We start from the raw sequence: 113,650 nt of genomic DNA, 5'->3' as shown, positions 1-113,650 counted from the left end.
AGAGCGCAGCTATTAATATTATTGTGCAAGTCTTTTTCCTTATTATCTCTTTGGGGTATAATGGCATTGCTATGGCTGGATCAAAGGGCAGGCAGTCTTTTAGTTCCAGATTGCCCTCCAGAATGGCTGGATCAATTCACAACTCCACCAGCAATGCATTAATGTCCCAACTTTGCCACATCCCATTCAGCATTCATTACTTTCTATTGCTGTCATGTTACCCCAATATCTTCCTGTGAATGATTCTTCTAGTTACTATAATAATGAATATAATTTTTGAGAGTTATGAATAACATTTTCCCCATATGTTAATATAAACAATTTGATCTTATTGAAGCACTTAAAGAAGAAAGTTTGAATTAAAAAACCATTTTCCCACTTTCCACTCTCTTTCTCATTTTCCTTTTCATGTTTCTCTTGATTTTTGTGTTTTGATATCAAACTTTCCGCTTAGTTCTGGTCTTTTCTTCACAAACACTTGGAAATCTTCTATTTTGTTGAATGCCCATACTTTCCCCTGGAAGTATATAGTGAGTTTTGATGGGTAGGTAATCCTTGTTGAAGATCCAATTTTCTTAGTTTTCTGAACATCATATTCCAAGGCTTGTGGTCCTTTAGTGTGGAAGTTGTCAGATCTTCTGTAATCCTGTTTGGTGCTCCTTGATATCTGAATTGTCTCTTTTTGGCTTCTTGTAAAATTTTCTCCTTAGCTTGGAAGCTTTTGAATTGGCTAATTGCATTCCGGGGAGTTGTCTTTTGAGGATTTAATGTAAAGGGAGTTCTATAAACTCTTTCAATGTCTATTTTGCCCCCTTGTTCATGTATCGTGGCAGTTTTCTTGAATAATTTCTTGTAGTATGATGTCAAGATATCTGTTTATTTCTGGGTTTTCAGGTAGACCAATAATTCTCAAATTGTTTCTTTGTGATTGGTTTTCCTCATTCGTCACCTTGTCAGTGAGATATTTTATGTTTTCTTCTATTTTGTCAGTCTTTTGACTTTGCTTTATTAATTCTTGCTGTTTGGCAAAATCATTGGTTTCCAATTGTCCAGCTCTGGTCCTTAAGGCCTGGATTTCTGTTATAATCTTTTGATTTTCTGCTATAATCTTTTGATTTTTCCTTTTCAGTTTGGTCTATTCTATTTTTCATGGCTTCCAGCTGTTTCTCCAATTGAGAGTTCTTGTCCTTTAAACTGTTATTTTCTTTTTCAACTATTTCCCACTTTTCTTGCCAGAGGGCTTCCATCTTTATGATAAGCTCCAATTTAAATTCTTCAAGAGCTTATGGACAATTTCCATTTTTTTGGAAGGTTTTGGCTCATTTATTTGTATTTACTTCTGCTATTTCCTGTCTAGCCTGGAATTTTCCTCCATAAAAATTATTCAGGGTCAACTCCTTCTTTTTGTTTTTCTTGGTATTGGGAAGTTGTTCCTGGGCACTGTTTGTCATCACTATGGTGGTGTTTCCTTCCCTTTCCAGTCAAAAATCTGAGTGAGGAGGGCAGGCTCTCTGTGTATGTAGCTAACAAACAAGGATTTTGCCTGAGGCCAACTCTCTAGTCTCTGCAGCTTCTGTTTGCTGCCCTTCTCTGTGCTATCTCCCTGCACACGGGAGCCTACAGTCTGCACTCTTCAGACTGCTGGGGTTTTAGGTTTATTTGCTTTCAGGGGTAGGTCTTTGGTGGTCTTAGTCAGCTGCCCAGGACCTAGAGATGCCCCTCACTCACTCTAGTGCCCCTTGTGCACTCACTGATTCTAGTGCAAGTTAGCTCTGACTCTGGCTCCGTAGGTAGGGTGGTAGGTAGGTAGGATCAGCTCACATTTTGGTAGAAGCTTTTTCAGCCCTTTATGGTGTGGAAATGCCCAAATCCCACATACCTTCAATGCTGAGTCCTACTGGAGGGTCTCTTTGTTCATATGAAATTTGGATTTTTGGCTTTTTGAGGTAGTCTGTATCAGTAGGTGTTGAAGAGAGGAAGAGTCCTGCATCTAGATTGCCGCCATGTTTACCCAGAAAAACTGTACTTAAATTCTTTTTTTTTTTATTTTTAATATATTTTATTTGATCATTTCCAAGCATTATTCATTAAAGACATAGATCATTTTCTTTTCCTCCCCCCACCCCCCATAGCCGACGCGTAAGTCCACTGGGCATTAGATGTTTTCTTGATTTGAACCCATTGCTTTGTTGATAATATTTGCATTAGAATGTTCATTTAAAGTCTATCCTCTGTCATGTCCCCTCAACCTCTGTATTCAGGCAGTTGCTTTTTCTTGGTGTTTCCACTCCCATAGTTTATCCTTTGCTTATGAATGGTGTTTTTTTCTCCTGGATCCCTGCAAGTTGTTCAGGGACATTACACCGCCCCTAATGTAGAAGTCCATTACGTTCGATTATACCACAGTGTATTAGTCTCTGTGTACAATGTTCTCCTGGTTCTGCTCCTCTCGCTCTGCATCACTTCCTGGAGGTTGTTCCAGTCTCCATGGAACTTCTCCACTTTATTATTCCTTTGAGCACAATAGTATTCCATCACCAACATATACCACAGTTTGTTCAGCCATTCCCCAATTGATGGGCATCCCCTCGTTTTCCAGTTTTGGGCCACCACAAAGAGCGCAGCTATGAATATTTTTGTACAAGTCTTTGTGTCCATTATCTCTTTGGGGTACAGACCCAGCAGTGCTATGGCTGGGTCAAAGGGTAGATATTCTTTTGTCGCCCTTTGGGCATAGTTCCAAATTGCCCTCCAGAATGGTTGGATCAGTTCACAGCTCCACCAGCAATGAATTAATGTCCCTACTTTGCCACATCCCCTCCAGCATTCATTACTTTCCTTTGCTGTTATGTTAGCCAATCTGCTAGGTGTGAGGTGATACCTCAGAGTTGTTTTGATTTGCATCTCTCTGATTATAAGAGATGTAGAACACTTCTTCATGTGCTTGTTAATAGTTTTGATTTCTTTATCTGAGAACTGCCTATCCATTTCCCTTGCCCATTTATCAATTGGAGAATGGCTTGATTTTTTGTACCATTGATTTAGCTCATTATAAATATGAGTAATTAAACCTTTGTCAGAGGTTTCTATGAAGATTTTTTCCCAATTTGTTGTTTTCCTTCTGATTTTAGTTATATTGGTTTTGTTTGTACAAAAGCTTTTTAGTTTGATGTAGTCAAAATTATTTATTTTACATTTTGTGATTCTTTCTATATCTTGCTTGGTTTTAAAGCCTTTCCCCTCCCAAAGGTCTGACATGTATACTATTCTGTGTTTACCCAATTTACTTATGGTTTCCTTCTTTATGTTTAAGTCACTCACCCATTTTGAATTTATCTTGGTGTAGGGTGTGAGGTGTTGATCTATTCCTAGTCTCTCCCACACTGTCTTCCAATTTTCCCAGCAGTTTTTATCGAATAGTGGATTTTTGTCCCAAAAGCTGGGATCTTTGGGTTTATCGTATACTGTCTTGCTGAGGTCGTTTTCCCCCAGTCTATTCCACTGATCTTCCTTTCTGTTTCTTAGCCAGTACCAAATTGTTTTGATGACTGCTGCTTTGTAATATAGTTTGAGGTCTGGGACTGCAAGGCCCCCATCATATGTATTTTTTTTTCATTATTTCCCTGGATATCCTTGATCTTTTGTTCTTCCAAATGAACTTTGTTATGGTTTTTTCTAAATCAGTGAAGAAGTATTTTGGTAGTTCAATGGGTATGGCACTAAATAGATAAATAAGTTTGGGTAGGATGGTCATTTTTATTATATTGGCTCGTCCTATCCATGAGCAGTTAATGTTTTTCCAATTGTTCAAGTCTAGTTTTAGTTGTGTGGCGAGTGTTTTGTAGTTGTGTTCATATAGTTCCTGTGTTTGTCTTGGGAGATAGATTCCTAGGTATTTTATTTTGTCTAAGGTGATTTTGAATGGGATTTCTCTTTCTAGTTCTTGCTGCTGAGCTGTGTTGGAGATATATAGAAAAGCTGATGATTTATGTGGGTTTATTTTGTATCCTGCAACTTTGCTAAAGTTGTTGATTATTTCAATTAGCTTTTTGGTTGAATCTCTAGGATTCTTTAAGTAGACCATCATGTCATCCACAAAGAGTGATAACTTGGTCTCCTCCTTGCCTATTCTGATGCCTTCAATTTCTTTATCTTCTCTAATTGCTACTGCTAGTGTTTCTAGTACAATGTCAAATAGTAGAGGTGATAATGGGCATCCTTGTTTCACTCCTGATCTTATTGGGAATGCATCTAGTTTATCCCCATTGCAGATGATATTAGCTGTTGGTTTTAGATATATACTGTTTATTATTTTTAGGAATGACCCTTCTATTCCTATGCTTTCTAGTGTTTTTAATAGGAATGGGTGTTGTATTTTATCAAAGGCTTTTTCTGCATCTATTGAGATAATCATGTGGTTCTTGCTAGTTTGCTTGTTGATGTGGTCAATTATGTGGATGGTTTTCCTAATGTTGAACCAGCCCTGCATCCCTGGTATGAATCCTACTTGATCATGGTGAATGATCCTTCTGATCACTTGCTGGAGTCTTTTTGCTAGTATCCTATTTAAAATTTTTGCATCTATATTCATTAGGGAGATTGGTCTATAGTTTTCTTTCTCTGTTTTTGACCTGCCTGGTTTTGGAATCAGTACCATGTTTGTGTCGTAAAAGGAGTTTGGTAGAACTTCCTCTTTGCTTATTATGTCAAATAGTTTGTATAGTATTGGGGTTAACTGTTCTCTGAATGTTTGATAGAATTCACAGGTGAATCCATCAGGCCCTCCCTGGGGATTTTTTCTTAGGAAGTTCTTTGATGGCTTGATGGATTTCAATTTCTGATATGGGATTATTTAAGAATTCTATTTCCTCTTCTGTTAGTCTAGGCAGTTTGTATTTTTGTATATATTCATCCATTTCTCCTAAATTGGTGTATTTATTGCCATATAATTGGGCAAAGTAATTTCTAATGATTGCCTTAATTTCCTCCTCATTGGAGGTGCTGTCCCCCTTTTCATCTTTAATGCTGTGAATTTGCTTTTCTTCCTTCCTTTTTTTAATTAGATTGACCAGTACTTTGTCTATTTTGTTTGTTTTTTCAAAGTACCAGCTTCTTGTCTTATTTATTAAATCAATAGTTCTATCACTTTCGATTTTATTAATTTCTCCCTTAATTTTTAGGATTTCTAATTTGGTTTTCTGCTGGGGGTTTTTAATTTGATCGCTTTTGAGTTTTTTCAATTGCATTTCCAATTGATTGATCTCTGCTCTCCCTTGTTTGTTAATATGAGGTTTCAGGGATATGAATTTGCCTCTGATTACCGCTTTGGCTGCATCCCAAAAGGTTTGAAAGGATGTTTCGCCATTGTCATTTTCCTTGATGAAATTATTAATTGTTTCTATGATTTCTTCTTTAGCTAAACGGTTTTGGAGTATCATATTGTTTAATTTCCAATTGGTTTTAGATTTGGTTTTCCATGTACCATTACTAATCATTATTTTTATTGCCTTGTGATCTGAGAAGGCTGCATTCATTATTTCTGCTTTTTTGCATTTGTGTGCTATGTTTCTGTGACCTAATGTATGGTCAATTTTTGTGAATGTGCCATGTGGTGCTGAGAAGAAGGTGTATTCCTTTTTATCCCTATTTATTTTTCTCCATATGTCTATTAATTCTAATTTTTCTAAGATTTCATTCACTTCTTTTACCTCTTTCTTATTTATTTTTTGATTTGATTTATCTAAATTTGATAATGGTTGGTTTAAGTCTCCCACTAGTATGGTTTTATTGTCTATTTCTTCCTTCAATTCTCCTAGTTTCTCCATTAGAAATTTGGGTGCTATATTATTTGGTGCATACATGTTGATTAATGATATTTCCTCATTGTCTAGAGTCCCTTTTAACAAAATATAATTACCTTCCCTATCCCTTTTGATCAGGTCTATTTTTGCATTGGCTTTATCAGATATCATAATTACCACTCCTGCCTTCTTTCTATCAGTTGAGGCCCAGAAGGTCTTACTCCATCCTTTAATTCTGACCTTGTGGGTGTCAACCCGCCTCATGTGTGTTTCTTGAAGACAACATATGGTAGGGTTTTGGATTCTAATCCATTCTGCTATTCGTCTACATTTTATGGGTGAGTTCATCCCATTCACGTTCAAAGTTATGATTGTCATTTGTGGACTCCCTGGCATTTTGATTGCCTTCCCTAATTCTAACCTTTTCTTCTTCGGCTCTACCTTTTAGTCCAGTGATTTACTTTGAATCAGTCCCCCTTGTCCCCTCCCTTGATGTTTCCCTTTTTAGTCCCTCCCTTTTTGTTCCCTCCCCCTCCCCCCTCTCTTTCCCTCCCTTTTTGTTCTCCCTCTCCCCCTCCCCCCCTTGGTTTTCCCTTCTCCTTACCCTTGTTGGGTAAGATAGAATTCAAGATCCCAATGGATCTGGATGTTTTTCCCTCTCAGAGTTGATTTCCCTGAGATTGAGGTTTAAGTAAACCCCCCCCCTCTCTTCCTCTCCTTCTTATAGGAGTTTTCTTCCCCTCCCCTTCCCCTGTGAATCTTTGTGTGAGAACCATTATTCTATTTGGTCTTTCTTTACCCCCTATTTATACATTACATTTTCCCCACATATTAGTATACATAGGTTGATATAAATGTAGTCCTTATAGAAGAGAGTTTGAGTAAAAGAAGATAACATTTTTCCCCTTTCCTTAATATTTACCTTTTCAGGTATTCCTTGCTCTTTGATTTTCGGTATCAAACTTTCCACAGAGCTCTGGTCTTTTCTTTGCAAAAAGTTGGAAGTCTTCTATTTTGTTGAATGCCCATACTTTCCCTTGGAAGTATATAGTCAGTTTTGCTGGGTAGCTGATTCTTGGTTGGAGACCCAGCTCTCTTGCCTTTCTGAAGATCATGTTCCATGCCTTACGATCATTCAGAGTAGAACTTGCAAGGTCTTGGGTGACCCTGATTGGCATTCCTTTATATCTAAATTGTCTTTTTCTGGCTTCCTGTAGGATTTTTTCTTTTGTTTGATAGCTTTGGAATTTGGCAATTACATTCCTGGGAGTTGTCTTTTGGGGGTTTAGTGTAGAAGGTGTTCTGTGAGCTCTGTCAGTGGCTGTATTGCCCCCTTGTTCTAGAATCTCTGGGCAATTTTCTTTGATTATATCTTGTATCACCATGTCCAGTTTGGTGTTTATTTCTGGCTTTTCTGGGAGTCCAATTATTCTTAAATTTTCTCTTCTCCCCCTGTTTTCCAGATCTATCACCTTGTCGGTGAGATATTTTATGTTCTCTTCTAATTTCTTGGTGTTTTGGCTTTGCTTTATTAGTTCTTGCTTTAAAGCCTGGTTTTCTTTTACAGTTTGGTCAAACTGGTTTTGTAGATGCGTGAATTTCTTTTGCATCATTTCCCACTTTTCCTCCCAGAGGGCTTCCATCTTTTTGGTCCTTTCTGATTCAAATTCTTCATGGGTTTGTGGAGAGTTTCTATTTCCTTTGGAAGATTTTGGAGAATTTTCTTGTATATCTTCTTCTATCTGCTCTGTATTTTGTATTTTGGCTCCATAGAATGTGTCCAGAGTCGCCCCTTTCTTCTTATTTTTCTTGGTATTTTGGGGCTTCTGTGCTTCTGTGGAGTTTGTCATCTCTGAACGTGGAGGATTGGCTTTTCTTGTCTTTGTCTGGTGATCAGAGGCTTTAGTCCTGGGCAGATGTTGGTTCTATGAGCGTTCCCTGGGTTAAACTGAATATGCCTCACTGGAACTGGAATGGAAGGGTCGGACCACGAGGCCACACTCTCCCCCTGGCTCGATTTCCGGAAGTTGCCTTCAGAATCCCTGGCCGTGAGGCTGTTTCGTCGGCCTGCGGGGGGGATGGGCTGCCGCTTCCCCAAGCTCCGAGAGCACAGACTTTCACTGAGACTTGGATAGCAGGATCCAGCCGGTGAGGCTGTCTTGCCCGCCCTGAGGGTTGCTGTTGTTTTGACCAGCTCTCTGCAGCGGAGGCCCCAGGCAGTAACTTTCACCCAGACCGACTGGCTCTCTGCAGCGGAAGCCCCAGGCAGTAACTTTCACCCGGACTGGGACTTGGGTAGAAGACCCTGAGGGTTGTTGTTCCTCAGACCCTGCTCTCTGAGCCCGGCGCGGCTGCCGCTTCCGGGAGCCTTGGACTCTGCGCTCCTACCCCTGAGGTCCGAGGGATCTCGGGTTCTGGCTTTTAAGGGGAGCCGTACCTTTTGAACCGGGTCCAGGTCCAGGAGGAGGGTTCCCAGGGTCTGTGCTGTTGATTGTTTTGAATTTCGGCGCCTTAGGAGCTTCTAGTTTGAGATCGGTCGGGAAGGGTTTTCCGGAGATCTGAACTTCAGCTTTCTCTAAGCCGCCATCTTAACCGGAAGTCTACTTTTATTTTTATTTTTGTTCTGGTGATTGTAATGTTCATAAACTGTTTACTACTCAAGAATTAGATGCCATAAAGAAAAGGTTCCCAAAGTTCATATTGAAGCCCCATAGATCTCATAAAGAATTAAAATGTGCTTTCCAAATTTTTGAACCCACTTTTGAAGATGTTGAATTTCTTCTGGCAGAACTTTATAGTTCCCATGAACATCACCAATTTATTGATAAAATAAAATCAGAAAGCACCCTGACAAGCTGTCCAACAGAGGAGCAAAGAGAGGACTTTGACTTCTCTAATCATATTAGCATGACCTATCTGAGGAAATGCAGAGAGGACTTGCTCCAAGCCATTAAGATGTGTTGCTCTAAACCAAATGCTTGGGGGAAATTTGATAATATGGTGCAAGAGAAGGGAAAACATCCAGCTACATTTATTGATTGCCTCTCTGAGATAGCTGAAGCTATCATGGGCATAGAGAAAGATATGGACGAGTCTGTGGCCCATGTTAGGAGACAATTTCTGAAAGGATGCATACCACACCTTAAATTTCTTCAAACATTACTTTCCAAGATATGATGCAATAAATTTGATTGAGTGAGAGACTCTGCATCATACATATTTATTTGACAGTCACACAGACCAGAATAGACAGTTATCTGAATTAAATCAGAAATTGCATGAATCAGAGCAAAATCTAAAGGACAAGGAGAATCAGGAAATTAAGAATTTGAACACTGTTAAAACATACTCAAAACCTATTTATCAACAAAGAAAAGTACAGAGAGAGAACAGACAATGTTTTTCTGTCATAAAACTGGACACCTAATCAAAGACTGTTTTCTCAAGAAGTATGAGGTTAATAACAATGAGAACACAAAAGAAAAATAAAACAAGCAGAAACCTACATGTAACCACTGCTCTCTAAAATCTAGTGAACAAGCAGCAAATCTTCAGGAAATGAGAGAAGCTATAAATGCAGGGACTAAGCCCAAATATGCAGAAATGTTTAGGATTGTAAAGCCAGGATTATGGTGTATTTAGTTTGGTGCATGGAGATAGAGAATTGAAAAGTAGTAAAAACCAGGGAGATAAAGGTAAAGAGAAAACAGAAAAGGGACAATGAACAGGTGATGCAAGAAATTGAATCTGTGAGTGCTGAGAAGTGCAAACCAAGTAAAAGATCAAATGACAGGCAGAGACAAGTGAAAAAAAAACTTGATGAAGAAATTAAGAACATCATTGCTCAAATACAGACTGAGATAGGAGACTTAGAGAGAAACTGTATAATAACCACTCATGAAAAAAGTAGAAAACAAGTCAAAACATGCTTAGAAAAATTTTCAGTGCAGATTGGGCACAGGGATTGAATTTTGTACAAGAAAAAGTCAGAAAAATTCACATAAACTGAAACAGGAGATAGTGACAGATTTAAAGAAAGAAAATTTCAATTCCCTGAAGCAAAATTAAAGTTGCTGTAAATGATTTGAAGACACTCACAGATTTACATAAAAACCCACAAGAAACAATTAATTCTTCAAATAGCTATATGGCAGGAGATCTCCTTAAAAATAAAAAACATCTACTTTGCATACAGAAACTAAAAGTTTTCATCCTACAATGACTAATTTAGAAAATACAAAATTTAATGAAAATGAAGCTGAAATTACATTTGAACATAATAATTAAATTCAAAGTAATAGAGGTGGAGTAGCAGTTAAATTTGAAAAGATGAATAGAATGCAAAACTTAGCAACTGATAGAACAGCCAAGGATTCAAATGACAGGCATGAAATCTACATTCCAAATGGAAGGGGGTGGTCTGGCCAAGTAAAACTATATGAAATTAATCATAGCTATGATTTAAATTCATTTTCCAATGAAGCAGAGGATATAATATCATCAAACTTAGATGAAGATCACATAGGAAATGATTTAAATTAAGAAGATTTAACTAGTTCAACCATACAACTGGCAGAAGGTAGCAAAGCAGAGTGATTCCATAACAATAAATACCATGTCTACACAAAAGCCAGAATGATATGTATGGAGTACAGTGGGGAATAATAACTACACACATCCCAGTGATACAGGGGAAGATGCAACTGTACTAACATCATTCCCAGGAGATAGCATCATAGAGGGAAAGGTTTCTATCTCTACACAGTCAAAAGAGAGTGAAGATGAACAGAAACTTAAGGCTGATGATAGGGTAGAACCTATGAATTTTAGTAACAGCATTGTATATCTGCAAGAAGCAGTTAACCCCATAACATCAAGTTTATCACCTCAAAACATGAATCTAAAGTTTCTTAATGAGAAATGCCAGAAACAGATTTGGGGAAGATAAAAGTTGGTGACATAGGGTTAGATCAAGACAGAAAGCCAGTGTTAACATCTGAAACAGGTTTAGATGGTACTGAACAAAAGCCAATGAATAGCATAAGGATTATAGAATTCAGTGAACCAGAATCAGAATCAGATCAAGAAGAAATACCAGATCGTGTAATAATAATGGACCAAAACAGTGATCAAGAACTAGAACTCTATGAATTTTATAAGCTTTATGTGGAGGTTAACAGAGATTGAGATCTGTGGGACACAAATTCGGAAAGTGAATACCTGGAACCAGAACAATAAAAATCTTATGAATATGATGATAATGATGAGATTTTTGGGCACAGAAGAAGTTCTTTATCAATGGAGGAACTGTTTGCTAGGTTAGGAGCTAATAGTTATGAAGAATTTACACAGAAATTAAATTATATGGCTTATACAGATAATAATTATGAATGGGAAGAAACATATTAAAGAACAAACTGGAGGGGAGATAGATATACATTTTCACATCTATTCTCTAATTTCAAAAACATGACAAATACCATCTATGGAGAAAGATTGAAACCAAGATTAGTTTGAATTCCATAGGGTAACAACATACAACACAAAACCTTGTGAGAATAAAGACTAGTCTTAGGTATAAAAAGAAAAAAAAATATTCTGTCAAAGGAACAACTAAGGAATTAAATCACAACAAGAAAACCCTTAAACTTTTAGTAGCAAACTCCAACTTCATAACTATGACAAATACAAACACACAGTAATGGAAGATAGTAAACACCTAGAATGCTATTGAACCATAGATTCACATTGGATGAATTTATTATCAAAAACATTAACATAAAGTTATAGATGAGAACTGAAATAGGTTGCCCATATCTCTCAACCTTCACCCTAAAAACACATTTCTAGGGTAATCCCCACTTCTCTGCGCCTGCGTGGGACACAGTCGCGAGAGGAGCTTTGGCGCGAGTCGCGGAACATTTTTCTTTCCCGGGCTGCTCCTGGTCCGACGGAATCGCGGAAAAATGGAATCAGAGGAGAACAATTTGCTGGACCTTCCTGATTATGAAGGGATAGAAGATGAAGCTTTTCAACCTTTTCCACCTCCAGCCTCTCCAGGAAGGGATGATGCTGGAGAAAATGAGCTTACTACAGATATAACGAGGAATCAGATGGGAGAAATGCCTGTAGTTATAAAGAAAACTGTAAAAAGGATTTGCCTAAGTTAGATGCTCAGAGATTAATTTCAGAAAGAGGACTTCCAGCTTTAAGACATGTGTTTGAAAAAGTGAAATTCAAAGGTAAAGGTCATGAGGCTGAAGATTTGAAGACATTAATAAGACACATGGAGCACTGGGCACATAGACTATTCCCCAAACTGCAATTTGAGGATTTTATTGGTAGAGTAGAACATTTGGGAAATAAGAAGGGAGTTCAGGTGATAAAACAGAAGGAAATGGAGTAGATACAGCTACTGTAGACTTTGATTCCCTTTTTTCAAATCAAGTTGACACAGAAATATTTGCACCTCAGTTGAATACAAGTTTAACAGAAGAACAACAGAAAAGAATTGAGAAGAACAAACAACTAGCTTTGGAAAGGAGACAGGCAAAATTGTTAAATAACAGTCAGTCCCAAGAAAATGATATGTCAATTATCAGGCTCAGAACACAGGCATTAGAAAATGATAGTACAAATGAAGCACAAGAAGAGAATTTAAATGGATTAAGTGAAGAAAGTCTAGAAGTTACAGACAGTGCTGCTGGTTCTACAAATATAAATGATGACCTACAAACTTCAAGAGTAGATGAAGTAATTTAAAATATACATGACTATTCAACAGATCTTTTTATTTATTAACACTTAAGTGCCAACAATAGGTTTGTCTCATTCAGAAGCATGGATACGTCTCAGTTAAAACTAAAAAAATAATCTTTATTAGCTACTTGTTCTCTAGTTTAACAAGTAGAGATTTATTACCATATTAGCCCAAATATAGTGAGCTCCCAAATATTTTGAAGGATAACTCAGAAAGAGAAAACATCCATTTTATTTTCTCCTTTTAAATTACAACTTTCTCTTAACTCATGAATAATGCAGTCACTTTATATTTGAAGTTTTTTCAAGGTCCTGAAAACAAGTTAAAGAAGTTTTAATGCCACTTTTATTAAATATGTATTACTTTTATAGGTTCTTGTGAGAAACTACCTTCTAATATTTTAATCATGTTCTTCCTCTTCTATTTTCTTCATCTCCTGAAATGGAAACATCATTTAAGTCATTGCCATCACCCTCTTCTTTCTACAAAACACCATCTTCACAACCATCCATACTGTTGGATACACAACATTTTTCAAACCCAAGCACAATAGACTCGGTGGAGATTTTGTCCCAAGTAATTTTGATCCAGTTCACTAATACGGTGACCAATGGTTTCTTTATTTTTTTTGTAATGGAGTAAATTCATGGTTTCTGGTCAACATCCACTCATTATATTCTTTCCTCAAATGATCTTTGAATGGCTTATTAATTACTACATATAACACTTGTAATTGTGATGTCATTCCTCCTGGAATAACAACTAGGTCTGGGTGCATTTCAGCAACTCCCTTCTTCACATTTTCAGGCAGGTGACCCTTGAACACATTGAGAACGAGCATTCCTCTCTGATACCTACCCCAGACCACATTCAACCAATCTAACACAAGTTCTTCATTCATCCATCCCTTTTCCTGCACACAAAATATCACTCCTGATGGTCACTTCTCCTTAGGTAATGGTTTATGCCTTGAAATTACATAAGGAGGCAGTTTTTGCCGGTCAGCTGTGACTGCTAACATCATGGCCATTCTGGTTTTCTCATTTCCAGTTGTTTTAATCAGCACTGATTTGGCACCTTTAGTATTATATTAAAGGTGACATTTGACAGAATATTAAAAATGGGCATTTGGTTGACATTTCCCATCTGCCCTAGGAGATAGACATGCTTTTTATGTTTGCTGAGGTACACAATGCACTACTTATAGTTTCAAAGCTGGAAGTGCTAAAATATAGTGTGAATGTAACTTTCAAAGGTATATATTGGAGGAAAAAATGCTGCACTATATTCAGACTAATAGAGTACATTTTTTTTTATGGTGGGTAAAAACATTTAAGTGGTTAACTTTATTGGAAGCTTTTTAAAGAGATGGGCTAAAAAAAAATTTAAAAAAATTAAAAAAACACATTTCTACCAGGGGAAGGAAGAGAGGGAAGATATACAATGAAGATATTACCTCATAGTTTCAGATATCTCACAAGAAACAACAATGTGGTTATGACATCAATAAAAATACATAAATATGACATCTGAAACAAATAGCCCTAGTCATAATCAACAATACAAATAGCCCTAGCAATAACTAACAACAGTCTCTATGAATTTCCATTCTGTTAAAGACAAAACAGAAAGAACAGACAAGCGAGCACTGAACATGTTAAAATAAAGGAAAAAAATGAGAGTACAAATGACAACAAAAAAGCACTGCTAAAGCAAATAAAACAGCTCTGGATAGGAACATAGACAGTAAAACAGACAGAAAAGAAAAACAGGCATTTTATAAATTAGCTCCAAAGAAAAGTCCCTACATAGTCTATACAAAGTCTCTGCCAACAATAGTAACAACAAAGAAAGTAACAATGTTATTTCACTATGAAAACATAACTCTATGACCAAACAAAATACATTATATCAAATTTCTATCTCCAAGAAACTTCAAAAGTCAACATCTTAACATGAACATTAAAGAGAGCAAACAATAAATCCCCTTGTGAAAACTCAGACATCAAAAGATAAGAAAACTTCAAATTCATATTCTTAACATAAATCTAAGAATTTATACTACAACATACTACATGCACCCACTCTTGAAGATGATTATATGAAAAGCTTACTTCCACATGTGAAGAACAACTCATAAATACTGACAAACACACATGAAGAATTCATACCTTACTTCCATGCACGATGAAAATTTCAATCTTACATACATGCACATGTAAAATCTTACACATATGCATGTTCCTGATTGTTCCAGTATGTTCCTGAATAGTAAAGAACACAGGACTTCAATCAAGAGTTGACGACAGACAACATTTTGTATCCAGCACAGATGAAAAAACTAAGACACATAGTTTTCTACAATCAACATCAAAAGACATGGAAGGAATTTGAAATTTTGGACTTGTGGTCATAAGGTCATGTAAGAAAGCGACATACATGTAACTTCACATATATACATACACATGCTACGCATAAATACAATGTGGAAGGTAATCTCATGGACTGGGTAACTAACTATATAACATATGCATAATTGCAACACACAAAATTCATACTGATATATAAATTTCTGTGGAAAATTCAAACAGACAAAGAAATTTCTTATCTGCATGAGTTTGCACAAAAATCTGAACAATGTATTATATTTGTACATATGTAAATCTGTATAGATATAACCTATGTATATATGTAAATACTAATGTACTAACACACTAACTATATTAGAATAATTTATTAATGTTCTAATGACTAATAATAGGAACAGCTTAGAATATTTGTTAAAAATCTTAGGGAATATAGGGACAGACATAAAACTTAAGTATAGAAGTTAGATTACATTATGATTTTAGGTTAACAATTGTTAGTAATAGGAATTTACTTAGTTGAATTTATAGACATTAAGAGATAAGACAGTTACATATTAAAAAATACTGTTGAAATTGTTTAAAATTATTACATGGTTTATTATTATGTTCAAAAACCTATATTCATGTAAAATCCCTAAGTACCTAAGTCATTTTCCTATACCCAAAATTAGCATAGATAGATTAGGATTTATTATTTGGGGAGGGTAAAGGAATGTTAACATGGTATAGGGTTAAGAATTAGATAGTTAGAAAATTGATAAGATATATCCAAAAGGTAAGTAACGTCAATACAGGGTTGCATCCTTTACAAAGACTGGGGGGGGGGGGAGGTTATAAAGTTGTGGAAGAAAGAAAATAGGAAAAGTTTGCAGCAGAGCTGGAGTAGCTGGAACTGCTGAGCTGCCACTCAAGGAGAACATTCTAATTGGAGTTATGACCAGGAAAGATTGTTGAGAAAGGAGACAAACTGAAATCTTGGTCTCTTTGCCTTGGAGACGAAAGGAAGAAGGGTCTCTTGAGAAAGAAGGACAAAAGTCCAGCTCTCTCTGATTTCTCTGCTGTGCTACAGTGACTGAATTTCCAGACCTGTTACCAATTTTCCCAATCTGAATTATATTCCACCATCCTCCAACCTAGGAATTATTCTAGTAATAGGGAAACCCCAAACCCTCTTCCCTCCATTTCCTTATCTTTCCCTTCTTCTCCAATCAATCCCTTACTTAATCTTAAAGAAGAGGGAAAAGTATTTTATTTGAGACATCATAAAACTCACCCTGAGTTGATTTAGAGAGACCAACAGAAGAATCAGCTGGAAGGGGAGGGTGAAGGGAGGAAGAAGGGAAGAAGAGAAGAGATTAGCAGATCTGATTTTTAGTTATCATTTATCACTCAAGTAATCCCTTATTACATGGTAAACTTGCCAGGCATTTCCATTTTTTTTCTTCTACCTATCCTGTATTCTTAGGATCTGAGGAGGAGAAATTTCTTGTGTTATACTACTTGTATTATACTATAGCTATTGAAAAACGTGTAGCATAGTAACTTTCCTCAAAAACAAAATTATTCTGTTCTCTTTAGGAAAAGGAAGGGAGTTTTGATCTGGGTAGTCACAGAGATGATAAATTGATCCTTACAATAGTCAATGACATGCTTATTCCAGAAGTAATGATAGTATTGATTTGATCACTTTGATAAGGGCAAGAAGTAGAAAGTAAGCAGGAGGAGAATAGAGGAGAAAAGGGGTATGTATGACATGTATTTATACATGTATGACAAGGAAAATGGCATAGGTGGATATATCTGGTTGTAGGGTGCTATGAATGAATAATTGAATGAATGAATAAAAAATTTTAGATGCTTAACATTAGGAATATAAATAGAAAATTGAACAATACCTAATTTTAATGTGCTTGTACTTAAATTGAGGAAGATACCCTATCAGGCACATCATGAATAGAAAGGTCTAAAAAGTTCCAAGGTTCAGTTTGGGAGGTGATGATAGATCCCTAAGAGACTAGAGGGTACTGTGATTAGGTTTAGAAAGTCTTAGAATGCAATGTCAGGGCTGATGGTAAGGTTTAGGAAGTTCATCTTTCTAAAAGTATTGCAATTGGTATCTTCCTGCCCATCTATGTTGTATAAGCAGCCATATCTGCACAACAGGACATGGGACCTAATCTGCCACTACTGGGAAGGAGAAAGAGAGCCTGAATGAAGTAAGGATATGGGTTCCATCACACAGATTGAGGAGTGTCAGTGTTCAGGTAGAAAAGAAGAAGAGGAGAAAGTATTGGCAGAGAGATTAGGAGAGGATACCCTTAGCAGCCAAATGGGATGTGGATGGTCTGGGTTAAATGATAAGGTCAGAAGTTCCACTGCTGGGCAACTACTCAAGTTGGTTCAGTCAAGAGTTAGGGAAGTACAGTGGACTAATGGAGTATAGTGGGCTAATTTTTTAACTTGGATTCAGTATTTAAATTTTGCTTCAGAAAACCATTAGCTGTGTGATCTTAGACAAGTCCCTAAACTCCTTCCACTCTAAATTTCTCATCTGTAAAATGGAGGTAATAATAGCATTTTCTTCCCAAGGTTGTGAAGATTGTTGTATCAAATGAGAATAAAGCATGCTATTTATTATTATTATTATTGAATTTACAGTTATTCAGCAATTAAAACAGTTCAACTGTAGGACAGATCAAATGTGAGTCAATTAATTGACCTGGGGACTGGGAGAATGATTTCTGGATGTCTAACCTAAAGAATACAATTCCAGGCAGGGAGAAAGGGTTTCAGCAGAACAATATGGCTCAAGAAGGTTGGATACTGTGAATATTTAGCCTGAAGAAGAAAAGACCTAGAGGTAATAAGACAATTGTGTCCAAGTATTTGAAAGACTGTTTCATGGAAGAGAATCCATATTTGTTCTATTTGTACCCAGAGGGCTAAACTTAGGATAACTGTACAGAAAAACTTAAGAGCTACCCAAAAGTTGATTGGATTGCTGCTTTGAGTGATGTTCCTCCTTACTAAAGGTCTTTAAGCAAAGATGAGCAAAGCTAATATTCCTAGTATTAAGTCCCAGAAGTTGATGTGGATCAGCCTCCTGCTTCTATGCTGCTTTGTCAGCATCTAATTCCAGTCACAGTCTTCAAATTTTGTCCAAATTGTCCAATCTTAATTTGACTAAAAAAAAAAATATGGGTGGAATTGCTGATTAGAAAGTATGTTCTTTATGAAGGAAGGGATGGAATGATCTGAGGAGGAATTTTTCCCAATCATTCTAGTGGTATTAATTCAGTTATCCTGGTGGAAAGAAGCAATGAGGATACTGTTCCAGGATATGATAAGAATTCATCTGCCATTAAATTTGTGATAGGGTATGAATAAATTAATCTGATTATAAATTCATTTGCAGTGAATAAAAGTGCAGATAAACAGTATGAAGTAAGGCCTTCAGATCTAGATAATGTGGGAAGAAATCCTCTTGGGGGGAGTGTGTGTGTGTGTGTGTGTGTGTGTGTGTGTGTGTGTGTTTGTGTGTGTGTGTGTGTGTGTTGGGGAGCTTCAGTGGAACAGTATAGGTTGAAACTGCAGGACGAGTACCCTCTGGTGGCCAGTGAGGGCTATTGCCTCTCAAAAAGATTAGTATATACCAGAAAGAACCCAATGCGTTAGTAGCTCTAGAAGAGCATTACAATACTAGGTAAATTCGATATTACACTATCTCAAAGAGTAATTAATCCACTGGCAGGCTACTTTTATGTAAGCTTAAAGAAAGCGACACTTAGTGTACATATTTCAGGGGTACAAAGAAGGGCGTATCTTGTCATTCCTGCTTAAAGCATAGAAGATAGAAGGAATATCATAAGCCTTAATGGGTTTTAGCAATAGGTCCAAGTGGGACAGAGTGGATAGAATCAAGAATAAATGCTCTTTTTCTAAAAAAAAATGGAGATAAATCCTTGGGTCCCAGACCACTAAAAAGAATAATAAAGTATTATTTTAGCATGTCAAAAAAGAGTGAATGAATGCTGAGACCATGGTATTGGGATAGTGTAAAAATGTACTCATACCATACATTTATAGAAACTTGTCTGAAGCAAAGGACAAGATGAAAGCTATTAGAGGGGTCCTTGGCAAAGCAGAGAGAGGAAAGCATTAAAGGACCCTAAGCACAAATAGCACTGGCTCACTGTAGCTTTTCAGGGTCAGGCATGCTAAGAGCTGCCAACCCTGATATAGCCCATTACTAATTAGCTCAGAGGCCCTCACAAGCTACTGTAAAAGATTGCCTTCTCAATGTACTAGAAAATATTCCCTGTCTTCAGATTGGCCGCTGCCAAATTATTTATAGGCAATTGGTTTGCATACTCAAAATGGCAGGGAATACTTCTAATTATATCCAAACATCCCTAATGTCACTAGGAATTATGCTGAGTGTTTAGGTTGCCAAATGTTTTGCCCAAACAAAGGGGAGGTGGCTATGGCAAGGACAGATCAGTCTCTATATAAGTGCCCCCAGAGACCTGAGTGTCTCATCTCCCCCAGAAGCTAAGAGGTAAGTGTCGAATGACTTGGGACTAGGATAGTAGAAGAACAGAGCCTTGATTTTCATTCTATTTTGGCTTTCATATTATAGCTTCTGCTGTTATGAACTCATTTTAATACAAACTCTTGCCAGCATGTGTTTTTAATTCAGTTATCTCCCTTATTCTGTACTGTGTTTTGGAAAGTGCTTGAGTAATAACTTGCTCTTTTATTTTCTAGTACTGACCATTTTTCAAGGTGTTATATACTTTATCTACTTCATCTCCATCAAAAGAGGTAAGATCCTGCTTTATTAGTACTCTAAAATTCCATTACATTTAGTGAAGGAAATACCATATTTTTGATATCTTCATCTTGAGCATATCATTTTGAAGGACATGGAATCTCTAGGTGAATACCTGTAAATGCTTAATTTTGACAGAAAGTGTATTGCTTAGAGAATATGTCACAATATCATAGGATTAGTTTATAGAAAAGATTTAGCTAGGCTTAGACTATTTGGCTTAATAAATGATCTCACCTTATTCTCCCTTTACAAAATGCTTTGAATGCTACAAGGCATCTTCTTTAACATATACTAGAATAACATTCATCTAATCCAAAATAACCAGTATAGTGCCTTTTTTCATATAACAGATGCTGAATTAATGTGGAACGAATGAAATGTTTTGGGATAAATTTCATGAGTGAAGACATACATACATGTTAATCTTAATTTAAAAGAATAACATAGACTCTATTTTCTGATTTTCCATTAGAACAATCTGCATTCAATTAAAAATGTGTAAGAACTTTCTGTAATTTTGCTTTTATTGGGGGGGGGCTATGACTTTAGGAGTTTAGGAAATCCCTGTGAAGGAAATCAACACCTACTTTGCAATTTATGTTAGAAGCAAGATTTTAACACAGGTCTTCCTCTTAATTATGTCATGCTACCACCACTTTGTGAAATGTTGTTCAGTCACGTTTCAGTCATATCTAACTCTTTGTGCCTCAGTTTGGAGTTTTCTTGGGAAAGATACTAGAGTGGTTTGCTATTTCCTTCTCCAGCTCATTTTATAGGTGAGAAAACTAAAGCAAACTGAGATTAAGTGCTTTGCCCAAGATCCCACAGTTGGTAAGATTCTAAGGCCAGATTTGAACTCAGAAAAATGGTATCTGCTGCACCATTTAGCTGCCCTCTAGTGAAATAACATGCCTAATTTTAAATGAAACTTGATCTTTTCCCAGGGATCTTAAAACCTCAATTTATTCATTTTTGAAATAGAGAATTTGAACTAGTTATTCTTTAAGCTTCCTTCAAACTAGTGTATCCATTATTATTCCATATTAGTGTTTTCATGTGATACTAAAAACAAAAAAAAATGAAGTACATTTATTTGGTAGGATGGAGAAAGCATGGAGAGAATAGTACTATGCAGTCCTTGTAATGAAAATTCCCATTTTGTACTGCTTTCCTTTTCTCAATCAGAAGAAGAAAATACCTGGAACCAAAGTGGAGAAATAGGCTTTTTTTCCACTAAGATATTCAGATTATTTTTATACTAAAGATTTAGTAAGTTGTTGATGGAATTCTAAGTGCAACTGATAGTCAAAAGAGAGGCTTCTTGAAGAATTGTGTGGGATTAAGGAGAGGCCAACTCCTTGGTACACAGTTCAACCACAAATGGTCTAGTGTACTACAAATAAACTAAAAAGAAAAGACAACCCAACCCCAAAGATGGCATGCCAAACATTGGTATAAACATGCACTTTAAAACAAGCTATGGGATAGTGAACTAATTACATGTTCCTCATGAAATCATAAAAGAACAAAAATGTTTAGGCTTGAAAACACTATTATTATCAAATTTTTTCTCTATAAATCTCAATCTTTCCTTTTGAAGAATTATACATATAAATTAGAAAGCCTTCAAGAGCAGGAAATAATTGTACTTAGTATAAGTACAATATAGTATAAGTGGATTTAGCTGGTGATTTTATTACTTTTTACATGTAAAGAAATTATCAGATTATCATTCCTCACCTAAGCCTGAGGCAACAAGATAAGATCATAGGATTGGATGCTAGAAACAACTTTAGAGCTCATCTAGTTCAAGTCTCCCATTTTCCATATGAAGAAACTGAAACCCAAGGAGGGGGATATTTCAAAGAAAGCAGGTAGCAGAGCGAGGACTGAAACTTTTCATTCCAGATTCATCATTTGTTCCAGTACACTATACTCCTCCCCCTAAGTAAATGGAAGAGATTTATGGCTTGCTGAAAGTGAAGCCCCAAGTTACCATCTCATTCCATAATAGTCCTTTAGTTCTCTTGGCACTAGTGAGTAGTAGCTTGGAGGAACAAATGAATTCTATCTAAGGATAAAGTTTCACAAATCTCTAATTGAAATTTAGTATTTCCTTCTATTATGATATTTTTTAGAAATGACATTATTCTAAGAAAGGGTTTATTGGTTTCATCAGACTGCCTGCCAAAAGGGTCTATGACCAAAAAAAAAAATGGTTTAACAACTCTGTTCTAGACTGCTCCTCTCCAACTTCATCCTCCAACCTTACAGAAGAGGAAACTAGGGTTCAGGGAAGTTATCTTTAACATTTCTTTCACTTAACCTCATAACTTATATTTACCACTCTTTTCTCTCATTTTCCTCTCCCTAGCAAAATTCTCTAAAAATTTTAAAAATAAAAAATTGCAGCCATGAGTTCAGACTCCGAAATGGCCATTTTTGGAGAGGCTGCTCCTTATCTCCGAAAATCTGAGAAGGAGAGAATTGAAGCCCAAAACAAGCCTTTTGATGCTAAAACTTCAGTCTTTGTGGTGGAAGCCAAGGAATCCTATGTGAAAAGTACCATACAGAGTAAAGAAGGGGGGAAAGTAACTGTGAAGACAGAAGGTGGAGTGGTGAGTAAAAATATGAATAGAAAATTATGATTCTTATGATTCTGTTCCTTTGATCCAGGGATTCCCAACCAATAGGTTATTTATAGACATAATGTTATGTACAGACTTATCTTACAGAGCTAATTACTGGCATAATTGGGTCTCCCAAGTGCTTGGCCGCTATATATAGCAACATTATTTATGAACATATAAGGTTCCTTGAGGCCTCTTGGAACACACACAAAGATTCCTTGGTTAGATTAGAATCTAATAGTATATATTTAGCATTACCTGGTAGACAGCCAAGGTGATGGCCACTATCATGCCCCTGTATTTACAGTTTGTTTTTCTGAGCAGGAAGGGGAATATAACCCTTAGCAAAATCTCCCTACTAGGTGAACCTCGTTGTATGAATGCTTACAGAACACTGTGTTGGACACTAGAGGAGATCCAAAGTTTAGATAAGAAATGGCTTTTGTCTTCATGAAACTTACTATCTACTAGTGTGATATAATTCTCCAATACTTCAAAGGGTAGGAGATCTCAGTTTGTGAATTCTCTTTACTACTGCAGATGATAACTGATCAATAAAACATCCAAAACAATTGTATAGAGTGATGTAAAATAAAGGGTGAGGTCCTAGGGAAAAATCAGGAAAAGTAAAAAGTTCATGCCTTATCTAAATTTTATATGTTGCAGTGAATTTCTTAATGTTCTATACATAGTAGGTACTTAATATAGATTTATTATTCTTGAATTTTAAAAAAAAACAGAAGGCAGGAAAGGGGCTCAGTGGATTGAGAGTCAGACCTAGAGATGAGAGGTCCTGGGTTTAAAGCTAGCCTCAGACACTTCCTAGCTATGAGAGCCTGGGCAAGTTGCTTAGCCCTTACTACTCTTCTGCCTGGGAACCAATACTTAGTATATTGATTCTAAGATGGAAGGTAAGGGTTTAAAAAAAATGAACCAGAGAATGTTTTATGGAGAAGGTAGCATTTGAGTTGAGTTTTAAGAAATTTATAGAAACTGAATAGACAAATAAGGGAAAGAAAAAACAGTATAGAAAACATACTGTTTGGTTCAAATCTAACTGTGTCTTCAGAATCACAAAACAACTGGTAAAAATTGGAATGTTCTTTCCTTAGGCAACAATTAGCCTCCATGTGGCAGGGGACCTCAAGGGGAGAAGGGAAGAAGGAAATTAGTCTTCCAAACAGGAAGTTGATTACAAACATGGCATATTCTATGACAGAGCAGTGCATTACCTATTTCAAACAGCTTACAGCTTTAGGATGTTTTTTCATGAGTGCACTGATCCTTCTAGGTAGCCACTTGTTTTGTTGTCATTCAATCGTTTCAGTTGTGTTTGACATTTTGTGATCCAATTTGAGGTTTTCTTGGCAAAGATGCCATTTCCTACTCCTGCTCATTTTATAAATGAGGAACTGAGACAAACACAGTTAAGTGGCTTGTCCAGGGTTACACAGCTATTAAAAGTATCTAAGGCTATATTTGAACTCCCTGAGTCTTCCGTACTTCAGGCCCAGCTTTATATCACCTAGCTGCACCAGCTGCTTGTACTTACAGAATTAAAATGAATTCCTTTTATGACTTACTATTAAAATGATTTATTTTTGGTCATTTAAGATATGTAAGAGTATTCCTTGAATTTTCTTTTGGATTTTGGACTGCACTTGAGTTTAAGGGATTCTAATGAGGGAGATTAGCACCTCTTCCACAACTTTTAGTCTCAGAGAGCTGCTGGAATACTGAGAAGTTAAGCCACAGCCAAAATGTGTCAGAGGCCAGAGACGCTTCAGATCTTACTAAATTAAAGGCAAGTAAGGAAACTTGTCTGAAACAGTTCCCTCCTTATTTCAGAGAGTTATTGGGAAGAATTTGTCTTGTAAGTTTTAAAGTACTTTATAAATGCAAATTATTACTATTGCAGTTGTAGGCAATGGCATGAACAAAGAGCTTGTTCAGGAGATAAAGAATAGATCAGTTTGATTGGAACAAAAAGTACATGGAGAGGAGCAATATAAATCTGGAAGACCTAAGGTTGTTCCAAATGGAAGAGACTTTGAATGGCTGTAAAAAGTCTGACTTCTCCTTGGAAGGCAATAATTGGGAGCTGCTAAAGTATTTTTAGAAGAGGTGTGACAGGTATAAGGGAAATAACTTTTATGAGAGATAGATTGAAATCAGAACAAAGTAGATGTGCCATGCATGCCCCTATTGCAATTTTCTGTCACCTCTTCACCCTGCCAGGAATTTCTAAACCCTTTCAACTCTCCTTAAATTCCATTAAAATTGTGGGAGTAGAAACACCAAAGGAAAAACAACTGCTTGATTACATGGGTTGAAGGGGATATGGTTGGGGAAGTAGACTCTAAATGATCATCCTAGTGCGAACATCAACAACATGGAAATACGTTCTGATCAAGGACACATGTAATACCTGCATGAATTGTGCATCGGCTATGGGAAGGGTGGGTGGGTGGAGGGAGGGAAAGAATATGATTCTTGTAACCAAAGAATAATGTTCTAAATTGATAAAATAAAATTAAAATTTTAAAAATTCCATTGCTCTTCTTCTCCCTCACCTTCTTAGCTGAGAGTTTTGCTTCATATTTCACTGCAAAAAAATTGAGGTTATTCTCAAAGAATTCTCTCCTCCTTATCCTATATCACTCAGATGCCTTATTCCACTGTCTCCCTTACCTATGTCTCACTTGAAAAAGTAGCCCTTTTTGCCAAGGTATATTCCTCTAAATGCTCAAGTGATGTTATTCCGTCCTATTTTTTCCATTAGATTTCTTCCTCTATCATTCCCATTTCTCACTTATCTTCAATCTCTACCCAGGTTCTTACTGTTTTCTTTCTGTCTATGATTTTGTCCAATCTTCAAAAAAAACTTTTCACTTTATCTTCACTAAGCCTCATCGTATATATCTGATTCATTTCATATCTTAACTTCTTTAGGAAGCCATTTAGAATCAGGACCTCCACCTCTACTTTCTTCTTAACTTACTGTTGTCTAGTTTCAGATCTCATCATTCAACCAAAATTGCTGTTTCCAGTTACCAGTAATCTTTTAATTTTAAAATCTCATAACTCTTTCTTAATCATAATCCTTCTTGACTTTTGAAGCCATTCTCGTTCACTTTTTTCTCCTTGATTGCTCTGTTCTCTCTAAACTTTATGACTATACTCTCTCCTGGTATCCTTTTTATCTATCTAACTGATGCTTCTGTCTCCTTTGCTGAATCTTCACCAAGATTACACCTGCTAAATGTTGAGACCTCTAAGTGCCTATCTTTAGCCTTCTTCTGTTTTGCTTCTATACTATTTTGTTTGGTGATCTCATCAGGCCCCATAATTTCAATTATCATTTCTATGTAGGTGATTCTCAGATCTATTTATCCATCATCATAACTCCTGATATTTATAGAGTACTTAAACATATGCCAGGTGCTTTATAATTATTATTTCATTTGATCTTCACACACACACACACACACACACACACACACACACACACACACAAACCTGTAAAGTATATGCTATTATTTTCTCAAGGTTACAGAAAAAAAAATGTACCTTCTGTTTTAGAATCAACACTAAGTATTGGTTCCAAGGCAGAAAAGGAATAAGGGTTTGGACTGGGGTTTAAGTGACTTGCCCAGGGTTACACAGCTAGAAAGTGTCTGAAGCCAGAGCTGAACATAGGACTTCCCATCTCCAGGACTGGCTATTATCAACTGAGCCACCTAGCTGCCCCTGAACTCACATCTTTCTGATTTAGGCTCAGCACTCCAATTGGGCTAGCCAGCTAGCCCAATACAGCTAGCCCACCCTAACCAACCCTAACCTCTCTGCTGATCTCCAGTTTTATATCTCCAACTGCCTATTGAACATCACAAACTGGAAGGCTAAATTCAACATGTCCAAAATTAAATTTATTATCTGTGTTCCCTCACCTTTTACTGTCAAGGATGTCTGATTTTCCTGTCCATCCTGTCCATATTCCACCAAATGGCCAAAATTACTTCCCTAAAGAACTGATTTAATCATATCATTCTTTACTTCATAAAATCCAGTGGTTTTCTCAAGAGTAAAATATAAAATTCTCTATTTGGCTTTTAAACATCTTCATAACCTAACCCATTCTTATCATTTCATGCTTCTCACTCTTTGCTTCCTCCCATATACTCTAATATAATCTAAAAATACCAATCTTCTTCTTCTTCTTTTTTTTTTTTGGCACAAGACACTCCATTTCCTGACTATGCATTTTCATTGGTTATCTCTCATGTCAAGAATTCTCTCTCCTCTTCTCTATCTCCTGACCTCCTTTGCTTCCTTCAAGCCTCAGATAAAAACCTGCTTTTTGCAAAAAGCCTTCCCATGTATATCTTGTTCATATATAGTTGTTTGTAAATTGGTTCCCACATTGGATTGTGACTTTTTTCCTTTTCTTTGTATCTCTAGCTCTTTGCACATGATGATTAATATACGTTATTCACTTGGCTTGATTTAATTTCACTATTGGGACTCCCCATTCACACACAGCTTTTCCCTATATGGGCTTACTAATAGTTGATGACTTCAATGCTTAAAAAAGGATGTTACTCTCAAAAAAAAAAAACGCCTGGAGTTTTTTAGTTGATGCAAAATGTCCTCTTCTTTTCCTTGCTAGACTCTCACTGTGAAGGATGATCAAGTCTTCCCCATGAACCCTCCCAAATATGACAAGATTGAGGACATGGCCATGATGACTCACCTTCATGAACCTGGGGTCCTGTATAACCTGAAAGAGCGTTATGCAGCCTGGATGATCTATGTAAGTGTGCAATTCTTTTTATTTGTATACAGATCTTATTACGTTAGCAAGCAAATCCTGGTTGATATTATTTCCTGATTTCCTACAGACCTACTCAGGCCTCTTCTGTGTCACTGTCAATCCCTACAAGTGGCTACCAGTGTATAACCCAGAAGTGGTGGCTGCCTACAGAGGCAAAAAACGACAGGAGGCCCCTCCCCACATCTTCTCCATCTCTGACAATGCCTATCAGTTCATGTTAACTGGTAAGCAATTTATCTCTTTTAATATAAACTCACATTTATGTAGTACTTTCATTATAACACTTTTGCATAGTATTACTTTTATAGCTGTTTCAAGTATTTTACATATAAAGTAAGCTGAGGTAGGTAAGTGATTTGGGGAATTCTACACAGCTAGTAAATATCAGAGCTATGATATTATTTCAAACCTCTCCTGGTCTAGCACTCTTTTTACCATACTACATGGCCCCCTTTTTATCTTATAAATTGTATCTTTTAAAAATATTTCTAATCCTCAATTTCTTAGAAATAGCAGGCTTATCTCTTCCCCCTTCAAAACTGCCAAGGTGCCTGATGTGAACAGTAACCTGTCACTTCTGTTTAGAATTTGTCATTTTCCATTTTGAAAAATCATTTCTAGGTTCTAAAAACTGCTACCAGTGTACTACTGTGGCTTGTGCTTTGGTCTTAGCTATACATTAGATAACTATTTTCTGAATCAAATGTTCAATTCAAGAAACATTTTTAAATCCCTCTTCACACCATGCAAAGCCCTCTATTGAGAAATGTTGATGAAACAAAAATGAAAAAAATGATACAATCCTTGCCTTTAAAGAGCTTATAGTATACTAGGGCTGATAGCAAAGGATATCTGGTCTAGTTTTAAAAATCCTTAATAATAATATATTGTCTTTTGAAGAAATTCAACAATTTTAGAAAATTTGTGATACAGTGAAAAGTGTCTCTGGATTCAGAAGACCTGAAATCCAATCCCACGTTTCAAAACTGTTACCAGTGAGCAAATTACCTCACCCTTCTGAGCCTTGATTTCCTTATCTATAAAATAAAGTGGTTAGTCTAGGTGGCATCTGAAGTCCTTTTCATTTCTATAATCTGTGATTTATGGTACCATATACATGTATCTTTTTAAACTTTTACAAATTAGAAAATCATAAGGATATTAGAGATAAATTACTTTTATTTTATATATAAGGAAACCAACTCCCAAAGAGGTGAATTTGATTTGCCCAGGATCACATAGCCAGTTATTGACAGGATCAGGTTTCCTGACTTCTCCTTTCTACTACTCCATGTAGTCTATGCTTGGCTGCTACACATAGCAATATTATGCATATGGCTCCCTGAGGACTACTTGGGCATCTTTATGTACTCTCCTTATATTCAGAAACAGAATCTAGTCAAATTTATTTTCTTTTCAAATATCAAATATGTTAACACTAATTATAAATTATTTTCATCTTTGTATATATACACATATATGCCTTGATTTAAATACAGAAGTTAAGAATTTAAATAATATATTTTATGTTTATAAAATAATTTAAATAAGAAACACATATTAAGTGCCCTATTATGTGCCAGGCACCAGACTAGGTGCTGAAGATACAGAGCCAAGAATAAAACAGTTCTTGTCTTTAAAAAGGTTATAGACTTTTGGGTGCTCTTCAAGAGAGGAGTGACTGACTACCTCTTGTAGACTTAGCAGATGGGATTTTTGGTCAAATATTAGTTAATTTTATTCATTTCCACATAAAGTTGGTAATTAAAGGTTAACAAAAACATATATATATATATACACATATCTTTATATATCTATGCACATATATATATACAAAGGTATATATGTATTCATGCAAATTAATAATAAATTTAAATTTTATAAGATCATTTCAAGTAGATGCTTTAATATACCTCTATGCAGAATGCCAATTTTCACTATGAAATATTAAGAAGTTTCTTATTTTGTCTTTTATAGATCGTGAGAATCAGTCAATCTTAATCACGTAAGTACATTATATGCATTTTTGTGCTGGTTTTTCGACTTCTATTAGCCGTACAGTTTAAAGGTCTGAACTGCTTCATTCATTTGGATTTGGCAGTGGAGAATCTGGTGCTGGAAAGACTGTCAACACTAAACGTGTCATTCAGTACTTTGCAACAATTGCAGTGACTGGGGAGAAGAAAAAAGAAGATTCTGGAAAGGTGAGTCCATTATCAAAGTCAGGTTAAATGTCTTTCCCCTTGCTTTCAGGTATGTGTACTTGATATGAAAACTGCTTTTTCCTTTTAAGGGGACACTAGAAGATCAAATCATCAGTGCCAATCCCCTGCTGGAGGCCTTTGGAAATGCCAAAACTGTGAGGAATGACAACTCATCCCGCTTTGTAAGTTATATAACACTAAGATTCATTCAAGAGCAGTTAGGTTGCACAGTGGATAGAGCTCTAGACCTGGAGTGGAAGGATCCGGATTCAAATTTGGCCTCAGATACTTCCTAGTATATGACCCTGGGCAAGTCATTTAACCCAGATTGCCCAATCCTTGCCACTTTTCTGTCTTAGAACTGATAATTAGAAGGTATGGTTTAAAAAAAAAATAAGACTCATTCATATTGTTCATCAGGGATAGAGCTGCCATGTCTATGAATTTTTGAATTCTGTTCACTGTATATATTTTGTTTGCTTCCAAGTTGATGGCTCAAATAATGGTTTTTTTCCTCTGAAGGGTAAATTCATTAGGATCCACTTTGGTACCACAGGGAAACTGGCTTCAGCTGACATTGAAACATGTAAGTAATAAGAGAAGGGAAAATATGAATTGGAATTGGGTTTGGTTTTGGTTTGGTTTTGGGGGGGTTTGGGGGTTGGGTGGAGGACTTCTATGATATTTTTGATCTTGAATCCTATAAAACACTAGCCTGCTGTAAAAAGCATTGCCTGAAATAAATGTAGGTTTATCTTATACATGAATGACTGGTGTTGCCCACAAGACACACAGCTGATAAAACCAGAATGTTCCAGACTTGGAATCAGTGCCTTTACCTGATAGATATTAATAAGGAGGATACCTCAGTGGATGTGAGGTCTCAGAGGATCCAGACTACGTCTTAATTATGTGCCATAGTACTTTCTTTTCAACAACCATTTCAACAATTCAGCAAGTATTAATTATATTCCTACTATGTATGAAACACTATGCTAGACATTGAGAATACAAGGACAAAAATGAAAAACTATCCTCATGCCCAAGGAGTGTATAGTTTTCTGGGATTTGTAACATGTAAACATTTAGGTAAGATCAAGATCATTTTAAAGAAGAGGGGAATCCTTAAAACTAGAAGGATTATAAAGGGCTTTTCTTAGGGGATTTTATTCATATGGGATGCCCTTAAGAGTTTTTCCATACAGTGTGAATTTTCTGACCCAGAAGTCACCCTAGAAAGAAAGGTATTATTGACAGTCAGCTTTAATAAAGTGTGCCTTTAGCATTTAATCTAAAGGCCAGCAACTTTCAATATCAAGAGTTAAGCAACTGTCTAAGGGGGCAACTGGATAGCTCAGTGGATTGAGATGGGAGGTCCTAGGTTCAAATCTGGCCTCAGACACTTCCTAACTCTGTGACTCTGGGCAAGTCACTTAACACCCATTGCCTAGCCCTTACCACTATTCTGCCTTAGAACCAATACAAAGTATTGATTCTAAATTGGAAGGTAAGGGTTAAAAAAAAAGTTAAGCTGTCTACCACTACTAGGTCTATACCACAACAAAATCAAAGAAAGAAGAAAAGGGCCTATGTGTAGAAAAGTATATGCAACAACTTTCTTTGGTGGAAAAAAATAGAAATGAACGAGTTCCCAGTGACTGAGAAATACCTAAACAAGTTATAGCATATTTCAGAGAAACTTGGAAAGACCTATATGAACCAAAGCAGAATAAAGTGAGCAAAACCTACAGAACAATTTATATAACAATTTATATAATATTTCAATATTACATAATATTGTAATGGCAAATGACTTGGAAAGACTTAAAAACTCTAATTGTCACAATGACCAATCCATTCCTAAGGACTCATGGACTCAGAGTAAAAATTCAAATACATGTTTTTGACATGGAAATTATTTTGCTTGATTATACATGCATGTATTTGTAGCAAGGGGTTTGTTTTTCTTTCTTAATGTTGGGGAGAAGGTGGGAGTTAGAGAAAGTAGATTTTTATTGCTTGAAAACAATTTATTTTTAAAAGAGGCATGTAGTCTAGCAGATAGTGTACAAGGCAAGAGAGCAAATGGTAGCCTTAATGTTCCACTCACAAATACATAATGATCAGATAAATAGAGAAAGTCCTTGAGCTCATTTTTATGGGAGTATATGAGAAGAATTGAATGGGTTTTAACTTCATCCCTAGATGGATGGAATAGTATGGATTAGATCACAGATAACTGTGATGTATTGTCATTCTATTGAGTGAAAATATTATTTCTTAGCTTATGTAAAGCCCATACCTTAAAGGGGGAAAAGAATCAAGTTGTCCTAGCACAGGTATTCCTCATTAACTAATAGCCATATCATATCTGAGCAATCTTTGGAGGTAAATCCTGGGTTGGTAAAGACTGTGGACATTGTCCCAGCATATTTGCATTTAATCCCATGATATTCTTCATCTAGAAACTTCTGGGGCCATCCCAATGCTCTTTAACTATGAGCAAAGACATGGAAGTCCCATGTTAATATTATTCCATGTTAATAATATATTAAAATAACTACTACCAGAAAGCTACCTTCCTCTGACAGAAATATATCCACTTAGATGAAAGTGGATTTAGACCCATACTTGTGAGTAATTCTTGCTAATTCAAGTATTATTATTGCCACTTTACGAACAGAAAATGAAACTCAGAAAGATTAGGTAACTTGCATACAGTCATATGGATAATAAGTCAAAAACCTATGACTTGAATTCAAGACTTATTCTGAATCCAGATCTAATGTTCTTCACACAATTAGCATGTGAATCCAGTTACAATACTTCTTTTATGATGATGTCATTAAAAATATAGGCCAGCAAGGAAAAAACAACTAATAAATTATTCCTTTTAAACATATATTCTTTATTGCATATTCATTATAGTTGTGTATTTTTCACAACATGATTATGAAATGTTTTTGTTTTATTTTTAATTTCTGTAAACACTTCAAATATTTTTAAATGTACATTTTTCCATTTACTTGTCATTCTAGATCTGCTAGAGAAGTCTAGAGTTACTTTTCAACTAAAGGCTGAAAGAAGTTATCACATTTTTTATCAGATCACATCCAATAAGAAGCCAGAGCTAATTGGTAAAGCAGTGTTTTAATTTATTTATTACCAGGGCACTAATAATCCCATTAGCAAGTTCAAACTCAAACCATATACCCTGTACTTTGTATGCTTAGAAATGCTTCTGATTACCACCAACCCATATGATTACACCTTTGTCAGTCAAGGGGAGATCACTGTTCCCAGCATTGATGATCAGGAGGAATTGATTGCCACTGATGTAAGTAACACACATAAAAAGTCCATTGTCTTTTCAACATGAAGATGGAATTACTGGCTCATTGTCAATATAGTAGACATGTATGATTGAGTTTTTAGTGATGCTAGCAGGTTCTATTGGTGGGTTTACACAAGTCTGACTCTGCTGTGGCTTCCTTGTAACATCCCTTGGGATTTAGTATTTAGCTATGTTAACAATTTTAGAGTTTTGCTTTTGTTTTTCTGTGTAAATTTAACATCCTATGCATTACAAGTGAAAAATTCATGACGCATCTTATCTTGTAACTAAACAAATCAATAACTCTTCCTCCTAAAAGAAAGTAAAATGATGAGAACACTACACCTGATCTCTGTCATATCTCTTCTTCTTATAGAGTGCTATTGATATCCTGGGTTTCACTTCAGATGAAAAAGTGTCCATTTACAAGCTTACAGGAGCTGTCATGCACTATGGAAACATGAAATTCAAGCAAAAGCAGAGAGAGGAACAAGCTGAGCCAGATGGCACTGAAGGTACCAAATAACTATCCATTTGACTTTACATTATGCAAAATCCAGAAGGAAACTAACTCTTAACTCATCACTATATATATATATATATATATATATATGTGTGTGTGTGTGTGTGTGTGTGTGTGTGTGTGGCATAACTGTGTATGACTGTAGAATATCACTATGTGAATATGAGCTTTAATGAGATATATAGATTGATTAACCAACCTTCATTAGTCCACACTGACAAAATCATGAATTCTTCACATATCTTGCTTTGACTTTTACATAAATTATATACATATATATATATATATATACATACATATATATATATACACACACACACACCACACATATTTTGGGCCTGTTTGTATACACACACATATATTGTATATGTAGGTAAGGAGTCATAAATACCAGGAGTACTGGAGTGATTGCCAGTACTAGTTAACCAAAAATTAAATTTTTATCATAACCATTTATACCCCAGAATTCAGATATTACTACAAATCACTATTGATAGTCAAGATTTAAGAAAATAGAGGCAAAAAATGTTAATAATGCAGGTTAAACTTAAAAATGTATCTTGAGTAATTTTTAAAGAGGTGAAGCCATTTAATGCACAAATGTACATATAAACATGTTGAAAAGCAGAACCAGAACTAATAAGAGACATCTGGGGTTTCTCAGGGTAGAGAAATATAGATGGCTCAGATGGCACCATACAGGGAGTTACTTCCTCCCCTCTCCCACCCTAGAACCATTTCCAACAGCAAAAAAGTGGCGTCTTTGAAATGGGACATATTACTCTCAATAGCATAAAAACCTTCTAGTATTGCTGGGGTATAGGTTCACACCCCAGGATATCACTTCCTTCTACATATCCCAAAGCAGAAAATATTAGAAGTGGTGTTACTGAAACAAAAACAGAGCCCAGTGTAGGCATCAAGGAAGGAAAAAAGAATGAGAAGATATCTAATACTAATTTTATTTGATTTTTATTTAAAAAGAAATTTTAAAATATATGACAGAGAAATTGCCACAAAATTATTTCCTTCCTAATGTATTCCCTTCATGATCTTTAATTTTCCTTCTAATTCCAAAGCCAAGACCCTTCAGTCTTTGAATAGCTATGCCAATTATTGTCTATAAATTTATGTGACTTTGAGCATATATTGTGGGTAATGTTGAGGTGAAATCACTGATATGTTGATAAGCATTCAAGAATTAGGGCAGCTAAGTAGTGGAGAGAATGCCAGGCCTGGCATTGGGAGAATTTAAATCTGGCCTCAGACACTTCCTAGCTATGTGATATTGGGTAAGTCACTTAATCCCAATTGCCTAGCCCTTAGCACTCTTCTGTCTCAGAATTAATACTAAGACAGAAAGTAAGATTTGTTTCTTTTTTTATTTAAAAATCAGTTCTCCAAGAATCATTTTAAATTTAATCTATATTATTAACATTTTCTCCATTACTTTCATAAATCTAGGCCATCAACAAAATAAAAATATGAAGCTCTTATTTGTAGTAAGTCAATTTTTGAAATAAAAGTTCACATTAATATTTTAACAACCAACACTCAAAAGGAAGCTTAAACTGGTACCAGTACTCGCTGGCTAGAGATCAACACCTTTATTTTATAGATGAGGAAACAGGGGCCAAAGTTAACCCAAAGTTTCATAGTAAGCTAATGGCAGAAATAAAACTATAACGGCAGGCTCTTGGTTCCTAGGAATCTTATATTTATATTCTATTTATAGTTCCTGCTCCCAAGAAAGTTATATTCTACTAGAGAGATAATACATATATCTATATATACAGATAAATATATAATTTGAGGCAAAAGGTATCCTATCATTAACAACTGTGGAGATGAGAAGTATGTGACTACTGACCTGAATTGATGATAATGATGATGAGTACTATGACAGCCCCAAGGATACTTTCAACAAATGCATGGTGACTATACATCTTGGCCAATGGAAATAATCAACAGTTTAATGTAAAATATAGGCCATGATATTAAAGGCATTTTTAAGTAGCTATAACAAACTTGATTGAGAAGTATGATAATCTAACTTTATTTCATCCTACCCCATAGTTGCTGATAAAGCTGCCTATCTCCAAAATCTGAATTCTGCTGACCTCCTTAAAGCATTGTGTTATCCTAGAGTGAAAGTGGGCAATGAATATGTGACCAAAGGCCAGACTGTGCAACAGGTAAAAATTCATTACTTAAGTTTATCATGAGAGATTGAATACATTCTTGATATTCTCTGAGTAGTTCTATGAAATATCCTCTGTCCTTGAAGGTACACAATGCTGTTGGCGCCCTGGCTAAAGCTGTCTATGAGAAGATGTTCCTGTGGATGGTCACTCGTATCAACCAGCAACTGGATACCAAGCAGCCCAGACAGTACTTCATTGGAGTCCTGGACATTGCTGGCTTTGAGATCTTTGATGTGAGTAGCCAAATTCTAAATATATACATCATAACTTGATTGACTGTAGAATTTCTTGTTTCTCCAGTCTTACTCAAAGTGTATACTCAGTTCAACAGCCTGGAGCAGCTGTGCATCAACTTTACCAATGAGAAACTGCAACAGTTTTTCAACCACCACATGTTCGTGCTGGAGCAGGAGGAGTACAAGAAGGAAGGTATCGAGTGGACATTCATTGACTTTGGGATGGACCTTGCTGCTTGCATAGAGCTCATAGAGAAGGTGTGTTTGAACTTTTTTTCAAAAAGTGGTTATATTGATTTTCTTAGATGTCTCTTCAAAGATAGCCAGTGCAACTCTTGTCACCCTCCACCTGCTTTAAGATTGGAGCATTAAAAATATTGCATTTAATAGTTTGGAAAGAACTGCTCTTTCCCAGCTTGTCCATTGGAAAAATTAGAGAGAGAGAGAGAGAGAGAGAGAGAAAGAAATAGAGAGAGAGAGAGAGAGAGAGAGAGAGAGAGAGAGAGAGAGAGAGAGAGAGAGAGAGAGAAAGAGAGAGAGGGAGAGAGGGAGGGAGGGAGGGAGGGAGGGAGGGAGGAAGTGAATACATTCTTAGGACAACTGAGATGGGACTTGTTTTAAAGCACTCAACAAGGGGGCCGATAGGTGACTGGATAGAGAACCAGACCTAGAGATGAGAATTCCTGGGTTCAAATCTGGCCTTCACATCCCACACAGCTGGGAAGTGACCCTGAGCAAATCTTAGAGCCCATTGCTTAGCCCTTACCTCTCTTGTGTCTTGAAACCAATACTTTGTATCAATTCTAAGGCAGAAGGTGAGGGTTTTTTTTAAAAGGCACTTAACAAAAAGCTAAGAAAATGGTTTATGATATTTTTCTGAATTGATAAAAACAATCACAATTTAAATCAAGCCTACTTTTGATTTTCCATAAAGATTATTTTATAAATGATATAATCAGAACAAATGTGGAGACTACAAAAGGTGTATTCTCCATATTCACAGCCAGCCAAATCGCTACTCTATTCAGAATCAAGACACCAAGCAACAAAATTCAAATGATTTTAATTCTTTCCATATAAATAGCAAAGGAACTCAAGTATATTAAAGACATTTAATTATTGGAGTTGTTTTTAAATCTCAATGTAATTATAATTATTGCATATACTTCTGAAACTACAAGATTGAATTTAATGATATAAGCTTTGAAAATGGACTCACGTGCCAAAAATAATTATTAAAAAAAATAAACACTTAAAAACAAACTCTTAGAAGCTATTGATAACCCAGTGGTTAGAGAACCAGGCCTGAAGTTGAGAGGACCTGAGTTCAAATCTGGTCTCATAGCTATGTGACCCTGGGCCTCATCTTTGCCCTTTTGTCATAGACTTGTTACTAGGACAAGAAAGTAAGGGTTAAAAAAACCCAACCTCTTACAAAACAAAGTTATTTATAAGGTGACTGTTTTATAGCCTAGTGGTGGTGAGATAGCTATTGCATATAATCTGATGGTATAGCTCATGGACAGGATTACTTTAATGTATGCAACCAAATCTATTTTGTCCTTAAATAAAAGCATTTTCTTGCTCTATGAAATCAGTTTGCTTAATTTAGGGCTAGGGATTATCCAAAGAAATGACAATAATGCCAATATTTTCTTTTGAAAGAGGATAGTTTGAAATCCAACGTCTTTCCTCTGTATTTCAGCCACTAGGCATTTTCTCCATCTTGGAAGAAGAATGTATGTTCCCTAAAGCAACAGACACATCTTTCAAGAACAAGCTATATGACCAGCATCTTGGCAAGTCAAGCAACTTCCAGAAACCCAAACCTACCAAAGGAAAGGTTGAAGCCCATTTCTCTCTGATACACTATGCTGGCACTGTCGACTACAACATTGCAGGCTGGCTAGACAAGAATAAGGACCCCCTGAATGAGACAGTGGTTGGGCTGTACCAGAAATCCTCAATGAAAACTCTAGCTTATCTCTTCTCTGCATATGCTGCAGGTGAAGCAGGTAATTTCTATAACATTCATCCAAACATACTGATTCCTATAAAATTCTCAAGGAACATTGCAGCATCTAGATTCCATTTTAATTGGAGCATTATCTTTTTGTCCCAGAGGGTGGAGCAAAGAAAGGTTCCAAGAAGAAAGGTTCATCTTTCCAGACGGTGTCAGCTCTTTTCAGGGTACAGTGCATCCTTCATTCAATATCCTTTAGTCAGTTTCAAAAAATGTTTATAATTATTGTGATGGATAAATTTTGTTTGGAGGGATAAGAAAATGCTTATTTCTTATCTCTGCCACTTGTGTGTCAATCTTCGTCATAAGCACCCTGAGAAATGAGGAAATGCCGGGAACAATCCCTACTTGGAATTATAGACAAGTTTAGAGTACCACTAGTTTAAACTAGCAAGACTAGTTTAATACTCAGGAGCTTAAAAGGAGGTGAAGCCCTTTAGAAATGTACCCTTGTGGATTAAATAGACCTCAGACATCTTCAAATTCACCAATCGTAACTAAGCTAGAAGAGTTTGTCAAATTACTTTTGTGTGTGGAAGGTACTTTTATGGACCCATCAATCATATTAGCTGTTTTTGTCTGCATACCTCCTCCCTCATTCACTCTGATTAGACTATAGCATATGTTTCCATTTCTTCCCCTCACACATATACACTTTCAATACTCATTAAGGCTGGAAGGAATCATGAGCAGATTGGACAAAAGTGTCAGTAGTAGAAATAATAGCTGCAATAGCAGCAGCAGCAACAGAAGTAGAAGTAGTAACAGTAGTAGCAGTGGTGGTGGTGGTGGTGGTGGTGGTGGTATCTAGCATTCAAACAGCATGCTAGTGCTTGCAAAGCACTTTTCAAAAATTATCTTATTTGATCTATATCTATTATCTATACACACACACACATAGAGATAGAAAGTGAGAGAGTGAGAGACAGTAGACCAAATCTGATAAAATTAAATATCATAAGGTAAAAAGTCCTATACTTGGTATTAAAAAGTCAAATTCACAAATATTGGAGACAATTAATGGACTGGAATTTACCATCAGTCAATATTTTGGTTGTTTGGCTATTTTTTTTAAGTTAAAAAACTAGCATGATCTTGGGTTGCATGTCCAGAATACAGAATATAGTAATTTTGTTATAGTCTAACTTGATTAAATGATATGTGAAATGTTTTTTTTTTCAGTTCCTGATAAAACATTTTAAAAATGCTTAATTACATTCAAATGAGACCAACTAGTATAAAAAGGGGATAGGAGACAATATCTTATGAGGATTGGTTGAAGGGAGTAGGATATTTTTTAAACCCTTACCTTCTGAATTGATGCAGAGAAAAAGGAGCAGAACCAGGAGAATGTTGTACACAGAGACTGATACACTGTGGCACAATCAAATGTAACAGACTTCTCTACTAGCAGCAATACAATGATACAGGAGAATCCTGAAGGACTTAGGAGAAAGAATGCTATCCACATCCAGAGAAAGAACTATGGTAGTAAAAACACAGAATAAAAATGTCCTTGATCACATGGTTTTATGGAGATATTATTGGAGATGTAGACTCTAAATGATCACTCTATTGCAAATATTAATGATATGGAAATAGGTCTTGATCAATGATACATGTAAAACCCAATTGAATTGCTCATTGGCTATGGGAGGGGGTAAGGAGAAGGGGAGGGAAAGAATAAGAATCATGTAACCATTGAAAAATATTCTAAATTAAATAAATAAATAAATGTTAAAAAATAAACTCTTACCTTCTGTCTTAGAGTCAGTGCTGTGCATTGGTTTCAAGGCAGAAGAATAGTAAGTAAGGGCAGGCAATGGGAGTTAAGTGACTTAACCAAGGTCATACAGCTAGGAAATGTCTGAGGTCAGATTTGAACCTAAGACCTTCTGTCTGTAGACCTGGCTCTCAATCCACTAAGCCACCCAGCTGCCTCTGGAAGTAAGAATATTTTGCTCAAAAAAGAGAAAATGGAAAAGGGAGATGTGAAATGATGAACAGGGTACAGGCACGATAGATTATTTTCATGTATTTGAAAGGCTAGAATGTAGAAGAGGAGACATGTTCAGTTTGCCCCCAGAAAGGAAAACTAAGAGAAATGAGTAGGAGTTGAAGAGAAATCAGTTTTGGTTTGAAGTAAGAAATTTTTCCAAAAACAAAATTTTCCAAAAGTGGAATGAGCTATCTTTGAAGGGTAATGAGTTTCTCTACCCTTCTTTTCATTAAGGGTTTTTCAGCAGAAGCTGGATGATTATCTGTAGGAATGCTATATAGAGAAGATTGATTAGGTATAGGTTGGACTAAATAGCCACTAGAATGCTTTCTAGATGTAAGATTCTGTGATTATGTGGATTAGGTATTCTTTGTCTACCTGGCTTATAGTGTTGTTGTAAGGATTATATGAGATAATACAAAGAAGTGCTTTTTTATGATAGTTAAATTTTAACTTTTCTAATTTTTACATTTTTTCCATGGTTACATGATTCTTCTTGTCTTCCTCCTCTCTTTCCTTCCCTTTCCCAGAGATGACAAGCAATTTCACTGGTTATGCATATTTTATCACTCAAATCCTATTTCCATATTTTTATAATAGAGTAGTCTTTTAAGACAAAAACCCTAAATCATATATCCATATAAACAAGTGATAAATCATATGTTTTCTTTTGAATTTGTACTCCCACAACTTTTTCTTCAGATGTAGATAGCATTCTTTCTCATAAGTCCCTCAGAGTTGTCCTGGATCATTGAATTGCTTTTAGTAGCAAAGTGAATCAAACTTGATCATCCCATTATATTTCAGTTACTATGTATAATATTCTCCTGGTTCTGCTTATTTCACTCCACATCAGTTCATGTAGGTCTTTTCAGTTCTTATAGAAATCAAGCAGTTTATTATTCCTTATAGCACAATAGGATTCCATCACCATCATATACCACAATTTGTTCAGCCATTCCCCAACTGATGGACATCCCTTCATTTTATACAGGAATGCTTTTTAAGCACTATAACAATATAAGATTGTCACAGTACACTGATACTGAGAGAGGCCTTTTGGTCATTAATACTTGAGATCAAATCCCACTTCTATCACATACTAGCAATGTGACAGTGAGAGCTCACTTAAACTCTCAATGCTCTCAGGCCATTTTCCAAGACTATAGGTTCGCAGAACAATTTCTGATCACTATTGGCAGAGAACGTTTTCCTCTGGGATTTCCCAACAACAATGAAAACACAAGTCCAGATAGTAAAATGATATCAGCATTATCTTCTCAGCTGGCACAAATTGTTGCTTACTATAAGAAGGCAAATTGCTATTCACAAGGTTATTTTAAATGGTTTTCTACTCATTGGAGGTCTTATTTTTTGAAGGAATATTTGGTCAGATACAGATCAACCTGGACAGTATTTGAGTTCCCTTCCATTTTTGAGGTTCTGTGATTCTGATGTAATCCATATTCATAAAACTCTTGTCATTGGTCTTCTAGGAGAATTTAAATAAACTGATGACCAATCTAAGGAGCACTCACCCTCATTTTGTACGATGTATCATTCCCAATGAAACCAAAACTCCTGGTAAGAGAATCTCAGATTAAAATATACATTTTGGCTAGAAGTTCTTCACTTTATAACATAGTGGTCATATTGGTGGTTTCTTTCAGGTGCCATGGAACATGAACTTGTCCTTCACCAGTTGAGGTGTAATGGTGTGCTAGAAGGCATCAGAATTTGCCGGAAAGGATTCCCAAGCCGAATCCTCTATGGTGACTTCAAACAAAGGTTAATCTATCCCTGTATAGTTTATATAATACAACAATGGAACCCCTCAGTATTACACCATTGCAGTGGTGTAATAACACTGGACATATATTGTTTAAATTATATAAATGAACAAATCAAATGATACAGAGAATATAATGTCAGCATAAATGAAAATGTGACATTTCTTAAAGATGAGAAATAGATATAGATTGAACAATAGAAAAACAGTAGGAAAAAATATTTTTTCCAGGACACAGTTAATGAAATTTCATAAAGGAAGAGAAGCATAGTACAAAAAATATAAATGATATAGATTTGAATTCAAATTCTTCTATTTCCTCCTTGTGTGACCTTGGACAAGTCACTTCCCCCTTTGATCCACAGAATCCTTCAGCTCTAAATTATTCTGACATTTTAATTTTCTCTCAGGTTATCATTAATATTTCTTTGGTTTTATTATTTGTTTTATCTGAACCTCTGATTTCATCAATTTGAAGAGAATGCCCAGTGAGGAAAATCCCTCTACCAATACATAAAGACAAATGTTTTACTGTTTTATAGTTTTAGAGAATTGCCTAGGTGATTGAAATATTAAGTGTTTTTTTCCAGATCATACAGGATTGTGTCTGTGAATCAAAAAGCACTTATTAAGAGCAATGTTTCTGGCACTATTCAAAGGCTAGGGGCATAAGAAAGGGAAAAATATGGTCCTTGCCTTCAACAAGTTCATATTCTAATGGTGGAAACAGCATATAAATAATTAGCTACATATGATATATATGTAGTCAATAGAAAGTAATCTGAGATGGGAAGACACTAATAGAGACAGGAATTGAATTTCAGTTAATTTCAGGTTCTAAATTGGGCACTCTTCAGACCTGAAGTTAGGAAGAACTGAATTCAAATTCAATCTCAGACACACTTTAATTCTGTTGAATGAGTATTTCACATAAATTCTATTTCTCTCAGTGTCCTCATCTGGAATACTTTCTCTCACAAGGTTATTATGAGGACCAAATAAAATAATAATTGTAGAGTGCTTAGCACATAGCCAAATGTAATTATTAACTATATTGTGAACTATCACTCTTGAGATTCAATTATATTCATCAATTCTATTCAGAAATATTTATTTAGCACATGCTGTGTGCTCAATAGAAGTTTCAGAAGATATTCAATCTAAACTTTCAGGGCTATTATGACATATAATACATAGGCATTTGATAAATGGTATTTCCATTATTCTGTTGGTGGAGATTAATTGAAAATCAACAAATAAACCAATTAACTAACTTTTGTACTAATGTTTCTGTGGGTTTTAAATACATTCTAATTTATCTAATCCAACAGATACAAGGTTTTAAATGCAAGTGCTATTCCTGAAGGGCAGTTCATTGATAGCAAGAAGGCTTCTGAGAAACTTCTTGGATCGATTGATGTGGATCACACCCAGTATAAATTTGGTCACACAAAGGTAGAAGCACAATTTTTTTTTTATTTCTGGTATTATGACATAAAGTGACTTCGACTGGATTTATGCTTCCTGAAGAATGAAAATGATTTGTGATCTTTTCTTTGTTGAGGTTTTCTTCAAAGCTGGTCTTTTGGGTCTCTTGGAAGAGATGAGAGATGACAAGCTAGCACAAATTATCACCAGAACTCAAGCCGTGTGCAGAGGATTCCTTATGAGGGTAGAATACCAGAAAATGTTGCAAAGAAGGTAATAATAACAATAACAACAAAATTCCTCTACTTTTCTGGTTCAATACTCCTAGAGACATTGAATCACCAAATTTTAGCAATGGAAAAATAAGCATTGGAAGGAACCCAACTATTCCAAATTCCCACTTAAAGAAGCAATACCCTGGCTTACATTAATAGAAAATTCTGCTTGGATACTTCCAGTGAGAAGAGACTCACTACTTCATACAGCAGAGTATCTTGTCCCCTTAGAGTTTTATCATATCATAATGCCTCTTGCTCCCTTGTCTCAGACCTCTCCTCACCAATTTATTCTATTCATATCTCCCAGAAAACTTTCCTGTGAACAAAATTTTCATTATGCTACAATTCTGTTTAAGAATCTATTTTAGTGGGGTACCTAGTTGGCTTAAAAGATAGAGAGCCAGGCCTGGAGATGAGAGGTCTTGGGTTCAAATATGGCCTCGGACACCTCCTAGCTGTGTGACCCCCTGGGCAAGTCACTTTACCTAGCCTTTACCACTCTTCTGCCTTGGAACCAATACTGAGTATATTAAGTCAGAAGATGGGGGTTTTAAAAAAGAATCCATTTGTAGTTTTTAATGTTATTCATCAAATCCAAATTTCATTATCCAGTCTTTAAAGTCCTCTACTATTTGATATCTCCTAATCAAACCAAGTCCTTGGTCTCATTATTAGTTATTTCCAAATATGCCAAACCTCATCAGCTAAGTGCTTACTGAGTCATCCTATTGCATTACTTATTTCTATTTCATCCCATTTCATGTTCCTCATTACTATTTCTGCATATACTCTTTCCCTCACCTAGTAGACCCTATTATTTAATATCATTCCATGTGTATTCCCTTTGAAGGTATAACTCAAAACTCCCAGAAGTAAAAAAGATGTAATTTAATATATAACATTTGGTCCAGAAGGATTAGGCACAGACTGTCACAATAAGCTAATTCTACATACTTCTTACTTTTATTTTTTTAGGTTAATTTCTTTTTTGTTTTTACTCCCCAAGATAAGTTTAGGAATTGAAACACTTTGACAGTGCACTTACACATTTTACCAGATTCATAAACACATTACACCCTCCTACAGTAAAGTATATCAACGACTGATATAAAAGTCTGAGTGTAGAAACTCCATTGCCATTGAAGAGGATACTTGGTCATTTTGACAGATCTTTCCCATATTTCATATGTTTATTGTCTTCCCTGTTTCACCATTCAACATCCTTTCATCATTCAACAATCTGTATCTCTTTCTCTCTTTGTCCTGGTCTCTTTATGACTATATTTTGTTTCTTTCATTGCATCTTGTTGTTTTATGAGGTATTTCTGCTTGTTAACATCTACTTTCCTCTATAAGATTTATAAATGGTATTCAAGACTTATATAGCCCTTGACTCTCATATTTTTCCACTTGAGAAAATGATCAAATATTTTCTGACTAAGGAAGTTTATGGATTCGTGGTTTCCTCATTGTGGCAATTAATTTACATTAAATTTCCTTAAAGAATGCTGTTAGTCTCTGATATTCCTTTATCCATTTCCCATCTTTAACAACATTAATATATTCATTAAAAAGGGAGACAAAGCAAAAGTGATGGGGGTATTTTGCTATTTCCAAAGCAATGATATATGAGGATATTTTCCCCATATTTATCTCTTCTTCTGTAATTCAATTTTTAAACAATACATAATTCTTAGTTTAAGAAATTACATTGCATTGTTCAAAATTGTTAGGCATTTTCATTTGTTAATTTTTATTATAGTGTTCTTGATCCCTAAAGGTTTGGATAGTGGGAGCTATAGAGGATAAAGGCACCTAAGTGGCACAGTGGACAAAATGCCAGACCTGAAGTCAGAGAGACCTCCTTTCAAATCCAGCTTCAGGCACTTAAAGCAATACTTACTACCTTGGTTAAGTCACCCATTTGTCTCAGTTTCCTCATTAGTAAAATGAGTCGGAAAAGGAAATGTCAAACCACTCCAGTATCATTGCCAAGAAAATCCTCACAAAATGGAGTCACGAAGAATAAGAACATGACTGAAATGATTAAACAACAACAACAACAAATTGGCAATAAGGGCAGGGATCTCAGATCACGTACTGGGCAAAAAGAAAAATCTCTCACTTGAGAACTAACATATCAATCATTCAATACAACTTTGCATTCAACATTAAGCTGAATACCTACCTCTTTATTTCTTATTATCTTCAGCTCTTTTAGCCAGCTGTTTAACTTTGGTCTCAAGTTGAATTTTGGTCTTGATTAGTCCATCCCACCTTTCCTTTGCTTCAGTCAAGTCATCAGGTTCTTCTGGAGAAACCATATTCAGATATTAAGTTAGGGATTTAAATTTAAGTGTGTTCTTTGTAGAGAAATTATAAATCTTACTGAATTATGGCCCTAAGGAATTTATAATTTGGTTCAGGAGGTAGTATTAGATATGTCTCCTGATTTCAAGGAGTTCTCAATCTAGTTGGAGGGATAAGATTAATACAAAACAAATAATAAGACTGTATGTAATCAAGTATTTATTATTAGTATGTTGCATTGCAGAGTTTAAAAAATGGAGGGGTCAGTAGGGGTTTCTGAATAATGAGGAGGAGATGAAATAACTATGTAATACCAGCTTAGTTTAGAAATTGTAATTTACAAACAAAACCAGGATTTTGATCCATAGAGCAATGGCTAAGAAGTATTCTACTTCCTCACCCTACTCTCTATCCTCAAATTATAAACAAATTATTTTGAAAGTCAGATTCTATATTAATAAGAATATGTAACATTATATATACATTCAAACATGGATATGTGTGTTGTATTACTGAAAAGCCAATTTTTTTCATTAATGAATATTCATAAATCCATTTTATGCATATTTTTACTCAAAACAAGAATTCATTAACAAAGAAGCATTAATACAGACTATCTTTTTTGTGGAAATATAACTGATGATTTAAAAAGTGGCTGTATTTACAATAATATAGCTCAAAAAAATTAAACATCTACTATGGGCAAGAGACCTATGTTATGCTCTAATATTCCTACTCATGATAATTTACCTAGTAAAAAGACCTTGATTTTCCTTTTTGTTACATTTCAGAGAAGCCCTCTTTTGTATTCAGTACAATGTTCGTGCCTTCATGAATGTCAAGCATTGGCCTTGGATGAAATTATTCTTTAAAATCAAGCCCCTACTCAAGAGTGCTGAAACTGAGAAGGAGATGGCCACCATGAAAGAGGAATTTGAGAAAACAAAAGAAAGTCTTGCAAAGTCAGAAGCAAAAAGGAAAGAGCTGGAAGAAAAAATGGTATCTCTCTTAAAAGAGAAAAATGACCTGCAGCTCCAAGTCCAATCAGTGAGTATTTGGCATTCAAATAATAGCCTACTATCATTGAATGCATTCTAAAAAGAACATTTTTATTAATCTTTGATAGTAAATAATGCCTTAGATTGACAAAGCATCACTTCTTTCTATAAAATACTCAGATTAAGTTTGTTTTCCATAATTTTGCATTCTAAATATATATTCAACATTCTCAAAGAAGGTAATCTTTTTCATGTTATGTTAGTCTTTTGCTGATGTTTTTATTTTAAATTATTTGTTTTTATTTTCATCAGGGAAATTGATCTGTAACAGTGATTCTTACCCTTTTTTGTGTTTTAGATGCCTTTGGTAGTCTAGTGAAGTCTATGGATTCTATAGGGTCTTTTCTCAGATAAAGTCACTAAGTAGTACAATGAATAGAGCCTTGGGACTAGAGTCAGGAATAGAGTTCACAGTTGGCCTCAGACCCAAGCTTTGTGCCCCTGGGCAAATTGCTTATGCTCCTTTTGCTGCAGTTTCCACATCTGTAAAATAAGGATAATAATAAATTAATAATAATAAAAATATAATAATAGTATATAATAAATACAATAATGTTTTGTTTATAATATAATAATAAAAATAATAATTACCTCCTAGAGCTGTTGTAAGGAATAAATGAGATAATAATTGTAAAGTGCTTGGCACAGTGCCTGGTACATAGTAAGTATTATATAAATGTTAACTATTATTTATTTAAATATGTAAAATAAAATATACAAGATTAAAAAGGAAATCAATTATATTTAAACAGTTATTAATGTTTAAAAATAATTTATGGATCTCAGTTTAAACTCTCCTCCTGGTATACTTTATTTTTTCAGCCTTGTGTCTCCTTGTTTTAGGTATAAAGATTATATGTTATCTCATAGAAGGAATTTGAAAGGATATCTTTTCCTATTTTTTTAAATTTCATTTAATAACATGAATATATGTATATTATATTATATGTATAACAAAATTATTGTTTGATAGAATCCACTTATAAATCCACTTAGTTTTTTTTTCCTCTTGGAGTTCAATTATGGATTGTTATTTTATTTTATGAGATTGGGTTATTTAAATTATCTACTTCTTATTCTGTTTATCTGAATATCTTATACTTTACAAATATTAACTCATTTCATTTCATTTATCAGTCTTGTTGCCATGTAAGTGGATCAAATGATTTCAAATACTATTTCAAATGATTTCCTTTATATTCTTTTCATTTCTCGTGAATTCTTATTTTTTCTTTAGACAATTTGGTTTTTTCCTTTAAAAAAAAAACAAAACCCTTACCTTCCGTCTTTGAGTCAATACTGTGTATTGGCTCCAAGCAGAAGAGTGGTAAGAGCTAGGCAATGGGGGTCAAGTGACTTGCCCAGGGTCACACAGTGTCTGAGGCCAGATTTGAACCTAGGACCTCCTGTCTCTAGGCCTGGCTCTCAATCCACTGAGCTACCCAGCTGCCCCCTCCTCTCTTTTTCTAATAAGGTTAGCTGATGATTTTTTTCCAAAAATCCATCTGAGTTTTATTTATGTATTCAGTAGACTTTTTTAAATTTTCAGTTTTGTTCATCTTTTCTTTGATTTCTGGAATTTACATTTTCATGTAATTTAGAGGATTTTTATTTAATTTTTGTTTGTTTGCTTTTAGATACATGTCCAAGTCATTGATTTTGTTTTGCTTTCATTGATGAATGCTATTAGACATCTAAATTTCCTCCTCACAATCACTTTAGCTTCTTCTCAAAGTGGCAGTTAGGCAGTGTAGTGGGTAGAGTATTGGACTTGTAATAAAAAAGATCAGAATTCTAATTTTGTATGTATGTGTCCCACTCTTTTTTCTTTTATCTCTGGCATATGGGCCTAAAAGTAGTATCACTGAATGCTGAATCCTTTCTTCAGAGGTCCTTTATTATTTAGAGATATACCTGGAGGTTAGCTGGTCAATAAAGAGTATATTATTCTAAAAAGAAAAAAAAAGTGTTATTCTGCTTTGTTTATGACATTTAATGACATTGGTTTCTTTGCTTTACATCCAAGATATTTTATCTTCTCATTCCATATCTTTCCACTGCCAGTCACTCATACCTGGAATACTCCCCCTCTTCATCTCTGTCTCTTGGCTTCCTCAGCTTCCTTCAAGTTTCAGTTCAAATCCTACCTTCTGTAGAAAGCCTTTCCTGATCCTTTCAGTGCTAGCACTTTCTCTTCAGTATTACTTCCATTTACCCATATATATCTTGTATGCACATAGTTGACTTCAAATAAATCCAGATCTCCTGAATGCCACCAAGTAAAGCTTTTCTTCCAGTAGATTTTGTTACTTCTTTTCACCCTTAAATTAGGCAATCATTCCATTATCTAAATCCTATTTCTTAGGAAAATATTAGTTAGATTTCTGTGTTTAGACACCACTTAATCTATTTTTCTTTTTGGAATTTTTGAAGCCGACATAATCAAATTCACTATGCTTTGCTATTAAAATAAAAAATATTCATCATAATTCAATAAGTATGCCCTTTTCTCTGCATAGAACATGCTTAAAGTTTAAATCTCAAAGCAATAGCTTAATGCATTTTCTTTACAGGAAGCTGATAGCTTGGCTGATGCAGAGGAGCGATGTGAACAACTTATCAAGAATAAAATTCAGCTTGAGGCAAAAATCAAAGAAGTAACTGAAAGAGCTGAAGATGAAGAAGAGGTAAATGCTGAACTGACAGCCAAGAAGAGGAAATTAGAGGATGAATGTTCAGAGCTCAAGAAAGACATCGATGACCTTGAGTTGACACTAGCCAAGGTTGAAAAGGAAAAACATGCTACAGAAAACAAGGTCTTGAGTTATGTTATGTCATAAGTATTCAGCACTACTAAGATATAGTTAACATGTTTTATGATAAAGCTATCTCACTATTTATTAAGGTGAAAAACCTCACAGAAGAGATGGCAGGACTGGATGAAACTATTGCTAAGCTTACTAAGGAGAAAAAAGCCCTCCAAGAGACCCATCAGCAGACCCTGGATGACCTGCAAGTAGAAGAGGACAAAGTGAATACACTAACTAAAGCCAAAACCAAATTGGAACAGCAAGTGGATGATGTAAGTCTTAAAAACAAACAAACAGAAACAAATAAACTCCTTTCCTTCTGAAAGAGAAACAAATTCTAAAAAAATTACTTTAATATTGAAAAACTTTTTACATCTTTCTGATTCAGCTTGAAGGTTCATTGGAGCAAGAAAAGAAGCTTCGCATGGATTTGGAGAGAGCAAAGAGAAAACTTGAGGGTGACCTCAAGTTAGCCCAAGAATCCACAATGGATATGGAAAATGACAAAGTACAGCTTGATGAAAAGCTTAAAAAGTAAGTAGCTTTGAATGCAACTCTGGAAATGGAAAGAATAGTAATTCTATAAACTAAACACTATATGATTATAAGGACCAAATTTGTGCCAGGAAAAAGATAAGAAAATAAAATTCAGGGTGAGGGAAGTAGAATATAGATGGCAACTATGGGGTGCAGAACATTGCAAATACTAGGTTTAAGTGATGGTTAGTTTTCCTGAATCACTCTCTTTTCTTTTTTTTTAATTCTTGTTTTTAAAGGATGGTTATGTAAAGGTAGATAATAGGGAGGGTTTATATCTAAAAATTAAAGTGATGTAAAAACAAAAGAAACATTTTAATGACTTTAAGTTTGTAGTAAGGACAACAATTTCTATATGAGATTGTCTTTTTAATTTAAAAGATTCAACCTGTAACTCTGTAAGCCCTGATGGGGGTGCAGGTGGGAGGGGGAAGCTGAGCCTGGTAGATTGGTTGAGCTCAGGAGTTCTGAGCTGCTTAGCCAATTGCATAAATGCCCTAAGTCTGGCACCAATATGGTCAGCCTTAATGAGTGAGAAGACCAACCAGACTCCCTAAGAAAGGATGCTCCATTGAAAATGGAGCAGGACAAAGATTCTATGTATATCAGCAATGGGATTGGACCGATGAATAGGCTTGGCACTTCCAGTCTGGGTAAGATAAAGGGTCCTGGACAAAAAAGTAAAAAAAGAAAAATAGAAAAGAAAAGAAAAAGCTAACAATTTATTTTTCTAAAAGGAAGGAATTTGAAATTAGCAACCTACAAAGCAAGATTGAAGATGAACAGGCAGTAGAAATTCAACTACAGAAAAAGATTAAAGAGTTGCAGGTAAAGTCATCACTTCTCTGGATTCTCAGAAAATAAGCCACTGACAGGAAGGGACTGATGAGTGTGTTTTCCCCTGTTCCCAGGCTCGCATTGAAGAACTGGAGGAGGAAATAGAGGCAGAACGGGCCTCTCGGGCCAAAGCTGAGAAGCAGCGATCTGATCTCTCCAGGGAACTTGAGGAGATCAGTGAGCGCCTGGAAGAAGCTGGTGGGGCAACTTCAGCTCAGATTGAGATGAACAAGAAGCGAGAGGCTGAATTCCAGAAGATGCGCAGGGACCTTGAAGAGGCCACCCTGCAGCATGAAGCCACAGCAGCCACTCTTCGGAAGAAGCATGCGGATAGTGTGGCTGAGCTTGGGGAACAAATCGACAACTTGCAGAGGGTGAAACAGAAACTGGAGAAGGAGAAGAGTGAATTGAAGTTGGAGATTGATGACCTTGCGAGTAACATGGAAATGATCTCCAAAGCAAAGGTAGTGTAGGAGCTCACATAAAGTTTTATTAAAAACAAAAATAATCATTCCTTCTTTGTACAAGTGAAGGACAATAGGTATGAAAAATTGCATAGACTTACACATTTGGTCATGTCAATTTTTTGCTAAGCTACTTTCCCCCTTTCTTTTGTAATAGTTAATTGTTTGCTGGGTAGATGAGAAGATTAAGTTAGATTGGAAAGTGAAGATAAGATTTTTATAAAAGTATCAGTAAAAATCTAAAACCAGTATTAAAACAAGCTAAAGATATATTTCAAGAAAATAAAAATTTAAAAATGAAATAAAAGTAATCAAAATGAGAATAGTTATTCCCTTGATAAGTATTTTTTTCATAGCTTCTTTTTTAGTTGTGACTATTTAAATTTTTTTCCTGCCTGTTACATCAATTCTGTTTGTTTGCATTTTCTTTTTGTTAAAAATGTTAGCCAAAACCAATGGCAAGAGAACTTTCTTCTTTCAAAATGATAAGATTTTAGTGTGAATTTTCATATATTTAACGATATTCTTAGTATAGACTAGTTTTAGGTTTTTGGAAGCTATTGACCAAACACAAACTGCCCAGCAACTGGCCAGTTCTATACTGCCAAGTGATTGAGACAAGGCCCTAAAGCTTGTCAAAACTTTTAGGGTTCTCAGGATGATCTTGGGTGAATCCAAATCAGATTTACAAATCTACCAAAAATTTGAAGTGATGGAACTTAATTTCTAGGGCGATGTGGTAGCTCCCAGGAAGCCTTATAATCTATTCAGACATACAGAACTCTTTATGACAATTTGGAATCCATGACTACAAGGAAAAACTGGCCTGCCTGTTCCTGAATTCTGGACTGAGGAGAGAGCTACAGTAGGAAAAACACTAGAATTAAGCTTTAACACACTCAGAATCTCATTCTGACTACCACTGAATGAACTAGACACTTTAGTTTCAGTTTTTTCATTAATAAAATGAGTAAACTGGATTAAATGAAATCTAAAATCTCTTTTGGCTCAACATTTATGATTTAGTTTTTACCTGGATATACCATAAATTGGTCTGGTTCTAGAAAAGATTGACTAGGAGAAGCAACAAGTCTCCTGAAGGTTATATATTTAGAGCAGGAAGGGACCTTGTAGGTCATAGTCCAACCCCCTTCATTTTCATAGAAGGAAACTGAGGTTCAAAAAATTTAAGTGGCTTGCCTAAGGATACAGTTAATAAGTGTCAAAGGCTGGGCAAGGACCCAGATCTCCTTAAGACTAAGACTAGGGCCTTATTCTAAAATACCATACTGCATGGTACTAGCTTGGGTCTAGCGGCTCCAAAGATAGTCAGAGACCCAAGGGGTTAGAAAAAATGTCAAAGATAAGAAGCTTCAAAAAGAGTTAGTTTCCTGGGAAAATTTGGGAAAATGTGAGGTTTCATCACCCCTAGCCCACAAAATCGCAATATCTCACACCTGAAAGGCAAATTATGTAAATCACCTCACATATGGCAAAGAATCCATTCTCTAATATAATTGACAAATAGTTGTATAACCTTTTTCTGAAATTATGCACAGGTAAATTATGTACCTGTACATTATTGGGTGAAGTAGATTTCACTTTCAGATAACTAATTGCTTTGAAATTGTCCTTACATAAAGTCTAATTCTGCTTCTTTGCACCTTTCTTCCATGGCTCTTAAGGCCAAGCAGATCAAGTGTAATCCTCCTACCATGACAGTCTTTCAGTTTCTTATCCAAGACTTTCTCACTCCAAATAATGATTTGTAGGTTCCTTCTGGCTATATTATTTCCAGCAAAAATAGTAATGACCAATTTGAACAAGTCATGTGAGGCTAGATATATGTTTCAGGAATAGAGCAGATCTTTGTTGTCAAATACTTTTGAATCACCTTGGTGAGGTAATTCATTGCCCACCCTTTCCCCAAAACTTTTAAAATGTCTAAGTTATACTCTAGGAGTAAGTTAATTGTTGATGGAATTACATTAATTTCTTTAGACCTCCAACAGTCACTACTTTAAGGAGATGATATCTATTTGGATATGTTAGTTCTGGCATGTTTATTTTCATTATTTTATAACCACTTCTAGTAAACATCATGTGTTTAAAAGTGGCCTAAGATGAAGTTTTAACTCTTCTCACTGCTCAGTATCTCATCCTTCTTTCCTCTCTTTGTGAAGGCAAATCTTGAAAAGCTGTCCCGAAGTCTGGAAGACCAAGTTAGCGAACTTAAGAGCAGGGAAGAAGAACAGCAGCGTCTGGTCAGTGAGCTGACAGCCCAAAGAGCACGACTGCAGACAGAAGCAGGTAGGCTTCTTTGCTGAGTCTGAAGGGTTGAACTTGGAGTCATCCAACTTAAATTAGGCTCCTGGCTCTTCCATGTACTTCTATGATTTTGACCAACAAATCTTACCTTTCTGGCCCTCAGTTCTCTTTTCTGTAAAATGAAAGCTGTTAGAATTGTATGAGATGACTTCTAAGATCCATCTATTCCAGCTCTAAATCTATGATTTTATAAGGTGAATCACAGAGAATTGAAAAGAAATTCTGGGTTAAGGCAAGATCTTCATTTTAGAAGTAAAATTATTAGTGTTCATTAAATAATCAGAAAAGACTAAGAATTCTATGGAAATGAGGTTTTTTATTCATTAGGTATAATCAGTAACAACTAGGATTGGGTTCTGAATACAGAAATATGTGATATTTAAGCCTCTTTTCTTTGTCTATGATCCCAATAAAATGTTCCATTTTGTTATTTTAGGTGAATATTCCCGTCAATTAGATGAGAAAGAAATTTTAGTCTCTCAGTTGTTAAGGGGTAAACAAGCATTTACCCAACAAGTTGAAGAACTGAAGAGACAGTTAGAAGAGGAGTCTAAAGTGAGTAATGAGTAATTTTGTTTTTCCTTCTTTTTTCAGTTTGTGTATATTTTTACATTTCAAGACTTATTTTGCTAGTCCATTCTTCTATACTTGTAAAAATGAAGATTCTCTATAAGCAAATGAAACTTACACATTGATATTACAATTTTTATAGGCCAAGAATGCTCTGGCCCATGCCCTGCAGTCATCCCGCCATGACTGTGACTTGTTACGGGAACAATATGAAGAGGAACAGGAAGCCAAGGCTGAACTGCAAAGGGCTTTGTCCAAGGCCAATGGTGAAGTTGCTCAGTGGAGGACCAAATATGAGACAGATGCTATTCAACGCACAGAGGAATTAGAAGAGGCCAAGTATGTTCAATGCACCTAAACATGATCATCAGTTGTATAAAAATCTGTCTAAAAGTCACTAGCCTTAAATATGGCATTAAAGGATGTGGAATTAGATAGACTATATAATGGTCATCCTTAAAATAGTTTAAACCAAAGTCTTCAAAGGTTCCTAATGTCCCAGAGTTTTGAGTACACACACATGCACACCACTAACATACCTTTGCTTAGTATATGCAGGATTCCTTTCTGAATATTAAAAAAAAATCACTTTAATCAATTAGGTCACCAAATATTTATTAAGTACAAACTACAAACAAGAACTGTGCAGTGTGCTAGAAATGTTAAGTGCAATTTTGAGATAAAACACTGAGCTAGATACAAAAACAAAAGGAAAAATAGTACTTGTCCTCAAGGAGCTTACCTTCTATTGAGGTAGGCAATACATGTGTCACATGTATAAACACACATGCACACATGTATATGAATTCAAAAACATGTAATGCAGCTACAAAAGTAATCTTGGAGAAGGAAGGGGACAGAGGGAAAGAGATCAAAAGATAGCCTCATGCAGAGCCTCAAGGTAGCATTTGAGTTGAATATGGAAAGAAAATAGAAATTTTCAGAAAGCAGAACTTTTAAACTAGAATAAATTAGAAATAAGGTCAATCCAGGTCAAGCTATTAGTTTTTCTTAAATTATATAAGGGTTTTCTTTTTTACATTGAATTGCCCAAACAGTAAATTAAACCTCTAATATTTTTGATGGAGTTCTATTTTATTTGTTTTATAGAGAAAATGGAAGAAAATTATAGGCATTTCAACATGGAAAAAGCAACAATAAAAAGTGAAAATATTGAATGAATGAAAGAAAAACCAATTAAATGTTTAAAGTATGAGTTATGCACATGAGGATAGAAATACAAAACTTAGTTTGAAGCATTCTCTTTGGCTGTTCCCCCATACCTAGAATGCTCTCTATTCTCTACCCTGATTAATAACCTCCCTGGCTTCCTGTAAGTCCCAACTAAAACCTTCTATAGGAAACTTTCCCAAAACCCTGTTAATTTCAGTGATTTCCCTCTTTTTATTATTTCCTATTTATTCTATATATATATATATATTGATTTGTATAGATTTATTTACATGTTGTTGCCCTCATTAAAAAATGTAAGTTCTCTGAGGGCAGGGACTGTCTTTTGAGTCCCCAGAACTTAGTCCCCTGGCACAAAGGAGATGCTTAATATATGTTTATTTGTTAATTGAATAACAAAGGCAATCTCTATGATCAAGAGTTTATACAGGGGGAAGCTGGGTAGCTCAGTGGATTGAGAGCCAGGTCTAGAGATGGGAGGTCCTGGGTTCAAATGTGACCTCAGACACTTCCCAGTTGTGTGACCTGGGCAAGTTACTTGACCCCCACTGCCTAGCCCTTACCACTCTTCTGCCTTGGAATCTATACAAAGTATTGATTCCAAGATGGAAGGTAAGGGTTTTTAATTTTTAAAAAAGAGTTTATATTGTATTAGAAGGAGTCAAGACACAAAGAAAGTGCTACTTTGGAAAGTTACTGGGATGGTGAGTTGGATTTTAGTGGAATAGATCGACATATCTCTTCCAAGGACAATGACAGTTGATTTGATCTTGGTTCCAGAACTAGGAGTGGGACAGAGAAATATGAAAACAATGACAAGATGGTGGGGAAGTTATCAAGAGAGCAGAGAATGAAGTGAAGCCTTAGCTAGGTCATGGATGAAACCAGTACCAGGTGAGACAGTAACTAAGCAGGAGAGCAAATTGGAAATAGTATTTGCCTGGGAATCAAAAAACCAGTCCTGATATCAAATCAAATAAAAAACTCTTATTGATACTAGCTAGGTGACCATAAGAGATTAATTCTTTGAGCCTCAGTTTCATCATCTATAAAATGAGGATAAATGATATCAAAACTACTGACTTACTGACTTCAGAGCTACTGTGAAGAAAACACTTTGCTAACAGCAAGTGCTATAGAAATGAAAGTATTATTGAAAAAGTATCTGCAAAAAACTGTGTGAATGCAATAAAACTATGGCAGTATTTTGTACTTGCCACTCTAGGACTTGGACACCAGTTCAGCAGCTTAAACAATGACCTTAGCTGCCATGATTTGAAATAGTGTAGTTCACTAATTATATAGAAATACTTTAAGTTCTTTTTCAACAAGGCATCCTAGCCATCTAGGTAAGCTATTGGGTCTCCTAAAGCAATTGAATATAATTCTTGTTGGACATGTTGATTCTGCTCTTGTTCATTCATGCTTATTGAACCCAAATCTTTCCAGGAGGAAGCTTGCCCAGCGCCTACAAGATGCTGAGGAGCATGTGGAAGCTGTGAATGCCAAATGTGCTTCCCTTGAAAAGACCAAGCAGCGCCTACAGAATGAAGTGGAGGATCTCATGCTTGATGTAGAGCGGTCCAATGCTGCCTGTGCTGCTCTTGATAAAAAGCAAAGGAATTTTGACAAGGTATCCCTGGGCCATTGCTACTACTTTTTGCTTATTTTACCCTACCTAATTTTATTCATTGTAGCTTCACCATTCCTGTTGTATAGGTGTTGTCAGAATGTAAACAGAAATATGAGGAAACTCAGGCTGAGCTTGAAGCTTCCCAAAAGGAGTCCAGGGCTCTCGGCACAGAACTCTTCAAGATGAAGAATGCTTATGAGGAATCCTTGGACCAAATTGAAACCCTGAAGCGAGAGAATAAGAATTTGCAACGTGAGTATTATTTTAAAATCTTTTTTGCTATTGAAATGCTATGGGAGACTGTTCACTATCTTCTGACCAATCCTCTGTCTGTTAACCAACAGAGGAGATATCTGACCTCACTGAGCAAGTGGCAGAGGGAGGGAAACAACTTCATGAATTGGAGAAAATAAAGAAGCAAGTAGAACAAGAAAAATGTGAATTACAAGCTTCTCTTGAGGAAGCAGAGGTAAGATCATAGAATTTGCTATCTTACAGAAATCTTAGATTTCAATTACTTTTATGCCTATGTGAATGCAGGCATGCATAAATGAATGGATGAATTAAAAAGCACTTAAGTGTTTACTATGTACAAAATTTGGGATACAAGTAGAAAGACAAAACAGTTCCAGCTCTCAGGAGATAACATATATAATACACCTCAGCTGCAAATATGGTAATTCATCTTCTTTAATATTATTTCCATTGATTCACATTAATTTCTGATGTGGTACATTTGACAATGTGAAAAACTTGGCTGGCAATAATCAACATTCTTTTATGGATCTTTATTAGCTGTGGTTGTTGAGAAGGTTGCAATTTTCAGCACCAAGAGGGGAAGTTTTGAATAGGCAGTAGTAGATAGATGTAGTGGTAGCAGCAATTCCAATCTATTGCCCAGCCTCTTGGGCTCAGGGGCCTAATTTTTCTTATTATGATTTAAGGGAAGGTGGAAGTAGTGGTAGTTTATCAATATACCATGACTGTCTTTTTTCATTCATTCACTAATATGCAAACTTTAAAAGTTCTAGGGATCAATTATTTCCAATATGAAGGGAGAAAACTCTTCTGGGGTTTCTTGTGCTTTAATTAGAACAGACCTAGGGAAATATGGATTTAACAATAGTTCACATTTCCATAAAACTTTATGACACAGCATTTTCCTCATAACAACTTAATACAAATGAAAAACTTTAGACACATGTAAATTATAGAAATTGCCCACACAGTTAATGTGGCACAAATAACATTTAGTCATAGGTTTCCTGGCTAAGTGTTCATTCTATTCTACTTTGCTGCCTCAACAAATCATTTAGGAGGTATTCTTAGAAAAAGTTATAAATACACACACACATATATCCTTATAAAAAGTTTTATCCAGGTTTCTTGTAAATAACAAGTTGTGTTTTAAGTTTATTTATTTTGTTTAAAATTTGATTTCTAAAATTTTGCTTTATTCAGAATGTTTCCAATGTTATATAGGTATTAAAAGCAATATACATATTGCTTAAAGTGAGTCATGTTGATATTAAGGAGATGGAGTTGAATCCCAGAAAGAACTAATATTTTTAAATTTCAAGCAATAATTGTTTTCTATTACTAATTAATTAATTGTCTTCCCAGGCATCTCTTGAACATGAAGAGGGAAAAATCCTTCGTATCCAACTTGAGTTGAACCAAGTCAAGTCTGACATTGACAGGAAATTGGCTGAAAAAGATGAGGAACTTGAACAGTTAAAAAGAAATCACATTAGAATTGTAGAGTCTATGCAGAGCACACTAGATGCTGAGATAAGAAGCAGAAATGATGCTCTCAGGATAAAGAAGAAGATGGAGGGAGATTTGAATGAAATGGAAATCCAACTGAATCATGCCAACCGCCAAGCTACAGAGGCCATAAGGAACTACAGAAATACTCAAGTGTTATTAAAGGTAAATGGACTTAACTACCCTGTCAAATAACCCCCCCCCCCCAAATTGTCAGGCCTAAAACAGATTTTAACAGCCTTCTTTTCCACAAAGCTATGAAGTCGGTACTATATAGTTAATTAAATTATACAAACATAGCAGAGTACAAATATCAGACTTCCTCTAGTCTAATCCCTTTTAAATTTTGAATTAAATAAACAGAGGAATGAAAGTGATTTTGAATCATTCAAGGTCACATAAGTACCAAATATCATGGAATTTCTGAATTAGAAGGAATTTGAGGAACTATCTAGGTCATTCTATACCCAAACAAAAGATCCCAGGCATATAGAGACAACATATCTGTCAAATGGTCATCCAAGCTCTGCTTAAAGACTTAAAAACTACTTAAAGACTCTAGTGAGGTCAAACCATTTCACTTTGAATAACATTGATTTTAAAGAGTATTATTAAAGATTAAATATAATTTTTTACTTATATTAAACCTAAACTTCCCTCTTACAACTTCCACCCATTGCTTCTAAAAGCAAGTCTAATCCTTCTTCTGCCCAATAGCCTTTTAAATTTGATTTAATTTAATTTAATTTATTTATTATTTAATTAAATATTAATTTAAATTATTTTAAATTCTCATGTTCTCCTTAGTCTTCTCTTCTCCAGGTTAAATATACCTAATTCCTTAAACTGATCTTCATATGAAAGGATTTCAAGGCCTTTTTACTATCCAGTTAATCTTTTCTGTATCCTCTCCAGCTTGTCATTTTCTTTCTCCTAATGTGGTTCCCAGGAATAAAAACAATCACTACAGACATGGATTGACTATATAACCTTTTTTGGGCTGCCATATCATACTGCTGATTCACATTTAGGTTTTGAACCATTAAACTTTCAGATATTTTTCAAGTAAATTGTTTTTCCAAACATGCTTCCTCTATTTTATATTTGTGAGCCTTACTTTTTAATTGAAATATAAGAATTTATCTTTATTAAATTTTATCTAGTTAGATTCAGTCCAATGGTAGAAACTTTTAAAATCTTTCAGGTATCATGATGCTCTTATCCAATGTGTTGGGTATCCCTTATTGTCATCTGAAATTTTTATAATTATTCTAGCTATGCTTTTATTTCAAACATTATTGCATAAAAATATTCAATAATACCAAGTTAAACACTCCACTAGACATTTCTTACCAAGTTGACATCAAACCATTAATGTCTCCTCTTGGGAGACCATTCAATAGGTCCAGATCCACCTACTTCCATCTTGACTACATTTCTTCATATCTTTCACAAGAATTGTATGAGAATTTAGAAAATGTTTTGATAAAATCTAAAATCAACATTGTGTTGTCTAATATCAGTTGAGTTACCCTGTAAATTATCATGGTTGATATCTTCTAGACTATAGATCAATGTAGGAAATAGACATTCTTATGAAAAATGATAGACTCATAGAAGTTTAAGAACTCCAGAAGTTCCAACCCATACGTGAAGCAGTAATCTCATCTTCAAAGTTCCCTCAAAATGTTCATCTAGCCTCTTCTTTAAAATGCTGAAAAATTACCTCCTGAAGAAATCAACCTCATTTCTGGACAGATTTAAATATAGGTAATTTTCCCCCCTTACATTGAGCCAAAATATTCTTCCTATTGATCTCTCAGTTTTAATTCTATCTGTTGGGACCAAGCTTTTACCTAAACTTTCTTCTATATAGCCACCATTCTAAATTCTTGAAAAAACTGTTATGCCCTCTGAAATGCTCTCTTCCTTGTGCTAAAAAATCACCATTTCTTTCAACCAGTACTGGAGTGGTATGGTTTCAAGTTTACTCCCCATCCTATTTATACTCTTCCTTATGCTTATCAATGTTCTCCCTAAAATCTGGCACACAAAACTTCAGAGGTGATCTGATGTGTTCTAAATACTTTTGTTCTAAAATTTTGCTCTAAAATTTTTCTAAAAATTTAGTTCTAAAATTTCCTCTTTCATTCTTCAAAACTTTGGACCAAGATCATATTAGAACTTTGAGCTGCCATATTGGCACTATTGACTTGTGCTGAATTATTTACTAAAAATCCTCAGGTCCATTTCAAATGAACAAAAATTTTTGGTCAGGCCTCCCTTCAGCCAATGCAGTTGTTTTTGGACCTATGAAAAGAATTCAGAACCTATTTCTTTCTCCCATTAAATTTTTTCTCATTATTTTCTATCTAACTTCTAGCCTTCAGTCAAGATATTTTTGGATCCTGATTCTGTCATGCAGCCTAATTGCTATTTCTTTCCAGTTTGTATTATTAGCCCTTTTAATTTGTTAGAGTGGGAGCATGGCCTTGTGCTAGACTTGGAATTGGAAAGACCTAAAACTCAAATAAATCCTGCATCTGACACAAGTTGTATGCCAATCATTTGATCTCTCTGAGCCCCAATTTCCTCATCTTTGAAACATGCTCAATAATTCTTATAGTGCCCACAGTGCTGTGAGGTTCTAACAAGATGATACATATAAAACATTATATAATTGTCAATCATTATTTTTAATGAAATAGGATAGAGGCAGGAGTAGGGAAAGTGTCTAGCTACATCACCAAGTCATAATATTCTTCCAGTTCAGTTGATGATATAAATATACCAACTTCACACTACAAAAGCAACTTTCCTCATTACCCAGGATACACAGATCCATCTGGATGATGCTCTCCGAGGCCAGGAGGACCTGAAAGAGCAGCTGGCAATGGTTGAGCGCAGAGCCAACCTACTGCAGGCTGAGATTGAGGAGCTGCGGGCAACTCTGGAACAGACAGAGAGGAGCAGGAAGATAGCAGAACAAGAGCTTCTGGATGCCAGTGAACGTGTGCAACTCCTACACACCCAGGTGAGGATGCATTTGGTTTTTAGTTGCCTCCAAAAACAGTGGTGAGGAACAAGTCAGACTAAAATTACCAACAAAATTAATTCAACATAGAGCAGCTAGTGGGTTGAGAGTCAAGACTAGAGACAGGAAGTTCTAGGTGCAAATCTGACCTCATACACTTCCTAGCTGTATGACCTTGGGCAAGTCACTTAATCCCCATTGCTTTGCCCTTACCACTCTTTTGTTTGGAACCAATACACAGAATTGATTCTAAGATAAGATAAGGATTTTTTTAATGACTTCAACAAATATTTATTAGTTATCAACTGTATGTAAGTCACTGTCCTAGGTGCTGGAAGAAATACAAATATAACAACACCTTAATCTACCCTTAAGGAGCTTAAAGTTGAGAAGGTAAAATGAAAGAAGAATGAAAATAATCATAATACAAAATAAAGACTATAGTGACTACAAGAGAAATATGAAGTACCTTATTAAGAGCTTCAAAGAAGAGATCCCTTCCTGTTTGTCAGATGGAGTGTGGAAAATTGTAAGGGGAAAGATCAGAGAAGGTATTGAAGCATTTGAACTGGACCTGAAAGAAACCACCTCCAAGATTTTTAAGTGTTCTTTTAATTTTCAAGAAAATTTTTTCACAAGGTAAACTTGTTTATTTCTGAAATCAATAAACATGGAATAAATCACCAATATTCATATGAAATAAATTTCTGCCTAATGAGAAATTCCTAATTCTAGGAAATCACTAGTTGCATTTCATTTTTCTTAATTTCTCTATTCTTTTAAAGGTAAAACCTGAAAATATTTAAAAGTATCAGTTCCAAGGCAGGAGAGCAGTAAAGGTGAGGTAGTAAATGGGGTTGTGACTTGCCTAGGATCACACAGCTAAGAAGTATTTCAGGCCATATTTGAACCTAGGACCTCTCATCTCCAGGCATGGCTTTCTATCCACTGAGCTACTTACCTGCCCTAGTCTTGGACTTTAGGGCAAAGCCAACTGGCTGCTAAAGTGGTAGAGAAGTGAATAGGGAGTGAGAGCACTTACCTTTCCCTTTGACCTCTTACTTGATTGCTGACTACCTTTTTCCCTAGGAAAGCAGTCCAAAAGGAGCTGGTGAGGATAGTGTGGGTGTCCTTAGGCTCTCAGTATATCCTCTTGTTCCTAAGCCTCAAGATGAAGGACATGAGGGATAAAAAAAAATTGCTGGATATGGTTTTTTAAGGGTATGTGAGGGGAGGCATGAAGAACAAAGAAGGCTAAAATCCACAGCTAGGGTCAGAGTGTAGGTAATCATGTTGCTCTCAAATGTCACCACCATGGGGACAGCTGGGTGGCTCAGTGGATTGAGAGTCAGGCCAAAGGTGGGAGGTCCTAGGTTCAAATTTGACCTCAGATACTTCCTTGCTGTGTGACCCTGGGCTAGTCACTTGACCCCCATTACATAGCCCTTACTGCTCTTCTGCCTTGGAACCAATACCCAGTATTGATTCAAAGACATATGGTAAGAGCTTATAAAAAAAAAAAGTCACTCTCATCACCACCACCACTGATTCTCCCAGCTCTGAAAAGTGATTTTTAATGGTTCAATTAGGAAGTAATATTGAGCTCCTCCCCCCGCAAATTGGGGGATACTTTGTATAATAGAGTCACCTGCACTATTATGAAAGAAAATTAATCTCTTATTCCCCATTATAATTTTTAAAATTTACACACAGAATGAAATTACCTCCTCTTCTTTGAGTGAGTGCATATATATATATATATACATATATATATATACTATGTGTATATCATATAACTTCTAATTAAAAATTTGTGTCATCTTAATTTACAAATATATTCCCTCCTTACAACACTACTTCACCAAAAATTAATTCATTAAAACTAACCAAAATATCAACCTAGTATAACTATATATGAAGTCCTCCACATTCACAGCTTTCCACCAATGCAAAGAAGAAAAGGAGGTGCATTTTCTGAGTAGGTATTAAAAAAACAGAACAGTACAATATGCCAACAACATCAACAGAAGAAATAAATTCTCTAACAATGCAAAGTTGTGTGCTTTTTTGGTAACATTCCTTAGTGAAGAAATATCTAAAAATGAGGGCTAATGACTATGGTAACAAAAAAAATGAACTTTTTAATGATATTCCAGATCTCATTTGGGATTTTCTTGGAGCTACTGGATCAGTTTGTCATTTCTTTCTCTAGCTGAGGTAAACAGAATTAAATTACTTTCCCGGGGTCATACAATATTAAATGTCTGAGGATAGATTTGAATTCCAGTCTTCCTGGCCCCAGACTCAGTGCTGAATTTACCGTGCCACCTAGCTGCCCTGATAGTAAAGCCCTTCCTAGATACAAACTACTAGACAATTGAGGCTCCTTCTAAGATATATAAAATAGAATAGTGCTTTTTGATGACCCATTAACCAGACTTCACTGATTTTAACCAGAACACCAGCCTGATCAATACCAAGAAGAAACTGGAAACTGATGTTTCTCAGCTCCAGAGTGAAGTGGAAGAAGTAATTCAAGAATCTCGAAATGCAGAAGAAAAGGCCAAGAAGGCCATCACCGATGTAAGCAGAAAAGACCTGTCTGTTCCCAGCATGTGTTTTACTAACCTAACATTCCCAGCTTTAATGCTTGTCTTGATTTTCTTGCTCACCAGGCAGCCATGATGGCTGAGGAGCTGAAGAAGGAGCAGGACACCAGTGCCCACCTGGAGAGGATGAAGAAGAACATGGAGCAGACAGTGAAGGACCTGCAGCACCGCCTGGATGAGGCTGAGCAACTGGCCCTGAAAGGAGGAAAGAAGCAGATCCAGAAATTGGAATCCAGAGTAAATATCCCAAATCTTGATGTATTGTAGCTATTCAGTGACCAGAGGCAATTGTTAGAAAGCCTTAGAATCTATAAGTCAGATATTGTTTATGAAGCACCTTCAAGGAGCCAGCTAGAGACAGTGTAAATTGGGAGCAAGTTCAGAGGGAAGACACTAAGATCAAAGACTGGGAAAGATTTCAATCAGCCCTAGAGGGGGTTTTCCCAGAAGTTACCAGGTCTAGTCCTTTATCTCCAGTCAGGGTTATGACAAAAAATCCTCAAAATATATAGACAGTTTGTGGATCTGGGGCAAAAAAGTGCTAGGTTTAGAGCCAAGAGAACTAGGATCTGATCCTTCCTCAGATTCTCATTAGCTTGGTGATCCTGGGGCAAATAACTTCACCTCCTCAGATCATCCTCCCTAACAAGGGCAAAGAAAGGGAATATAAGCATTTACATGGCACCTACTGTGTGCCAGGTGCTGATAAATACTTTACAAATATTTTCTGATTTGATCCTCACAGAAATCCTGCAACATAAGGGCTGCTATTATATACATTTTAAAGTTGAGGAAACTGAGGCAAACAGAGGTTAAATGACTTGCTCGGGGTCACCTAGCTAGTAAGTGTCTGAGGCCTAATTTGAACTCTGGTCTACCTGACTCCAAGCCTAGCAAGGATAACAACTACTCCCACATGATGTTGCGAAGAAAGTACCTTTAAATCTTTATTTATAAGTGTGAATTAGCATTATACATATATATATATATATATATATATATCTTGATTACCTCTGCAACTCACCTGCTAAGCCTTTCCTGACCCAGGTTAGATAATATTCCACATCAGTGGAGGTAAGGAACATATGTTTGTGTCCAATGTGCCTGATTAACCTTCTCAGTGCCAGTTTGGCATAGGAAAATTATCATCACAGATTTCGAGTTAAAAAACACCTTAGAGAACACTAAGTTCAGCACTATCATTTTATTTATTTATTTAAAACCACCTTCTTTCTGCCTTTGTATTAATTCTGAGAAGAGTGGCAAGGATTAGGCAATCAGGATTGAGTGACTTGCCCAGGGTCACACAGCTAGAAACTGGCTGAGGCTAGATTTGAACCCAGGACCTCCTGACTGCCAGCTAGCTACCCCAAACTCCATCATTTTATTTTTATTTTGCAGAAGAGTAGTAAGGGCTAGGCAATGGGGGTCAAGTGACTTGCCTAGGGTCACACAGCTGGGAAGTGTCTGAGGCCATATTTGAACCCAGAACCTCCCATCTCTAGGCCTGACTCTCAACCCAGCTGCCCCCTCCATCATTTTAAAATGGAGTTTATCCAGGCTACCAGGTAAAACAATCCATGTTAAGTGGCTGTGTCACACAGGTAAAATTTCAAAGCCAGGAATCAAATCCAGCTTCCCTAAATCCAAATCTAACTATACTTTCTTTCCTCTTGGAAGCTAATTCCTAGTTTTTGAGCTTTAGTTTTCAGTTGACAGAAAGTGGTCAGAAAATTGGATATCCCCAGAGAGTCATTTGTGAAGTGAAACTGAGGAAGATATTCACCAAACTTCATTCCCATAGCTCAGCCATGCCTGAATGCTGACATAGTTTCTTGTCCTGGTCCTATCTCTCATTCCTCTCCCTAAACCTAAACCTAAAGTGTTTTAAGTCATCATTTTTTGGTATAGGTTCGTGAGCTTGAAGGAGAGGTTGAGAGTGAACAAAAACGCCATGCTGAAGCTATTAAAGGTCTACGAAAACATGAAAGGAGAGTAAAGGAACTCACTTACCAGGTAAGCAAAATCTCCCTCTGTAACATTTGGACCTCCTTCCTGCTGAAAAATTGGAACAGTAAATAAGCTACTACAATGTTGTGGAAAGAGTACATTGGACTGAAATCATTGTATCTGATTTCTACTACCATCTCCAACCCTTAGATTGCCAAATTATGAGGCCGTGGAGAAGTGTCTTAGCCTCAGTTTTCTCATCAATAAATGTCAGAATTGTTATTATCTGTCCTTCAAGTTATTATTAGACATACCTATACACATATTAATTTGGAGAATATGAGTTATCAGCCCTAATGTCTAGTATAGTACTATTCTAAACTTTGAATACTAGCTACATATCTGGGGATATCTTCAGAAGTGACCAAGACTGCTTTCATTAAATTAAAAGGCTTAATTTAGAAAACAGCCCTTTGTGTTTGAGGCCTTGGATTGTACAAAGGTAATTTGACAAAGTCTTTGTATTAGACATTTGTCTTTTAACTGAGTATATTCTTTCTTCCAAATTCATTCAGACTGAAGAAGATCGAAAGAATGTTCTCAGGCTCCAGGACCTAGTAGATAAACTACAGGCAAAGGTGAAATCTTATAAGAGACAAGCTGAAGAAGCTGTGAGTATTTTCAAAGCTTGGAGAAAAGAGAATTTATTTGAGTATGACAATTATATTGCAAGAGCTTTAATCATTTTAATTAATCCAATAAATATGCATTAAACATCTCTTACTATGTGCTAGGCACTAAGAAAAGAGGAGGCTATATTTTAGGAGAAAAGATTTTGTAAGTGACTACCCCCACTATAGTGAAAAAAAATTTCTCCATTCAAGAATGAATCCTGAAATTGAAATGGTTCTGAATCTTAAATTATTTGGGAAGGCATAGATAGAATTTTAAATAATACACTTTGCTGATTACATGTACAATCAAAATATGTATTTTTCATATATAAATTCATATATCAACAAGACATCCCAAGACTCTCCATTGCCATTAGTCTCCAGAAAGAGACAAAAACAATCATCTTTAAAAATCCATATGTGAATAATTTTATTCCTACTGTTACATCTTTGGGTCAGCTATAATAAGTATGAGTTAATCCATAATCTTCTGTAGTTCCTGTCTCTGGGAACCTACAGCATTTGCAAGGGTGGCCAGTAATCTTTTTGTTTACGGCAAAATGAGTAGATGGGTTCAAGTTTCCCCTCTCACCTGTACTGGTAATGTGACCCTGAGGAAGTCTCTATATTCTTCTTGTTGCCTCAACCAGGTCTATAAGGTTGTAAATTGCAGAACATTTGCCAGCCTTTGTGGGTAGAAGAAGTTTCTTCCCCAGGAAGCCTACTTCATTGATGAAATCATAGAACTGGACCAAGAAAATGAAAGAAATATATTTGTGGGAAGTCCTTAGAGAATATTTTCTTGTGACCTCTTTTCTGCCATAGTGAAGTCACAATTTGTGGCTAGAAGAGAGGAGAGCTTACATGTTACCAGAATTTCACAATACCAGTGTTTAATAAACTAAATAAAGGTATTGGCCCCACTCCTCTACCATTTTAGGGAGACCTTGAGATTATTCACTGTATTTTGAGGATTCCTTGATGTGTGCATTCAATATTATGAGTTAGTCCTCTACTCTACCCAGGTGAAGATGCTTCATGAATTTCCTGGAATAAAATATCATTAAAATTAGGTTACATCTTGAGGTTTAAAGTCAGAACCAGCTAATGAAGGACAAGTTTTTTTTTTTTGTTATCTTTCAGGAAATAAGCAAGAAAAGGACTGAGTCTAGGGACTTCTTTTCTTCTAACAAGTTTATTTCTGTTCTCAGGAGGAACAGTCCAATGTTAATCTCTCTAAATTCCGAAAGCTCCAGCATGAGCTAGAGGAGGCTGAGGAACGTGCTGACATTGCTGAGTCCCAGGTTAACAAACTTCGGGTGAAAAGCCGGGAAGTTCACACCAAAGTCATTAGTGCTGAGTAATCAGTATTAATTGAAGCCTCTAAGTGACTAAAGAAATGCACAAAATGTGATATTTTTAGTCACTTGGTCCTATTTATATTCTTTATTCTGTCTTCACTATCTGGTAAATAAAGCAAATTTTGCTAGCAAATCTGTCTTCTCTTTCATTTTTAAAGTTCTTTACTCTTAAATAGTGACTATTAAGGTCTGGGTGGCATAATCACAAAATTAGGGTCTTTAACCTGAGGGCTATGAACTTGGTTTGGTTTGTTGGTTAGGATTTTGCATTTCAGCATTAAAAGAGTCCAAAATACAAAAAAAGGTTGAGAGTCACAGATATATTCTAGTCCAATCCATACTCAAAAAGCAATCTCCACAATAGCATTCCTAACAAGTGGTCCTCCAGCTTCTACTTAAAGATCCCAACAAGGGAAAACTCACAACATCCTGAAGCAGTCTGTTGCTCAGAATGTTAAAAAATCTTCTGGTTTTCAATGGGCTCCACTTTTTAAAAAATTACCTTTGTAAAGTATGAATATTTCTTGTTTGAATGAATCAGAACCAACTGTGAATGGGGCCTGTTCATTGCTTTCAATAAAAGTGGTTGCTGAAAGACTCCTCTTGCCCTTAAGAAATTATGTAAAATGGAAGAGCTCTTTCAGAACCAGATAGAGATTTTGCGATTCTGGAAGCAGAGAGTAAGAAGTATGGAATTATAGAACTGAGCTGAAAAGCAGCCCAGGCTTAATCAGCAAAAGAGGAAAGAGTTGGGACAAGCATATACTTTTTCTTGGAATTTCCCTCAGTCCTTGAAAAGGGGGGTAGGTACACTGGTGGAATCACCCCAAGGTTCTTGCTTTGAGATGCCACTGAGTCAATCTTCATCTGTAGCTCCCTTAGTTGGGTATCAAAAACAACAAATCATCACTGAATCCAGAGGGGACTGGTATTTTGTCCTTTTTTCATGGAAAGGTGCACTCTAATCTGAACTCACATATGTAAGTTGGTTTAAACCTGACTAACTTAAAAAGAAAAAGAAAAGCAAGTTTTCTCATCTCAAAAGGAAAGCTTAGTTCCCACAGAACTCCCTGGATAACATGGGACTCTTCTCAAAGGGATTATTAAGAAACTCAGATGAGTGGAAATCACCTCTTCACCCTCTAGTTGAGAAACCACTGTCCTGAATAAGATCTCTTCCACAACTGCCTCAACACATAAGATCATCTAGCTAACCTCTAGACAAAAGTTTCTAAGTGTTCTTTTCTACACAGGGCACACCAAAAATTTCTTCAGAGATACTGTAGCCCTTTTAGGACTAAGACAATTTCCTCTGGATCTCTATACCAAATAATAACTAATGATTTCCCCAATGTGATTTCTGCCACTACAAAGACACTTCTATTAGAAGTCCAAAACTACTCAGTAATAGAACACATATGTTCAGAGACTAAAGAAGACAAGACCAAATAAGCCTCAAACAAAGGTAAAGTTCCTAAAAGTACAGACTGAGCACTTCGGATTGATTTACTTGGGGATTTTAGGCCAGCAGATAAATCTTATTCTAAAGACTCAAGGTCCACGAATAACTCATAATAAGACAAACAGTGAAAGTGTTTAAATACAAGAAAAATATAAACATTAATTAGCTATGCTCCTACGTTTTAGAGATGTGAATTCTGTAAATTCATTACTTGTACAGGATTTTATAATATAACATTTCAATAACTAAAAATTCAAGTCAAAACATGGAAAAGTGTGGTCATCTCAAAAGGAACATATCTGGCTTTTTTAAAACAACCTTATCTTCCAGTTTAGAATTGATACTAAGTCTCTGTTCCAAGGCAGAAGAGCAGCAAGGACTAGCCAAAATTGGGATTAAATAATTTACCCTGGGTCACAGAGGTAGGAAGTGCTTGAGATCAGATTTGAACACAACACAGGACCTTCCATCTTCAGGCCTTGCTTTCTATCCACTGAGTCACCTAGCACCCTTCATCTGACTTTTAAGGAAACACATTAAAAAACAGACTTCTGGGAAACCAAAGTTTAAAAGAAAGCCAATGTGTTCCCTCCCCCTTAAAGGAAAACAAACCAAGCCTACATCAAACAGGTATTCTTCCCACCAAGATAAAGTAACAAAGGACATACTGATTTAATTTGGAGAACCTTATATAAAATTTCTCCTAGAATTTTTCTACTTCTTTTATCTTTTGTATAGATATTGGTGAATAAGGCAATTATTTTCATGTTGGTCTTTTTTGCAAATATTTGTCATGGAAATGATCAGTTATCTATGAAATGATGCTTTTTGTTTACTTTAAATACATGATGAAACCAATTCATTCAGCTCTTTTGTTTGCTTCTCCAACACATGCTTGTGAGCACTCCTTCCATTTAGCTGAATGATACACTGGAGGAAGCCCTGTCTCTGTAGAGGACTTAGGTTCAAATTTGGTCTCTAACATGGCCATAGGCAAGTCACTTAGTTTCCCTAGACTTCCATTTATTCATCAGTAATATCACTCCAGAAGACCTTTAAGTAATATATACCACTGGTTTAATTTATACTGAGTTTATTATCCATATTATTTTTAATTAACATAATTATATAATATAATAATTAATATAACAATATAATGCAATTTGTTATTAGTATAATTTAGCTCCTCTGGAAGAATGCCCCTTCATTGAACAAAGAAACCTCATTTAGACTGCCATTAAAGTTTACAAATGTTTTAGAAAATGTCAGATTCTTAGCAATCTCCTTGTTCCTGCCACCATCACTGCAGAGCAAAAGGGGGGCATTATACATGATAAAGGGTTGTTTTGTTTTATGGTTTGCCATGAATTTATTATCAAGTGGCCTCCTTACATTTAGCAAAGAGGGCTGTCTCAATCTGCTGCAAGCAAGGTTCATGCTGGAAGCCTGGTTAGTATAACAGGTTCTAACATAGCTTATGTTCTACTGTCATGGCTTTTGAAAGCCCAAGGTCATATTCACCTTTCAAGGAAGAATTGAAATGGGACTTTGTGGAACAGCTGACTTATACTAACTCTCTATTAGCTATTTTTCTTCTGACTTTCCCAGTACAGTGATCATTCTCCTTGGCCAAAAAAAGCAGAAACAATTAAAAAACTGAAAAACTCTATAATCTATTAGGATGGCAAGGAGGGTTTTTTGGAATTCCATGGTTGATTGACAGGACTGGAATGCCAGTTGGAAGAGCAAGGGCTTATGGGACAAGAACGGTGAGCTGAGGGCATTCTGAACAGCCCCTGGGGTCTTCTGATTCAGGACTGAGAGCCCAGAGGTCCAATTTCTGAGTGGGTGAAGAACCCCTGAAGCCATGAGTGAAGACCCTGATTCCTGCCTTAATCCTGTAGCTGTTTTCTCTCCAGACATCCTTCTACTGTTTCCTCCACCTGCTTCAACCATCATAGGCCCTGTGGGGGTGCTGACTAAGACTCTTTCTGACAAGAGCCCAGCACTCCCGATTCCTCCTTACCTCCCTGAACTATTTCAAGATTAGTCTTATAAGATGTACTAGCATTTAGATTATAAAAAAGGCATTTAGCTGGGGAAAGGGGCAAAGATATTCGTGGGCACAGACATCAGCCCCTTGGACCAGCATCTGCATAGATAACCTGTCAGGGTTACCTACCCACTTCCCATCAACCCATTTACCCTTTCCCTTCAATAAATCCATTAGTTAACAGTCAGATTTTGGATTGGCCCAATTTCAATAACAGGAAGGATATTTAGGCAACCTCAAAGCTTGAGTCCAGTCCCCTTTCTGTGCTAAAGCCAGACAAGGGAAAGACTGACATCTCATCCCCTCAGTCATTGCTCCCAAAGAGACTCAAGGGATACAGTCTGCTTAATATCACTTGAGAAGGAGGGAGAGAGGAACTATCTTTCGCTCTCTCTTAGAGTTTACCTCAAACCCCTGCTTCTGTTCATCCTAAGGAGAGAGGTCCTGCCATTTTCCCTCTCTCATTAGATTAGCTACTGTTCCTGATTACTTGGTCTTCTCAAGTCCCCACTGGTATAACACCTCAATCAGTGAGACAAACAATCCATTATTATTATAAGAAGGATCCTCTTTTTTACAAATCCTTATGTAATTTTATCAGCATCTTATATACCTCTAATGATTTGCTTCTTTGATCTTCCTCTTTTCCCTAATATAGTAAAAGAAAAAATCATTTTTGTTCCTTATTCAACATTAGTTCATCTGTGTTTTGTGCTTCTCTTCTATTACCTACTTGTGTTTTCATCTACTAAATGTGCCTTTTAAAAATACAAGTAGATCTATTACAAATATTGATAAGATCTGGGAGACTTCCGGGTAAGCATTGCAGCAGTCTAAACATGACTTACTTACTCTCCCCAGCACACACCGACAAGGACTACCCCAAAAGACCTTAAGAATCATTTTCAGAGGAGCTGTAAAGTGGGGTGCAGCATTGAAGGTGTGTGGGATTGGGGCTTTTCCAGTCTATAAGAGGGTGAAAGGGCTTCCACCCAAATGCGATTCGATCCATCCTCCCCCACCCCCACCTGCAGAGCCAGAGCCAGTGCACACCAAGACGAATGAGCAAAGGGCACCTCTGGAATGAGTATGGAGCACCTCTGGGTCCTTGGGAGCTGACTAGGACAGCAGGAGACACACCCCCGAAGGCAGCTAGATCGGAAAACCAGGAGGGCTGGAGAGTGAAGTCCCTGACTGCCCCTGGGAGGATGGCACTGCTGCAAAGAGCTGCAAAGGACTTTGGAGATTCAAGAGCTTGCCCCAGGCAAAATCCTTGCTCCTTAACTCCATACACAGAGAACCTGCCCAGCTGACTGAGATTTCTGACTAAAAAGGGAAGGAAAAACATCCAGGAAAATGGCTAATCGTGCACAGAAGCCTCAAAATCCATCCAAAAAAAAAAAAGAAGAAGGCCGTGACCCTCAAGAATTTTTATGGAGGAAAAGCCCACGCTACAGATGAAGTACTGGACAAAACTCAAACAAAGGCAAAACCAAAAAAAAAAAAAAATGAAAATTGTCCACAAGACATGGAAGAATATCAAATGGAGCTTATCAAAAAGATGGAAGCCTTCTGGAAAGAAAAATTGAAAATAGTTCCCCCAAAAAATGTAGAAATCATAGCTGAATATCAAAAGATTAAATCAGAAAACCAGGTCTTAAGGACCAGAATTGAGCAACTGGAAACCAATGATCTTGCAAAACAGCAATAATTAATAAAGCAAAGTCAAAAGACTGACAAAATAGAAGAAAGCATAGAATATCTCACTGACAAGGTGACAGATCAGGAAAGCAGGAGGAGAGACAATTTGAGAATCATTGGTCTACCTGAAAAGCCAGAAATAAATAGGAACATTAACACCATACTACAAGAGATCATCCAAGAAAAATGCCCTGAAGTTCTTGAACAAGGGGGCAAAATACACATTGAAAAATTTCATAGAACATCCTCTACAGTAAACCCCCCCAAAAAAAACAACTCCCAGAAATGTAATTGCCAAATTCCAGAGCTTTCAAGCTAAGGAAAAAATCCTACAAGAAGCCAAAAAGAAACAATTCAGATACAAAGGAGCACCAATCAGGATCACACAAGACCTGGCAGCTTCCACACTACAGGACCGTAAGGCCTGGAACACAATATTCAGAAAGGGAAATGAACTGGGTTTTCAACCAAGAATCACCTATCAACACTCACTATAACCTTCCAGGGGAAACTATGGGCATTCAACAAAATAGAAGATTTCCAAGTATTTGTAAGGAAAAGACCAAAACTAAGTGGAAAGTTTGATATCCAAACACAAAGATAAAGAGAAACATGAATAGGTAAATATGAAAGAGAGGGAAAAGGAGAAAAATGTTTTTCTTTTTTTATTCAAACTCTCTTCTTTAAGGGTTACAATTAAATCAAATTATATATTTATATATGGGGAAATGTTATTTGTAACTTTCAAAAATGTTTTCATTATTATAGTAAATAGAATAATCATTCATAGGAAAAGATTGCGGCATTAAAGGCTATAAAATTATATAAAAAGGGGGTTAGGGGGAATTGATGATGGTCCTAAGAGATATTTGAAGAAATAAAATAAATAGAACAATCTTTGTCACACAAAGATACACATGGGAAGGGGAGGGGAAGAATACTCTTATAAGAGGGAGACGAAGAGAGTGCTAATAGGTAATACTTAAACCTTACTCTCAATGAAATCAACTCTGAGAGGGAAGAACATCTAGATCCATTGGGATCTTGAAGTCTATCTTATCCTACAGGGTAAGGAAGAAGGGAAAACTAAAGGGGTAGAGAGGAGGGAGCTCAAAAAAAAGGGAGAGAAGGAAAGGGAGGAGGGAACTTAGCAAACCCTAAAAAAACAAGAAGGGAACAAAAAGGGAGGGGCCAGAAAGGGAAGCATATCAAGGGAGGGAATAGGGGGATTGACTAAAAGTAAACCACTGGTTTAAAATGATATAGCAAAAGAAAAAAGGTCAGAACCAGGAGAGGATATCAAAATGCTAGGCAATTCAAAAGTGACAATCATAACTTTGAATGTGAATAAGATGAACTCACCCATAAAATGTAGATGAATAGGAGAGTGGATTAGAATCCAGAATCCTACCATATGTTGTCTACAAGAAAAACACATGAGATGAGTAGATACTTGCAAGGTCAGAATTAAAGGGTGAACAAGACCTATTTGGCCTCAACTGACAGAAAGAAGGCAGGAATTGCAATCATGATATCTGACAAAGCCAAAGTAAAAATAGACCTGATTAAAAGGGATAGGGAAGGTAAATACATCCTGATAAAAGGGAGTATAGATAATGAGGAAATATCACTAATCAACATGTATGCACCAAATGGTATATCACCCAAATTTCTAATGGAGAAACTAGTAGAATTGAAGGAGGAAATAGATAGTAAAACCATACTAGTGGGAGACCTGAACCTACCACTATCAAATTTAGATGAATGAAATTTAAAAATAAATAAGAAAGAGGTAAAAGAAGTTAATGAAATCTTGGAAAAATTAGAGTTAGTAGATATATGGAGAAAAATAAATACGGAAAAAAGGAATACACTTTCTTTTCAGCAGCACATGGCACATTCACAAAGATTGACCACATACTAGGTAATAAAAACATGGCAAACAAATGCAGAAAAACAGAAATAATAAATGCAACCTTTTCAGATCATAAAGCAATAAAAATAATGATCAGTAAGGGTACATGGAGAGCTAAATCAAAAATTAATTGGAAATTAAATAATATGATTCTCCAAAATCGACTAGTCAGAGAACAAATCATAGAAACAATAATTTCATTGAAGAAAATTACAATGATGAGACATCCTTTCAAACTTTATGGGATGCAGCCAAAGCAGTACTCAGGGGAAAATTTATATCCTTGAGTTCATATATTAACAAATTAGGGAAGGCAGAGGTCAATGAATTAGACATGCAAATCAAAAAAACTTGAAAATGAACAAATTTAAAACTCCCAGAAGAAAACCAAATTAGAGATCCTAAAAATTAAGGGAGAAATTAATAAAATCACAAGTGATTGAGCTATTGAACTAATAATAAATAAGACTAGAAGCTGGTATTTTGAAAAAAACAAAATAGACAAAATATTCATAAATCTAATAAAAAAAGGAAAGAAGAAAATCAAATTAACAGTATCATGGATGGAAAGGGAAAACTCACCTCCAATGAAGAGGAAATTTAAGGCAATAATTTAAAACTATTTTGCCCAATTATATGGCAATAAATATGCCAATCTAGGTGATATGGATGAATACTTACAAAAATATAATTGCCTAGATTAACAGAAGAAGAAATAGAATTCTTAAACAATCCCATATCAGAAAACGAAATTGAACAGGCCATCAAAGAACTCCCAAAGAAAAAATCCCCAGGGCCTGATGGATTCACAAGTGAATTCAATCAAACAGCTAATCCCAATACTATACAAACTATTTGACATAATAAGCAAAGAGGGAGTTCTACCAGATTCATTTTATGACACAAATATGGTACTGATCCCAAAGCCAGGCAGGTAAAAAATGGAGACAGAAAACTATAGACCAATCTTCTTAATGAACATAGATGCAAAAATCTTAAATAGGATACTAGCAAAAAGACTCCAGCAAGTCATCACGAGGGTTATTCACTTTGATCAGTTGGGATTTATACCAGGAATGCAAGGATGGTTCAATATCAGGAAAACCATCCACATAACTGACCACATCAACAAGCAAACCAACAAAAATCACATGATTATCTCAATAGACGCAGAAAAAGCCTTTGACAAAATACAACACCCATTCCTATTGAAAACACCAGAAAGTATAGGAATAGATGGATATTTCCTAAAAATAATAAATAGTATCTATCTAAAACCATCAACCAACATCATCTGCAATGGGGATTAACTGGATGCATTCCCAATAAGATCAGGAGTGAAACAAGGATGCCCATTATCACCTCTATTATTCAAAATTGTACTAGAAACACTAGCAGTAGCAATTAGAGAAGAAAAAGAAATTGAGGTTATTAAAATTGGCAGTGAGGAGACCAAGCTATCACTCTTTGTGGATGACATGATGCTCTACTTAATGAATCCTAGAAAATCAACTAAAAAGCTAGTGGAAATAACCAACAACTTTAGCAAAGTTGCAGGATACAAAATAAACCCACATAAGTCATCAGCATTTCTACATATCTCTAACACATCAAATCAGCAGGAATTAGAAAGAGAAATTCCAATCAAAATCACCTTAAACAATATAAAATATTTAGGAATCTATCTGCCAAAACAAACACAGGAACTATATGAACACAACTACAAAACACTTTCCACACAACTAAAACTAGATTTGAGTAAATAGAAAAACTTTGACTGCTCATGGTTAGGATGAGCTAACATAAAAATGACCATCCTACCCAAACTTATCTATTTAGTGCCATACCCATTGAACTTCCAAAAAACTTTTTTACTGAATTAGAAAAGAAAAAGATCACGGGAAAGGAAGGAATTTAAGACTAAGCAAGAGAAAGAGAACATTACAAAATGTAAAATGAATAATTTTAATTATATTAAAGTAAAAAAGGTTTTGTACAACCAAAACCAATGTAACCATAATTAGAAGGAAAGCAACAAACTGGGAGAACATTTTTGTAACAAAATTCTCTGAAAAATATTCAATTTCTCAAATATATAAGGAACCAAGCCAAATTTACAAGAAATCAAGCCATTCCCCAATTGACAAATGGTCAAGAGATATGAATAGGCAATTTTCAGATGAAGAAATCAAAATTATAAATAATCACATGAAAAAGTGTTCTAAGGGTACTACTGAGTACTGAGTTGGGTAGCTCAGTAGATTGAGAGCCAGGCCTAGAGACAGGAGGTCCTAGGTTCAAATCTGGCCTCAGCCACTTCCTAGCTGTGTGACCCTGGGCAAGTCACTTGACCCCCATTGCCTAGCCCTTACCACTCTTCTGCCTTGGAGTCAATCCAAGATGGAAGGTAAGGGTTTAAAAAAAAAAGTGTTCTAAATCCCTCCTGATTAGAGAATTACAAATAAAAACAGGAGGGAATGTGGCAAAATTGTGAAACTATTGCATTGCTGGTGGAGTTGTGAATTAATCCAATCTTTCTGGAAGGCAATTTGGAACTATGCCATAGGACATAAAACTGCCTGCCCTTTGATCCAGCTATACCACTTCTGGATTTGTACCCCAAAGAGATTTTAAAAATGTTTGTACAAAAGTATTTATAGCTGTGCTCTTTGTGGTGGCAAAAAGTTGGAAAATGAGGGGGCAGCTAGCTGGCTCAGTGAATTGAGAGCTAGGCCCAGAGGCGGGAGGTCCTGGGTTCAAATGTGGCCTCTGATACTTCCAATCTATGTGATCTTGGGCAAGTCATTTGGCCCCCATTGCCCAGTCCTTACTGGCAATAATAGAAAAATGGTCATTCTTCTGCCATGGAACCTATACAGAGTATTGATTCCAAGATGGAAGGTAAGGGTTTTAAAAAAATTGGAAAATGACAAGGTGTCCCTAATTAAGGAGTGGCTGAACAAATTGTGGTATATGATAGTGATGGAATAATATTGTGCCATAAGGAATGATGGACTGCTTGATTTTTATATGAACTAGAAAGACCTCCATGAACTGATGCAGAGTAAAATGAGCTGAACCAGGAGAACATTGTACACAGAAACTGAAACATTGTGGAACGATCAAACGTAATAGACTCTGATACTAATAGCAATGCAATGATCAAAAGTAATCCCGTGGAATCTATGAAAAAGAATGCTATCCACATTGAAAGAAAGAACTGTGGGAGTAGAAATGCAGGAGAAAAACATGATTTATCAATTGCTTATATGGGAACATGGTTTGGAGTTGTGGTTTTTTAAATATTATTCTATAACAAATGTGAAAAATATGAAAATAGGTTTTGAGTAATAAGACATGTATAAGCCAGTGGAATTGCTTGGGGAGGGAAGAGGGGAGAAAGAGAGCACGAATTATGTAACCATGGAAAAATATTCTAAAAAAATTAATAAATCAAATAATGTGAATAAAAAACTCTCTTTACTCTATGCCTATTTGTGTCTGTTATTGAAGAACTATGATATTATCTTTAAGAATTTTAGTAACTTTGTCCTAATAGGTCATAATGTGGGGATATAAGATTATGGAAACTTTTTTGTGTCTGTTTATCACTAATTCTATGTCTCTCTATATATCTTTCTATGATTAAAGATATACTTCTCCCTCAATAGTTCTTTTTCTTTCTGTTTAGGGGGAGATGAGACTGATCCTCTGAGTATTTCTCTTTGCCTCTCTGTCTTTTTCACTCTGGCTTTTATTAGGTATGAGGGCACAAATGCACTTATGTGTGCTCTTTCTTTTTATTATCTTCTACTCACTTCTATATTTGATTTCTCTCTTTCTGAAATAGAGTCCTAATTATAGTGCTAATTTGAAGGGCTGGGGATTTTATCAAAATGTTGAACAGAGGCAAGGAGTCACCACACCAAAGAGTCTAGCCCCTTCACTTCATCAAAAGGAAAAGAAGACCATAGCAACACAACTTATATCAGAGGCATAATTAGAAAAGTGATCTTTGACATCTCTTACTACATTATGCTGTATTCCTAAATGAAAACTCCCAGACCAAAATTCCCTGGGGGGAGGTTAGCACCTCTACAAATCATGAAGAAAATCTATGTCAAAAAAATATTTTTCTATGAGGATTAGCAAGCTACATAGTACATGTGTCAAGACAGACATGCAGTCTGACTTTTATTGGCACATAGATCAGCTGTCACTGCTACCACCACTTGTGTTTGCTAAGAGTATGTGATAGCTTTGCAGCAAGGAAATCAACAACAAGTGTGTATACTCAATACCATTCCCCTCCACATAAAAGTCAGCATTCTCTTCCTACAATAATAACAGAAGAAAAAAAGTCTTGGAACCTTGGGACTGGGTTTTAAGAAAAAGGGTTTCAAAAACCCACACCCAAGAGTCATAGTTACTGTTTTAAAAATTAAACATTTGCCTAACATGTGAAACTTTTCATATAATATGCCTATTAAGAATCTTGAGATGTTCCACAGACATCTTGAACTCAACATGTACCAAACTGAACTCATTAGTCCTCCCCTCCTCCCAACTTGCCCATCCTCCCAGTCACCTGAGCTCCTAAACTAGGTATCATGCTTCAATTCTCACTCCCTCTTACACCCCATATCCAATCAGTTGTCAAGTCCTACCAATTTTATCTTCGTAACATGCCTTTTATTATTTTTTGTTTTTTATTAATAGAATTTATTTCCAAGTATTTCAGTCCTTCCCTTCCCTCCCGACATCAAAGAAGGCACCATCCAGCAAACCAGATGAGTATATGTAGATTATGTCTTTCATATTTCCATTTTTCAGTTCATTCTCTGTAGTTCACAGTCATAAATTATTCTTCAAGTATTAAATCTGTAGTTGTATATAATGCCACTTTGGTTGTATTCATTTCATTGTTCACTATCCCATTTAGTTTTTTTTTTTTAATTAGCCTTCTCATCAATAGTAGTATTCCATCATAATTATATACATGCCTTATTTTGCATATCCAGTGCTTAATATAGTACCTGGCACATAGATGATGCTTAATAAATACTAGTTGACTGTTTGACATGAAGTTACTTAATTCTTCTCCCTTATATTTGACTATATTTTATTTCTTTAAAGTGGACTGTAATCATATTTGCCACATTAAGAATTATTCACTGTTAATAATTCAGATGTGTGTCATACTCTAAGTTTTATAAAGCATTTTAACAACCTTATGAGGTAGATAATGTCATATATAAAATTCCATGAAGGAATGGAAGCTGAGAGGGTAAATGATGTCATATAGGCCAATAAGGGAGGTTACACCCACCTACACTGGTGAATTGGGGAGAAAGAGAGAAAGGGTTGATAGAATGAGAGGGGAGAAGAAGTTGATCTTCCCCTCTCTTCCCCTTGGTGAAGACAACCTGAGTTTGTCTTCCTGAAGGACAGAATATGTCTCCTCTGAAAATGGGGTTGGGAGGTGGAGGTTAAGGACTGGAGGAGAGGACTTTAGGGAAATGACCTACTGCCTCCCTTTTTGGGTAGCAGGAGTCCCTAGAGACTGGCCAACTGACACCCCCTCCCAAATCTCAGGGATCTCGGCCTTGACCCTTTTTCTGGTCAGCTGCTGATTGTCTTTATTCTAGAACTAATCTGATTAAATACAAATTGGGGATAGAGAGGTGGAGAAAATCCTTTCTCAGGAGATGGTTTCTTTCAAAGTCCAATTTACGATGTCTGAGATGAACAAAAGACTACTAGGAAGCAGTTGGTGTCCAGAGAGAGATCTCCAGGCTCCAATATCCTCTTGTCAGGCTCTCAGCTGAAGGAGTGAGAGTGGAAGTGGCTGTTTTGAGTTCTACTCAGCCTCTGGTCTCACCCTGGAATTCTGGGTCTCTTCCTTTCTGCCTCTCCCCCAAGTGGGCTGCTTCTTGTTTCACTGAATCAGATTTCCTTCTTTTGCATCTTCCTCTCTTTTGCAAATTCTTCTCTTACAATAGTAAATAGAAGGCTGGGCTTGAAGTCAAGAAAATTTGCATGTGAATCCCACCTCAGACATTTATTAGCTATGTGGGCTTGGATAACTGATTTAACTTTTCTGGGCATCAGTTTCCTCATCTTTGAAAACTACAAAAATTGGAATACCTACCTCATAGAGTTGTTATAAGGAATAAAAAAGATAAAAGAAGGACAATGCTTTGCAAACCTTAAAACACCATAGAATTATTAGCTCTTGTTACTAAGTTACTTACCCAGGGTTACACAGATTCTAAATGGAAGAGCCAAGAGATAGGGCCTCAGATTCTCTCATTCCAAAAACAGTATGCTCTCTCTCTCAGATGAACACCAGTTTGACATAAATGATGAAAGTTTTACATACTGATGAACTAGTTTTTCAAACTTCTAGTACCTAGATTTCAATCAATGTTTTATTCTTCGCAGTGCTGTGACTACTGTCCTTTCTGAAGAAGATAAGGCATTCTTACCTTAGAAAGAACTTCAATTAAATAAAATTCTTAAATGTTTTTACTTGTCCTTATGAATATGAGTATTTCAGTCAGTCAGTAAGCCTTTATTAAAAACTTACTATGTTAAGCATTGCTGAAGTGGGACACTTCACAAATGAGTTCAAACACCTGGAATATTGATTATTGGAACTGTCAGCATGGAAATATAGAGATCCCCAGTTTATTTAGTTTGAGTGTAGAAACCCCAGGTTTTGACCTTGTCACAGGAGAGGTTTCCCCCCTGAGAGAAGGTCCCTCTTCACCAGACAATCAGGTGGGAGACAGATCCCACCCGAAGTCAAGTAGCTCTTTTGTCTCCAGAAACCTCTCCCCTTATTTCACATCCTACTTACTGAGGATCGAACTTGGACCTTCAGCTTGCTAGACTTTGGCGCTACCTACTGCACCAAAGAGTGATAATTTAATATTGATTTCTTTTTTAACATGAAAGATGAAATAATGGAATTTGGTGAAGAAAAAACAACTTTAGCAGTTATAATTCTGAATTTTAGTAGACTAAATTCACCCATTAAACCAAAAAGAGTTACAAAATTGAATAAAAGTTTCTGAATAAAAAACAAATCCCAAAGATATTTTGCATATAAAAAATAGCTAAAACATATAGATTTATATAGAGTTAAAATAGAGTTAAAAAGAAAAGTCATCATAGAATTTTTTGTGCTTTAGCTAAAGCCAAAAAAGCATTAATGGTTATCATGATTTGCAAAAAGGAAATGAGAAGGAGGAAGAGGAATGATGATAATGATGTTATTGTCAAAAAAGATTAAAAAAAACTTCATTACACTTAGAGGTATAGAGAATTAAGCAATATCAGTATTAAATATATATGCACCAAATGTCATGGCACGTAAATATTTAAAAGAAAAGCTAATTGAAAAGGGAAAAAAATACCAGTATAAGAAGATAATAATTGCAAGGGACATGAATAGGCAGTTTTTACATGATTAAATCAAAACTATCAATAAACACATGAAAAAGCATTATAAACCCCTCCTGATTAGAGAAATGTAAATTAAAACAACTCTGAGGTCCTACCTTAAACCTAGCCGACTGGCCAATATGGCAGCAAAGGAAAATGATAAATGTTTGGAGAGGATTTGGCAAAATTGGAACACTGCAGGTGGAGATGTGAATTGGTCCAACCATTCTGAAGGTCAATTTGGAACTATGTGCCCTTTGATCCAGCCATACCACTGCTAGGTTTGTACCCCAAAGAGATAATAAGGGGAAAGACTTTACAAAAATATTTACAACTGTGCTCTTTGTGGTAGCAAAAAATTGGAATATGAGGGGATGCCCTTCAATTGGGGAATGACTCAATAAATTGTGGTATATGTTGGTGATGGAATATTATTGTGATGAAAGGAATAAAGAATTGGAAGGATTCCATGTGAACTGGAATGACCTCCAGGAATTGATGCAGAGTGAAAGAAGCAGAATCAGGAGAACATTGTACATAGGGACTGATACATTTTGGCACAATAGAATGTAGTAGACTTTTCTACTAGCAGCAAAGCAATAATCCAAGACAATCCAGAGGAATTTAGGAGAAAGAACACTATCCACATCCAAGGAAGTGCTGTGGAAACAGAAATGCATCAGAAAAATATATTATTGATTACATAGTGTGATATGGATATAATTGGGATTTTGATGTTAAAGGATCATTCTACTGCAGATATGAATAACATGGAAATAGGTTTTGAACAATGATACATGTATAACCCAGTGGAACTGCTTGTTAGCTTCGGGAGAGGGGAGGAAAGAGCAGGGGAAGGGGGATCATGAATCATGTAACCATAGAAAATATTCTATATAAAAAATGGAAAAAAAATTTTAAAAGATGATAATAATTGTGAGATGTCAGAGTCTGGAAACAGCTTTGTGGGTTGCCAAGCCAGGGTGAGAAAGATTACAGGTGGGTCTGTGACAACTAAGTACCATGTAGACCAGTGGTTCTCAGCCTGTGGGTCGCGACCCCGGTAGGGGTCAAACGACCAAAACACAGGGGTCACATAAAGCCATCGGAAAATACATATTTCCGATGGCTTTAGCCACTGAGAAATCACGCTACTTTACAGAAAGATCTCGGAAAGAATGGGGACTCTACTGCCCGCACATTGTACTAATATTAGTTACCTATCAGCAGCCCTCCCCCTATGAGGGGCAATGGATTACCCTGTTGCCTGGAGACTGGAATCAAACAGAGACCCAGAGAGAGCACCTGGGCGCTGGCTCCGGAGGGGTTAAGAATGAGTCCTGGAGAGGATAACTGCTGGATCAGATAACAGAGCTGAGTAACCCCAGCAAAGTGAAGCCTCAGTTCGACCTGGAGGGAGATGACAGGAAGAAGAAGGCAGAGTCTGTGGACCCCCTGCCCAGGCAGGTCTTACCTCCCGCCCCAGAGGGATTAATATTTCTCAACATATAATTAAATATTGTTTTTGTGATTAATCACTGTTTAAATTATGTTTGATTTGTAGCAATGAGAATACATAATGCATATCAGGTATTTACATTCCGAATCATAACTGTAGCAAAATTACAGTTTTGAAGTACCCACCAAAATAATTTTTTGGTTTGGGGTCACCGCAACATGAGGAACTGTATTGCAGGGTCACGGCATTAGAAAGGTTGCAAACCACATTGTAGACAACTTCTTAGAGCAGTGACAAAGTTTATTGGGTTGAGGTCTACATATAGAGTAAATGACATAGGTAAGGGAATTAGGTAATCTTCATACAGAAACAATGATAAGTAATGATTCACAAGATAAGGAGAATGAATATAGATTACTTCAGTGATTTCAGACAGGAGTTTTCTATATGTAATGTAATGTTTTCTATATGTCAATATATGATTACCTAGCTGGGTTCAATAATTCAGTAGGTGACTCCCTAGATAGGCTCCTAATGAAATTCTTGTGCCAGTGATTTCTTGGCAGAGCATCTGGTCATTTGAGGGGGGTGGGGATAGGGTTGAGTTCATGCTAAGGGGAAAAGTTACATGTCTTACTGCTTCTAAGTTAATGGCTACCCAGAGGTCTTGCATTCTAGGGTGTTCTAGGTTTATTTCCACAGCCTTGCTGAATGGAAAGCCCCTGGTCAAAGCCAACAAGCAGTTCCACTGAGTTATACGTGTATCATTGTTCAAAACCCAGATCCCAGAGCCCATCCCCTCATCATGTCTCATAGTTACTAGTCTACCCAGAAGTTTTAGGTCCTGGAGTGCACAGAGCATGGAAGCCCCTGATCTTCTTGTGCTGCTCCCACAGTGAGGAACTTCCCCATAAATCTTTCAAACTTATACAAACCTAACAAAAAGAAGAAAAAAATATAAATTTTTTTTCTTTTTCATTTTCCACTACTGGTTTCCCTTGGCTTCCTTCAAATCCCAGATAAAAATCTCACCTTATACAAAAAGCCTTTCTCTATCCCACTCAACTCTAGCACCTTCCCTTTGATGATATTCTCCAATTTATTACATATATAATATTTATAAATGGTTGTTTCTTTATTGTTTCCCCCAATATACTATGAGTTCGCTAAGAGCAGGGACTACCTTTTGCCTCTCTTACAAAGAAAGCACTTAGCACAATGCCTGACACATAGTTGATGTTTGATAAATGCTTATTGACTGTCAGAACTGAACAGAATATTGGGGAAAAATAAATATTATAGACTTTTAGTGATTATCAAATGTGAACATTAACAATTGGTATCCATCTGTACATCTTTATAGAAATTGATGTGATAGGACATGAAGAACTGAATATAAGTGCAGAAATACAGAAATATTTAAAGTGTGTCTTACATTAAATTGAATTAGTGATGAGTCTCTCTGACCTCAGAGTTTGTAATTAAAGCCTTTCCACCTTGATAAGAGCTGACAGAGCTTATGGTCTACTGAAATAGCCTTTTAAAACCCAGGGTCACCTCTATGAAGTGTGAGAGTAGAATTTCAGTAGAAGTTTAATGTAGTAGCATACAAAGTTTAAAATATAAGCTCATCTGGAGAGATAAACTTTTTCCTGGCACTGAATTCTTGGAAGATTTTATTGCCTAGATCTTTATATAATGAACATTTTCATAACTCATTTTTGCAATCCCATGTGACTTTGGTATCCACTAAATGTGATTTGGCAATGGAGTTTTCTTGCAAAATCTTCATACTACTCACCCACACCACTGGTCCATTCCTACATGATCTAATACATCCTCTCATCATTTCTCATAGTTACTAGCCAAGCTACATATTCATTCTCTTAACATTCATAGAACCACACAGACGTACATGTAAACTTTATCTAATAAATACTGGAACATATATATGTATATCCTAAAACTTTCAGGTTCTCTAAACTTGTATAAGAGGATAGAATTGCCAAGTACAAATCCTGTCCTTATCCACACACAGAGCACTGGTGAGGGAGGGTAAGTGTTCTGTTGAATGGAAAGCATTTTAGCAACATGTCCAGATCCCCAAGAAGTCAGGAATACAGGATTTGGTCATCTCAAGGAAGGTGACCTCCCAGAATACTTGTTAGTTACAACACTTAGCATTTCCTTTCTTGTACTTCCAGTTATCCTTTTACAACTTATAACTAATCAATTTTTAAGGCAGGAACCATGGTTCATACTCCTTGAGAAACAGTTCTCTCAAAGAAAAATGACATCTTTATTGCAAAATTCAATGGTCTCATTTTTGTCTTCCTTTTTCAGAGAGATATTTGACATTGCAAACCACACCTTATTCTGAACATTTTCCTCTACTTTGGCTTCTATAACACCTCACTTTCACAATTTTCCTAATATATCTATCTACTCCTCCTATGACTATTACTAGGGATTATCTATAAAAGTGCTGTCCTTGACTCTCTTCTTCCCATACTTTCTCTCTTGACATATAACACATCTACCCCCATGATTTTGCCTAATGCTTCTATTTTGACATGTATTCTTTTTGACAGTCTGCCACTGTGATACTATAATGATGAGAGACAGAAAAACCTCTGACTAGTCTCTTCTTTGTCTCTAATGGGTTGTATTGTTTTTAGATTTAAAAAATTTTAATAACAAATTTCCACATAAGTTTTTGAAGTTATATGAGCAATATTGTTTCTCTCTCTTCTTCCCTTCCCCCCTTCCAAGAGCTGACAAGCAATTCAATCTGGATTGTACATGGATTATGGGATATATATATATATATTTTAACAAATCACTTTTCCAAGTATTATAAAATGTTAGCAATTATTTTATACTTATTAATAACAATTATGTGGTTAACTGGAAGAATAAAATAACTCAAAGAGAAGTAACTTGTTTGGGGGCAAAGGAGTATGCATACTAGAGTTATGTTCCTATAGCTAATCCTGAGTTAAATAATTTCAAAGTAAAAATGTATGTGACATTCCTCCTAATCTCAATTTTAAGCACTAAAATAATTGGCAAATGTTATCAGAGTTATATTAATGAGGAAACCAAAATTCCATGTAGATGGCTATTAAAAAACCAAAGGCACTAAGTAAGGCTAGAACATTGAGAAAGATGTCATTCTGAGGTCTTGTACAGAAAGATAGAAACTCATCTCCAACAAGAATAACTTTCTTCTTTCTTCTGGTCATTAGGTACATATGCTAAGGACTAAACAATTCCTGACACATAAAACATTATTACTGTATCAGTGAAAGAAGTTCTAACTACTGATATCTATTGTTATTATTATTATGTTGGAGGTAATGCCATAATGGTAGAGTAGTAGCAAGAGGAAGCACAGTGAGCTCCACCTCTACCTTCACCCCAACACACAACTCCTATGTATAAATCTAGAAAATGTGTCCAACATAATAAGAAATCCAAGAAAATAATCACAGTGGGTCATTTTTCTAGTCCAGGACGGTGATGAGAGACAATCTCCCATTTATATCCAGTCTATAATGGAGACAAAGTCAGACAAAAAATGATCAAACAGAGCCTCCTAGGGAACAGAGATGTTTTGCATGGAGTCAAGCAGAAGTCCTAGATCTGGCACAAAAAGACTTAAACTTGAATAGCGTTCTGGAACAGTGCCAATTGGAAGCTCTGTCATTCTCTACCCAATTGGGGTCACAGATCCAAGGCAGATTGAGGAAGGGACCTGCATCTATGGAGGCATTCCATGGTAAGGATTGGTCACAGGTTTGGACCCATGTACCTGGCAAGGAGCAAGTTCAAAAGCAGGAAGCCGTGTGGCTTGAATGCCAAAAGTAAAGTAGGGGTCTCAGTTCTATATTCCATCTTAAACCAAAACCTTTAGTTGAATAACCAAAGTAATAATCCCAGGCTAAAGGAAAGCCTACAATTCCGTCATTCTGAAACAGGAGAGCCTTCCATCTAGGTGATTTATGACTAAGTCTAGCAATCATTTACAAAAATTCTAGATGAAACCAATCCATATACCTGTTGTTCAGAACAAAACCCAGGCCAAGAACTTGGAGAACTCAGATCAGGGATGTGGGGATGAAAGTTGGAGTAGAACTGATTAGACTTTGTCCTGGATAAGAAGACTATGGAAGGACTAAAAGCTTTCAAATCCTTAATCTGAGACCCTTGCATACCCCATTATTCTGTATCCCCAGAAAGCTATGGAAGAACCAATATAGATATTCCTTCCAGAAATAGTTTGATTTTAAAATAAGGTTCAAAGTCAAGAAGTAGGCTAGAGAACAAGCAAATTTTTTAAAAAAGAGTAGATCCCACCTGAAGCAGGTGGGGGGTGTAGTAGATAGATTGCTGGGTGTGGATTCAGGAAGACCTGAGTTCAGATATAGTCTCAGTACAGCACTTGACATGTAGTATGTTCTATATAAGTATTTATTTCTTTCCTTCCTTTTCTCTCCACCCTTCTTTCTCACAAAGAGGTATTATGACGAAATGGATTTTCAAGTTTCAAACCCAAAGGAAGAGACTGACTTCAAGACTCCCAAAAACCAAAGCCTCAAGGAAAATCACAGCATGATCACAACTTAACTGAAATTCCTAGAAAAGATGAAGCAAGAAATTTTCTTTAAAGAGTTTAAAATATTTTTATAAGTGAAATGAAAGTCCAAGAGAAAAAATGGTAAATGTGAGCTATAGACAAAAGAAAAGGAAAAAATAGTCTTTAACTGTCCATCACTTCAATATGTTTCATCTTTCATGAGTCCTTTGGAATTGTGATTAGTTATTGTGTTGATCAGAGTGCCTGTCTTTAAAAGTTGATAATCCTTACACTATTGTTATTGTATAAATTATTCTACTGATTCTACTCACTTCACTCTACAGCAGTTCATACAAATTTTTCTAGGTTTTTCTGAAACATTCTTTTTCATCATTTCTTAGTGCTATTCCATCATGTTTATGTACCATACCTTGTTCAGTCCTTCTTCAATTAACAGGTATCCTTTCAGTTTTCAATTCTTTTATACCACAAAAAGAACTACTATAAACATTTATATATATATACATACATACACACACACATATATATATATATACATACATATGAGTCCCTTTTCCTTTTTCTTTGTCCTCTTTGGAGTATAAAACTAGTAGTGGTATTTCTTGATCAAAGGGCATGAATAGTTTATATAGCTCTTTGACCATAGTTTCGAATTGCTTTCCAAAATAATTGGACTGGTTCACAGCTCAACTAAAAATGTACTAAAGAATCTGTTTTCCCATAACCCTTCCAGTATTTGTTATTTTCCTTTTTTGTCAACTTAGCCAATCTGATGAATAAGAGGTGATATCTTAGAGTTTTTTAATTCGTATTTGTCAAATTATTAGTGGTTTTGAGCTCTTTGTCTAAAACTACTTTCCCAACTCCCAATCTCAAAAGTCACAGTTTAGGGAAAAGTGGTTTTAAATTTAGATTGCATATATGACAAAAGGCTCTTGGTTGCTATGGCTTTTCTCTCCTTTTGTGAAATCTTATGAAGTTCCCTTTAGGTATTGTGTAGCTTTTTTTGCTGAGTTTGTTTGTTTGTTTGTTTGGGGGTCTTTTGGACTTTTGAAGCTGCCTTTCCGTAATATGTAATATGACCTAGGTTCCCAATGAAGAGTCAGTTATTGCTCTTATGGAAGCCACTATTGAAAACATGTAAGCTCCCTATCCCTAAGAAATTCACTAGATCCTCCTGTGATGATGATGGTCAGAAAACTAAGGAGCTCTTCTTCTGTCCCCTTCCCCAATAATTCCTTCTTAGGTGCTAAGACAGTAAGCTTTTGTTATTATTGTTGAATCATTTCAGTCGTGTCCAACTCTTTGTGACCTTATTTGGAGTTTTCTTGCCAAAGATACTGGTATAGTTTGCAATTACTTCTCCAGTTCATTTTTACAGATGAAGAACTAAGGTAAAAAGGGTCAAGTGACTTGCCCAAGGTCACACACCTAGGAAATATTTCAGGCTAGATTTTAACTTAGGAAGATGCCTTCCTTACTCCAGTCCTGGTGCTCTAGCCACTGCTACAATCTCCTACCTGTAAAAGCATAAAATATCTTAAAGAGAAAGAATTGCAGAGAGGACTAGAACTGAAGTTTAAAGGAAACTAAGGAATCTAAAAAATAGAGGTTGTATGAGAAACATGCTAAAAGCCTATAGAATAGATTGTACAAAGAAACAAGGAAAGAAAATGGGATTTCAAATTGGAAAGTGAGCAAGTAAGCCAGTTTGTCTGGATTACTGAGTGAACATCTATGAAGTGCAAAGGGAGATATAAAACCAGCATAGGAGGGTAAAACAATCACAGGATAGGAAGGTGTTGAAATACTATGAGGATATTGTGCTGCATTTTAGAGGCAATAGGAAGCCACAGGAAGGTTCACAAGCAGGGAATTACTATGGCTGAGCATGTCTTCAGAATATTAATTTGGAAGGTATATGAAGAATATATTGGAGGGGGTCAAGAAGAGGACAGAGACTAAGTAGGACAATACACACTAGTATTGTCAAGAGGTGATAAGATCCCAAACTAGGTGTATGACTGACAAGTGGCATTGAAAGGAATGAAAGCAACATATATTGTGGGTATAGAATCAATAAGAATTGGCAACTGAGTAACTAAGAAGTGGAAGGAGTTAAAGATGACTCTAAGGTTTCAAATTATATTTAAAATTAATTTATAAAAAATTTGGTCTAGTAGTATCAGATATGAAACTGTACTATAAAGCAGCAATCATCAGAACAATCTGATACTAGCTAAGAAATAAAATGGTAGGTCAGTGGAGTAGATTAAATATACAATATACAGAGGTAAAATGACCTTAGCACCCTAGTGTTTTATAAACCCAAAGATCCCAGCTTTTGAAATACAAAATCACAAAAACAAGAAGTTCTGGGAAAATTAGAAAGCAGTATGGCAGAAGCTAGGTGTAAATCAATATCTCACACTCTATTCTAAGATAAAGACTATAGCTAAATTAGGGGAACACAGAATAGTTTACCTGGCAGATCTTTGGAGAAGGGAAGAATTTATGACCAAACAAAAGATATAGTATTATAAGGTATAAAATAAATAATTTTTATTATACTAAATTAAAAAGCTTTTATACAAACAAAATTAGTGTAACTAGGATTAGAAGGGAAACAACAAACTGGGGAGACATTTTTATAACAAATGTCTCTAATAAAGGTCTAATTTCTCAAATTTATAAGGATGAAATGTCATTCCCCAATTGACAAATGGTCAAAGAATATGAACAAGTAGTTTTCAGATGAAGAAATCAAAGTCATCAATAATCATGAAAAAAATATTCTAGATAATTCTTGATTAAAGAGATGCAAATTAAAACAATCCTAAAATACCATCTCACACCTATCAAATTATCCAATATGGCTGTAAAGAAAAGTGGTAATGTTGGAGGGGATGTGGCAAAATTGAGACACTAAACCACTATTGGTGGAATTGTGAATTGCTCCAACCATTCAGAAGGGCCATTTGAAACTATAAAACTATAAAAAACCATAAAACTGTGCATATCCTTTGATCCAGTAATACCACTACTAGGTCTGTATCACAAAGACATCATAAAAAAGGGAAAAGGACCTACTTGTACAAAAATATCTATAGAAGTTCTTTTTATAGAGACAAAAGATTGGAAATTGAGGAGATGTCCCTCAATTGAGGAATGGCCAAACAAATTGTGGTACATGATGATGATGGAATACTATTTTTATATAAGAAATGTTAACAAGATGGTTTCAGAAAAAGCTGGAAAGATTTGCAGAAACTGATGCAGATTGAAATAAGCAGAACTGTGATAAATTGTACACAATAACAGTAAGATTCTCTGTGAAAACTTGGCGACTCTCAGCAATGCAAGGATTTGGGACAATCTTGAAAGATTTGACAGGGAATACTATATGCCTCCAGAGAAACAACTCTTGGAAATATCTTTCACTTCACTTTCACTTATGGTTTTATTCAGATTCTTGGGTATGTATGACTTTACTCTTAAAACAATGACCAATGTGGAAGTGTGTCTTGCATGACAATGAATATAAAATTTTTAATTAAAAAAAAATAAAGTATTTCACAGTCTTAAAAAAATATGGTCTAATTGAAAGACCCCACTCTATCTCCTTACTCTGAGCAGATTCTCTGACTGTCCTCCATGCCTGAAACTCTCTCCCTCCTCATCTGCACCTACTGCTTCCCTAGTTTCCTTCAGGTGCCAACTACAATCCCATCTTCTCCAAAAAGCCTTTCTCTCTCCTCCCTAATTCTAGTTCCATTATCTCCAGTTTATTATTTATATACTTTCTTTGAATGAAGTCATTAGCATGATCTCTCCCCTGTTAAACTGTGAGTTCCCTGAGGTCATGTAATGTTTTTGACCTTTTTCTGTATCCCTGAGCTTGGCATAGTGTCTAGAACTTAATATATGTCTACTGACTAGGAATCAGAAGTCCTGCTCCATATATATATCTTGTAATGTGCCTAGTAATTTATTTGCTATTTCTCCCTTTAGACTTTAATTCCTTCATGGCAGATTTTTTGCTTTTCTTTTTAGCCCCAGCACATAGCACAGTGTCTAACACATAGCAAGCATTTAATAAATGCATGTGACTGAAATGGTGAAGAGGAAATATAAACTGACAAAAGACTGAATTGATCAGAACTAGTAAAACAATAAACACAATGTACATAGAAAAAAAAACAATAAAAATGAAAATTGAATGTCAGGTAACATAATGGCCAAGTTGGGCCCCAAACAAGAAATGAGAAAATGTAACTCTCTTCTTTGCAGAGTTGGGGGGCTAAGTATGTGGAATCTTGTACAAATTGTTAGCTTCAACTGATATACTATTTTTTTTCCAATGTGGAAAGTCTTTCATTCAAAGTTTTGTAAAGTTAAGACTTATGACTTTAATATATCCCTATTATCAAGAGGAATGAATGGCAGATTCAAACATCCAGAGTTATGGCATTATTTACAGAGTTCTGTAGGCACTTTAGAAGTGAAGCTTAGCTTCAAATTAAAAACACTGAGGACTTTGGTTCAACCTTTTAATATAAAAAATTCATTGATATACAAAATCCCTAAAATGTGACATGAGAACATACGAAAACTTGTGGCTGAAATTCCCTATGTTCGTGCACACAGGCACAAATGCACCCACCCATATAGTCACCCACACTCTGCAGTGGAAACTTAGAAACTAATCCAAATTGATGTGACCAGAAGCATTGAAATCTGCATTTTCTGCTTACTTAAATTTAAGATAGTCATTCATAAGAATCATCACAATTCCAATATAAAGAACAAATCCTCTTGCTCATCCTACTACATCTTTCTTCTCTAGCCAGACCTGCCCTTGCTTATATAACCCTCGATCATCAACAGCATTATTGTCTCCATTGGTCAAAAACTTGATATGTCCATCTTGCCTTTCGTGAATTTTCAACACTTGGTGAACAATTGGAATTTCCCTTCCTTCTATCTTAAAGACAATAATCTCTCCTACTCTTATGGGATCTTCAATTCGATTGGTTAAAAAGAGAAGAGCTCCTCTGTGAAGTGCAGGTTCCATGCTTCCACTGTGCACCACTACAATTGGGCTTTCACTTCCAGTTACTACCATTAGTCCTTTCCAGATCATTAAAGCTGAAGAAATGATCATCCCAAAGTCTAGGACTTGATAATACAGCTGCCGCTTGTTCATCCTCTGCACATCGTCCAAGAAGTCCAGGGACAGCATGGCGCAGGCGGGACGGAAGAGAGCTCTTCTATTTAGTTTTGATGAGTTATATTTTCCCACCTTTTTTATTCTTTGTAACAAGAGAGAACTATCTGGATAGAGGAAGGAAAGGGACACATAAACTGTGGTAGATTTAGCTACTCTCAGCAATACAATGATCCAAGACAATTCTGAGGGAATGCTATACACCTCCAGAGAAAGAACTATGGGAGTTAGAATGCAGAATAAAGCAAAAGATTTTTCATTTTCTTTTATTTAGGTTTTTGTTTGGGAATTTGGGGTTTATATGATTATTCTCTTACAAAATTGATCAATGAGGAAATATGCTTTACTTGATAATACATGTATAACTTAGATTGAATTGGTTGGTAATTCAACCTGGGAATGGGGGAGGGAAAGGAGGGAGAAAGACAATTTGGAGCATATAACTTCAGAAAACTTATGTGGAAATTTGTTATTACACATATTTGGTAAAATAAAATATTTGATAAGAAAAATTAAAGTGATATAAAACCAAAAGATGTTAATAAAAATTATAAATAAGTGTTTATAAAAAACAACTTCCTTGTTGCATAACCTCAGGAAAAGTCCTCTTCACTCTCTGGGCCTTTTCATTTCTATAAAATGAGGACATAAAATTTGATGATTTCTCAATTCCCTTTCCTGCTGTTTTATATAGTTTAGTAAAACATTTCTAATCTTAATCTTCAATTTTACTAATATCTCTTTTCATACAACGTTCACACTTAAATTCTTATTCCTGTCTAGGAGATTTTGTACTACTTTAAAAAAGTTATCTTCTACATAAAGTTCTTAGAAAGCCTTGGATGTGACTTGTAAGATATGTTCAGACTGTACTAACACAATTAGCTACAGTGTGTCTTTTTCATGTGGTGGAAAAAGCTCTTGAGTAAGTCAGGATACCCAGGTTCCAGTCCTTGGCTTGGCCACTAACTTTCTGGATAACCTTGGACAAGTTAACTTTACTTCTTTTGGATCTCAGTTTCCTCATTGTGGGGTAGAGTAGACTAGAAGTTCTCTAGGGTCCTATCCATCTCTGAGAGGCAAAGTTTTTAAGTGTTGATCTTAAGTAACTTTTTTCTGCCTTTTCATTAATTTCTTCACTGCCTTCTTCCCATCTAGATTCAGGACTTCAGTCTTACATGTCACTCTATGCAACTAAAAGAATCTTTGCTATGAAAATAAAACCCTATCTTCTTCATTTACTCCTTTAACCCTTCATATTCTGGCTTGTATTCCCATTATTTTACTGAAACTGCTTCCTCAAAATTCATCAATAGCCCTCTAACATTTGGTCATTCATCCTCCTTTAACTTGCTGTGTTATTTGACCTTAATTTTACTTCCCTTATGCATTTGCTTTTGTCCATATTATGTATTATCTTTAGCTGAAATTCAACATGTGAAAAGCCAAAATATAAAACTTTTCACCAGTCTCCCTGCCCCTGCTACTTTCCTTACCTAACAATCTGATCCTACAGTAAACCAATTGAAATAGAATGATAGATAAACAAAGACAAATGGAGATAGTTTAAAACTTGTACTTCACAGTTGTTTAATATGACTGAAGAAAATTGTACCACTAGGCTGACAAATCCATTCTATTTAATTTTATTTGGGTCCTCACTGCTGCACAGCAAGTTTTATTCTTCTTTAAGAGTTTCCCATTCCAATCAGCATTTGTTCTAAATCTTTTCTTCTCAAGCCACTAACACTTTTCACAACCCCTTTTCTTTTAGCAATTTTCTTTTGCCTCCTACTTTACTGAGAAAATCTATGTCATGAGTTTATCAGTTTCCCCTACTCCTCATCTCAAAGCCATCTTCATCCCTGTTTCTAAACCCTGTTTCTAAAGAATAAATGACTTTTTCCCCCAGGAAACCTCTCCACTTGTGTGTGCATAGAGTGTGACTCCTTATGTTCCTAGAGACAGTCCTGACATGTTTCTATGTTAGTCTTTCTCTAAGATATTACATATTTTTAATTTGATAATTAAAAAGTCACAATGCCTGCATTCAAATCCTGCTTCTGTCCTTACTAACCTCTGTGTCCTCAGGAAAGCTAGTTAACTTTCCCCGTTTTATGATCTGTAAAAGGAGGGGTTGGACTAGATGTCCTCTAAGTTTCCTTCTACCTCTAACTCTGTTAGTCTACAAGTGTCTTGTTTCATTCCAATTTAAACATGAAGCACTAGACAAGCCTGAATCAGACATAACCAAGGACAACAGTATCTTTAATGAAAAAGTTGAGGAGGAGATAGGTACTCTTTTGTAGACAATTCTTTATGGCAGACCATATCTTTACAATCATATTTACTGAAAGGTTCAGCAAATACTGAATCCTAATACATTTATTATTTGTTAATTACCAAAGATCTTCCAGCAGGGAAGCTATCATGCATATGTTAAGAATATACAAATGCAGTCACAGAGATAATTAGGTCAATGGTGTTCTGATTATTAATGTCAAGTGAGGCATAAAACAAAAAGATATGTACCCACTAAAGGTGCTTGGCATTGTCATGAAGGATATATTACAAGGAAATACAAGGTCACAAAGGGGAAAAGAATTTCCTATTGGTGGCAAAATTCTCCAGATGCTCCTCCATGGATAATATTGTGCTGATTTCATCACACCTTTTCAGTGAAATCCATAGTTATTTCAAATGAAACCCACTCAACAATTTTTACAAAAAAAAAAAGCAAAGTATACATATTTAGGACAAGATCAACATTATAGACACAAATTCATCACAGTATTGAATAGGAACAAGAGATTAGGGATGTATTGCATTGGGAAATTGTGCAGTGCTTTTAGTTATCCTAATATAGACCAAAGATTTTCTTCACTTTTTAAATTAATAGAATTTATCCACAAATGTCCTAGTCCCTACCCTGATCCCTGTGTCATGGAAGGCATCATCCAAGAGATAGACATGTTCATACAAATTTGGTCTTTCATGGTTCCACCTTTCAGTTTACTATCTGGCGGTAACATTCACAATTTATTCAAGTTTTAAATCTGTAGCTCTCTACGACATTCTCTTGGTTCTACTCATTTTGCTGTTCATTATCCCATATAGTTCTTTCCAAGTTTTAAAATCAGCCTGCTCATGTTTCTTATAAAGCAGTAATATTGCATTATAATCATATACCACAATTTGGTTAGCCATTCCCCAAGTAATGGGCATCCTCTCAATTTCTAGATCTTTGACACCACAAAAGAGCAAGAATTTTCTTTTCAACATAAATGCTCTCCCAGCAATGCTTTATTCAGTTTCAAATCCTGGAACACCTCAATTTTTCTATTTCTAAGTAAATAAAGTTGTGGTTGACCCAAGGGGCAATGGAGAGACTTCATGGTAAATATTGAAGCATATTTATAATGATAACCAATATCTGAGAGGTAGGATAAATAATATTACTGAGGAAGGTGGACCACTCATGCCATTTATTAAGGAGTAACAGACAAGCAGTTTTAGTGCCCTATTGGAGTTTCTACTCTGACCTGCATGAGGAATTATAAAATCACCCAACTATATGATAGAAAGGACCACATCTTATTTATAGCTGTTCTCCTGTTGCTATGATAGCACATTAATAGTTCTGATAGCTTGACATGTAATTATTGACTTCTGCCCTTCTCTGTCCTTCTCCAGACCTCTCTGCCCCAGTTTTCACCATCCCCAAGGACTCTCTTAGTCTCTCAGATCTGTGCCCGATGTCAAAATCCCTATGCAGCTGACTTGGCATCATGACTTGGCACTCACCAGTCATTTGTCCAAGTAATTTAACAAGAGTCAGAGATCAGAGCTACAACGCATTTACATCTAAAGAGTAACGGTTATTCACCAAATATAGCAAAGCTGAAGTGCTGTGCTAGCAAATCTGGGTGTATAAAGAAGCTTAAGTCAGAGGTCTTATAACTGTCCCACTATCAGCATTTCAAGGTAAGTGCTAACCATTCCTTGCTGTCTTCTCTAAGAAGTACTAGTGCCAGATATTTAGAAATAAATTAGAAAAAATTAGAAATTATACATTCTAACTTTTTCTGTAAATGAGGGGAAATTATTTCTTATAAATCTGACCTACCATACAGTTCCTACAGCTATGTAACACTGGGAAAATCAATCAAGTTGGCCTCAGTTTTCTTAACTATAAAATGGGGATGATAATAATATCCCCCAACTCCAAAGGGTGCTTTATGACTTACAGTTCTGTAATTTTGTGCTGCTATCCCCATTTTACAGATGAGGAATCTAAAGGTCAAAAAAGTAAAATGATTTGCCACACATGTGGCAGAGGGAGCATAGATTCTAGGGCTTTTGGGGAAGTTTCTGGTAGGGAAGGACCCTCTTAGGAGTTATCTAGTCCTTTGTATCATATACATAATGTGATAATGTGTATACAGCAAAACCCAAAATTTCCTCATCTCCTTACTCTATGTCTCTGCACATAGTAGGCACTTGCTAAATAACGTATATTGATTTGGATAAAAAGTTTGCAATAACTCTTCTTCAATTGAATATGATGAGTTGTATATATACAATGGGATATTTGATGCACTTTTAATAGAATCTATTTAAATGATTTCCATTCTTTTGGGAATCTCAAAATCTGTCTTAGGAGTTTCCTGACACTATGTCACTAAACTCTCAATGTATTATCAGAATGATAAAAATAGAATCATGGAAATCTTTAAAGTCATAAAATAATAGTGGACATTAATATTTACTAATGACTATGAAGTTTAATATTCATACACAAATTAAATATAGTAGAAGTAGTTACCACTGATTTTGGAATCAGGAAGTTACAGTTTTATTCAGTCAAGAAACATTTATTAAGGGGCTGTTATGTTCCAGACATTATTCTAAATGCTAGCTTTAGACCTGCCTTCCAGCAGTCAGTCATAATACTTTGAGGAAAATAATTTAACCTTCCTAGTAGGACTGCTTCTTTATATTTAAAATAAGAGGTTTGGACTTCTGCTTCTTACATTCAATGATTTTCTATTTGATAAAGTGTTTTGACTCTGTAAGGATTTAGGATAGTCCTTGAGACATCCACAGGTGCCCAAGGTGAGTCATGATATCAGAGTTGGAAATAATTCAATAGCACAATTTGTTTATACTCCATATTTGTTTTTGTGTCTATATGGAACTTCATGATGCCATTACCCTAATTCTCATTTCCTACCTCCTTGCCAAGTGCTATAATATCTGATTATATATATATTATAATGTCTGATTCTTCAAGATACCTTTTGAGGTTTTCTTGGCAAAGATAATGAAATGCTCTGCCATTTCTTTCTCCAGCTCTTTTTATAGATGAGTAATTGAAACAGAGTTAAGTGATTTGCCCAGGGTCATACAGCTTGCTAAGTGTCTAGAGGCCAGATTTGTAAAATGTCAGATTTGTAATTTACAAAAAGGCCAGATTTGAACTTAGAGAATAAGTCTTCCTAACTCCTGGTCTGGAACTTTCTCTACTATACCACCTAGCTCAGAGGCCCATTATAGTATATTAGTGTAACCCAATTCCCAAAGTTCATTAATATGAGACTGTCCTCTCTTTTCTCTAACTCTACCCTAAACCTTAGCTTTTTGCATTAAGTTAAAATTAATTTTGTGAGAATCTTATAATATCCTTTGAATTCACTAGAGAGATATATAGAGATACCTATATGACTAGTCAGAAATCAGTCCTTTAATTGACATGTCTACTGCTACACCACATTTGCCTTCCTGTCCAAATAGAACTAATAGGTGAAATGAGGTATGGGGAGGGGAACTGATTTGATATCCTTGCTGTCCAAGTGTCTCGCAAAAGTCTTCTCCAGCAAAACAATCCAAAAATATAGATTCTGTACCACATAGCCTTCTTCATAGTCCAACTCTCACAGCCACATGTTGCTTCTGGAAAAATCATAGCTTTGATTATATAGGCCTTTGTCAGCAAGAAAACATCTCTACTTTTTTGTATGCTGTTCAGATTTACCATAGTTTTCCTTCAAGGAGCAAGAGTTTTTTAATTTTCTAGCTGCAGTTCCCTTCTATATGCTCTTTAAGCCCAACACATTTCTTAGCTTCAATAAAATTTCTTATATCCCCATTTAGGAAAAAAGAGAACTTGATATGCACATATACATAAGAAATAACAATTATTAATTAATTTCAATAAGATAATATAGCTATCAAATATTCATCATACCTAATTGTAAAACTTATCATACCTCCTGAAAGAATACCTGCCTCAGGTTGAGATACCTTTTAATCTGCAACATATGAAATTGATCTTTTTTTTTAATCTCATTCTTACAACAGTCATCAGATGAAGCTCATTTCTCCAATTTGATTTCTAGGATTCTATTTAGTTTTAATGTCTTATTACCACAAATTATGTACAAATAACATTACTGGGCTTTTAAATAAATTCTATATGCTTCCAAGGATTTACAAAGGAAAAGGTTGGCTTATATTTGTTTTCAAATGCTATACATGAAAATATATGAAATATAGAATAGGTCTTTCTATTTTATTCAAATGTCCTATATTTCATATAAATTTACCAGAGCACAATACTAAAGAGGCCATGATCACAAATCCAATTATCCTTCATATTAATTAGTTTTGTTGTTTCATGGCCACAGCTGAGGTCATAATTCCAGACAACTAGTTCACCAAAAGTCTGATTGAGTAATAGAAGCAGCTGACTGACAGAGTATCTGCAATGAGAATTTAGTAGAATTAACTAAAACCCAACTCTACTATGCCTATCTACAAATAAGCAACTGAAATATATAAATATTTGAGTATATTTTGCTACTTTGATGATCCCAGATATGATTAAAAAAACCAGAGGAACTGAAGTATAATTGATTTGTGTTTGATTCTATTCTTTCCTTTCTTATTTTTTAAAGCTTTTACTTTCTGTCTTAGAATCAATATTGTGAATTGAGGCCAGATTTGAGACCCTCCAATTCTATACTTTTCAAAAGGGTTGAAGGTCAGGGTAATCTTTCTTATTGTTCATTCTGTTGTTGAAAACCCTTTCATGATTCCCTACAACCAAACAATAAAATTCAAAGAACCTCAAAATCTGACAATACCCTACCAGTTCAAATATATCTCATTTTATTCACTTCTGACTACTCTTGTACTACAATTAAAATGGACTACTCACAGTCCTCTGTATATTTGCAAAACTTTATCCCTTTGCATGTAACTTTTTCTGATGCCCTTTGTGAGGAAATATCCTTCCTCCCTCTGACCTTACATACCATTTGGTTTGCACCTGTTTGTGTATTTATCATATACCATTTTGTTTTATACATATTTGCATATGTAACATCCCCAACCTGATCATGAATTTCCCAAACATAGAAATCATCATTTTTAATCATTATATCTCACCTAGTATCCTCCATTATTCTGTACATAATAGGATTTTGCCTGAAATTGAAGATCAAGATGCCTGGTTTATGGGGATGGATAAGTTATGGGTAATGGGATGGTGGGATTGGGAGGAATAGCAAAACTTTGAGGAAATGAGAAAGTTGAAGAGAGATGTGAAGTTTTAGTGCAGGAGAAACTGAAGAACTGGAGAAGAACCTAAGGAATTTGATTAAGATTATGGAGGTAAGGATACTCAACCTAACTGAAAAACAAGAACAGAGAAGAATAGTTGAAGAGATACAACCTTTAAGCAGGTGTTATTAGCATTTTTGAGATTTGGACTCATTTGGCAGTCTAGTGAAGTCTATAAAACCTTTCTTAAAATAATGTTTTTAAATGTAAGAAAAAGGAATTGTGAAGAAATCTGATCATGTTGAAATGAAAATGTAATTTTTCCCATCTAGATTCATAAAGTCCTTGAAATCTGTCCATGGAACCTTTGGAGGTCCAGGGGGCCCAAGTTATAAATCCCTGTTTTAAAGATTGGAAGTTGAGTAATGTGCCCCAATAGATTAGGTTAATTCAAGGAATTTCTTCAAACAAATTCCAAGAATAACATTCAACTGGGGTTTGGATAGTTGTAAGAAGATTCAGTTCAACATGAAATCAAGACTAGATTCATTTTTAACAGAACTTGCTTCTTTAGTAACCAAAGATCCTACCTAGAGCAAGAATCTTTTCTCAAATATTGCTGACAAATAACCATTCAGCTTTGACATAGACATCTCCAGGAGTAAGAAACTTGCTTCCCTACAAAGCAAGTCATCACATAAAGTTATAATGACCTTTTGAGAAAACTAGAGGTTTCCTTTAAGTCTAATTTAAAACCCTACCTTCTACAGGAAATCTTTCCCAATCTCCCAATTTCAATGCCTTCCTTCTATTAATGATTTTCTATTTATGCTTTATAAACCTTGTTTGTACATATTTGTTTGCTTTTCCTCTTCCCCATTAGGATATAAGCTCCTTGAGATTAAGGACTGACTGTCTTTTCCCTTTTTTGTATTTTAGGAATGGCATAAAAAGGTACTAGACATGGTAGCACCAAACAATATCATAAAATATGAAATATTATGTATTTTAAATAGATTTTATTGATAGTATTTATTTTACATTACCCGCATTTCCTTTCTCTTTCTATCCCTCTCTTTCCCCCTTCCAGAAAGCTATCTACATAATTATAAATCTTTAAAAGAGAAAAAATTTAACAAAACTAATTAACACATTGAAAATATCTAACATAAAATTCAATGTTTCACACCCAGGTACCCTCACCTCTTCAAAGGGGTAGGGAATAAGAGTCTTTTCATATATTCTCTTTGGAGCTATTTATATTCTATCTTAAAAAGTATGAAATAGTTTGTTACCAATGAAGTCATTTTTATTCACTCAACTGCATACAAGCAGACCTTCATCTAATTAGAAAAATTGTAAAAATATTTATTTTCTATGAAAATCCCTTCTCGTTTCTTCAGGTGGGGGAGAGGATATCTTCTTATTATCTTTTCTTTAGAGCTAAACATTGACTGACAATGAATGTTATAACTTAATGGACTGGAAATAAGTGGCTTTCATGTATAATTTTTATTCATTTGTATATAAATTTGTCAGGCCTTTAACTGGTTAGAACAGTAAAAACCAACATCAAATTAGGAAGATAAAGATTAGAAGAAACTGTATGTAATTACATTAGCTTGATATTGACCCATTCAAGCAAACTGTTGACACTGAAAAGTGGTAAATGGTTAAAGAAAAAGGCATTAATTGATTATCAAATAAAACTGATACAAATCAAGTAAAGGGGCCAGGAGTCCAGAGACCACCTCAAAAAACATTTGATCTCCTACATAAGCAGAAATATGATAGCCAGAATATAATATAAATTTATTTGAGAAATATTATGGTAGAGAGTATGAGAAGTTTATATGAAGTATTTACCTCAAAAATGATAAAGAGTATTTTTAAAAAGCTTGGTATACCAAATTAAGCAATATTATTACAAAAAACATTTATAGATGAAATTAAGATGGCAAATTGAAATGTAACAAATTTGCTGATATTTCTGTGATTTGTTGTTATTAATGATGAACAGAACCACTATTATTTACTCTAATGCACAATGTGGTAATGAAAATTAATTTTGAAATAATAAAGTGTCCAGATTAATTACACAAAGGAGGAATATATACAATATATTGATAATAAAATTTGGAAAACATTGAGATATGAATTTTAAGATACCTAAAGATGAGGGAAATCCCAAAATATTGGGGGAAATTACAGGTAATATTATTTTTTAAACAGCCAACCAAGCAAGAAAATTATCTGCAGTTATTGCCCTACATGCCTAATTTCCAATTTCCATAAAATATGAGAATTATCTACTTACCAAAAATAGATTATGAAAATACTAGAACTGAATAGGCAGACTTTTGAAAATTATCTTGTATAGATTATTAACATTAAGTGAGGCATATAATGTTTGCCACTCTTAGTGTCTTTCGCAGAATCCAAATGGAAAAGAGATTCGCTGATGTCCTGCAATTGGTCGTTTCTATAAATGATATACCGATGATTGCTTTCAAACCTACAGTGTCCTCCATGAGTTCATAAACACTAAAAGAAAATTGGCCTGAAAAATCAAAACAAATGCCAATGTCAAGACATTACATGCAGTTTAATGGATACTCTGTTAAGCTAGTCCATTAGTACAATATTCTCTTGAATTGGCACTGCAGGGAGAAATTGAGGTAAGCTCAAATTTGGAAAGTAACAGCCTAAATTGTATTTCGAATGGCATTATGCTTTCTGTAATCCCAAATTACTATGGATACAAATATACCCACAATTTTAAAAATGTTATTAGGTGATGCTATTTGTTGCAAGGGAAGGCACACTTTAAACTTCCAATAATCAAACACTTTGGTGAGTGATACAAAGAGTGGTACATACTAAGTGTGAGAAGGATGCAACATATTGCCAACAATGATATCTTCACAAAGTGTCCTGAATACATTATTCAGGAAATCTGTGGTTGGAAAAGGAGAGCTAATTATGTAGTTAGGGTGAGGAATAACAACAATAAATGACAATGATGCTGATGATAGTAATAAGCATTTATATAACACTCTGAGATTTGCAAAAGGTTTTTTTTCCATATGTAAAGGTATAAATTTGGGATTTAAAAAAAAAAAGGTATAAACATGGGATGTTAAAAATACACTGAAGATGGTCTCCAGTCCATTGTGTAATTCTGCTATGAAGGATTTATGGGAGAATATAGACAAGAATCACTAAGATAAAATGACATGGATGAATCACAACCTCTTCTGCTAAGTAGGATGCCTTCATTGATGGCATCAAATTCATTTAAATATTGAAGAATTAAGTCTATAGGAAATACTTCTTAGGAAAGATTGTATTTGACTTGAATGTTAAAGTTTGGGTAGGAGGGATGCAAATCCAAGGTATGAATATAGACAGAATAGTTCTATCTGACAGGTGAAGATTATGAGTGAGGTCATAATATGAGGTAGGGTTTTACAATAGGAGCTTGTATCACTCACTCAAACAATGGTCTCTAAGACAAGAGTTTGGTTTCCTTTAATTAATATTGACTTCCAGTAATGAAGCAATCTCAATACTTGCAAATGAAAAACAATACTGTATGCTTCTCACTTTTAGAAAAGCCAATTAACTTATTTCTTGAAGCAAAATATCTTAATCTGAACAGAATACAAAGAACTTGGCATTGAAACCAGGTTGCATTTTGGATAGTTCATCAAAGCCCAAAGTTGTCTTTTTTCTATGGAGTTGTAAAGAGAGTACTCTGTATTCTTTTCAATTCATATTCTGTTTTGAGTTTCATAGAAATGAAAGGAAGGTTAGAAATTTTCAGAAGGTTCTAGTTGACTTCTCCCAAATACTACGCAACTTTTCAAAAGGCTGGTTAGAGGGCAGCTAGGTAGCTCTATTGAGAGATAGACCTGGTATTGAGAAGACCTGGGATCAAATCTGGCCTCAGACACTTCCTACCTGGATAATCCTGGTCAAGTCACTTAACCCTCTCTGCCTGACCCTTGCCCTTGTGTCTTAGAGTTGTTACTGAGTAAGTATTTTTTCTGCATTATACATGTGATCTCAATATTGATATAAGGAACCCTTGATAGGGGAATCTCCATTACCAATGCAGATAGATAGATCTTCTGCATCTTAGCCAGGGTGAGAGAATTACCTGGAGTTTTGCCTTGTCCAGGACCCCAAAGCCAGTATCAGAAACAGAACTTGAACCTAATAGGACTCTAGCCATTATACCACACTGCCTCTCATCTGGAGCATCATAGGTACTTAATTCTTTCTTGTCAATTTATTCATTGGTAAGAAGAATGCTTGAAAAAGATGTGTTGGCTCATAACTGAAGACATAATAAAATTTGTCACAAAAACTAGCCTAATTTCCCCATCTTTTTCTGACCTCAAATATTTCTTCTGTCTTTTCTCAGTTGAAAATAGTGAGTTCTATGGTTCCTTGTAAAGCCAGTTAACACATCCACACTTTTAACTGACCTACCTACATTATGAACATAAAGAATACGAAAGAAGATGGATGCTTTTGATTCAGAAATGACTCTCACAAAAACTCCCTTTATCTTCCCAGTCTTTCTGCAACCATGAGTTCTGATATGGAAATGGCTGCTTTTGGAGAAGCTGCTCCCTATCTCCGAAAATCAGAGAAGGAAAGAATCGAGGCCCAAACCCGACCTTTTGATTCTAAGAAAGCCTGCTTTATAGTAGATGACAAAGAAATGTATGTGAAAGCTATGATCCAGAGCAGAGAAAATGATAAAGTAACCGTAAAGACCCTAGATGACCAAGTAAGTATTGATCATGTTATAAAACATAACTATAATTAACTTTAAGATGTATTCACATTTTTTTCAGAGTGAAGTCTTGTTTAGCAGTAAATGCTAGAAACAATGAGTTTGATGTTTAGCATACAGATAGTAAGAAGTGTTGTAGAAAACCTCACTCCCATGCATTTCAGCTTTTAGAATTCTACTTTATGAGTTCTAAGTCATTTTGTTTTGCAAGATGCTTGAAAAGTGTGTGTTTTATTTATCTCTTAGGGGGATGTGGCAATAATAATGTGTGCTGGGAGTTGCTGGTTGGTAGCAAGAACAAAGTTTGATAAAGAGCTAACCTCTTCCTATCTTGCATATAATCAATTACCAAAAAAAGGAAAGAAGAAAGGAATAAAAAGAAAGGAAGAAGAGAAGAGCAAAGGAGGGATAGAGGAAGAGAAGGAGGGAAGGAGGGAAAAGGGAGGAAAAAAGGAGAAAGGAAAGAAGAAAGGAAGGAAGGGAGGGAGGGAGGGAGAAAGGGAGAAAAGGAGGGAAGAAGGCAAGGGAGAATTTGATGAGGAAAATTATGAAGAATTTGTTATAACTACATGTGTTTCAAATAATTACTTTAATTATATGTCTATTATATACAACACGCTTTTCTTTCCCCCCAAACCAGATATCATAATGGAATTTTATCTGTATGACATAGTATCACTTCCATCAATCAACACTCCATTAATTGTCCCATGATCCTCAATCATAATATCCCCTCTTTTCTTGTCACTTAGACTGTCACTTTGAACAATGACCAAGTCTTCCCAATGAACCCCCCAAAATTTGACAAGATTGAAGACATGGTCATGATGACTCACCTACATGAACCTGCTGTCCTGTATAACCTCAAAGAGCGCTATGCAGCCTGGATGATCTATGTAAGGAAATCCCTAATATCCCTTGCCTCCAGAAAGAAATCCTTAACCCTCATGGACAGGAGATGGACTAATAACTCCTGCTGGGTTTTATTCCTACAGACCTACTCAGGCCTTTTCTGTGTCACTGTCAACCCCTACAAATGGCTGCCAGTGTATAACCCAGAGGTGGTGGCTGCCTACAGGGGCAAAAAACGACAGGAGGCTCCTCCTCACATCTTCTCCATCTCTGACAATGCCTATCAATTCATGTTAACTGGTGAGTGAGCATTCTATCAATAACCATGATACTTTTTCCAATTATTATTGTGAAATAAGTCTTGAATTTCCCTTCATCTTATTTGTCAAATCAAGAATTTAACCACAGTGCCAACAGAGACTGCCAGAGCGAAACTTTATGTTTATGTCAACAGACCCCTTTGGGGCATAGATTTCAGGGATCCATGAATTTAGCTGAGCACAAAAATTTCATAAAATAAATTCAAAATTTTGACTTTATTTTTACTCATTTCTAAAGAGACTTTGCATTGCATTTATTTATTTTTATTTTATTTTAAAAATATTTTTTCATGTTTACATATTTCGTTTTCTTTCCCTTTCCCCTCCCAGATCCAATAAGAACTTCCACTGGGTTATATAGATGTATTACTTATACCTATTTCCATATTATTCATTTTTGCAATAAAGCAATCTTTTAAAACCAAAACCACCAATCATATATCCATATAAACAAATGATTGGTCATTTTGGTTTGTTTGTTTTTTTCTGTGTTTCTACTACCACAGTTCTTTCTCTCAATGTGGATAGCATTCTTTTTCATGCGTCCCTTGAGATTGTCTTGTATTAGCATTATTTCACAATGTTTCATTTTCTGTGTATAATGTTCTCTTGGTTCTGCTCATTTCACTCTGCATCAGTTCCCATTCATAATGAAACCCTCCACTTCATCATTCCTTACAGCACAGGAGTATTATATCACCATCATATACCACAATTTGTTCAGCCATTCCCCAATCAAAGGATACCTCCTCATTTTCCAATTTTTGCCCCAACAAAGAGCATGGCTATGAATATTTTTGTACAAACATTTTTCATTATTATCTCTTTAGGGTACAAATCTAGTAATGATATTACTGGATCAATGAGTATGCATTCTTTAAAGCCCTTTGGGCATAGTTCCAAATTGCCTTCTAGAAAGACTGGATCAATTCACAACTCCATCAGAGATGAATTAGTGTCCCAATTTTGCCACGATCCCTCCAACATTTATTATCTTCCTTTATTGTCATAAAATGGTCAATCTGCTAGGTGTGAGGTGATACTTCATTTTTTTATTTGTATTTCTCAAATTATGAGAGATTAGAACACTTAATTCTATTTATTGATAGTTCTGATTTCTTTATCTGAAAACTGCCTATTCATGTCCCTTGACCATTTGCCAATTGAGGAATAAGTTTGATTTTTGTACAATTGACTTAGCTCCTTATAAATTTGAGAAAGTTTTTGTTATACAATGTTTTTTCCCAATTTGTTGCTTCCCTTCTAATTTTGGTTGTACTGGCTTTCTTTGTACAAAACCTTTTTAATTTAATGTAATCAAAATTATTCATTGTACATTTTGTAATATTCTCTATATCCATTTATTTGATTTAAAAAAATATTGTTTTTTAAAAGAAGTCACAAATTTTACCAGACTGCCAAAGAGGTCCATGACACAGTAAAAAAGATTACAAATTCCTGTTGTTGTCAGAGGGACTGGAATTCTCACTTCTAGCACCACCTAGTAACTTGGGACATTTTCCAACCTTCCTGGGTACCAATTTCCTTTTCTAAAAAATGATGGGGTTGGTCCAGATTCTTCCTGATCTAAATCTATGGTCATATAATCTTGGAAATGGCTCCTCCTCTCATCTCCACATCAATGGACATCCTACCTTCCATAGAAAGTATCCTAGTCGTTGAACTCAAATGATGACTTCCATAAAGCTCTCCCCGATCCACCCAGTAAGATATATAGCTCCAATATCTGTTCTCATAAACTTTTCTTTTAGGCATTTTATGCCTTAATTTATAATATAACGATATAATGCTGGAGAGGACTTTTGAAAGTTCCTTGGACAGCAAGGAGATCGAATTAGTAGATACTTAAATATATTAATTCAGACTGTTCAGTGAAAGCAGGAGTTAAAATATTTAAACTTCATGAGAAGATAGGACTCATTGGATGATATGCATAGATAGTGTCATGGAAGCAATAAGAACAAGCTTGTACAAACTTCAAGAGAGAGGAAGAAAGAAGGGCTTGGCACACTAAAGTCAGTGGAATCACAAAGAGTCAGATATGACTGAATAAATGAACAAAAAAATAAACTGCCATCTCCCCTACCTACATTTGTTTTCCTTGTTGATTTTTGTTTTTAAATTTTATTTTTTAACTCTTATTTTCTGTCTTAGTAACAACTCTTAAGACAGAAGGACAAGGGTTAGGCAACAAGGTTAAGTGCCTTGCCCACAGTCACACAGCTAGGAAGTATCTGAGGCCAAATTTGAACCCAGATCCTCCTACTCCAGGCCTGGAGCTCTACCCACTGAGTCATCCAATTACTCCATAATATGGTTTTTAATGGTACTGTTCTTGCCTGAATTTAATTCATGAAGCATTAATTAGGTAACCTCTATATACAGATCAGCAATGATAGAACCTAAAACAGATGAAAGGTTTCTTACTTAATACATTTTTTATATTTTTCTGCATTACCTACACTTAGCCCTGTAATTCTTCTTTTGAGAACAGTTTGCTTATCTCCCTAGAGCACTTCTTTATCAGAGAATACCTTTTAGTCCTATGTGTTGCCATTAGTTTTCTATATACTTTGGATATCAAATCTTTAATAAGAGATATTTGATACAAAGATTATTTCCCTAGTTAGCTACTTCTTTATTATCCTAGATGTTATAATAGTGTTTGTACAAGTTTTTAAATTTTTAAATTTCATGGAATCAAAATGATATAATTTATTATTGTTATATATATATATTTATATAATTGCCTATATTTTCTGCATGGTTAAGAATTCTTAATCTGTTTCTCCTCTAATTTTTATGGTATGATCTTTAATATTCAGATCATGTATCCATTTTATTTATTTATTATTTATTTTTTTAAATTTATTTTATTTTATTTTATTTCCAAGGCAGAAGAGTGGTAAAGGCTAGGCAATGGGGGTCAAGTGACTTGCCCAGGGTCACACAGCTGGGAAGTGACTGAGGTCAGATTTGAACCTAAGACCTCCTGTCTCTAGGCCTGACTCTCAATCCACATAGCTACCCAGCTGCTCCCCACCCCATACCCCGTGTATCCATTTTAAATGTCTGATGCAATATGGTGTAAGATATTGGTCTAAGCCTAATTTCTGACCTATTACTTTCCAGTTTTCCTAAAAGTTCTTATCAAATGGAGAGTTTCATAGGTAATTTAGGTTTTGTGTTTATCAAGAACTGGATCAATGGGGGGCAGCTGGGTAGCTCAGTGGATTGAGAGCCAGGCCTAGAGATGGGAGGTCCTGGGTTCAAATTTGGCCTCAGACACTTCTCAGTTGTGTGACCTTGGGCAAGTCACTTGACCCCCATTGCCTAGCCCTTCTCTTCTGCCTTGGAACCAATACACAGTATTGATTCCAAGATGGAAAGTAAGGGTTTAAAAAAAAAAAGAACTGGATCAATGAGCTCAGTTAATTCTAACTCTTCTTGGTCTAGTCTTTTATTGACCTATTTTTAAAAAAAAATAAATATCAAATGGTCTTGGTAATTGGTGTTTTATAATGAAGTTTGAAGTCTAGAAGTACTATTATCCTTTCATTTTTATGTTTAAAGTTATTTAGCATAAATGAGTTTTCTACTCGTTTCTACATATAGAAAAAGCTTTATTTTTATAGCATTATAAATGCTTTTTCTATATGTAATGAGATAATTGGGTGATTTTGGATGTTTTGGGTTTTTTTCTGTTTTTAATTATATTGCTTGTTTTCCTAATATTGAACCACTCCTCCATCCTTAATATAAATCCAACTTGGCAATAATTAATGATTTGGGGAAAAGATTTTGGGGAAAACCTGGTAAGGTAAGTGGTACTATTATTCCCATTTCAAAGATAAGGAAACTATTCCTGAGAAAGGCCAAGTAACTCTCTGAGGCAGAATTAATTATTTTCTAAATTGTTCAGCTTAACCATTATGTCTCTTAGAGTTTGAACCAGAATTTGATGTTTTTCTGTTTTCTTATACTATTGTGTTGAAGTTTTTCATTTGTCAGGTTATTCTGAGAGACCTATGATAACTTCAGGTGCATCTGCTCTATGTCAGTGCTATTCTAGTACATTTCTCTATTTCTCGACTTTTACAATCTTTTATTTTGTTTAATCTTTCAGACCAGGATAACCAATCGATCCTTATCACGTAAGTAACTCTTTTCTTTTATGACTATTTCGAGACCAAGGATGCCATCTGGCTCTGTTGCTAACTAATTTACTTTCAACTCTATAGTGGAGAATCTGGAGCTGGAAAGACAGTGAACACCAAGAGAGTAATCCAATACTTTGCAACAATTGCAGTGACTGGGGAGAAAAAGAAGGAGCCACAGCCTGGGAAGATGCAGGTGAATCTACATTGTTATTCCAAGGGATTACTCAATGCAGTAATTACAAAGAAGCATATAATGATGGACTAAGAAGAGATTCTCAAAGAATTTTCCAACTCTATCTGAAGATGTACAAAGCTGCCTCTACCTTTGCTAATTTGAGGAAGGAAGGAAGGAAGGAAGGAAGGAAGGAAGGAAGGAAGGAAGGAAGGAAGGAAGGAAGGAAGGAAGGAAGGAAGGAAGGAAGGAAGGAAGGAAGGAAGGAAGGAAGGAAGGAAGGAAGGAAGGAAGGAAGGAAGGAAGGAAGGAAGGAAGGAAGGAAGGAAGGAAGGAAGGAAGGAAGGAAGGAACAAACAGTAAGGGAAAGAGAGACAGAAGTATCCCATGACCTCAGTCTAAAGACTTGTCTGCCTGGGGGACTATCTTTGTTGTTATCTTAAACATTCAATTTACCAGGATTCCTCTGATTCTAAAACCACTGATCTAGTCAAACCCCATCATTTTACAGATTAGGAAACTGAGTGATTCATCCAAGATCTTAAACTCATAAGATTTAGAGGAACCTTAGACATAGTTTCATCCAATCTCTTCATTTTATAGATGAAACCCAAGAAATGACCAGCATTTTTTATACTGGAGGCTAATTCAGTTAGGAGAATGAGGAAAAATTCAAGAGGAAATTGATCCATGGAGGGCATAGAGAAATCCCAGGAAAGGTTTAATGGGAAGAGACTTGAAGAATAAAACAATAACATTGCTAGAGAACCCAACACTGCCGGAGAGAACAGAATGGTCCTAAAATGGACAGGACCTCACCTGGAAGGTTTGAAGACCTCAGGGTGATATTTTACCTAGTACACTGGCATCACTCCTAGGAGTATCCTTTATGTGCATTCCCAAATCATGCACAAATAAGACTTCTTTGTCCTTGTTTCAAGATGGGACAGGTAAGCTGCCAACACTGCTACTAACCCCAAACATTTCTTATGAAAGGAACAGTGTGGGTCCTTTGATCTGCTATCTCAACCTGGTCAGTGAACAATGAGAATAGTACACCATAGTCATGTATAGTTGCTATGAGAAGGATGGGAAAGAGTACTAAATTTGGATCTAGAAGACCTGGATTTTAATTTATCTTCTATGTAATTTAATTTCTATGTAAATTTGGACCAGTCACTCACTTTGCCTTTTTTGGCATCAATCTTTTCCACCTTCAAAATGAAGGTAGTGGATTAGATAATACCTGGAATCTCCCAGAATTTCTAGTCTATGAATCCTTGACAACCAATGATTCCTGACTCTCCAATCTCTGGGGAGGTATATGGAGCTGGGGGTTAAGGTCAGTAATGAGACTCAGGCATGGGGACTTGGGAATATATAAAGGGAAAAGGCTGGTCCTGCTGCAGATGCAGAGGAATATATTTAGACCTAAACAATGGACAGTGGGTCAAAAGAAAACCATGAAGGCACTCCTGAGATATTTCCTGCACAGCTGGTCAGTTGTTCC

General features: G+C 35.6%; 3 protein-coding genes and 1 pseudogene across 3 annotated transcripts in view; 3 read left to right on the top strand and 1 right to left on the bottom strand.

Annotated features, from left to right (window-relative positions):
• The first annotated feature begins 11,657 nt into the window (after positions 1-11,657).
• Positions 11,658-12,929, top strand: LOC100031376 (TIMELESS-interacting protein-like; annotated as a pseudogene).
• A 6,669-nt stretch (positions 12,930-19,598) lies between these two features.
• On the top strand, positions 19,599-68,512 carry LOC100027290 (myosin-8). The gene is made up of 39 exons (XM_001371468.4): positions 19,599-19,754; positions 22,139-22,382; positions 27,064-27,207; positions 27,296-27,452; positions 29,206-29,233; positions 29,330-29,432; positions 29,522-29,614; positions 29,955-30,018; positions 32,471-32,569; positions 32,666-32,769; positions 33,143-33,281; positions 35,366-35,484; positions 35,577-35,726; positions 35,817-35,987; positions 37,435-37,744; positions 37,852-37,919; positions 41,248-41,335; positions 41,422-41,539; positions 42,872-42,995; positions 43,105-43,241; positions 46,348-46,603; positions 49,188-49,430; positions 49,520-49,696; positions 49,813-49,958; positions 50,699-50,789; positions 50,873-51,262; positions 53,446-53,572; positions 54,027-54,145; positions 54,303-54,499; positions 56,801-56,984; positions 57,071-57,236; positions 57,329-57,453; positions 58,608-58,916; positions 61,582-61,785; positions 64,243-64,368; positions 64,461-64,631; positions 66,306-66,410; positions 66,920-67,015; positions 68,230-68,512. The coding sequence occupies exons 2-39, from the start codon at positions 22,179-22,181 to the stop codon at positions 68,380-68,382; spliced, it is 5,805 nt and encodes a 1,934-aa protein (XP_001371505.1). The 5' UTR covers positions 19,599-19,754; positions 22,139-22,178; the 3' UTR covers positions 68,383-68,512.
• A 25,325-nt stretch (positions 68,513-93,837) lies between these two features.
• On the bottom strand, positions 93,838-94,260 carry LOC100619367 (signal peptidase complex catalytic subunit SEC11A-like). The gene has a single exon (XM_056814836.1). The coding sequence runs from the start codon at positions 94,258-94,260 to the stop codon at positions 93,838-93,840; it is 423 nt and encodes a 140-aa protein (XP_056670814.1).
• A 3,657-nt stretch (positions 94,261-97,917) lies between these two features.
• The window catches only part of LOC100027255 (myosin-13), an 85,704-nt gene continuing 69,971 nt past the window's right edge, over positions 97,918-113,650 (top strand). Inside the window, exons 1-6 of the mRNA XM_016430758.2 lie at positions 97,918-98,229; positions 106,393-106,609; positions 107,368-107,511; positions 107,611-107,767; positions 111,935-111,962; positions 112,050-112,161. Coding sequence (XP_016286244.2) covers positions 106,406-106,609; positions 107,368-107,511; positions 107,611-107,767; positions 111,935-111,962; positions 112,050-112,161 — 645 coding nt within the window. The 5' untranslated portion in view covers positions 97,918-98,229; positions 106,393-106,405. The remainder of the gene's footprint in view (positions 98,230-106,392; positions 106,610-107,367; positions 107,512-107,610; positions 107,768-111,934; positions 111,963-112,049; positions 112,162-113,650) is intronic.

This window comes from Monodelphis domestica, chromosome 2 (assembly GCF_027887165.1).
Source record: "Monodelphis domestica isolate mMonDom1 chromosome 2, mMonDom1.pri, whole genome shotgun sequence".
Classification (NCBI taxonomy): domain Eukaryota; kingdom Metazoa; phylum Chordata; class Mammalia; order Didelphimorphia; family Didelphidae; genus Monodelphis; species Monodelphis domestica.
The sequence above is the reverse complement of the archived record's forward strand: the minus strand, read 5'-3'. Positions and strand labels throughout refer to the sequence as shown.

Coding starts and splice junctions, on each gene's coding strand:
- LOC100027290 (XM_001371468.4), top strand. CDS start 22,179: ATGAGTTCAGACTCCGAAATGGCCATTTTTGGAGAGGCTGCTCCTTAT. Junction 32,770..33,142: donor AGGAATTGATTGCCACTGAT/GTAAGTAACACA, acceptor TTCTTCTTATAG/AGTGCTATTGATATCCTGGG. Junction 57,237..57,328: donor AGAGAATAAGAATTTGCAAC/GTGAGTATTATT, acceptor GTTAACCAACAG/AGGAGATATCTGACCTCACT.
- LOC100619367 (XM_056814836.1), bottom strand. CDS start 94,260: ATGCTGTCCCTGGACTTCTTGGACGATGTGCAGAGGATGAACAAGCGG.